Source organism: Callospermophilus lateralis, unplaced genomic scaffold, assembly GCF_048772815.1.
Source record: "Callospermophilus lateralis isolate mCalLat2 unplaced genomic scaffold, mCalLat2.hap1 Scaffold_153, whole genome shotgun sequence".
In the NCBI taxonomy this organism is placed as follows: Eukaryota; Metazoa; Chordata; class Mammalia; order Rodentia; family Sciuridae; genus Callospermophilus; species Callospermophilus lateralis.
In genome coordinates this window covers 2519386-2663564 of record NW_027512646.1, presented here as the reverse complement: position 1 = coordinate 2663564, position 144179 = coordinate 2519386, and positions in this window count along the sequence as shown.

Here is a 144179-nt window from a genome sequence, read left to right as displayed (position 1 = left end):
ATTGTTAGGCTAGATAGAGGCTTGGATCAGAGGAACCTAAATGAGGCACCCATAACCCAGGCAGCCAGGGATGGGTAGGCAGGCAAGTCTTCCTGGGGGTAATCCTTGAACAATGACACCATCTACAGAGGCAGAGTGGTTCAAGAAGTGCAGCTGAAGTACAGAGTAAGAAAGGTGGAGAGAACTTAGACTCTGATGTTTAGATATTTTACCCTGAAAGGTCATGGGAATTCCTGAATAACTTAAATAGGAAAATGATATGATCAGGTTGACACTTATATTTCAAATAGATGGGACTTTGAAAAATTTTAAAAATATATGTGCGAATACTGATAAATTTTCACCTTATCTATTAACCTTCCCCTCCAACAACCACCCCATGCATTTCTTGTGTATTTTTTTTCAGAGCTGTGTTCTACAAATGGGAGCAAATACAAAAATATATGAGTCTTGTATTCTCTCTCAGCCTCTTTCCACAACCTCTCTTTACAAATGGCAGCACTTCCTGTATACGATTGTGCAATGTGCTTTGTTCACGTAGCTCTTTATCTTGGTCAGATCGCTTCCTATCAGAATGTTAGATATTTACTTTTTTTCTTCTTCTGTGGTACTAGGGATTCAACCCAGGATTGCTCTACCACTGAGCCACATCCCCAGCTGTTTTCATTTTTATTTTTAGATTTTGAGATAGGGTCTCTGGTGAAGGCGATCCCTCACTCACTGTCTTGACAGGGTCACAGTGAGAAAAAGTGTTGGTAAAGCCGCTCTCCCACTGTCTTGACAGGGTCACAGTGAGGATGAATGTTGCCTTGCATTTATGCAGGTTATGCTAGTGATACAATGCCCCCCACACACTTTTGAAGACCTTTTTATTGCAAAATAAAATACAAATGGAGAAAGGTGACATAACAGAGGGGTAGCTTTCTGAGTTATCCTAGGGCAGACATGTCTGTGACCATCACACAGGTCAGGGATTAGAATTTGGCTGCCTAGTCCAGCAGCCCCTACTGTCCCTAAGGTAGCCCCTATCTTGCTTTTTAAAGCAGATGCACCCTTAAGTTTCTTTCTAGTATTATCACCCAGGTTATGTCCCAAGTTTAACCTTACCCATTTTAAGGAAACCTGTGTCTTTTGAGACTCTTATAATCTGTAGGTTTCCTTTCCGTTGCCCCATCCCCCTGTCTTTCCTCCTGGTTTATCCCTGGAAGAATACAGGACCTGCAGACTGGCCCACATCTGAATTTTGCTGATTGTGCTCTGACAGTGCAGTTCAGCTCTTTTCTCTGTCATCGGTGACCTGCTAATTGGTAACCACATCCTCAAGTCTGATCAGACCCATGTTCGCTCCATGGCAAGACATTAAAGTGGTGTCTTCCCCCATAGGAGGCATCAGATACGTGTTCCTTCTGCTTCTCTTCATGCTAGCTATTGTTAATGCCTGGTGGCTAACTCCAGGAGTTTATTTGGGGTTGTAAGAGTGATTATCTAAATAGTTCTTTTTCATTTATTTATCTACTCTTTTCATTTATTTATTTATTTTTTAAAAGGTGTGGTGGTACATGCCTTTATTTTTTATTTTTATTTTTTAAGATAGAGAGAGGAGAGAGAGAGAGATTTTTTTAATATTTATTTTTTAGTTTCCGGTGGACACAGCATCTTTGTTTGTATGTCGTGCTGAGGATCGAACCCGGGCCGCACGCATGCCAGGCAAGCGCGCTACCGCTTGAGCCACATACCCAGCCCCTCTTTTCATTTATTAATGAGGATATTTTCATAAAGAGCTCAGTTGTCAGGCTGGGGCTGTACCTCACTGAGGCACTGGGTTCGATCCTTAGCACCACATAAAAATAAATATATAAAAAGATATTGTGTCCTTTTACAACTAATAATAATAATAATAATAATAATAATAATAATAATAATAATAAAAAAGAGGTAAGCTCGCTCCTCTTACTATTTTCTTAACCATTCATATGGGTCATAGAAGAAAAATAGGTAAATGAATCTTTACTAGCTTTTAAAAAAATGAGTTGATTTCCCATTACTCTGTGTAGGTGATGGGTTTTATTTCTTTCTTTTTTTTAATTGAACTTTTCATTTTTCAGGTAATTATAGATGCACATGCAGTTGCAAAGAAATAATACAGGGAGATCCTGTATACCCCTTTCTGTGTTTCCTCTATTGTTCTCACAGTAAATAATTATACTATATTTTCACAACCAGAAAATTGTAAATTAGTCCAACCCACTTGTCTTCATCTGATTTCACCAGTTTTATATGTATTCATTCTCTGTGTGTATACAGTTCTGTGCAGTTTTATCATAAATGTAGATTTATGTACTTGGAACCAGATTTTTAAAATCATCTTTATGAACTCAGAATTTAAATACATGTTGTGGGTTTGATTCACTTGGAATCATGATCCCTTGACTTTTGAACACTGGATGCCATTTCAAGTTCTTGGGAATCCTTTTTTTTTCTCTCTCTCTCTCTCTTTTCTAACAGCTATACTGAGATATAATCTACATGCTTTGAAATACACCTTTTAAAGCAAACAGTTCCTGGGTTGCTTTACCATGTATGTATGGAGTTGTTTTGCCATGTATGTGCCATCGTCACAGAATGGAATAGGACATTTTCATCAGCCAAGAAAGAAACCCTTTGTCCATTTGCACTTTACTCCCCATTCTGACGTTCTGCTTTGGACAGCTGATCCTGATCCCTTTTGAACTGACCCTAGGAACCCTTTGTAAATTCTTTGCTTTTTCTAAGGCAGGATATATCACCCTCCCCTGCCTGGAATTGCCCATTACTCTAAGCAGACACTACTTTTTGTAGAGAATAGTGTTTCTAGAACCTTCTCCAGGTTCCAGGTGAACTTGCTGCTGTTAGGTTTGTGGTTGTTTCTAGATCTCCCAGTGGACAGAGCTAAGATACAGTGCCATGTGAGTCCACATTGTACTTCAGGTTTTTAAACCTGTTCTGCATGACATCTTTTCCTCCTTTTTTTTTTCTTTTCTTTTCCCGACACCGGTAATCCTGATTCCCAAGGACATAGGGGATAGAATTAGAGTAGTCCATAATTACTCATTTGTTTTATCCCAGATTACATACATAACAGTCTCAAAATAACAACACCAATGCTATCATCACCAGTGTAATTACCGAGAACAGGTTTAAAAAAAAACCCAGACTTTTATATATGCTTTTCCGGTTTCTCCCCAGTTTTAAAATAGTCGCACTTGTTCTGTATTATCGGAACATATGTCCATGCATAGAGTACTCTCTGCTTTTTAGCTCCTGTTGAAGCTTATCTATCCAAGGAAGCACATGGTTGGTGCTTTGTGACATTGTTGCCCTAGGCATTTGACTTGGCAAAGCTCTTCTGCACCAGGTTCTTCAAGTAATGGCCAGGGGACATTCTTCTCCAGACTTTCACATATTGACAGTGCTTTGTTAGTACTCTTTCTACTTCACAGTCACTTTTGTTGGACATGAAATCTTTAGTTCACATATGTTTTCCTTCAGGTTTCACATACTTATTTTTCTTTTGGATTGAAGTACTGTTCTTCAAAGGGCCAATGATAATCTCATTTTCTTCATCTTTGAAGTTACTCATTACTTTTGCCTGAGAACCCAAGGATTTATTTTTCTTTATTATCTAGTATCTTGCTGTTGGTCCTTGTGGTTAGGGTTTTTCACTTACAGTTTGCTTTTTCTATGTGTTGTACTTTCACAATTTTTAAACATTAAGAGAATTTTAAATAAATTGCTGTTTTTGTGTCCTGTCTTCAGGAATTTGTAGGATTTTTTTTTAGATTTTTTTTTAGTTGTAGATGGACACAATGCCTTTATTTATATTTATTTGTTTTTACGTGATGCTGAGGATTGAACCAGTGCCTCATCCTCGCTAGGCGAGTGCTCCACCATTGAGCCCCAGCCCCAGCCCACATAGGGTTCTTTTTACCTGTTTTCAGTGTTCATTTTCTTTTAAACAATTTATATCTTTTTCTTTTACATATTCTTCTAGTATAGTCATGCAGCAGCATGACTATACCTAAGAGTGTGTCTTTATAACTTTGATCCTCAGCACCACATAAAAATAAATAAACAAAATGTAGTTGTAGTTGTAGTTGGACACAATACCTTTATTTTATTTATTTATTTTTATATGGTGCTGAAGATTGAACCCAGGGCCTCGCACATGCTAGAGAAGCACTCTGCCGCTGAGCCACAACCCCAGTCCTCATGCTGCTTCTTTAAATTTTTTTTTAATTTTCTTTTTTTAGTTGTAGATGTACACAATACCTTCATTTTGTTTATTTATTTTTATGTGGTGCTGAGGATCAAAGCCAGTGCCTCACATGTGTGAGGCAAGTGCTCTACCACTGAGCCACAACCCCAGTCCCTGCGTCTTTAAATTCAGCAGAAGGAAATGAAGACTTTTGAAGATGTTCACTGTCATGTAATTGATAAAGCAAAAAGGTGAGGACAAACCTGAATATAACTGAGTGGTTCAATGTTTAGAGATTGGTAATTTGTGATAGATTGTCTTCAGAAATACTATGAAATCACTAAAAAATGATTGTTGTGAGTCCACTTAAAACCTAGAGAAATATTTAGTAAGACTAATGAAAATGATCCATGTATAATTTGAGAAAACTGTGTAAAACGTATATGCTTATTGGTGAAACTGGAAGGTGAATATAAAAGTGAAATTTTATATTAGTAAATTAGTAATTAGTAAATTAGTAATTTTAATGAACATTTAATATTGCCTGCTTTTGTTTTTCAATGTTAATTACTTGTATAAATCTTCACCATTTACTAAAAGTAAAATAGCCAATTATAAAAATGTCTGTATGGTAAAAATTCAGTAAAAGATATATCAACATGTAGAGAGACACATCACAAAATTATTAGTAGCCTATATATGGAAATTTTTGTAATCATTATTTCTGGGTGATGAGATTGGAGATGATGTCTAACGGAATTTTTTAGGCCATTTTAAGTATCTGAATTATTTTGAGTTAGCATATTTTTTTACTTGGGTGTTTTAATTTTTTCCTTTTTAAATATTTTTTAAATATTCTTTTTTTTAGTTATATATGAACATGACACCTTTATTTTATTTATTTATTTTTATGTGATGCTGAGGTTCAAACCCAGGGCCTCACATGTGTGAGGTAGGCACTCTGCCACTGAGCCACAACCCCAGCCCTAGAAGTGGTTTTCTGCGTATAATTTTAATGACTGTGTTGGCCTATCTGAAAAAGCATGCATTTTTCTTTCCATAGAGTGTATCAAGTTGTCAAGGTACCCAATTTAAGATTTAATTTGAAATAAGCTGTCAGACTCAACTACCTATCTGTTTTGATGACGAATTCACTCTTTCCCTTTATTTAAGACTCCTCTCCAACCTTCTGCATTGTATTGGGTGTTCACTGTTCCATTTGATTCTTTCATGAATTTGAATGGATCTGTAATTTCTCATTGTTCACTGGTGCCAGTTGAAAAATTCTCACAGGCTGTTTTTATAGGGGTAACTGTCATGTTTATACTACATTTCAAGAAACGTCCATCTTTTTAATTTTCTTGTCTAAAAGCATTAAATTTTTAAGAGAGCAGTTGTAAAGTTGTGAACTTGACATCTTTACACCCGACATTGCATAATCACACCACACTCTGTCTTTTTCCAGTGCCATTTTTATTCTGGGCTGTGTATGTTTAAGAAGCATAATTCATCACCTCTGGCAAGAATGAAGGCACCTTTGCTGTCTCCCCTTTCCTTTCATTTGAGCTGTTACCACAGATCTGGGTATGTCTTTTGGGAGAGGTGGGAAAGGATGTCTTTGCTCTCTCAAGTCCATGTCTCAAGGGGAGATCAGTGCCCACGCAGATCCCATTTACACTGTGATTGGTCACTGGCTGCTACAGCTGTTTCAACTTAAAACCCAAGACAGTTGCTATGGAGATTTGACTAGAAATAAGTGATGTTAAAGTACTTGTCCTCCTGGATATAAGGGAGTCTGTAACTCTGGAAGTTGTCTCAGTCGAGCAGAAAATGTGTAGGTGGACAATCACATCACACACACACACAAAATAACCCACAAAAAAATACTTCTCTTTTTTAGGATGTGTTGGAGCATATATGTCAGTCTACTCATGTTGCTTCTGCTCTGTAAAGAAAATACTTGGAGATTATTCCTGAAAAGGAAAAAGAATGGAAAATGTCATTGTTTGCATGTAATCTTGATAAATTAGCTAATATACAACTCAAAAGTTGTTCACAAGTTCCTAAACATATTAGAATAACATTCATTTTTCAAGACAGAACCAGGTGTTCAAGAACATTTTTTTAAATGCTGAGTTAAGAAACAGTGACATTAAGAAAAGAAAGATGTCTGGTGTCATCAGATGGGAGTTGCATGAATTTGACCAGAAAATTCCTTGGCTCTTCCAGGGCCTGCTGTTGAGGATGAGGGAGGCCCTGCCTCCGTTCCCACCAGTCCTTCCGGTCAGATTCTGATTACTTGACTTCCTTTCTGCATGTGTCAGAGGGGACTGGGATTCTGCATCTGACTATTCCAGTGGTGACTTGTGGTCTGTCTCACAGACGGTTTGGTGCCCATACCGGTGCCCAAGCATCACCGACACCCTCATTGTCCATTTTGTTTCAGGGAGTGGGTCAGTTTCCCTGAACATGGCTCTCACATCATGAGTTCAGTGGAAGACACCACTCCATACTCTTCCCGAGAGTTCTTTGCAAGTGACCAATGTTCTTCAGCACATCCTTACCACCTCCTCTTCTCCGGCACTTTTCTCAGCCTGTCAATATTCTAAAAGGGTGAAGTGGTGGGTGGGCGAGCCTCGCTGAAGAACTGCTGGGGTAGGCTTTTGACTAGTAGGATCTTGTTCATTGAAAGCTCCAAAAGAATGTTGCACCCTGTAGTAATGTAAACAAAAAATACCAATAATGACGCTGATACTGCTGCGATTCTTCCTCTTTACCTGGCCAAGTGCTTTACATAGGTTTCCTTATTTAGTCTTCATAGTGAGCCTAGGAAGTAGATGGTAGTATTTTTACATCTGTTTCACAGATGAGTGAGCTGGGGCCTGGAGAGGGCAAAGAGCCAGAGGAGCCTGTGTCTTGTAAATGAACTACTATGCTTAAACTCCAGGCAGCTGACTCTGGGTAAGATGCTTTGACCCTCTGTTACTATGAACTGTATGTTAACACTTAAGAAGAGTAATCTCTTCCCCTGATTATTGGTCCAGCTGGTGATTTGCTCCTTTCAGGGAACATCTGGCAACAGTGGAGATATTTTTTTGTGTTCTGCAGTTTTGTGCTACAACTGGTATCTAGTGGGTGGAGGTCAGAGATGCTGCTGACCTTCCTAGAGTGCACAGGCACCCCTCTGCACCAAGGGAGTATGTGGCCTAAAATGTGTGCCATCATGCCCTGTAGCACTATGGATGCCTGTAACCCTAGTGACTTGGGAGGTTGATGCAGGAGTATCACAAGGTCAAGGTCAACAGGGTGATTCAGACAGGGGGCTACCCTGTCTCCAAATGAAATAAAAACGGGGCTGGGGATGTCACTCAGTGGTGGAACACCACTGGGTTCAGACCCAGTACCAGAAAAACAAACAAATAAACCAAAGTCAGTAATGCCAAGGTTGAGAAAACCTTTTGGTGTTGCATGTTCATTCCTAAAAAGTATTCCTCTCCCAGTCCTTCACCCCTGAAAAATGCATGTATATTCTTCTAGAATCTTTTTCTTCTGGTCTTGCCAGTATCATTATACATATGTATTTGTAGAAACAGAATTAATGTGTATGGTACATGTCACCTTTAATACACAATATGTGTGTTCCCATGTCAGAGCATTCTTGGGTGACTAGCTGAGCAGTATGTTTGGTATGGATGAACACCAGGGACAGTTGGGTTATTTTGTAATTTTTGTTTAGAACACTGTCATATGCTGTGCACATGTCTCTGCATACTTGCTTCAGATCTCAGTGTTTTGAACCAAAGAACTAGGTTTTGATACTTGGTCAGGCACAGTGGTGTCCTGGCTTCCCCATGCCCAAGCCAGGCTGTGCCCTGTTTCTCTGTGCACATCACTGAGATTGCCAAGGATCTCATGGCTGTGTGACTGTGTGACTTTTGAGCTAACAGTCTGTTTCAGATGGGTTGCTAGAGCAATGTGATAAATTTCTGAAAATACCGGGGGCAATGGAAAGCAGATGTCTAGAGTGAGAGCGAGGCAAGAGAGACCCACCAATTTGAATTTTGGACATGTATTTGAAGGAAAAAAGAGTTGATTAGGTTCACACTTATATTCCACTTTTTGCAATCACAGAATTAATTATTTTATGTAAAACAAATAATTGTAAAAATTGTGACTGTGCCAACTGTCCTGAGTGGTACTCTGAGGTTTTCTGGGATTTTGAGATCTCCTTCAGGGATTAGACTCTGGAACTGGCATACACTAGCACTCAATAACTATTTTATTTTTTAAATTTTTTTATCGGTTGTTCAAAATATTACAAAGCTCTTGACATCATATTTCATACATTTGATTCAACTGGGTTATGAACTCCCATTTTTACCCCGTATACAGATTGCAGAAACACATCAGTTACACATCCACATTTTTACATAATGCCATACTAGTGACTTTTGTATTCTGCTACCTTTCCTATCCTCTACTATCCCCCCTCCCCTCCCCTCCCCTTTCATCTTCTCTCTCTACCCCATCTGCTGTAATTCAGTTCTCTCCCTTGTTTTTTTCCTTTCCCCTCACAACCTCTTGTATGTAATTTTGTATAACAATAATTGTCTCCTTCAATTTCCATGCAGTTTCCCTTCTCTCTCCCTTTTCCTCCCACCTCTCGTCCCTGTTTAATGTTAATCTTTTCCTCCTGCTCTTCCTCCCTGCTCTGTTCTTAGTTGCTGTCCTTATATCAAAGAAAACATTTGGCATTTGTTTTTTAGGGATTGGCTAGTTTCACTTAGCATAATCTGCTCTAATGCCATCCATTTCCCTGCAAATGCCATGATTTTGTCATTTTTTAGTTCTGCGTAATACTCCATTGTGTATAAATGCCACATTTTTTTTTATCCATTCATCTATTGAAGGCCATCTAGGTTGGTTCCACAGTCTAGCTATTGTGAATTGTGCTGCTATGAACATCCATGTGGCAGTATCCCTATAGTACGCTCTTTTAAGGTCTTCAGGGAATAGTCCGAGAAGGGCAATAGCTGGGTCAAATGGTGGTTCAATACAAATACTCAATAAGTATTTGTAACCAGTTTGAATTAGGGGAAAAAGATAAGAATGGCCTGACTGGCCCCTGGAGCACAGGCCCAGGCCTTCTGTTGGTAAGCCACCATGGAAGCTCCCCTTTTAAAAAGGTCCTGAAACCCTGCGGGGGCTTCTGCCTGGTAGGCTTGTGTTTGTCTCTACTGAAGCTGGGTGTGGGTGTCACGAATCCAGCAGTTGCTCTCCACAGTGTACAGACCATGGAAAGGCATGCGCATGTTTATTAAAGGTCACAGACTCCTTGAAGAATATTCAGGGAAGCAGCACAATTCAAAATAGCTCCAAACTGGAAATGCCCAAATGCCCATTAGTAGTAGGAAAGATAAACCCTTTGAGATTTTTTTTTTCTCTTCTGTGTACTGGGGATTGAACCAGATGGGTGTTCTGTCACTGCAACTACAATCCCAATCCTTTTAGAAAACCTTTTTAGTTAAAGACAGGGTTTCACTAAGTTGCGAGGGCTGGCCTAGAACTTGCGATCCTCCTGCTTCAGCCTCTGGAGTAGCTCTGCTTACAGACTTGGGCCACCACATCCAGCTGTGAGTCTTTTTTTTTAATTGCTAATGAGGAAATATTTCAAAACATAAAAGGGTCTGAGGAGAAAAGCTACCCCAAATTTAACAAAGGTTTATATGTTTCTGTATTTTGCCATTTTTATTTATGCTAGCCTTTTTTCTTTTTCTTTTTTAAACTTAAGACTAGAACTTCCTGTGGGGTGCTTAGTGCTGGGGATGGAGCTTGGTCGGGTGAGTGATCTGAAGGTTGCATTGAAACACAAGAGTGGAGTGACTGCGGCTCTCTGTGCACATCTTCCCTTGACATGTGGCAAACTGTCTGTCACTGGCACCTGAACATGGAGTGGTCCAGTCAAGGAGGATGTCTCAGATGAGTCTCTACAGTGCCACAAATGAAACAGAAAGAAACCCTGCCTTTGCACCCTGTGCTCTCTGGGGTTAGACCCATGCAGTAGTGCTGTTTAAGGACAAAATGCCTTCTGTGTTGAAATGGACTTTGCCATCACATTGTGATCGAGACCTTGCATGTCCTGAGCTTGTTGATGTTGTTAGGGATCAGACCGATGAGGATAGTGGGAAAATGAGATGAAGAGAATAATTCTATAGAATGGGCCCATGTGCTTGGTTTTCCAAGAAGCCATTTACCTGCAGTCCTGCCTGGCCTAAGTGGACAAGCTATGTTACATTCCTCAGCAAACTACCTGTTCACTGCAAGAGAAATGCAGGCCCAAGATAATGCTGATGGGAGGAACCCAGGAGACTCTTGTGACCAGATCCTGAAACTCTAGGACATAAGGATAGTTCCTCTTAACCATAAAATCTACAAGAATGTATAGTCAAAAATCCAATTAGAGGGCTGGGATTGTGGCTCAGCGGTAGAGCGCCCGCTTAGCGCACGCGAGGCCCTGGGTTCAATCCTCAGCACCACATATAAATGAATAAATAAAAACAAAGGTATTGTATACAACTAAAATAAATATATTTTTAAAAAATCCAATTAGAACTGGTCAGCATGCGCCAAGGTGACCTACAGTTGCCATGACAGTGGGGACTTGAAAGTCACCCTGTTGTGTCAAGAGGTGAACCTGGGTGGAACTGTCTGGAAACTTCTCTGGGATCACCAATAAACCTGGTGTGCAGGTTCTCTGAGAGAACCCACTCTCTCCCTTGAGAGTGTCCCCTTTCCCTTTTGTTTTCCCTGAATAAACTCATTCCTCTTACTCTGAGTGTCATGTCTAAATCTTTCTGACTTGCTCTCAAGAATCGGGGTTTGAAGGGGGTCTTCATGTTGCCTCTGTTTCTTTGAAGATCCCAGCTCTGAGAAAGGATGAGTGAGACTGGAGTCTGGGCTTCCAGTTATAGCTATTGCTGGTAGCAGGGACACAGCTCCTGTCAATTCCACTCAGGCATGCTCAGCAGGATGCTTTGGATGGAGAGTACCATTGTCATGGAGATGACCTTGACCGCTGGAGTTTATATTAGAAGAATCCTTTGCAAACTTCTGTTCTTCACTTACTATCTTTTGAGCCTGTCCTTGTCACTGATTGTCATGGGGAAGATCATGTGAGAATGGTTCCCTTTATTGACTGCTCCTTGAGTCATTAGCCTAAGCTGCTAAGAGCCAAGTTCCTAAGCCCTTTTTGCTGTATTTCCTCTTTGCTAAAACTCAAGATGTAGGTGCCTGCTATCTCAAGCTTAAAGATGTTGCCAAGGGTCACACTGTAAACTGCAAAGCCAAGATTCAAATCTAGTTTTGATGGCTTCAAAGACTTGTTCTTCACCACTCACTAACTGAGGACCCTTGCTGTTATTATTTTTGTTAAGAAGATGAACAGAACCTTAAAGATCCAAGTAACAGTTTACTGAGCCTTTCCAAGATCTGACCTCCTCTGGTATTCTGAGTTAGGGGAAGCATTTCACAGATGAGGCTCTCAGGCTGGATAGCTAAGTAGAGAATTTACCCCAGCTCACACAGCCCATGTGGGGCTAGAAATCAAATCAAGGTCTTTTAAAAACATACTCCATTTTTCCTCAGTGATTCAACTTGATTTCTGACCACCTTGGTTCACTTTGGCCCCACACTTAATGGTAAGTTTAGCTGTCTCTCCATGTTTTAAAAAGGAGAAGTACAGGCTGTCTTACATTTGTCAGAGATCACAGAGGATTAGTTAGCAGTGCATTTTTTTTTCTAAGAGAGAGAGAGAGAATTTTTTAATATTTATCTTTTAGTTTTTGGTGGACATAACATCTTTATTTTTATTTTCATGTGGTGCTGAGGATGGAACCCAGCACCCCGCACATGCCAGGCGAGCACTCTACTGCTTGAGCCATATCCCCAGCCCCAGTTGTGCATCTTTTAAAAATTCTTAGAAGCTGGGCACTGTGGTGCACACCTGTAATCCCAACAACTTGGGAGGCTGAGGCAGGAGAATCACAAGTATGAGGATAGTCTTGCAACTTAGCAAGATCCTATTCCAAACAAATAAACAAACAAACAAATAAAAAGCTGGGCATGTAGCTCAGTGGTACAGTGCCCCTGGGTTCATGCCAGATATATATATATATATATATAAAATCTTAGAACCACACATCAGTTAAATACATACTTATTTCACCACTGTGACATTTTATAATATAAATTGATACTTTCATTGAAGACTTATTTACAAACAATCTTTTGATATTTTGGTAGAGGTATATGTTTGGTAACCCAGATGGGGCTTTGGTGCCGAGTGCAGTGTTCGACCGTCACAGTGGCTAACATCAGCCTCTTCTGGGTTGCTTCGAGGTTGCAGCCGCTCCCTGGTGGTTACCTGTTAAAGGCGCTAACTGGAGACACCCAGAGGGGTCCGACTCTACTGTTCTGCACAGGTGAGTCAGGTGAGGCCCAGGTGACACGCTTCATTCCATACAGATTCTTGTGCTCTTGAGAAAGAACCCAGGGCCGTCTTCAGCTATAAGATAATGGCAAGAGTGACAAACCATCAGTGATTGGTAGGAAAATGAGATGACAGGAAATAATGTCTGTGAAGACCTAAACACTGTGGCCTCCCAGAAGGCTCTTAATAGATGGCCTCTTTCCTTCCTCATTTGGCCTGTCAAAGAGTTATCTTCTTGCAGATTTCCCCCTTTGACAGGCCTGTTATACAGCTCATGTCATGTTTAATCTTTCCAGTCTGTCCATTTGTTCTGCCTCGTGAGTGCATCTTTATGAGGAAGGACTGTCTGTCTCATGGATGGGCACTTGTGTCCTGCCAGGTGGCCCTTGAGTGTAGGATCCATGAGCTCTGTAGTTCCGGGCTGACATACTTTGGAGCTACCATCTGACTCCAAAACCACAGAGCAGCAAGTCGATCAGCCAGTCTCCAGGGTGGCAAGGAAGTAATTATCTCAAGCAAAAATAGAGTCGACTTTAAGCCCAGAGGTGGAGAGGGTTTGGGTGAGGATTCGTCCCTCTACAGCCCAAGCAGACTGCTCTCCTAACCTCATTTTTCAAGTGTATATCTTCACAGCATTCCTGGTTGCTCCCCTGATTGTCAGAAGCTGGGAAGACATGAGTTCAGTTTTAGGGATAGGCCCGTTGACAAAAGTCAGATATCTTTCAGGAGGGCCGGCCCCTGAGCTTCCTATTCATAACTTCTTTCCTGAGTTTATGGGGAGAGGAAAAAGCAGGCAGAAGGGAGGCAGAAAAATCCGAAGAGGATTATTTTTTGCAGTGTTGGGGATCAAAGCCAGGGCCTCGTGCATACTAAGTACGTGCTCTACCGTGGTGCTGCCTCCCCATGGAATGTATTTTTAAATTCATGTAGTAAACTGAATGGCTGGCTGAGTCAGTCTTCTGAGAAAAGTGCATCTTTTATCAGTGCTGGGAATAGTATCTGGCACATAATAGCTACTCAGCAAACATTCGTTGAAAGAATACATGAAAGTCCTGGTGTAATTACTGTAGAAAACTCAAAGATGTATGTGGAAGGAACTCAGAATGTGTAGACCACTTAAAGACAAAGTGAGCAGGGGATTCAATCCAAGATGCCATCCCCATCCCTCTGTCCCTTGGGGAAAAGGGAGAACGAGTTGGGATCTGCTCCAGCCACACAGATAGGACGAGTCAGTCCTTTGTGGAAACGTAGAAAAGATGCAGAGTTTGAAGCTGGATGTCCTAGGTTGGGTTCTCTGGAAACTGAGGCTGATAGAGTTGACCTGTGGAATGTCCACTGTGGGTCCCCCGTGGAGGGAACAGAAACTCCAATGCAGGCCCAATAAGTGCATGGAGCCCTGGGGTGTGCATGGCCATGGTTTTCATCACAGGGTCACCAACCAAACTGAGATGAGTAGACATGCCAGTTTCTGTTTCCTGTTCCTGTTGGAGTGTCTGTTCACTCTGCTCTCCCTCCTCCCCAGGCCGAATCACCCGATGCTCCACGTCTCCTGGAATGACGCAGTGGCCTACTGCACGTGGGCAGGGAAGCGGTTGCCTACTGCACGTGGGCAAGGAAGCGGTTGCCCACGGAAGCTGAGTAGGAGTACAGCTGTCAAGGAGGGCTGCAGATAGGTATTGATGGCCTCATGTTGCCCAAACCTTTTTTGTTTAACTCCATGGAACTTTCTTTGCTCAAAAAGTTGAACACAAGCAGCTCTTGTTCTTACAGGGTTTTCCTCTTCCCTGTGAGGTTACTTAGGTGACACTGGTGAGCGACCCCCTGACTTTTTGCAGTCCCCAAAGCCAGGTTTCTGGCCAACAGGGCTCCCTGCAGCCCTGAAGCAACTTCCAGCGGTTCACGTGTTGCTTGTTAGTCCCGGGAGCGGCTTGGCAGGCCGCCTCGCTGTTAGCATTTTCTTATTTTAGGCATCTTCTGAAGTGGTTGTATTTCTTCGCTTCTAGAGCTATGAGACAGAAAACTCATGTTTGGGACACATCTTCTAGGAAAAGCTCCTTAAAATAGCCACGGCTTTATAAAAAAGTGTGGTGTGGCGCTGCCTGATCACGCTACCAAATAAGTCCAGGATGAGGCCTCCTTCCCCGGCTCTCACAAGTCCTGCTGTTAGTGATGGGATTGGCCTCCAGCCTTCCGAGTGCTCAGGAAGGACTGAGGTTGTTGGTAACTTGACATGAGCTGTTACAAGGAAACTAGGAAAAACTGATTAAAAGCTCTTCTCTCTTTATATATGTATATTTTAAAAGCTCACTCAGAGCAAGAGTGTCGTTCCCTCGGTCCCTTGACTTTAACCCAGAAGCCCGTTCCCCTTGGCAGGCTGATGCCCGTGTCTTTTCCAACAGACTTTTCCCCTGGGGCAACAAGCTGCAGCCGAGAGGCCGACATTATGCCAACATTTGGCAGGGCGAGTTCCCAGTGACCAACACTGCCGAGGACGGCTTCCAAGGAACTGCACCCGTGAGTAGTGACCCCGTGAAGGAGGGTGGCCGCGGACTGCATTCATCGCTGTCACAGGGGGCCCACAATGGATATTCTACAGTCCAACATCAGTATTTAATCTGATGTTCTCTCTCTCTCTCTCTCTCTCTCTCTCTCTCTCTCTCTCTCTCTCTTTTGTACTGGGGATTGAACCCAGGCGTGCTTTACCACTGAGATACATCCTCAGACCTTTTAATTTTATTTTGAGACAGGGACTTGATAAGTTGCTGAGTTTTCTTTTAGTTGCTGAGGCTGGGCTTGAACTTACAATCCTCCTGCCTCAGCCTCCCTAGTAGTGGGGGCCATTCGCCAATAGCCCCCACTTTTATAGTGTATTTTTTCCCCTGATCCCTTAATAAGGTATTCTTGTACAAATTTTAGAAAAAAAAGATCACTGTAAAGAGAAAGCTAAATTGATCTCATATTGTGCCACCCAGAGAGAATTCTTGGTAGCATTTTAGTGCATTTCCTTTCTGTTCATTCTTGGCTAGTGGATGCTGAGTGCTTTCAGTGTGCCAGGCATAGTGCTTAGCCATTTTCATGAATTATCTCATTTACTGTTGATTCAATTCTGTAAGGTAGGTACTATTATCCCCATTTTTCAGGAGAGCATTCTGAGGCATAGAGAGGTTAACTAATTTGCCCAGGGTTACACAGCTGGAAAGTGGCACAGCTGGGATTTGAACCAGGTCAGTTTGTTTCCAAAGCTCCTGCTCTGAACTACCATATTGGCTGGCATACGTGTTTCTGGTATATATACATCATAGATTTTTTTTTTACATATCGCATTTGGATCACACTGGACACAATATTTAAAATCTCATTTTACCTACTTAATAGAGTGAACATTTTTTTTCTTTCTTTCTTTCTTTTTTTTTACATGAATAGTTGTCACCAATACATTTCTTTCAGCAGCTGGATAAACAGTCAAAGAAATAAATTTTATTTAGCTCTGATTGTTGCAGATTTAGGTTATTACTGTTTTTTTTTGAGGGGGTAAAACATACAGTGAATATCTCATACATAAATATGGAGCTGCATTGCCATCTCTGATTTTTAAAAGACAGATGCCTAGGGCTGGATTGTGGCTCAGTGGCAGAGGGCTTGCCTAGCACACCTGAGGCACTGGGTTCGATCCTCAGCACCACATAAGAAAACTAAATAAACAAAATTAAGATATTAAAAAAAAGACAGATGCCTAGCAGCAAAATTAAAGAAATGTTCTTTTTTTTTTCCTTTTTCTGGTGCTGAGGATTGAATCCAGTGCTTTGTGCGTGGCTAAGCACGTGCTTGACCAAGCTACATCCCTAGCCCTACAAAACTTCCTCTCAGGCTATGTGGGGAAATTGACCCAAGAGCCAGAGAAACATAGCTTTCTGATGGCCTTGTTTGAGCACCAGCTATACCTGAAGTTAGTCTTATGGTCCCGGATGTTTTAGTTTTGTCGGCCAATAATTATGTCTTGCTTTAGCTATTTTGTATTGTGTTTCTGTCACTGACAGATGCATAAAGAGAAATGCTTGGGGGTGTTAGGGCTTAAACTCAGAGGAAGGAGTCAGTCACTGAGCTGACATGGCCTGGGAAGTCATAATACTGGAGACGGGATTTCTGAAGAGCTTTGCAGGACGGCTTGGTTGTTTTGTAATATTAGGCTTATCTCTCCCTGTCACACCCTGGAGGTTGTGCTGAGAGCAGTGTGCTTCTCCCTCCTTGGCCAAAGGAATGGGCAGTCCCAGGTATCCTCCAGGTCCTCCATTTATAAATGGAGGGTGGGAGGAGCTGCCCTACCTTTCAGCTGTTTTCCTTGGATGAGGCATGACTGCAGATACACTTTTGATTATAGACTTTGCATGTGCACAGATCAGATTAAAGTTGTGGTCCATTTTGGCTATTTTTGAGAAGAGCGCAGATCATGTTATATGCTTGTGCTTTATTGTCATCCCAGTTTGTTTTTTTTTTCCTGATGAAACCCAGCTAACATGAGCAACAAAGACATCCTGAAAGGTCAGCCTGTGGGCTGTTTATAGAAATGGAATGGGATTCTTGTGGACTTTTAGGACAAAAAGACAGAGGCATCTCCTCTTCCTACCAGTTGTCTTTTTGACCATAGGACGGACCATCATTGTGAGACCTGTGGGAGAAGTCTCTTTGTGGCGTTGATGCTGGTCTTCTGTTACACACCAGAAAGGGAAGCCGGAGTGAACGTGGAGAGATTTTTGAAGCAAGCTTGAGCTCTGATGTTCTTCACGCTGCTGACTCTGGCATTGCTGTTGCCATGGAGCTGTGATTGTAATCATGATCTCAGCAGGCATATCACAGCTCTAGTTATACTGCAGATGGTTGACACCTAAGCCAACAGAAAATGTGCATAATCCCTGGGATAACAGATCCTTACAAATCCTCCAGAGACAGCAGGACATGCAACCCATACCCAAGCTGTTTTAATTTCTGCAAATTCCAAACTAGTTAGACAGTAAAGGATCAAAGACAGGCATTTAAATAACAATAAAAAGGTAGGCTGATTTTACATAGGAGAGCAGCTTTTTGTTTTTCATCTGAATACATATCTCCTCCTTTCTTTTCCTTACTCTTCCTCTTATCTAGCTCTGAATCTCTATCCAAACATTATGATTTCAAGTTAAGTCCTAGTTAAACAGAACCCCTCTCTTTCTCTGAATGCTATTCATTCCACCCATATGAGAAAATTACATAAAAACAAACACAAAAGCAATCAAGGCAGACTGGCAAAGTGGGACAATCACTTGGCTGGAATCTTGAGAAGTACTCTCTTTGTAGCTTTATCTTCATACTCTGTGGACCTGAGTTTCCCATATGTAAAATGTCAGACTATGGTCTGTGTGTTAGTTTGTTATTGTTTCCAGTAACAAATTATAACAAATTTGTGACTCAGTGCACAATTTTTTCCCCCTGAAAGTTCTGTAGATCAGAAGTCCAGCATGATCTTGGTCCACTGGGCTAAAATCAGGGTGTTGTCGGTGAGACCATGTTCCTTCCGGGAAGCTCTAGAAAAGAGTTCATTATTAGGCTTTTCCAGTTTCTAGAGGTCACTGTCCCTTAGCTTGTCTACCCCTTCTACCATCTTCAAAGCCAGTAATGGAGGGAGGGAAAAGTTCTTCTTATGTCTCAACTTTCTACTATTCTGCCTTCCTCTTCTGTTTTTAAGGACTCACGTGATTAGATTGAGATCATCAGGTTGATCCAGGATGATCTTCCCATCTTGAAGTTTTTAATGATATCTGTTAAGTCCCTTTTGCATCTTCCCATCTTGAAGTTTTTAATGATATCTGTTAAGTCCCTTTTGCCATGTAAGGTAACATATTCATAGGTACTGATGATGAGGCCATGTGCATCTTTATGTGTGTGTGTGGTGCGGGGGGCAGGGGTAGCATTAATCTGCCTACCATATAGTGAATCCTAAGCCTCTATCATTATTAGATTCTGTTTGTGGAGGCTTAGTATCTATCCAGAACCATTTTACAAATTAAGAACGTCGCCTAGGTGCAACCCAGATGCATCTCAATCTGCAATAATCAGGGCTTAAAAATAATGACATTAAAACGTACATTTACTCCAGTTTTTAGGTAGTGAATTTAGGGTTGTTTTAATGTCTTCCTTTTGGAAATGATTCTTCCAGTTATCCTTAGTCTAAATGACACTTCTACAATCTGAAAAAAAAATGTAATAGAAATTATTTATTTTGAAAACATCTTTTATTTTTCTGTTAGACTTTGTGCTACTATTACTGAAAAGAGAGTTGAATGGAGAATTATTCCTTGCTTGGTATTTTGAGACATGCAATTCCCTTCTTAGATTGTTCAGACCTGCTTATAAACCAGAAGGCAAGCTGCTGAGATTTGATAGGAAAAAAAGGATAATAAAAATCAAACTACAATCGAGAAAAGACAGATAACCTATATCTAATTCAAATATTACTTCAATGCAAAGTCTGAAAATCATATAAAAAAGTCACTTTTGAAATTTTCGTAATGTGTTGAACGATCACATCATCTTAATCTGCAATTGCAGATTCCCTGGAAATTGTTTTTACCTTTTATAATATATAGGTCAAATAGGATGACATTAATTTAAGTTAAAATTGCAGTAGCCACGAAAGTTCAAGAATATTGGGGAGAAGCATTGTTAGGGATAAGAAGGTTCATATTCAAATAAAGATACTTTTTGAAGCAAACCAAGTGTTAGTTATACAATGGAACTCATGTCTTTTTTTAAATATTACATTCCAACGTGTTGAACAAATTATAGAGCTTTTTAAAAAATATCTTTATTTTCTTTATCTGTTCCCATGTGCTGCTGAGAATCAAACCCAGGGCCGCAACACTACAACCCCAGTCCTTTAGCTCATTTTTTAAAAATCTAGAAACCTTTGTGGAGAAGCACATCATAAAATCTAATTGGTGATAAACTGCAATCAAAGTTACAGGATCTGAGTCAAATGTCCTCCGTAGCTGGTTTCAGAAGAGCGATGGATTAGTGTCATTTTAGTTAAGGATACACACCAGGAGCATGTTTGTTTTGAGGTGCATTTTTTTGCTTAAAAATAAAAACGAGGTACAATTTTGGCTTATCTACTGATTGCCTTTACTTTCACCAAGTCAGGCAGTTTGCAGTATTTATTCTTGGAGGGAGAATTTTTTGCTTTGCCACTATTTCCCTGTATCTGGCAAAAGAATGGATTTCCCCCTTCATTGAAGGGGTTGGGTGGATGCACATAGTAAATTGGTAAGAAATTAGTTTGACAAAACTGCTTGAGGTTGTAACTTTCAATTTTCCTAGTTTTTGTTCTCTCCCTGAGACCTTTAAGTTTCATTGTACCTGTAAAAAAGGCAAAAGGAAGGCTGGTAATGAGCTTGGCTGCCTTCATTCCCCACTCCTGCCACTCAGGGTTTTATTTTTCAATATTCAAAAGTTCAGAAGTTTCAAAGGGTGAATCTATTTAGGAATTACTTTATTTTTCTATTTTGGGATGATAGACAATTGGGGCAGGTTGTGCAAATGTTTTTAAACAGCCTCTGGGGTGTGTGTGTGTGTGTGTGTGTGTGTGTGTGTGTGTGTGTGTGTATGTGCGTATGCACATGCATGCATTTCAAGAGGAATCCAAAACCTTCTGCAAAACTATTATTTGCTACTTTCTAATTGACTTTTTAGGGACTTGGGGTATCCTAGAAGCAACACTTATGTAGCCCAAAGGGAAGAAAGGGATATAGTTCACACACTTCATCTGTGTCCATTTTCTAGATTCTACATATTTTGTAGGAGATTAAGATAATTCTCAGAAACTGGTGATATTTTTTTCAGTATCACACATTTCTTTTTTTGGGGGGTGGGGGATTGAACCCAGTACCTTGTCCATGCAAGACAAGCACTCTACCAACTGAGTTGTACCCCCGGCCCAACCCATTTCTCTTTTTTACTAAGGGATATCCCAATTTCCTCACAGTCCACCAGTGTTGGTGACAGTGAAAACTGTGAGGAAATTGGGATATACATACATATATATTTGTTTATTGGGAAAACATAAAATCATGGTAATGTACAATAGGGTCTATCAAAACTATTAAAATTCTGGATATGTAGGGTTTCCTAACTAGGGCAAGTCTTGAGGTAGGATTCTGTTGCCTCCCCCCAAATGTCTTCTCTTTAGTGCCAGCAGAATAGCCCCTTGTTGGCCCTCTCAGGGTGCTTCCTCCCTGGCAGGCAGGATCCCAGTTGCTTTCTGAACCACTGGAAGCTGAACTGGGAATTCCCACTGAACGTGGTTTCCTTATCTGAGGACATGTCCCCCTTGTTCCCTTCCTTTGACTGCTTGGAGGAGATTGAGGCCATCGCTGCCGTGCCAGTCTCCTGGCTTTGCATATGTCAAGGCGAAGAGGATGAGTTAGAGACATACCATGTCAGCAGCAACGGAGTCAATTCTTAGTCATTCATGGATATGTAATTTAATTTTTTACGCAAAGTAGCCAACTGTAAATGCAAAGTTTCATTACTCATTAATCATTAAACACACACACGTTTGTATAATCATTACTCCTTCTCTGCTCCTCCCCTCTCTTGCCTCTCTCACTGCTCCTTGGCATTTTCCCCACACCTCGTCCCTGGCTCGGCTCCTTTCCTTACTGTCATCCTTCTTCTATTGCAAATCTGCGCAGACACTGGGGTCCACCTCTGCTTCACAGCAGGTGTGGGGACTCCATGCTGTCCAACCTGGCACCCCACACTGGGCCCATGCCTTGCTCTGCAGTGAGGCAGCTCTGTGTTCACCTCAACAATTTCATCATCCTGAAGCCCAGGAGGCATTTCCAGGAACTGGTCGATGTCTCTCTCTTCTGGTGGGCAACACGGGGGTAAGTCCTGACAAGCTTCATGTTCTTGATGACTGACCTGATCCATATGGGGAGAGATCCTGTTGGACAGCTGGAGATCTTCCTCCTGAAAATCAGAGACCACAGTGTCATCATCCTTGTCATCTTTCTCATTGTCTAGAAAGGCCTTAAGATTTTTCATTAGATCATCTAGGTCCCAGAGGGTGTGGTTGGTCCTCCTCTGTGGGCACTGGTCCATCCTCTGGTTGTCTTCACTCAGAGCATTACCTACTGAGTCTTCATGGTGGCAGCCCAGATAGGCATCCAAGACCTCAATGATGGCTTCTTCGCCAAGTTCCTCTGGGTTGTCCTGAATTTGATTTTGCCTCCCCGTGGGTCTCTTTACACTTTTGGTTCCCCATCCCCCTTGGACAGGAGGGAGGAAGTGGCAGGGAAAACCCTCAGAAGTCAACTCTTCACAGGGTACGGTATCCTCACACTCAATGCTGTCCTCATGGGGGAAATAGCTCACTGAGACACTCTGGTTGGATATGGATTTTAAAATGCTGTGCTCCATGTCAGGGCAGTTGCTTCTGGAAGATAAGTCTTCCATGGAGTTCAAGTGCTCAACACTCAACCAGTGTCCTTCAACACTGGAAACTTCAAAAGAAAAACAATAATAGCTGATATTGGGAAGAGAGTCATGTACTTTAGCAAATAATACCCATTCCTTTTTTCCATTCACAACTATCTCACTGAGGCAGAAGTGCATCCTGTATTTGTACTCCCTAGTCAAGGACACAAGAGGCAGTTCTTTCTCTTTAAAAACTTTTTCTATTGTGTAATAACCCTCTGCAATGAGCATCTCCAGGGGAATGATAACCACCAGCAAAAGAGTTTGATAAATTTCTTTATAATCTTCTCTTTCTTTATATCTTCTATCTATCCATCCATCCATCCAACTATCAATCAATGGATTGTACATGTATGTGCACATCCTTAAAAATGTAGATGTCACATCAAAGAAAGTGAGATTACTAAATCTTATGGCACAGCTTACAGAAAACATGTATATGGCTATTCTCTAACCCTTTTTTTCAGGGGGAGGTACCAGGGATTGAACTCAGGGGCTGTCGACCACTGAGCCACATCCCGAGCCCTATTTTGTATTTTATTTAGAGACAGGGTCTCACTGAGTTTCTTGTTAGTGCCATGCCATTGCTGAGGACACCTTTGAACTTGTGATCCTCCTGCCTTAGCTGTTGGGATTACAGGTATGCGCCACCATGCCTGGCTCCTTTTATATTTTTGTATTTTATTAAAGACAGGGTCTCACTGAGTTGCTTAGGGCCTTGGTAAGTTGCTGAAGCTGACTTTGAACTCCTGATCTTCCTGCCTCAGCCTCCCAAGCTGCTAGAATTACAGATGTGCGTCACTGCACCACACTTCTCTAATTTTTAACCACTTTTTCATTAACTCTTTTTGGTGATTACCTATTAATGACCATTAAGTTAGGTGATCAATGACCCTTAGATGATTAAGACCACTAATAATGGTCTTATTAATGTTAGTAAACCCCTTATTTAAAAATTTCTGTCTTTACATAGTCCTATAGGTTGGATTATTGGATCAAAGATTACAAATATATTAAAGTTATGGTATTTGATACTTAATTTCTTTCTAGAACAAATACAGATATTTAAATACCCATCCCCCCATCATCTGATGGTATCCTTAGTCCAGCATTTCCAAGATGCTCCAGCAAATCAATAGGGAAGAGAATACACAATCACTTTCTCTTTCTCTCTCTCAATCTTTCTCTCTCTCTCTCTCTCTCTCTCTCTCTCTCTCTCTCTCTCTCTCACACACACACACACACACACACACACACACACACACATTCACACTCACATTTTCAGGCTTTGCCACACCTGGCCCTTGTGAAAGAGATGCTGCCAACTCCTGAGCATAAACAGGATGTCTGAAGTCCTTCGGATCCCAAATCCAGTACCTAAGAAGGGCCAAATGTCAGAAGTCTGTGTTCTGTGACTGTTGGCTACTGTGGCAATAGAGGAACAAATTAGAACCCCAAGTGTGGAGGGAAAAAAAAGGGGATAGAAAACCAAAGGACCCCTCCCCTTGCTTTAGTTATTTTTTTGTGCCATTGTGACCAAAGTATACATCAAGAACACTTTAGAGAAGGAAAAGTTTATTTGGGGCTGACGTCTTCAGACGTCATAGATAACTGGCTCCCCTGCTCTGGGTCCACCATACAGCAGCACATCATGGGGGAAGGGCCTAGAGGCGGAAAGGGATCAACAGATGGGGGGTCAGGAAGGAGCCACAGAAAGATATATTTATGTATTTATTGTATTGAGCTCCAAACCCAAATATAACATATGTACATATGTTATATAGATAAAATATATGTATAATGTATGTATGTATGCTATATGTACTTGTATGTGTATATACATGGACATATATGTGTGTATGTATATATATATATATATATATATATATATATATATATATATATATATATATATACATATATTATATTTGGGTTTGGAGCTTGGTACAATGCCTAGAATTCCTTTGATATTGGGTTTGCTAAATGTCAAAGACAAATGGCACTGAGTCTGCTAGAGAACACAGCCTATTTTCCTTTTTCTTGTTGGTTTTTGTCTGCCAGTCCATTAGGAAGACATCTCCCGAGGCAGGGGCGGGAGACCTCCTTTCCCACCTGCATGGGTGGTTCCAGGCACACCAGCAGCTGCCACTCAGTGAGAAGGGGAGAAGGGATGAAAGCCCATGCTCATGATCTGCCACGGCCCCTGGTGTTCTGTCTTTCTCCTTGATCCCATGTTGGGTTCCTCTGGGTCCACTGACTCACTCAGTGAGTCTCCGGGCTCCAGCGGGGCAGTTGGGAATGGCTGCTTTCCCTGCACACTCCATGTTGCTCTCAGGGACCCTTTCTCTGCCTGTACCTACTTTCCTCTTCTTTGCTGCAGCTACCCCGTGGTGGTGGGGTGTACTCTAAAAGATTGCATCCTCCTGGGATTCCAGGGAGAAGCAGGAAAAATGTCCCTCCCACTCCTGAGACCTCAAAGCACAGGGGAGGGGAAAAGGCATTTCTAGTTCCCTTTCTCCAATTCCAGGAGTGAAACCTCAGGTGTGTGGGGATGTGGAGGAAGTGGCAGAAGCCCTGGCACATCTAACTTCTACTGTTTTTTTTTTTTCTTGCAGTTCTTTAATCCAGCCTAGGAGTAGTTCTGAGGATCTTTCCTTTTGTGTCCTCTATCTTTTCTTTTATACTTCTGATAGGAAACAAAAAAACAAAGCTCTATGTCTTTAATTAGGCTCTGGTTTTTAATATAAAGGGAAGCTTCTGGAATTCAGAAAACAACCCCCTTCCTCTTAAGTTCATGATTTCTTTTTTTGTAAGGAGAAAAATTTTATTTGGGAGCTCACAATTTCAGAGATCTTAGTCTATAGAAGGCTGGCTCCATTTCTCAGGGCTGGAGAACATTATGGTGGAAGAATGTGGTAGTTGGAAGCAGCTCACATCATGATGATCAAGAAGCCGAGACTCATGATTCTTATAGTTAAAACATTTACTGTCCTGTGTGCTATGCCTTTTATTATTTAAAATCGTCTGTTTTGAAAGTCAGGGCTGAGCAATGACTTTTTGTTTTCAAGTTGGTTCTGCCAGCCAGCAGTAGATGCTTCAGCCTCAGTGGCAAGGGATCATGGGGCAACAAACTGACCTGGATGAAAGTTTGTCAGTCCTTATTCAAATGTTTTTCCACTCAGTTAACACTAGAAATATCAAAAACCATGATAATAACACTGCCACAACTTAATAACATTTGTGTGTCAATTTGCTTTTCACAAACCATTTTCTGATGGAAATAATTCTGTTCATAACATTATAAGGTAATTTTTAAAAATTCCTACTTTGTATGAAGGGTTAGGACTCAGATCAAGGAGATATCCCTAGGAAACATATCTTGAGTTTTCGATTCCAGACGAGAGCTGAGTGATCCCAAGCACTCTTTGCACTTAATTGGAGTCTTGGTTTCTGGATCAATAGGTCTTACATAGACTTGTGTGGGTCATTGCATTTTTCTGCTTGATATTCTTGTGTGGCTAGCGGACTGCTATTCTTCTTTTGGTGTTTGGCCGAGTCCCCCTGTCTGTAATGAAGCTTGCTCCTCTAATTTTAGTCTGGATGTCAGCTGCTTGCTCCGACTCATTTCTTACTCAGTCTCCAATAAATCTAAGCCAGTCTCCTGCCCGGCCTCCCCCAGTATTCCAGCTCTCCAGCTGGGTTTCTCACTCCCTCTGCTCCTCCTTCATATAGTACTAATGTACTCTGGTAGATTATAATCAGATTTCCTGAATGATTAATGTAGTGAATAGTGAACACTTCCACTTTGCAAAATCTTGAATTCTAATTTCAGAACCTAATTTAATAGCTTTACATAGAAATCTTTATTGGTATTTTGGGGCCTGTTGATTTCAGTTTAGCATATAGTTGAAGATTTGAATTAATGGTTTTTGCTGTTCTTGTAAATATCAAGGATGTATTAGCTCTGAGTAGATAGGGACACAAGTGAAAATTGTAGAACACATGCTCCTAAATTCTACCACCTTTATGCATTGGAAATTGCACAGTGGATTATTTGGTTGGCCTTGACTCGAATCCCACTTTCTGCTGCTGATTCACTGTTTGACCATCTAAGCAATGGGGCAGTGCAAAATATACACTTACTGTGCCATGTGATGACCTATAGTTTTATCTTTGCACAGAATTCATTAAAATAGAAGGGTAGAAATTAATACTTGAAACATGAAGTCACATCATGGATATGCTTTGAAATCAATTGCACATGATATATGCTTAGAAGTGCATAATTGTTAGGGACTCATAATCCCGGAAAAAAATTGATTGAACTTAACAAAAAGAATTTATGTGTTATGCACACCTATAATCCCAGTGACTTGGGAGGCTGAGGCAGGAGGATGTTGAGTTCAAAGCCAGCCTCAGCAAAAGTGAGGCCCTAAGCAACTCAGTGAGACCCTGCCTCTAAATAAAATACAAAATAGGGCTGGGGATGGGGCTCAGTGATCGAGTGACCCTGAATTCAATCCCCAGTACTCTCTCCCCCACCAAAAAAATTTATGTGTTAAAAAATATGTAATTAAAAGAAATGGATGCGTGACCTACAGAATTAGAGCTCTACTATTTCAGGTTACTGTTATTTATTTTCTTATTCTTGTATCATGGGAACATGGAAATGTCAGATTTGGGGATAAGTATTTAAAGCTGGTATCTCAACCACTTTTCTTGGCATTTTGTGAAATGTCTTCAAATAATAGATACCAGGAAACACAGAAAAGCAAAACGCTTATGTGACAATGGCATTTAAAAAGAGAGTTGAATGAGTCCAGGAGTTTCTAATGAATCCCTACATCATAAGATCACATACCGAGGCCAGAACTCATATAGTTGTAGCCAAAGATAGGAAAATCTCATAATTTAAGTGGACAGAATTTTTGTTTTAAAAAATTGTGGGGTATAGAAGAAGTATTTGACATTATTTTAACTTAATTTAATAGTGTTTTAATTATTGTCTGTTTATGCCGATAGAAAGAAAGTCAGATGTCTTCAGCAGAAATAATACAAATCAAGAGTTTGTTCCCAGTATATTCCAGAACAGAGAAGGTTCTGATAATTACCAAAAATGTGAAGAGACCCTAGAAAAAGATAAAACTTTGCTAAGAGAATGGGATCAAGATTTCAGTAAATTGGTTTTCAGAATTATTTAAGTCTTATAAGAGTTAGCGATTTGAAATAGAGTATGGATGAGAGAGAGATACACTGTCACTTAAGATAAAGTAATTTAAAATAATTTGATTCCTTGGGATACTGTGTTTCCCATTTTCTCCCTTTAGACTCTCAATGTCTTTGCTTTTATGTTTCATCTTTTAATTTGAAGGACAAAATTTACTATCTGTTATGTATCATAAGGTTGTATATGTGGCAGGCACTCAATAACTGTTTGTTAAATTGAATGACTGACTGAATCAGTCAATTATTACAATGGAAATACAGGGATTTGTTATTGTAATACCTGTAGTTTTACATTTGCTTTGATCGCTTGTTGGCTGGCTAGGTTCGGAGCACAAATTGATGGAAGTGATAGAACTTTCAGAACTGATTTTAGGGTTTGATATTTTAAAATGATAGTTGTGGAAAAAGGGATATATTTACTTCTAAAATATATAGGTTGTAGTCACCTAAACACTGTTACAATTAACCTTTTTAAATTTAATCTCCCATTTTTTTCTGGGTACATTTGGAGCATCCCTGTAATCCCGCAATTTGGGAGGCTAAGGCAGTTGGGTCACAAGTTTGAGGACAATCCTGGCAACTTCAGTGAGACTCCAAATCAAAATAAAAAAATAAAAGGGGCTGAGGATGTAGGATGTAGCTCAATGGTAGAGCATCTGTGTGTTCAATCCTTAGTACCAGAAAAAAAAAATCCCTCATTTTCTAAATGCATTCTGGAAATCTGCTGTTCCCAAGTGGATAACTTTAGACAATGCCAGTATTCACTTGACATTATCAGTGAGCTCTGCTTATTTGCATTTGATGCCACTTATACAAAAATTAGCAGAGTTTTTTTTTTGTTTTGTTTTGTTTTTTTTAAGAAATGACAGGGTTTGGAGTTGGTATGATCTAGTTGCTTCTTTTGCCTCTCATTTGAAACAAGGCCGCTGGAGCAAGTTAACTGCTCCAGCACTGAGGTCAGCTTGGCCAAAAGGAGAGTTGTGGACCAGGGGGCATTTTCAGTTGTCCCCCCCACCCCCATAACCACACTGTTCTCATAGTGAAGAGATTATTTAAAACAATAAGCACTCATCCCTAAGACTAAGAATATTGTTCAATGGTCACACGTAGAAAGGAAAGGAACATTGTGTAAAGTAAGGGAGGGATTAACAAAGTCATGTAGAAAAGGCCACCCTGTGCACGTGGAACAGAAAGCAGCAGAGTCACCCTGTTGGAGAAAGGTAAGAGGTGCTGGCAGATATGAGGGAGAAGATCCAGAAGTGGACATTTATTTTGCCAGGGTCCATGGTTCTTTCACATAGAGTCTCCTATTTAATCTTCTCAACAGCTTTGAGAAATGAGATTTAGTAGGCCTATCTATCTTACATAGAGAAGGAAACCAAAGTGCATGGAGATTAAATAACTGTCCTAAATGCAAACTGTTGGTATAGAGCCAGAATTTGAACCCAGGTGTGATTCTCATTCCTCATCCTGCCTCACACAATGGAAATTTTCTAGTTAGGGCTCTGTTCTTTGTAGAGTTCTCCTGACTTTTCTGGGCCTCTACGTTAGATTTTCTTAGGAGGTTAAGTTCTTTGGTTATAAGAAGCACATGTCCCTCCGAGGCTACCAGCACACAGCTTTGTCCTCAGGCATTGAGATAGGAGCCCACAATCAAGGCTCAAGTCAGATTCCTCACCACTCCCTTGCTCTGCTCTGCTTCTCAGAATTTGGTCTCTGGTTCCAGTTTACTTCATTGAGCCTCCCATTTCATTTGGTCACTCTGGCTGCCTGGATAACTGCTTCTGTGTTCCCTGTTTTCTAACTGACATCCTTGCTCCTGGCTGACATCTCTGGTCTCTCGCTATGTGTTCATTGTGCTAACAGCCAGAACTCTGTGACCCTTGGATGCCTGCTTATTCCTTCTTAATGTGTGCTGATCTTCTGTATCTCTAACCTGGACTGCCTTCTTCACTCTGCCTTGTCAAGGCTCCCGGATGTCATACTTTATTGTGACAGGATGCATAAGACAGATGTTGCTGCCATGCATCTCACCCTTCTACAAGTGCATTCAGAGTTAGATGAAATCCAAAGCAAGCATGTAGTGTCACTAATTTATATCCATCTGGCATGGCATTCATTGCCCTAATTTGCTGGCATGTCAACAATATATTTGCCAATTTTATAATGTCAAATTATAATTTATATAGGAAAATCAATTCACATGAATAATCTCATTTTCATCTTTACTTTAGGAGTTATGCTTTACTAGGTAATGGAATAAGCCAGTACATCCCATCAACAAATAAGCAGAAAATACCTTGTTATGATTATAAAACTTACAATTTTAAGTTTTAAAGTATATTATTTGCATTACTAACATCACTACAAAGTTCACTTGTACTGTCATGCAGTTTTTGACCTAGAAATTTTAATTGTTATGTTGTTACTCGCAGAAATGCCCTTAGGATCATTATTGTTTATCGCTGGATAAATGTGTATCATTATTATTCACATGTTCTTAATTTGTGCTAACTTTATTACTAAATATGTATGCCTATGTAAGAAAAAAGTGAAAAACAAAACTATCGGTTACATACATAGTTTCAACAACCAATGATATATTAGTGCTAAGTCAGTGAAATTTCTAGCACAAATGAGAGTCTGTGAACTGTGCAGGCTTAATGTCACAGTGCCTTTCTTTCAGTCAAGAAAATCTTTCAGGATGATTTCGAGAGACAGTGAAGTGATTGCAGGGATATCTACAAAGAAGTCAATCACCCACTAACTTCAGTACTTGGGTTATTTTGATATAATTAGAACTGGATACTTTGGATATCTTGCTGTTGATCTGCATTTTAGCATATCGCATAATGTGGGTAAGATTTATTCTAGATGTTGTGGCTTAACTTCACAATGCTTGTCAGAATTTTCCAGCTTTTCTAGACTTGGATTTTGCCTGTTTTAATCTATTTTATCTTTTTCATTAACCAAAACATATTGATATGCCATGTTGGAAAAGGATGAGGAAAATGAGGCTGAAACTCATTACCTTTTATTATTTCCTCCCAGGCAGTATTGCTTAAGGTAGGATTTGTCAATAATGTCTTGTTGTTTTGGTCATCAATATTGTCTTATAGAAATAGGGTTAAGAAAATAGTGTGGTCTTTTTTGCAAGGAGGGGACTATTGGGGATTGAACCCAGAGGCACTTTTACAACTGAGCCACATCCCTAGCCTTTTTAATTTTTATTTTAAGATAAGGACTCACTAAGTTGCTTAGGGCCTTGCTAAGTTGCTGAGGCTGGTCTTGAACTTTTGATCCTCCTGTCTAAACCTCCTGAGCTGCTGGGATTACAGGTGTTCCCCACTACATTTGGCATATTGTGGTCTTTTACAGTTAGAACTTTAATAGAAACTTTTCAACTGTAGGACCCTATATATAACTGTGTATGTGGAAAAAAATTGTATGTAAATCTCATATGAAGTGACCTGGCATCCTGATACATTATGGTCAGAATTATCTTTCAAAATACAAATTGAATTTGGTCACTTCTCTGATCAGAATCTTTCAATGGCTGCCATTACTCTCAAATTAAAGATAGCAAACCTTAGTGTAGTCTACCTTCCTCTGTCATCTTGTATTCCATTCCTTTTCCTGATCTCTGTTCTAGAGATACTGTCTTCTATTCATTTTCTTGAATGTATTTTATGCCACAGGATCTTTTATCATGCTGATCCTTCTACATGACCCATTTAGTCTTATCTCCCCATTTATTCATCTCTTCCATCACCACTCAGGAAAGACTTCTCCATACCCATTGGCCCAGATAAACCCTTCTAACTAAATATTCTTACAAGCTCTTAATATCTCTTTTATTTATCATCACAACTTTCATTTCATATTTATGTACATATTCTGTGATTAATATTTGCTTTCCCCCTTGGTGTGGGTTCCATGTGGACAGAGTTTTGTTCTTTTTTTTTTTTTTTTGCCAAAGCTCGGCACATAATCTTTTCTCAATGGATAGATGAATGAACAGACATAGCAATGCAACATAGAAGTGGTGGCTGGTGGTGCATTCGAGAGGTAGGTCTAGTTTGGTAGGTCTAGTTTGGAAGCATAGCCACATGTTAACTGCAGTTGAAGAATGACCCTTGTCTACCTGAATGCAGAAAGTCATCTGACACTGTGGACCCTGGGCCCAGATTCAGGAGTACAGCACACACAGTAGCCAGGGGTGAGAGGTTGCTTCGCTAGGCAGCCACATTAGTCAGTTGCCCTTTCAATGATGGCTTTAATTTTTGATCTTCTTGAATTGCTACTAGAGGCCAAACAATGAATTGTTGATAGGATGAGAATCATCTTACTATAAAAGACATCCTGTTTGTTTGGCACCTCTTTACTGTCAAGTACATGATCTCTCTTGATCTTCATGATGACTCTGTGATAGAGACAGAGCTGGTATCATAATAAATAAGACAGCTATCTCACATTGGCTCTGTGACTTATCCACATCATACCCATTGAGTTGTGACTTAAACTTGGACCTTCAGTCCAGGACCTACACCACAAATAGCAAGATGTTTCTTCTGAAAGTAGACATATTATTTGGGAGAAAATGATCTGCAAAATTTCATGTGTTAGCTCCCTTTCCCATGACGAAGAGAAAGACAGACATCAGGATGGACTAGATGCAGTAATAACTTACCACACAGTTGTTGAAGATTCCTTTCTGTCTGCTAACAGATTGCCTTTCACAGAAATATTTGAAGAGCCTTTTCTGGTTCCTGGCTATAATTCTATCATTTATCCTTCCTCTGTAATTCTGAAACCCCCAGATCTCCCTTCTAATCATCTAAATTTTCTTTCTAGTAAACCAACCTTTACTAATTATGTCTCGCTGATTTCTGCTGGAAAGTTTTATGTGTGCTTTCAGTGCTTAAACCTATTTTGTGGTAGCAGGAAGACTGGACATCATATCTTTGTTTTGGTCCAGAATCTGGAAAATTGTCACTGGTTATTTTGTGGACCCTTTAATGTAACTCTTTTAAAAGGTTACTTGATACTTCAAGTCCCTGAGGAAAAAAACTTATTTTTTTTTCTGATTATAAAACTAATATACATCATATGAAAAGGTACGAGGAATAAAGTATAAATATCCTACTGATAATATTTGGTGTAATTCTTTCCAGGAAAATAAAAGTTATTTTAAGGCATTATTTTAAATAGGTTCATAACATTCTATCGAATGGATATAATCTATTTGAACTATTCATGTACTTTTCCCACTGTCATAAATGGTGTTGGATAAACAGCTTATCCAAATTTTCTTAGGGTAAATTCTTAGAAGTTAAAATGTTAGGTTTATCCTACTCTAAGAGGGTCACAGCATCCTCTCTTGGAGGTGGTCCATGCAGCTCCGAGGCTGTCAGTCAAAAGTCAAAAGGTGGACTTGGGTGTGACTCTAGAAACTTTCTAGAAAAATCAGGGACCCACGCCCCCAAATAAACTGGAGGGCAAGAGAAGCACACCATCCCTCTCCCCTCTTAGAAGACTATAATACATTCATTTAATGGAATATTATTCAGCCATATAAATAAATGAGCTACCAAGCCATGAGAGTGTCCCCCCCCCATCGCCTCTTTCCCATCCTTCTAATAAATTCATGCCTGCTACTCTGGCGGACACGTCTGAAATTTTTCTGACTTGATTGCATGAATTGGGGCTTGTAGGGAGCCCTTGTACTGCCTCAGTTTCCTGAAAGACCCCAACCTGTAACAGTAGGACGGTCAATACAACAGCAATCTGAAAAGAAGCAAAGGACATCGGGGTGCTCTCTGGTCCTGGTCCTGATCCTGTGGCATGCTGAGCACCATCTGTGCGGTGCACTGACTTCTTCTGACTTCATTTGTCTGAAATTACTCATGAAGAACCAGTTTCCCATTTTCTCAACATTTTGCCTCTGGATGAATGACTGACTCATGAAGTTGTCAGCCCACATCTGACATTACATTGGCTCGGGTTCCAGTTGTTCTGGAACATGAGGTTTGCTCTCCTGATACCTTGATTGGGGTCCTTGTAGAGCACATTTCTGTAACCCAGTGTCAAACCCAGAGCAGAACCTGAATAAATTTCTTTAGAGTTTCAGAGGTAATAGATTCAAACTTCTTCTCAACAATTTTGTACTCCTTTTCTTGGCTCCTGGTCAAATAAGTCAATGAAAATAAACTTATTTATTTAAAAATTATCAGGCTCTTGGATATTGATTTTTGAAAATTATCTAAAAATAAGATAAGCAGTTGGAAACAGACAAGTAACAAAGCATTCAAAATAAACATTAAAAACTTTTTTTTATATTGGCACAAAACTACTTGAAAAATGGGTCATGGATCTACATGTAAAATGCACAATTGTAAAACCTCTAGAAGATAACAGAAGAAAATCTGGATAACCTTGGATTTGGTGAAGACTTTTTATATTCAACACCAAAGGCATAGTCTATGAAAGAAATAACTGATAAGTTACACTACATTAAAATTAAATCATCTACTCTGCCAATGATGCTGTCAGAATGACAATAAAAGTCACAGTATTTGCAAGTTGCAGAATTTCTGGTAAAGGAATGTTATCCAGATGTATTAGGGACTCGAACTGAAACAATAAAATAAGGAACAATCCAAATAAAAACAAGCAAAAGATCGGAAGATAAAAGACCCAAGAAAATATACAGATAGCAAACAAAAATTAATTGTCATATGTCACTAGGAAATTATACATTAAAACAATGTGATATCAATACACATCTACTGGGGTGGTAAAATTTAGAGCATAGACAGTATAAAATGCTGGTAAGGATGTAGAGCAACAGGAACTCTCCACTTCTTATTGGTAGAAATGCAAAATGCTACAGTCACTTTGAAGACAATTTGGCAGTTGCTTACAAAACTTTTACTATACCATTCAACAACCTCACTCCTTAGTATTTACCTAAATGAGTTGAAAATTATATTCACCCAAACTGGCCCACAGATGTTTTTATTAAAACCTGACTAAACACCGATAAATTTTTAGAGTAGCAAAACTATTCTATATTATGTCATAATTTAAAAACTTGGAAGCAACCAAGATGTTCTTTAGTTGGTGGATGGATCAATAAACTATAATACACTTATATAATGGAATATTATTCTGCCATATAAATAAATGAGCTACCAAGCCATGCATGAAGAGACATGGGTAGATTTTAAGTTTATGTTATGATGTGAAAGAGGTCAATCTGAAATGACTACATGCTGTTTAATTCTAATTGTATGTCATTCTGGCAAAACAAAAACTGTGGAGATGGATGGTATAAAGATCAGTGATCGTTAGGGTTTAGTGGGGAAGGAGGGTTCAGTAGAACCCAGAGAATGTTTTATTATTATTATTACTTATTGTGTTACTGGGTTTTGGACCCAGGAGTGTGTAGCTGCTACTCAGCTACATCCCTAGCCATTTTTATTTTTTTATTTTGAGACTAAAAGTTGCTGAGGTTGACCTTGAATTTGACAGCCTCCTGCCTTAGCCTCTCAAGTCAATAGGATTACAGGCATGTGCCACTGTACCTGGCTAAACACAAAGAAATTTTGAGAGTAGCAAAAACCATTCTGTATTATGTCATAATGTTGGATGTATGTCATTATATATTTGTCAAAATCCATGAGATGCAAAACACCAACGCGTGAACCCTTACATAAACTGTGGACTAGGATTTAAGGGAGTGTGTGTGGGGGCTCAACAACTGTCAGAGGTACCACTCTGGTACAGGATGTTTCAGTGCTGGAGACACTTCATATGTGGGGGACATGGGATGTATGAGAACTCTGCTTTCTACACTGTTTTGCAGTGAATCTAAAACTCCTTTAGAAAATAAAGTATAGTTTTTAAAACATGCCCCTTTTTTCCTGTTTTTTTAGGCCCACTCTTTAGAAAATAATCCATCTTTGCCATTCCTCATTTCTCTTTTTAGTTTTGGTAGTTGTTAAGATATTTTTATCTCCAGTCCTTGATTTCTCAGCTTTGGTAAGTTTGACTGAAACCTTTTAAAAGAAAAAAAAAATGATGAGGAATTTAGCTCACATTTATTATCCCCTGTCAATTTTTGTTGGATATATGGGTTTTCTACTAAGTTTTCTTTGTAGCTTTCAAACTATATTTTTGATATCTTCATTTTAATGTGTTGTATGCCTTGGGATAGTGGTGTGTTTTTTTTTTTTTTCTCCTCAGTTTTTTGTCATTGCCATGGAAATCAGCTCAGAGATGAGGAGGCAGGGAGGTACATTCCAATTCAGGGCAACCCGAGTAAGGCAACCAGACAACTGGATGTCAGTTTAAAAGGATCTGAGCTGCTCACAAATAAAAAACAGTAAGCAGCTAGCACTTGTTGCTACCTGCTCCAGACTTGCACTGTCAGAAGAAACACAAGGGCATAAGGTTCCTAACGATTCCCAGAGAAGGACCCAGGGTGCCCCATAAGAACATAATACTAATAGGTTTTGGCTTTATGATTGACCTCTTAAATGCAACACAGTATAATAAAGCTTTTTTCCTAATTACAATTTTTACTACTCATAATTTCTGTAAAGTTGTGTAACAATTAATTTGTCCATTTACCAATAGTTTATCATTTAGGGTCTTCTTCCCATATAGGCCCTCCTTTCCTGACACATTCTCCCAAGGTGATCTCACTTTCAATATGTGGGTGATACCTAAATCTGTACTTCCAATATAGCCTCGTAATTACTCTCCTGAGCAGGTGCCTCAAATTTATGAAATTCAAGTTTCTTTCAAAACTTGTTAATCTCTAAAATTACAATGAACACCACCACCACCAAGCAATGGGTCAGGCAAGAAAATGGGGCATCAACCTTGACACCTCCCTTTCACTCATTCCCTCATGTCCAATCAATCGTCAAATTCTACTGAAGCTCTCTGTTACATTTTTTATAGTTCCATTCATTTTTGTCTGTCTCTGCTGCTATGTTGTTCTTATGGGACACCATGTTTTCTTCTATTTTTTTGGGTTACATAATTTTCTTTCTTTTTAAAATTTATATATGACAACAGAATGCATTGCAATTCTTATTACACATATAGAGCACATTTTTTCATATCTCTGGTTGTATATAAAGTATATTAACGCCATGTTTCCTTAGCTGGATTATTGCAACTGCTTTCTGTCTGGTTTCTATGTCTCCTGTGATCCTCTCTCCAAATTCACTCAGTGAGCTGAGGCTAGAGTGATCTTTTGAAAATACATATCAGATTAATGTTACTCTCTTGCTTAAGTCTTTTGTACATGCACACACATTATGTGTGTGTATGGATACTTGGACACACATATGTGCATACATGTATGTAAATATATCCATACAAATGCCTTTTTATGATGTACCTACTGACCTAATTAACCTCATCTTCTGCTAGAATTTACTTTCCCTGACTACGCCAGTTGCTCTCATTGGCTTCTGGAATGTCATAGAAACTATTTGTTTGGCCTGAAATATTCCCTCTACCCCTCTTCAACTGGTAACTCATTCTTGTTTTCTGCAACTACATTTGACTTGAATATTTCTTTCTCCCTGTCTTTCTTTGATCACTAAAGTTTGGGTTAGGTACCACTCACAGGTCAATTTTTACTTCTTCTATCAGGGCATGTCTCAGGCTGGAGTAAATCTTATTTGCACAAATGACTCTACTAAACTGAGTTTTATGTATGTGATATGTATGAATATATATGTGTATGTGTGTATGTGTGTGTGTATGTACACATATGCATTGAAACACATGCACATACACACCAGCATTTGTGAATGAATACATGAGTGAGCATGAGAAATGGAAACACTCCATTCAGCTACATAGGGATCATTTGCAGGAAAAAACAAATAACAGCAGCTGCATGAAAGAAGACATTTAATACCTGAAGGTGAAGTTCCCTGGAAGTAAGGAAGACAGGTGATAATTCATGTCTCCTTTGACTTTAGATAATTCGGTTCCCTTTTTCCAGTGCTAATTTACTTCTATAAAATAGAAATATTTTATGATAAAATTCATCCCTGTATTCAATTCTTGACTTTGAAACTGAGGAACGGTGGGTCAGAAAGTTTACGTGACTTGTTCTAGAAACAGTCAGGACCAGATCCTGGCCTGTTGACTCTGGGTTGCTGTGTATGAACTAAACACCATGGAACGGTTAGCATTGGGCATCCTGTGCAAGATGAGCCAGGTTCCCAATTTGCGTACCTTTAGAAAAATGATCAGATTCTTCAGGACAGGAGGTAGTACAGTACATATGGGCTACCAATGAGCTGCAAAGAGTTCATTACTAATTAGGCAGGATTGACCCAGTTCCTGGGGGAACCTAGAAAATGTTGGGGCACCTCTGGCCACAACTGAGCATTTACTTAGTACATCAGTGGACATAAAATGGATGCTTTTGTTTTGGGGAAGAGTAGTGCCCTGCTTTTGACCACTTAACTTTCTTTTGTGAGCATATTTAGCATTGACTTTGTTTTATAACTCACATCCTCACCTAACTTCTCAGGTTCAGGCACTCTTTTGAGAAACATCTATTGCAGCATTTCATGTCTGCTCATCTGTGTCCAAAGTCTCTCATGGCTCAAATATTTTGAAATGGTAGTGTGATATTTCAAGGCTTTGCTGAATTGAAAGCTTACTTTAGAGAATTCAAATTCATTGTGTGTTTTCTTAGTAGAACAGGGTAGCCTTTAGTGGCTGTTTTAAAAAATGTACATATACCAAAAGAGCTTGGTGGTGCTTATCATTATAATTACTATTTAATAATTTAGTAGTTACTCAGTGAAAACACCCAGATCAACTCTTTCCTCATGGAATAGGAAGAAGAGCTTGTGAGAATTTTATGTTAAAAAAAATGAATGCGGCTTATAAAAAATAAGGCAATTGCCTTCTACAGGTCAAAATTCCCTAAAAGAAGTTTTTTTTCTCTGAACCCCTTACCTCATCATTCAGCAGAGTAGGGAGATTCAAAGTAGGTGGTTTTCAATACACATCAAATCACATTGATGTGATAAGCCATGGTGACATTTCTCATGATGCCACCTGCAGATCTCAGAATGATCGCTGACCACACTTCCACAGAAGGTATAGCATTTGCCTACTAATCTACAAAGAGTGTGCTGCTGCCAAACCCTGCTTTTTGCCTGGGATCTAAGGATGAGACTTCTAAGTCAGGACCATTTGTTTTGGACTCACTGTTGAAAACCTGGCTTAGGAGAGGGTACAGATATTTGCCTTCCTTAAAACCACAGGCTTTTGTTATCTGCAGCTGCACCTAGGAGGTATCTGAATTAGAAAATCAGGTACTTGTGGTGAAACCTGAGTTTTTTTTCAAACCCCTCTTTAAAAGAGGGAGGAATCCCAGTGACTCAGGAGGCTAAGGCAGGAGGATCACAAGTTCAAAGCCAGCCTCAGCAACTCAGTGAGACCCTGTCTCTAAATAAAATACAAAATAGGGATGGGGATGTGACCCAGTGGTTGAGTGGCACTGAGTTCAATTCCCAGTACCAAAAATAGGAGGAAAAGGAGAAAAAGAACCCAGTGACTTTATGGGAAATTGTTCAGCCACCACGTCCTTGGGCATTGTATTTTGAGTCATAGGCCTATCAATCTTATTGGAATTTGGAATCTCTTTCTTTCTTAATGTACAATAGCTCAGGATATCCAAGGCCCTGAGAGTGTGTTAGATATCACACTTTTTGGCTGATGCGATCTTCTATGCCCTGGGATTTCCTTCACGATAGAATCATATGATGTGCTTATTAAATGATAAATAAACACATGCATAGCTCTGTTGTTTTCAACTTTCTTTTTTTTTTTGGTTGCAAGCAAGCATGAAATCTTCCTTCATAGCACACTGATTTCCTCTGAGAGACTGACTTTCACGATTTTGTGTGGCATTTCTGGCAGGGTCAATGTTCAGTGGCCATCTCCCTCCATGGAACTGGAAGAAATCAGAGCCTTTTTACTCTCTGATCTCAGGAGACTGGCATGTGCCAACTCTAGCAATTGGATTCTCTTTCTTGGTACTTTGAATCTTGAGCAAGTGATTGAAGGACATAACGATACCTGGATATCACCAATCATGGAGAGCAGCTGCAGTCACCCCTTGGTCGCCAATGTGCTCGTGGGACTTGCCACTTCTGCATCCCTGGAGTTCCCAGGGTTGATTCATGGTATTCAGCCTGCTCCTCCAGGCTCCCATTAGCTCTGTGATATTCTCTCTCCCCAAAATGTTTGCTTCTGATGAAGTGATCAGTGCTGTTGCTTATAACTAAGAGCTTTGACGTCTCACTCTAGCAGCCTAAAATGGACTCCATTTACATTGACCAGTGAGGCTCCAGGAGGAATGTTACTGAGACACTCTCTAGTTTTAGTCACTTGTACTAATTACTAAGCCAGTTCCAATGTCCTGTACCCTTTCATACTTGTCAGATTAAGAAATGCCTATCTTTGCTAGACTCAATGAAACATGCAATGAATTCCTCTGTAATAAGGTCACCCTGAGAGGTGATAAATTCCTTGTGACTGTGGCATAAAAGTAGAATTATTTTTATATCCTATATTCCCATGTAGCTTACCTATTTACCTCCCTTTGCCAGGATTCTCCCTTGTTTGGAGAATAGCGTGCTGCTATTGGCATACTCCTTGGATAAATGTTATGATTTTTCCAACATGAAGAGCTATATGTTATGAAGGTATGGTGATTTCTTAGGAGAAGGCTGTTATCCCTGACTCCGGCTGCTCAAGAGAATGTCCCTTTCTTTGCCAGTATGAACAGGAAAGGGCATATCACTGGGATGTCCAGTCAGGGTGGCAAACACCTGTAACCTACTCCTCAGTATCATCTTCAAGTTTTGTTTTTGACAGATTTAATCATTACCTGGTTTGGGTACCATCAGGGATCAAGGTTAGATGTTAAAATATAATAGCATGTTTTCGATTTGAAGAATGGCGTTATTTGAAAAAAGTTCCCTGTATCATCTTACACAGGCAATGGTAGTCTTTCTTGGGTCATATCATTTGAAAGCAAAAAAGGGCCTGAGAAATCACTGGTGTGTACTTATCTCATTTCATCAACAAGAAAACTGAAGTCTATAGAGATTATGTGAGCTGGCTGAGGTTACATCATTGGTTACATCACACTCCTCTTCCTTAACTTCTTGTAAGAAACTTATTCCACCTCTCAGAACCAGGTGGTGCCTAGCTGTGAACAGGTCAGATCTCTAGGAAGAATTTGCTTCTGTTATTCTCCTTCCTGGTGAATTGTTTGGGAATTACTTTTAGCTGGCTTGCTTTATCCAGAAATGGGCAGGTTTTTTTTAAAATGACTTTCTTTTTCCTTCTAGAATTTATTTTTAATGGATACGGAGGTTATTAAGCCCTATAATTCAAATGTACCCTGCATTGCATCATAGACATTTTTCTAAGATGTAGTTATTTAACTTTTAGGTATACTATGAAATGTGTATTCAGTTTTTGCCCCTTGTTTTTGGTATATAGCTCCTAAAATCCTTGGAAACTCCAAGTGACGAGAGAGTCTTTTGTGTACTAATGAGATGTCTGGTGGCTGGCAACCCCTAGAGAGCTTCAGCATCAGAGATAGTCACCAGAAAGCCCGAGGCATGATGATTAGAGGGTTGCAACTTTCAGCCTCACCACTCCAACCTCTGTGGAGGAGAGAGTGGCTGGAGATTGACATAATCACTGGTGACCAAGATAACTTAGTCAATAATACCTAGGAGTGAAACCTCTAGAAAAACTCCTAAGTGATGGTGTTCAGAGAGCTTCTGGGTTGGGGAACTCATTGAGGTGCTGAGAGGCTAGAGCGATTGGAGAGGGCCTGGGAAACTCTATGCACCTTACCTCTTCCTTTCTGCATCTCTTTTCTCTGTTCCTGAGTTGTATCTTTTATTAAAAAAAGGAACCAGGTCCTGAGGAACCTTCCCGTCTGTAGTTGCTATAGTTTAGATCTGGAATGTCCTCTCCAGGCCCACGTGTTGAAGGTGGAGTTTCTAGGTGGTACTGTTGGGAGGTGATGTGAGCTTTAAGAGGTGGGACCAAGTGGAAGGTCTTTCAGTCCTTAAGGCCATGACCTTGGAGGGGACTGTGGGACTCTGGTCACTACCACAGAGAGTGTGGTACCTAGCCATGAGACACATGGGCTTTCTCCCCCATGTGATGCCTCCATGATGTGCCACCACAGGCCCCAAGCAATGGACCCAGTTGGCCATGGACTGAAACCTCCAAAACTGTGAGCCCAAATGAACCTTTCTTCTTTGTAAAGGATAGATCTGAGGTATTTTGTTTCAGTAATGGAAAGCTAACCAATACAGTTGCCAAGTCAAGTAGTTGGGATTGGAATCTGAAGTGAGTGCAGCCCTACAAGACTGAACCCTTAGGCCTGTGGAGTCTGACACTAACTCTGGTTAGTTGGTGTCAGAATTGGATTAAAGGACGTTCAGTCCTGGAGAGTGGGAGAATTAGTTGGTGTGAGGAATAACCCAACAAATTTGGTGTCGGAGTGTTATAAATAGAAACAAGAGGAAAACAAATAAAAAATTAATTAAAAATAACAACAACAACAACAACAAAAGAAATAAGAGGAAAGTAAGGAAGGAAGGAAAGAAGAAAGGAAGGATTCTATGATAAATTCTTGTAAAATAGTTTCTTTTAATATAATCCATGATCTTTATCTATTTGAAAATTATGAATTTTTAGACATCACATTATACATAATAATATCCATATCAGATTATGCATACTAATATGGCCCAAATAGTTGAAATTTATTAAGTGTTTATTACATGTCAGGCACTGTGCCCTAAGCCAAATGCTGTGTATGAATTATTTCTCATATTCCTTGCAGCAGCCCCAGAAGGAAGGTAATTTCATAGATGAGAGAACTAAGGCTCACAAAGGTTAAATACTTTGCCTTAAATTACCCAGTTAATACTGAGTGGAACCAAACTCTAAGGAGAAACAACGCGATTAAGATAAGTTGCAGTGATTTCTCTTCTTGATTTTTGGCGCTGTGGATATTTATGAAAAAGGTGGATTGTCAGAGGATTTCAGAGAAATGAAATTTATGCAGCCAGATGCTAGCACATTATGGAGGATGATTGGCCAGGTGGGCAGTAGATCCATGTGACAACCAGGGGAGAGTGCAGGAAGAACTATGGCTTCTCTTGAGCTCTAGGTTTGAACCAGCCAGTGAGAAACAAAGTTGTGTTTATTGGCTTGGCATTTTGCTTATCTCTTTGTGTGACCTTGTTTTATTTTACTGGGTGTTTACACTACTGGAGGACAGTGGTTGTCTTGATCTAATAGCTCTGTAGACCAGTCCGCATAGTTTCCTGATGATGAAGGTCACATAGCCCAGTGGTTATGGGCCCATACTTTGGCACTCAGTTTCCATTCTCATTTACTACCTTTAACTGTTGGCCATCTTTAGTCACCACTCACCTTTCTGAGCCTCAGTCCTAGGTAATTTGGAAAAACAGAGTAACTTCACACACAGGGGTACTTCTCAATGTTTGACATCTAGTGATGGGTGCCCGAGACATCTGCTGCTGCTGCTGCTGCCCCTGAGATGTCCATTAGTAACTAAAGTAATCCATTTAAAAGAACTCATATGTCAGGGTTCTAAGAATTTACAGTGTCGTTTTTAGGATTGGGACCTTGGAATGCTGAAGGAAGGAAGAGTAAATGTCCTTCCTCAGAGGGAGCAAGTGTTTGAACTCCTCAGTAAGGACACTTTCCACCTCCCCAAGTGCCCTTCTATCTGAGGTCTTGAAGTAGTAAGCAAAGCTCTATAAAGGGAAGAGCAAATCTGAGAACGGGGCCTCTGCTGGTAGTTAGAGTTGGTGCTAATTGGCCCCATGGGGTCTACTTTCCATGACTTAGTTATCGAAATGGCAGTGTTACCCGGAGAATTCTGTCCCATGCCATCTGCTATCAGAGGATGTCTGCTTTTTTTTTCCAGTCTAGGAGAGAAGGATTTGGGCCCAGAGTCATTTGAATGCAGTAGGAAATACTTAATAAAAAAAAAGAGGTGAAGGAGATGTCATAGGGTGGTAGGGTGTGTGTATAGCTCTGTTTCGAGTTGGAGTAGGTGTGGAGGGAAACTTTGGTTAAAGGAAAATTATTTTAGTTTTAAGTTGGAAGATTAACTGTAGATTGATTGTTATGGTCCATTTATTTAAAGTGAGTTACAAAGGCTTTTACATAGCCTGCATGATCTGACTACTTCTTCCACCTCCTCTCCCAGCACGCTGGCCCCCCCAGACTGCCTCTGCTTCCAAGTCCTGCAGGAAGTGTTTTTCCCACTCCGGGTCCTTTGTATCTCTTGTTTTCTTTGTTGGAACTATAATTCCAACTCGCCTCTTGGCTACTCCTACTCAGTCTTTAGGCCTCCATCTAACCGTTACTTGTCCCCCAAAGTATCCCTCTCAATAAGTTAGATTCCTGTGCTTATCATTGTTGTCTTCAATAAAATAATGAAAATTCAGCAGAATAAGGACTCAGTTGGTCTTTGAGTTGGCCAGGGAAGCAGCTGACCTTAGGTGTGACTGGATCCAGGAATTCCCAACAATGCCAACTGCATTCTAGCTATGCTTTTTCCCTCCTACCTCTTACCTTTGTCACTCATTGTGCCCATTTTTTTTCCACCTGGGAACTGATTTCCATCATGAGGCAGGGCAAAAGGGAGGCCTGGTTGGAGACCATCTCATGTCTTTCTTTGCTGTCTTGGCTTAACCTGGGTGAGGGGAGGGCATGGAACCCTACGTTTGAGATCATGCTTCCAGAGCAATGTGGACGACAGGAGGTGGGAGGCTGTGGTGGGGTGGAATGGAGGAATGCATACTGAATAGACAAAAGCCAAGAGCCTCCACTGTAGCCTCCCCTGTGGTTTTCTCTTAAAGAACCCAGCTCCTCATCTGTGTAGCACTTGTCCAAGTTGAAATTTAGTATATTTTGTGTCTTTATTTGGTACATATCTGCTGTGTGCTCCTCCAGGTTGAAAATCAATTCTGCACCATTCATGGCTCTATTCCCAGTGTCTGTAGGTGGAGCATAGTAGGAGTTTGGTAATTATGTGTACAATGAATGAGTGAATTAGGCAACAAAATGAAAATGTGGGAGAAGACTGTTTTGTGAACAGATCCTCACATAGGAAGAAACTTTAGAGTGCTTCTTGGGGGAAGTTGACCATTTCAATGATCCATAGACCCATGAACTGAAAGCAAGAACTTGGCAGTGTTTATTAATGTATGGTGCCTATGCTAGCGACATTAGCATCACCAAGGAACTTGCTAGAACTGCAGGTTCTCAGCTCCAACCTTGCATCTCCTGCCTCAGAAACTCTGGGGACAGGACTCAGAAATCTCTATTTCAATAAGCCTGCAAGGTGATTTTGATGCATGATAATACTTGAGAACCACTGGAGTACCAGATAGGAAGGAGTGAGAAGGTCAAGCTTACACATTTGTAGCATATGAAAATTACTGTCAGAAAACTGTTCCCTATCTCTTCTGAGACTCCTTTTTTAAAAAATTGATTTCATTATTTTCTTAAGTACATGACAACAGTAGAATGCATTACAATCCTTATTACACATATAGAACACACTTTTTCATATCTCTGTATATAAAGTATGTTCACATTAATTTATGCCATTATACATGTACTTTTTTGCATTACAATTCTTAATACACATATATACCACAGTTTTTCATATCTCTGTATATAAGGTATGTTGACACCCAATTCAAGTCTTCATACATGTACTTTGTGCTGGAGCTTAATGTTTAAGAGTTTTTGTTTCCTCCAGGAGCTGGGGATCAAACCTTGTGCATGCCAGGCAAACATTATATTACCAAGCTACATCCCTAGCCATTTTAAAATCGTATTTTAACATGAGGTCTCTCTAAGTTGCTAAGACTGGCCTTCAAATTGTGATCCTCTTTCCTCAGCCTCAGGAGTAACTAGCATTACAGGTGTGCCACCATGCTTTGTGGTTTAAGAGCTCTTGAACTAGGTTGTCTGGTTTATAATCCTGACCTCTCTGCTTATTGAGTAACTTCATACTACTCACTCAATCTCTCTTAAGTCTCTGTATTAGTCAGCTTTTGTTCACTGTGACAAAATATCTGAGATAATCAACTTATAAGGAGGAAAGGTTTATTGTGGTTCACAGTTTTGGAGGTTTTAGTTCATGGTTGATTGGCCTCCTTGCTTCTGAGCCTGTGATGGGACTACATCATAATGGGACTGTGACTTACCTCATGTAGGCTGGGAAGTAAGAGAGACAGGAAGGGGCTGGGGTCCTGACATCTCCTTCCAGGGAACATTTCCCAATGATTTAGTTTCCTTCCATTAGACCCCCTAAATGTTCCACCACCTCTTAGTAGCACCACAGGCTGAGAACCAAGCCTTCAAGACATAGGTCTTTGGGGGACATTCAAGTTCCAAACTATAGCAGCTTCTGATTTATGATCTATAAAATAACTACTAAGAGATAGTACCTAGCTCATGGAAATACTGTGAAGATTAAAAATGGTGATAATGATACTTAACATCTAGGAAGCCCTTACTATGTATCTAAACACTTGTGTCAGATTTTTTTAAAAAAATATTTATTTTTCTAATTTGCTCTACATGTCAGCAGAATGCATTACAGTTCATAGTACACAAATGGAGCACAATTTTTCATTTCTCTAATTGTACACAAAGTAGAGCCACACCATTCTTGTCTTCATACATGTACTCAGGGTAATGATGTCCATCTCATTTCACCATCTTTTCTACCCTCTGCCCCTTCCCTTCTCCTCCCTCCTGTTTGCCCTATTCAAAGTTCCTCCATTCCTCCCACACTCCCCCCCCCATCCCTTATGGATCAGCAACCGCATATCAGAGAATACATTCAGCCTTTGGTTATTTGGGGATTGGCTTACTTCGCTTAGCATGATATTCTCCAACTCCATCCATTTACCTGCAAATGTCGTGATTTTATTCTCTTTTAATTCTGAGTAATATTCCATTGTGTATATATACCACAGTTTCTTTATTCATTCATCTATTGAAGGGCATCTAGGTTGCTTCCATAGTCTAGCTTTTTCTTTTTTTTACCAAGTGTTAAGTTGTCTAATGCATACAAAGTGTCTAGCATGGTGCCTGTTACCCAGCTAGCAGTTATTGAATGTCTATTATTGCTTACAATGGAGAGTGAATAGATTCTGTTTATTTGGAGTGGGCCAAAAGCTTCCCTGGGTAAGGGGACCGTGAGGTTGAGCAGACATGTGTATGACCTGGAAAAAGGTTTATGTGTCCTGCCTGCTACTCTGTGCCTGCTCCCACCTTCCTGTCCTCTGATGAGCTGTCCGTCCCACATGTTCCTATCTTCCTGGCTGCCTATCATGCATAGCTGGATAGAAAGCCCCAAGCACTGTAAGCCTCATGATGTCTGTCAAGGGCTTTCTGACCATTTTGATTAACTTTTTTTTAGGTAAGATTAGTTATAGGTGTTCTCTATTTAGTCTTTTACTGAGTTCTGCATTTTTGAGTATTTGCACTTCAGGGATTTTTCTTCAATGCAAAGAGCCTACTGAAAGTTTTATAACCTCAGGTGTCCTTCTCCATTCACTGTTCATGGTCAAGGTCACTCATATGTGGATCTGACAAAACCCACAAGCTTCGGTCACTTGTGCTCTGGTCGCAAAGGAATTAGAAGAGTAGCCAGTGATATTTTCCTGTATGTTTATTCTGCTGGGCTCAAACTGCATGAAGAGACAGCTGTCCTGCCAGGTTAGGTGGGAGACCAGGAACTTGATGTCATTGTACATCGCCACTCTCTTTCATGGTGTGAGCACTTACTGGGTGTTAACTGTACGCAAGCCCAGAGACTGTATTCCTGGGGAATGTTCAGAGAATAATAGATGGCCACAGTGGAATTTGAGACAACCTGGGGCCAGGGATATCCCAGCACAGGAGAAAGTACATTAACTTGAAGCAGACCAAACACCTGAGGTCTGAGGAGTTAGCCTATGACAAGCAGGGGTGCCTGGGGCCCCCAGCTCAGTTTTCAGCAGATGCTTATCTGAAGTTAGCCATCACCAGAGATCAGAGGAGCCGAGCGAGGGTAGAGATTTCTTCATCCAGGGGTGAGTCCCCAGGGCCTTTCCTTCCTTTCTCCTAATAATCTCTTATCTCTCTATTATGATTAGTTTGGCAGGTGGCTCCTTCTTGTACACAGTTAAGGTTTGCCACTGTGAAGAAAGGAGTTTTTGTCATGACCCTTGATTGTACATGACAAAGCCAATTTGAACAAGCTGAAGAAAAAAATAGAGTTGATTGGCTCAGGTAACTGGGATGGATGGTGGTGTAACCCATGGAATTCAAGAAAGAACTGCAGGACCAGGGATACCATTTACCACCATCTTCTTTCCCATTTCTGTTACTCTGGTTTCATTTTGCTCTCTTGTCTCAGGTTTCATATCCTGGCTCTCTGAATGTCAAGAACCTTCCTTTTGGGGCTGGTGTTGTGACTCAGTGGTGGAGGGCTTGCCCTGTGTGTCTGAGGTACTGGGTTTGATCCTCAGCACCACATAAAAATAAATAAATAACATAAAGGCATTGTGTCCATCTACAACTAAAATAATATTTTAAAAAGAGAACCTTCCTTCTTTTTCATTCCTAGAGGAGGACCTGATTGACCTTACTTGGTCTTGGGTCCACCGCCAGCCTCATCCTAAGCCCACAGGAGTGGGCAGGCCGGCGTCCAGCCTGGCTGTACTAGTTATCTGTGGCAGGAGCCCATCCTGACAAGTGGCATTTTTGCTGTTCTAGTTGTGAAATATTTTGAGTAGCAGCCCTGAAAATGTGCTGTTCTGATGGACCAGATCTGGGTCATCTGTCTTTTCTGTGAGCCCAGAGCGCGGGTGGTAGGACACATGGCATTGCTGTGGAGATGGGGGTGGGGAATGTGCTAGGGATCCCAACATTATCACCATTGAAATAGGCCTTGAACATTCTGTGGTTGAATTTAGTATACAACAGTCCCTGGCCACACAGTTGGGAACTAAGCATCCCAGACAGGCTGCCTATTGCCACTCGTAAGGGTGAGCGGTTGCCTTGTATGTCCTTCTATGTCCTTCCTTGTCCTAACTAATGCCAAACCTACTGCTTTGTTCTAGGATAGAGAGTATTGTCTTCACTAATCTGGTGGCATGAGGCCCCTCTGACTCTACCCACAGGCATCACAACCAATCTTGCTCTTGATGTGGACATGGGGTCCCTGCATTCTCCCTCTCCACTAATCTCTTCCATCTTCATCTGCCCAAAGTCCCCATGTCCTTTTTATCATGATCCCATTTTCTACCTTGATTCTTCCTTCCCCCTTCCTCCTTATCCTTATTCCTAACTTACTGGACTCCTCTTGGCAGAAGAAATGGCTAGAGGAATTATGATGCTTATTTAACAGATGAAGAGATGGGAGCTCAGGGTTCAAGGTGATTTGTTCTGGGTCACACAGCTGGTCATTGGCAGATGACCAGCTTCTAGTCACAGCCTCTTGACCCTGAAGCTCAGAGTCTTTCCTCTTGCCTGTTTTCTCTCCCTGTATGTCCTCTTACATTTAAATATCATCGCCACTCTCCCAACACTCTGTCACAACTTGGAGAAAGGAGTATTTATGTGATGGTGCTTTGAGAATAAATTTAGAGAGGCAAACCTTGAGTTGATTCTGGAAGAAAATTCAGGCCTTTAAGGGGGCAAAAGAAGAGAGGAGGCCCTTCCAAGGGATCAGGAGCCACCTGAGTAAAGTGGCTGAATGACAAGTGGCTTATCTTCTGTCCTGCATCACAAAAGCAGCCTAGACAAGTGGTAGCAGAAACCAGCCACAACCAGAGAGATTATGCAAAAAAATGAGCCAGAAAAGTGAGCAGCTGCTAGGCTCCAAGGCTAGGTTCCCAGGACTGTCACAGTATCTCAATTCTTATGGTGACCCTGTGAGCTCCGTTCTCCACTGCCGTGGAAACAGAACACAGTGGGTTAATTGATTTTCCAAAGTCACACAGTAAGACTTTTTTTGGTAAGATATAAAGTTTACATTGAAACTTGAGTCTCTCTGACCACAAAATCTATTCTTTAACCACATGCTTCTATGCTGGAGGGTATGACATGAACGTGATAAGGCCATACAAGTGGTCCCAGAAATCTGCTCAGAAGCCAAGCTCTTAGTAAAAGTCATTCGGTTTGGCAGATTTTTTTTTATTTTAAAATGGTATATCTTTGTTAGGTTCAGACATTAGTCATCCATTTGTAAACATTGTTCAGTTTCCCTTTAAATATGCAAGCCATACAGACTCAGAGCCAAATGTGGAACTTTCTCCCTCCTATCCTTGTTCCATCATTCTGTGCAGATGATTTTGTATTTCATTTATCTCTTGGGCTATGGCAGTGGGAGAAATGAGTCTGTCACCAACTTCTTGTGGGGGTGCCACTTTTTATCTCTGCACCCAGTGTCAGCATGGGTAAGCCTGAGCTTCTGCGGACTCCCCTCCAGGCTCAACAGTCTCTGAATCTCTACTTCCGCACTCTGTGGCAGTGACTCAGGGATCCTGTAGGTAATAAATTATGTTCTGTAATAATGAGCTCTCTCCTTTTGTTTCATCTGGTGGGTATATTTTTCACAGCAAACCTTGATGGGCTGAGGATGAAAAAGTGTTTAGAAATGAGCTTGAATCTCTCCAAGGTGCACTCTGCATGGGAAGAGGAAGCGACATTCACTCATTGGCTCTGAGAGAGAGTTGGAACAGAGTGTAAGGGCTGCTGGGGGCAGTTCTGCTGCCTGCATACCTTACAGCCCAACCCTAAACCTGGGCAGCAGAAAGCCATTGTAGCATTTGAGAGTAATCAATGAAGCTACTTGCGTTTTCTGAACATGATCAAATGTTGGCGTGGGTGAAAGAAATCAAACACCTAAGGCCTTCCTCTCAGAGCTCATGAGAGAAATAATGATGAGCAACATCTCCTGCTTGGTGTTATGGAGGCAAAAAATTCAACAAGTTTTCTGGGAGTTTCAGTAGATGGTGGTGATCAGAGAAGGCTTCCCAGAGGTGGTGCGATTTCAAGAAGTAAAAATGTACATGCTCGATGCAGAAATCTTGGGTAATTAAAAAAAGCATGAAATTAAAAATAGTCTCTTACTCTATCAGAGATAATTGCTATTAGTATTTTGGTATATGCTCTTTCAGTTTCTTATTTGCATCATGTACTCAAAATGAAATCATATTATACATGCTGTTTTGCAATCTTAGATTTTGTTTTTAGCAATATATGACATTTTCCTGTGTCAATAAATCTTTAAAAGCATACAGTCTTTATGATGAAAATTGCTTTTTTCCTCATTATGAAATTGCAAAGCTTGCAAAAAATATCAGAGAATATACAAAACATTAGAAAGAAGAAAAGAAATCCATAATTCTATTCCTCAGCAATTCTTACCATTTTCATTTGAGTGTGTATACCTCTGACTTTTCCCCAAGTGTATGTGTGTAAAACATATATATGTAACATATTACATGTTATACTCATAGACATCTGATTACTATCTCACACCCAGCTGGGGGTGCAGCTCAGTGGTGGAGGGGTACTCGGCATGCTCAAGGCCCTGAGTTCAATGCCCAGCACCAAAGGAAAACACAGTCTCAACCACCCTCCCCTCACAGAAATTTAAGCATCATGAGGAGAGAGACTGTGTCCTAGTGTTCAGGACAGCATATAGTAAGCATTCATTTAGTAATTGTTTATAGAATGAGTGCATGGCAGGTCAAATCTGTGATGGATCTTGATCAGGAGACAGTAGGCTGTAATTGCTGGGAGCTGAGACAGGACGCTGAGACCTCTGGACACAGGTGAGAGATCTTTGCTTATGTATGTTTCATGTCAATGCATTAAAAACAAAACATGCAAAGCAAGCAAGCAAAACAAAGCCCCCTAAACTGTTTGCTTCTTTTAACTTTGTGAAAAGTTGCATTTTGGGCCACATTTTGTCTGTTAGGATTTATGGCAACTTAAACCACCTTCTTCTATCACTGTCCCCATGTCTCTAGCTGGCTGTATAGGAAGGTAAGGAGCCTGTCTTGTCCCTCTGAGTAGTGCCAGATGGGTCTTTGGCACCAACGCATGTTTCTTGGTGAGTGTGATGACAAGAGGAGGAAGGTGATGGGAAATTACCTACAGAGAGGACCTGGGTGAACAGAAGGCACGTGACACTTCTCCGATGTCACCAGATGCCAAAATGAAGGCTTATTTCGTTAATGTTTCCCTCCTATATATGACAAACCCAAAGCCAACATCACACTGAATGAAGAAAAGCTAAAAGAATTTTCTCAAAAGTCAGGAACAAGATAAGGATGTTCACTCTCACCACTCCTACTCAATAAATTGGTCTCAAAAATCCCCGGGGCAATCAGGCAAGGGAAAGAAATTAAAGGGATAAATGGAAAAAGAAGTCATCAATTTATCTCTGTTTGCTGATGACATGATTCTATATCTAGAAGACCCCCAAAAAAACTCCACCAGAAGACTTCTAGAAATGATAAATTCAGAAAAATAGCAGGATATATGATTAACCCATACATAAATCAATGGGTTCACTATACTCCAGTGATGATCTCGCTGAGAAAGAACTCAGGAAAACTATCTGTTCACCATAGCATTAAAAAAATAATTGGGAATAAATAAAGCTAACTAAGGAGGTAAAAGATCTCTACAGTGGAATAATTGAATATTGAAGAAAGATATTGATGAAGGCCTTAGAAGACCAAGAGACCTCTCACATTCTTGGGTAGACACCTCTCAAAATGGCCATAGTACTGAAAATGATACACACATTCAATGCAGACCCCGTCAAGATACCAATGAAATTCTTCACAGAACTAGAAGAGGTCCTAAATTTCATATGAAAGAAAAAAAATATAGCTAATGCAATCCTGAGTAAGAAGAACCCATGCAAGAGGCATCCAAAAAACAGATATGAAAATCAATGTAATAGAACAGAACACACAGTGACCAACCCATATAGTCATCTCAACAAAGGAGCTAAGATCATACACTGTAGAAAAGATAGCTTTTTTATTTTTAAAATATATATTTTTAGGTGTAGATGGACACAACACAATGCCTTTATTTTTATGTGGTGCTGAGGATGGAACCTGGGTCCCACCCATTCTAGGTGAGTACTCTATCATTGAGACACAATCCCAGCCTCAAAAAAATAGCTTTTTTTTAAACAAATGGTTCTGGCAAAAATGGATATCCATATATAGAAGAATGAAACTAGATTTCTATCTCTCCCCCTGAATAAGACTCAAATCAGAGTGGTTCAAAGACTTAGAAATTAGACCAGAAACTTTGCAACTGTTGGGAAGAAACATAGAATCAACACTCTGACCTATTGGCACAGCCACTGATTTCCTTAATGAGATTCCTAATGTTCAAGAAATAAACCAAGAAACAATACGCAGGAAGATGTCAAATTTAAAAGATTATTCACAGCAAAGGAAACAAGAATGTGAAGAAAGAGCCTACAGAATGAGAGAAGATCTATGCCAGCTGCTTCTCCAACAGGGGATTAAGTCCAGAATTTATTTAAAAAACTCAAAATACTTAACACACACATGCACATGCACGCACGTACACACACACACACACACACACACACACACACAAGAACAAACAACCCAATTTAAAAAAAGGGGGGGATAACTAAACAGAAATTACTCAAAAGAAGAAATGGCCAAAAATATATAAAAAAAGTTAAATGTACTTAGCAATCAGAAATTTTATATCAAAACTACATTGAGATTTTATTTCACTCCAGTTGGAATAGCAATCATTAAGAATACAGATGATAATAAGTGTTGTAGAGGATTTGGGGGGTAGTACAACCAATTTGGAAGTCAGTATGGAAATTCCTCAAAAGATAAGAAATGGCACTACCATATGACCCAGCTATTTCACCCCTTGATGTTTACCTAAATGAACTAAAATCAGTACACTACAGTGATATAGGCAATTTTATAGCAGCCCAATTCACACAGCCAAGTTATCAAATCATCCCATATGCCCATCAATACAAAAAACGGGTAAAAAATGTGGTATATGTACACAAGAGGATTTTACTCAGTCATGAAAAGACTGAAATTATGTCATTTGCCAGTAAGTGGATGGAACTGGAGAACATCATGCTAAGTGACATAAGACTCAGAAAGTCAAAAGTGGAATGTTTTCTCTCATATGCAGAAAACATGAGATCGACGGGCGGGGGAGGGGGATTGGGGTGTGGAGGATCCCTTGAAAATAGAAGGGAGATCAGTGACATGGAGGAAGGGGATGAGGGATATGAAGACTGTGGAGTGAAATTGACCAAGGCATGCTTTGTACACATGCAAACATACCATAGTGAATCCCACCTTTATGTATATCTAACAATAAATAAATAGGAGAAGGATCACTAGAGTAGAGGAAAGGAAACAGGGGAGGGAAAGTGGAAATACTGGGGATTGAAGTGGGGCAAGTGATATTTGATGCATGTATTATTATGTCAAAATGAACTCCACTTTTATGTGTCACTACAATGCACTAATAAAAACACTGAAAATCTTCCCATTGTCTTGCCATTTGCCATCATGTTGAAATTTTCACTATAAAAATAATTTCTATAAGTTATTATTTCTCATTGAGCCCTTTCCGATACTTTATAGAACATACAGACCCCTAGATCTTTCCCCTGGCCTTCAATAATAGAACCTATATACTGGGAGTGAGTAAATCTGAATTTTTTTTAAAAAAATTAAATTCTAATTTGTTACATATGGCAGCAGAATGCATTACGATTCATATTACACATATACAGCGCAATTTTTCATATCTTCACTTGTATATAAAGTATATTCACACCATTCCTGTTTTCATACATGTACTTTGGATAATGATGTCCATCTCATTCCACCATCATTTCTAACCCCATGCTCCCTCCCTTACCTTCTCACTCCTTTGCCCTATCTAGAGTTCATCTATTTCTCCCCTGTTCCCCCTCCCTACTATGAATCAGTCTCCATAAATCAGAGAAAATATTTGGCATTTGGTTTTTTGGGATTGACCAACTTCATTTAGCATTGTCTTCTCTAACTCCATCCATTTACCTGCAAATGCCATGATTTTATTCTCTTTAATTGATAAGTAATGTTCCATTGTGTAGATATATACCATATTTTTTTTTATCCTTTAATCTACTGAAGGGCATCTAGGTTGGTTCCACAACTTAGCTATTGTGAATTGTGCTGCCACAAACATTGATATGACTGTGTCTCTGTAGTTTGCTGATTTTAAGTCCTTTGGGTATAGATTGAGGAGAGGGATAGCTGGGTCAAATGGTGGTTCCATTCCCAGTTAGGAAATCTGAATTTTAACAAGTTCTCTTGGCAACTTTTCAGCACACTAATGTTGAGAACACCCAAATGAGGTATTGGAACTTCTGTTGAAAAATATCAGTGGTGTGATAGCATTACTATTGGCCCTTAAAATTTTAATATTAGCGAATATAATGAAATACTTAAGATTACAGGGAGCAGGGAGTAGCCCAGGAAGAAAATAAAATAAAAAATGGGGGTAGGAGGATGGGCAGAAAGGTGTACAGATTAAGGCTGAGAGCTACGGACATAATCTAACATAGTCCATTGGTATCCTTGGTGGATTGGTTCCAGGGCCTCCTTTGTACCAAACTATGTGTAAGCTCAAATCCCTCATGTAAAATGGGTATTTGCATATGATCTATGCACATCCTCCTGTATACTTAAACCTCTAGATTACTTACAATGCCTAATACAAAGTAAATACTATATAAATAGTTGTTATTTATGAAATAATAACAAGAACAAAATATGTCCATGTTTGGTACAGATGCAGTTATTTCTTCGCATATTTTTGAACCAAGGTTGATTGAATACACATTTATTGTACCAGAGGATATGGAGGACTGACTGTAGCTGGAGTCATTTGAGAGCCAGGATAAGATGTTGGGACCAGGTAGCATTACGGAGTTTCTCAGGCGAATCTTCTCTGCTTAGAGGCTGATGTCTAAGGTATGAAAAGAATGTAAAAGTCAGAATGAGAGCAAGAGTGAAAATAATATGAAGATGGGTATTTGGGGAGTTGGAGGAGAGTATATTACAAAACAAAGCCTGTTGAATTCATTCTTGTTCCTTGGGATCCTTAGGATTTTCTTATCATTTAGTGGAAGTGCATGTCTGGAGCCCCAGATTTCACCCACTGAACTCAATTTTCTGTTTGCCTTTTGACAAAGGGAGTGGGAAAGAGAATAATTGTATAAATAGCTTTCAACACTTCATTAATGATACTACTCTGAGGTTAGATTTACAATGCACAGATTAGTGATTTACAGTGAGTTCTGTGTAAAGGCCATAAAATAACTTAGGGGGTTTAAGAATAAGCAGAGTGTTGCAGTCAGGTTTTTCATTTCTGTGACCAAACAACCAGAGAAGAACAATTTTAGAGGAAGAACAGTTTATTGGGGGCTCCCGATTTCAGTCCATAAACAGCTGACTCCATTCTTTGGGGCCCAGGATGAGGCTGACTCTTATGGAAGAAGTGTGTGGTAGAGGAAAGCAGCTGGGGACATGGTACCAGGAACCAGAGAGAGTCTAAGCTCAGCTAAAAAAAATATATACCCCAAAGACACACCCCCAATGATCCACCTCCTCCAGCAGCACCCTTCCTGCCTACAGTTACCAGTCCTTGAATCCTTATCAGGGATTACTACCTTGAAACTTTCCTGCATTGTCTCATACACAGGCTTTTGGGGAACATCTCATATCTAAACCATAACACATAATATTTTATTTTTGAAAGATACATGACCATTTGAGACTCTGAGTTAATGTATGTATACCCCATCTACCCTGTGCCCACCACATCCTGCAAATTTATTCATACCTTGTACTGACTAAAACTTTCAGAACTCTGGAAAGCCAGTCTCTTTATTTTATTTTATTTAGATATAGGGTCTCATTATGTCACACAGGCTGGCTTTGCACTCCTGGGCTCAAGTGATCCTCTTACTTCAGCCTCCCAAGTAGCTGGGGATACAGGGGTGTACCATGGTGCCACGTTTAGAAGGAAGACTGATGAATACAGATTTCTGGGGCAATCTTTAACATTTTCAGAGCCCTAGTTAAAAATGCAAATGGAAGCCCACTCACTGTATTCCTAAATATTTCAAAGTTGAAAATTGGGCTATTAAATACATTCTATTCTCTTCCATTAATAGATGTTGTAATGACCTGGAAAATTGAGTTCTGAGCTCCATAGGGTACCATTCAGTAGCAGAGTCAGTGGTCTGTGCTTCCCAATCCCAGTCTACCTGGTCCTCTGAGGCCCTCATATGCATGCATGTGGAAATTTGAGCCTACACCACCAGAGACTTCTGGAGTCCTAGCTGTTTGGAGCAGGTCCAAGTGTAGGCTCATTCAGTTAGTACCAGGGCCATTTAAATATGGGACCCAGGATAGGTGACCCTTTTGTATAGAAATAAAGAGAGGTATTGGGAATCTCATGAATCATAGAATTAAAAACTGGAAGGGAATTTGGACATCATTTGGTCCAGACCTTCATTTTACAAGCAAAGCAATTGAGATGCAGAGAATTTATGTGCTTATCCCAAGGTCCACCCCTAGCCAGTGGCAGAGCTAAAACTGGGGCTCAGATTTTCCTTTCCTTTCTGTCCAGCTGCTTTAGATATAGTGAAACCCCCAAACATGAAGATTATTTTGTATTGCTTCTTAGATTTCAGAGTGTTGTTCAGGCAGTCTTTTCAATCACTAGTTAGTGGTTTTTAGCTGGGAGCCCTGGTGGCAGTGGTTTTGTCCTGGCATGGTGCTAACCAGGAATGAGTAAGGGAGTGGAGGTGGGGAGGAGGGGGCTCCCTGCAACAAATGCTCTAACTGATGACATAAAATGAAGGAAAGCATGAATTAAAGGGTCTTATTTACTGTAATGATTCGAATTGTCAACTTGATTGGATTAAGAGATGTCAATGATTAAGAGGCTTATGTCAATGAGAGTGTGTCCAGGAATGATTGGCATTGGGATAGCCAACTGAAATGGAGACACTCCCTAAGCATGGGCAGTGCTGTCCAGTAGGATGATGGCTTGGAAAGTTGGAAAAACAAGGAAGCAGAGCAGATGCAAGCTTGATTCTTCTTGAAGGGGTTTTTGATTGCTGCTGGGATCCTCTGAGGATATAAGACTCTGGCTTCTTCACTCCTCTAAAGTGGACTCTGCCAGTGATCCTCCAGAAGCCTTTGGTCTCCGACTAGGGTAGCACCACTGACCCCTCAAGTTCTGGGGCTTCAGCCTCTTGGACTGCGCAGCTGCTGGTTCCTCCAGCTCTGAAGCCTGCACACGGCCACTGTGGACTCTCCAGATTCTGGTTGCATAAGCCAGTCTAATAAAACTCCCTTTTCGTGATTTCACTTCCTGTTGATTCTGTTCCTCTAGAGAACCCTGGCTAATACATTTACCAAGCACAAGTCAGAGGACCACCCTCAACTGGGAGCACTAAAGGAAGACACTCTTGGCAGCACCCTAGTTTTTTTCTCCTAGTATTCTCTGTGAAGAAAGAACTCCCTGTGTCATCTTGTGATGTGGATAGCAGTTACATAAAATACATGTTTACTCTTATACTTGATTTTCTAACCTCCAGAACTAACTAAATGCATTAATGCATTAAATGTATTATTATTTTTTGTTGAGAACTACAAGCTTCTTTTTCCCTGTATACTTGAAGAGAACTAAATTTACTGGAATTCTTACCATCCACATGGGGAAGCTGAGTTTAATTTCTAGACTATGTAACCATAATTTGATCCTGCCTAATACTAACTGCCTACACAATTTCACATGAGTCACAATTTCTTATTAGTAAAATAAGAAATTTAGGCTAACTATCATTATGAAGACTGTGGGCTATAAAACTCACTCTTAGCTGTGTGACCTTAGGCAAATCACTTAATCTGTCTGAATCTCACGTTTTCATCTGTGAAACAGCTCATGATCATGTGTGTCTCAGAGTTGTTATGCAGATTATGTGAGCTGCACAGTCTTGGTTCTGATGCCACTATTCAATTTCTCCAAGCCAGAAATCTGAGAATCATCTTTAACAACTCCCCTTTCCTCTTGTTCCTTAAGTCTAAGCAATTACTAAATATTACTGATTGAATTTCCCAAATATTTAAAATTACATCAACATTCAATTTAAGTACCCTCCAACCTTACGTTGCCACTGTCCTCTTTGAAATCTTATTTCCTATAGGAAACTTCTAACTGGCCTCCCAGCCTCTGTCCTTGCCATTCACAAATCACATTCAACCCATGATTTGCCTTCACTGTGATCTTTCTAAAATACACACTTGACAAACATCACTCTTTTAAAATGACCTCAAGGTGCTTTTAAAGGGCAGAGTGTGCTGTCATCAGCCTGGCCCGGAAGGACATCATAATCTGACCCCAGTCTCATTTCTGACCACTCTTCTGACTCCATGTCATCTTCACCCCACAAGTCCATCTACCTGAAACACCAGTCCCTCTTCAAGACCTAGTTCAGTGGGAAGCCCTCCTGGGCACGAGCAGAGCTGTGTTCCGCTTCCTGTTGCTACCATGTCATAGGATGATATACTCTCCCCAAGTTCATTTGGGTTCTCTTCAGAGCGAGAGATCACTTCTCGAATTGCATCATTCAGGAAAGTAAATAGTAAAATTGTTTTTGTGATTTTCAACTCAGTTCTTTGTCTTGCCTTATTTAGATGAAATCATTCATCCTGAATCATTCTGATGATTTTGCCTATAATTTGTTTGGTCCATCTAGACACATCTATGAAACTCAAGTCTAACAATCAACTAACCAACACATCAAAGATGATTTACCTTTTAATTTTTGCTTTATCTCCTGTTCTGGGGACCTACTTCTTACAGACTCCTGGGTGCTGATCAACATTTTGTCAAATGCATGATGAGAGGACTTCCCTGTGAGTTAGAGAATCCCAGAATAGATTGCAAAGCATCTGCAAATACTCCTTGTTGCTGACTGTGGCAAAATCTTTAGTAGTTGGCAAAAATTGTGCATGGTGATGGAGGAAGTGGGTCACATGGTCACATGTTCATTCAGCAATATGTGAATACAGGATAGCCTCTCTCCTTCAGGATATCAGAGTATGGGTTAAGTATCCCTAACTAAAAATCAGAAATCAGAAATGCTCCAAAATCCAAATCTTTATAGGCACTAACAGGCTGCCACAAGGGATACATTTCACTCCTTACCTTATGAGACAGGTAACAGTTAAAATGCAGCCACAGTAAAAAGACTGTATACAATTGCCTTTAGGCTATCAGTATGAGGTGCACATGCACATCAGTGGTTTTGTGTTTACACTTGGATCTTGTGTTAGTAAGCTTTTTGTTGCTGTGACCAAAATGCTTACTACGAACCACTGAGAGGAGGAAAAGTTTAATTTGGTTCCCAGTTTCAGAGGCCTCAGTCCATAGTCAGTTGAGTCCATTGCTCTAGGCCCAAGATGAGGCAGAACATCACAGCAGAAGGAAGCTACTTAGCTCATGGCAGTCTAGAAGCAAAGAAAGACAGGGAGGAACACGGGGCACAATATTACCCTCAAGGACACATCCCCACCAACCTACTGCCTCTTGCCACATGCTACCTGCTTACAGTGACCATGCATTATTCCATTCAAATTATTACTCCACCAAATGGATTTATCTCTTATTTTTATAAATGAATCTCATGACTGCCTTTTCTATTTCTATGAAGAACTTCATTGGAATTTTAATAGGAATCATATTAAATCTGTATAGATTTTTGGTAGTGTTGCCATTTTGACAACCCAAGATTGGGAGATTTTTCCATCTTCTTCAACTTATTTCTTTAGCGTTTTGTAGTTTTCACTGAAGAAGTCTTTCGCCTCTTTTGTAGATTGATTCCCAAATATTTTATTTTTAAAGGCTATTGTGAATGAGATAGTTTTTCTAATTTCTCTTTCAGCTGGTTCATCACTGATATATAGGATCACAATTCATTTATGGGTGTTAATTTTATATCCTGCTACTTTGCTGAATTCATTGATGAGTTCTAGAAGTTCATGAATGGAGATTTTGGGTCTTCTAAATATCGAATCATGTCATCAGCAAATAGGGATAGTTTGAGTTCTTTCTTTCCTATAATTTATTAAATTATAATTCCTTTAAATTTAAATTTAAATTAAATTTCTTTAATTTTGTACTTTAGCCTAATTGCTTGGGCTAGAATTTCCAGGAGTATGTTGAAAAGAAGTGGTAAAAGAGGGCATCCCTATATTGTTTCAGTTTTTAGAGGGAGTGCTTTCATTTTTTTCTTCATTTAGAATTATGTTGGCCTTAGGTTTGACATATATTGGTTTTACAATGTGGAGGTATGTTCCTACTATCCCTAGTTTTTCTAGTGTTTTGAACATGAATGGATGCTGTGTTTTGTCAAATGCTTTTTCTGCATCTATTGAGAGAATCATGTGATTCTTGTCTTTAAATCTATTGATGTGATGAATTACGTTTATTGATTTCTGTATTTTGAAGCAACCTTGCCTCTGTGGGTTGAACCCGACTTGATTGTGTGCACTATTTTTAAAATATGTTTTTGTATGTGATTTGACAGTATTTTATGAAGAATTTTTACATCTGTGTTCATCAGGGATATTGGTCTAAAGTTTTCTTTCCTTGATGTATGTTTGGTTTTGGTATCAGGGTGATACTTGCTTCGTAGAATGAGTTTGGAAGGGTTTCCTCCTTTTCTATTTTGTGGAATAATTTCAGAGGATTGGTGGTTAGTTCTTCTTTAAAGGTCTGGTAGAACTCAGCTGTCTAGTCCTGGGCATTTCTTTGTTGGTAGGCTTTTGATGGATTTTCAATTTCACTGCTTGAAATTGATCTTTTCTATGTCCTCCTTATTCAATTAGGGTAGGTCATATGTCTCTAGAAATTTATCTGTCTTCAAATTTTGTATTTTTTTGAGAGAGAGAGAGAGAGAGAGAGAAATTTTTTTTTTAATATTTATTTTTTAGTTTTTTGGTGGACACAACATCTTTATTTTATTTTTATGTGGTGCTGAGGATTGAACCCAGTGCCAGGCGAGCGCGCTACCACTTGAGCCACATCCCCAGCCCCTTAAATTTTGTATTATTACAGTATAAATTTTCAAAATAGTTTCTGATTATTATCTGTGTTTGAGTAGTATCTGTTATAATATTTCCTTTTTCATTATGAATTTTAGTAATTTGAGTTCTCTCTCTCTCTCTTCATTAGCTTGGCTAAGGGTTTATCAATTGTATTTATTTTTTAGATGAACCAACTTTTTGTTTTGTTCAATTTTTTGGATTATTTCTTTTGTTTTAATTTCATTGATTTTTAGCTCTGATTTTAATTGTGTTCTACTGCTTTTGGTGTTGATTTGTTCTTCTTTTTCTAGGGCCCTGAGATGTAATATTAGGTCATTTGTTTACTTTCTTTATTTTTAATGAATGAGCTCAATGTGATGAACTTTCTTCTCAGCACTACGTTTATAGTGTCCCAGAGATTTTTCTTTATTGTATCAGTGTTCTCATTTACCTCATCCGTGATTTCTTCTGCTATTCATTGGTCCCTCAATAGTGTGTTATATAGTCTCCAGGTGTTAGTTTAGCTTCTGTTTCTTATTTCATCATTGATTTCTTATTTAATTCCCTTATGACCCGATAGAATGCAAGTTATCATCTCTATTTTTTTTTTGTATTTACTAAGAATTGCTTTATGGCATAAGATATGGTGTGTTTTAGAGAAGAATCTGTGTGCCACTGAGAAGAACGTGTATTCAGTCATTGATGGAAGAAATATTCTGTATGTATATCTGTTATGTCTAAATTATTCATTGTATTTTTTAGTTTTATTGCTTTATTTAGCTTTTGTTTTAAGGATCTATCCAGTGGTGAGAGAGGTGTATTAAAATCACCCAGTATAGTTGTGTTGAGGTCTATTTGAGTCTTGAAATTGAGAAGGGTTTGATTGATATATGTAAATGCTCCTTGTTTGGGGCAAAAATATTTATGATTATTATGTCTTGTTGGTGTATAATTCCCTTAAGCAGTATGAAATGTCCTTCTTTGTCCCTTGTGATTAACTTTGCCTTGAAGTCCACTTTATCTGATGTGAGGCTAAGAGCACCTGCTTATTTACATGATCCATGTGAGTGATATGTTTTTTCCCCATCTTTTTACCTTCAATCTGTGGATGTCTTTGCATATGAGGTAAGTCTCTTAGAGACAGAATGTTGTTGGGTCTTGGTTTTTATTCCAATTTGCCAGCCTATGTCTTTTGATTGATGAGTTTAGGCCACTTATATTCAATGTTATTATTGAGAAATATTATTCTCAATAAATTATTATTCTTAATAAATTCCCTGTAACTTAGATTTATCTGGTTTTTAATTTGAATTAGTTTCCTTTGATTGACTATTATTCTAGTGTAGTTACTCCCTTTGCTGGTTTTCAGTTTTACTTTTTATTTCTTCTTCATGAAATATATTACTGACTATGTTTTGTAGAACAGGATTTCTAGTTGTGAATTCTTTAACTTTTTTTTAATCATGAAAGATCTTTATTTTATTGTCAATTCTGAAGCTTAATTTTGCTGGGCATAATATTCTTGGCTAGAATCCATTTTCTTTCAGAACTTGGCATATATTTTTCCAAGACCTCCTAGCTTTGAGGGTGTGAGTTGAGAAATCAGCTGAGCTTCAGATTGTATTCCCTCTAAATGTAACCTGTAATTTTTCTCTGACAGGTTTTAAAAATCTATACTTATTCTGTATTTTAGGCATTTTCATAAAAATATTCCTTACTGTGGGTCTGTTGTAATTTTGAATAGCTGAGGTCCTGTAATTCTCCTGTATTTTATTTTCCATTTTATTCTTTAGATTTGGGAAATTTTCCAATATCATTTCATTGAAAAGATTGTGCATTCCTTTGGTTTGTATCTCCTAGCCTTCATCTATCCCAATGAATCTTAAACTTGGTCTTTTCAGATTGTTTCTTAGAAGTTCTGTTCATGGTCTTTTAATATTTTTTCTCCATGGTCAACTTTGTTTTCAAAATTATATATTTTCTCTTCATTGCCTGAAACTCTGTTTTCTAAGTGATCTTCTCTGTTGGTGATACATACTTTCCATTGAAGTTTTAATTTGGTTTATTGATTCCTTCATTTTGATTATTTCTGCTTGATTTTTTTTTTACATAATCTCTGTTTCTTTATTGAGGTGATCTTTCACTTTCTGTATTTTCTTTCTGATTTCAGACCTTACATTGTCCTTTACTTTGCAGATCTGCTTAACTATGTACATTCTAAACTCCTTCTCTGATATTTCTTCCACTGTGGTGCCAATGTATTCTATTATTTGCATTATCTTGGTTTGTTTTTTCTCTTGCTACTTCATATTGTTTGTATTTTATCTACTTGTTGATGTGGACTGAAGAGCCAAGTGAGATGAAAGAAGGGACACAAGGGTTCCAAAGCTTGGTGCAGCTAAGGACGTTTATTATTGGCAAGCACAGCATATTATAGTTAACAGTAAGTTTCCAACTGTGGAATGCAACCTTGAGGTTAGGCAGACAAAATACTAAAATATCTTTTTTAAAAACAATGCTATGTTTACACTTATTTTCTTAATCTTTACACTAGATCTATGCTAGCAGCTAAGCAGAAGATAACAGGAACACTCCCTAAAATAACTACACCACAGGGAAAATCATGAAACAAATCCACAGTCTCAAGAGGAACTTATGGTAAGTCTGACCATGTCAACTGAGTGTGTCCTGAGAACAGTCTACTGTTGTTGCTTGATCTGGCCTGCCAAGAGGTCGGAGGATATTAACTCCTTAACATCTGCAGCTCCACCACAGTCCTTGAGATCTCAGACAACTCCATCATCTTCCCATCTAACAGTATGGATCTGAGGCATTAGTTTCTACCCCGTGGACTTATAGTGTCCCTGAAGGTCTCCAGTACCTCACTTACTGAGAGGCTGCCAATCTGTTTTCTTAATTTCATGCTGTGGAGTAGCCAGTAAAGCAACCTTCTCTATTCCACCATCTTGAAACCTCCCACAATCTGAATTTGAAAAATTCCTCCTGCTGATTCTGGTGCCTATTGGACTAATATCATTTTTCAGCAAACTCTTTCTGTAAAGAGGCAGACAGTATACTTCAGACTTTGCAGGTCACAGTCTCCCTCACAATAACTCAGTTCTATCATGGTAGCTTGGAAACAGACATCCACAATACATTAATAAATAAGCATAGCTGTGTTCCAATAAAACTTTATTTATAATAACAGTTGGTGAGCAGCTTTGGTCCTGTAGGCCATATTGCCAACCTCTGTTGGGTTCTGATCTCAGCTCTCTGGCATCCTTGGTGTTTGTTTCATTCCTCTTGAAGATCTGGTTTATCATTTTATACCTTCTTTAAAATTTCTAAAGGAGACTGGCTTAGTTAATAAATCCTGATAGATTCTTTTATCAGTGCATTTTGATGGTAAGGTCAGATTCTCACCTCACTTTAGCTCGCCTTTAATGCCCGTTATTTACTTTAAAAGCTGTTGTTTGTCATTTAGCCTCATTCTTGAGTGTGCCACCTGTGTGAGCCCTTATGCTTTTGACATATTCTATAGGAGCTTTTCAATCTCTGCAGATTATCAGCCCCAAAGAAGATATTCATAATGGTGAGTATATTAGTTTGTTAGGGTTACCATGAAAAAGTACCCTGAAATGTGTGGCTTAAAAAATAGAAATTTGTGGTTTTAAGGTGTATTAAGAATTATAATGCAAAAAATTATGAATGTAATGCAAAAAAAAGAAAGAAATAGAAATTTATCTCACACTTTTAGAAATTGAAAGTCCAAAATTAAGATGACCATAAGGCTATGATTTCTCTGATAGTTGTAGAAGAATCTTTTCTTCCTCTTCACTTAATTTTTTTTAAATTGATGAATAAAAAATTGTATCTATCTGTGCAAAATGATGTTTTAAAATATGTACACATTATGGCTGAGTGTGGTGGTCCACACCTGTAATCCCAGCTACCTGGGAGGCTGAGGCAGGAGCATCACAAGGGCAAGGCTGCTGAGAGCCATTAGCTAAGTAGGTATGACAATTTCCTTGCCAGCGTACCCCATGTTGCTTAGTGAAAGGACTCATGGAAATAGGACTTGCCTTAGACATTTTGCAGTGACATTGCATGTAAGGTGACCTTGCTCAAGGACCAGGGGCGGATCCGGGTTTAGGGCGGATCAGGGTTTTAGGCTCTCCTTGGATTTAGGGCGTTCCCAGTTTAGGACAATCCGGATTTAGGGCGGTTCCAGGTTTAAGATTATTCCTGCTGGGAATAGGGCTTATCCTGCTGCCTGAGTTCCCCTTGAGTTCTCCCGGGATTCAGAGTATTTGGGCAGAGAACATGGATTTCCCCAGAACGTGTTTGTAGAGGGCCAGTGTGAGATTGGGAATAAAGAATTGCTGTTTGAATCTACAAAGCTGTGAGTGGCTCGTGATTTTGTGCCCAGCCAGACTGCGGCACAAGGCCAGTCTGGGCAACTTAGCAAGACCCTATCTCAAGACAAAAACAAAATTGAAAGGGCTGGGGATGTGGTTCAGTGGTAGAGCAATTTTGGGTTTATTCTCTAGTTCCACAAGAAAAATATACATAAAATGATTAAATGAGGTAATTATTATATAAATAACTTCACGTAATTTTTTGGGTGCACTTAACTTATCCTCAGTTAGCTATTTCTAGATGTAAACATTGTTATTAATTATAGTCAGCATGTTATAAAATAGATCTCTTGAGAGTTTATTCTTTCTATCTAACTGAAAGTTTGTGTCCTTTGACATACACAAATAAATATATAGACTTCATCCCATGTTATTGAAAGTGACACAGTTTCTTTTTTTAAGGCAGAACAATATTCCACTGTGTATGTACACCACCATATTTTCTTTATCTGTTCATCTGTTGGTGGAAACTTAGGCTGATTGCAATTTTGGCTGTTGTGATTGATGCTGCCAGGAACATACAATGCAGACACCTCTTTGACATGCTGATCTAATTTCCTCTGGATATGTAATGATTAGTGGGATTGCTAGTTCATCTATGGTAGTAGAACTACCATAGATGAACAATGTCATGCAGTTTTTCTCTTCTGCTTTCTTCTAGTCATTTTTACAGTTTCAGTGTTAAAGTCTTTGATCCATTTTGAGTTAATTTTTGTATCTGTGGTGAGATAGAGTCTCATTTCATTCTTCTACATTGAATCTCCAGTTTTCCCAGCACCGTTATTGGAGACTCTTCTTTCCCTGTTGTGTGTCCTTGATACCCTTCTCAACAATTAGTTGACCCTGATTTATTTCTAGGCTCTCTGCTCTGTTTCATTGATCTGTGTGTTCAATCTTAGTATCATGCCATTTTGACTATTGTAGCTTTGTAGTATATTTTGACATCAGGTGGTGTGATTCTTCCAAATTGGTTTCTTTTGCTAAAGATTGCTTTGGTTATTTATTTATTTATTTGTGTATGTGTGTGGTTACATATACATTTTGCAATTACATTTTATATTTCTGTGAAAATGCCTTTGGAATATTAATGGGGATTTTTTTTCTTTCCCCTTATAGCTTCTGGTGTTTTTAGGAAGTCATTGTTGTTCCTTATCTTATAGATGCCTCTGGTCACGTGGCCCCTTCTCCCTGTGTGTCTTCACATTGTCTTCCCTTTGAGTATTTCCCTATGTCCAAAACTTCCCTTTTCATCAGGACACTGGTAATATTGAATTAAGACTCACCCTGGGATCCCCTTAACCTGATCATCTGTGAACCCATATTTTTTATGAAGTGGCATTGACATGTTCTGGGGGTTAGAAACCCAATGTCTTATTGAAACAAAACACTTATCAGTGATGAAAGAAGGGACTAAGTTTTAACAGTAGTTCTTCTAGATAGAAACTTCCCATATGAATTTGCAAGCACTATCTTTTTTCCTTGCTACAAGATGTACTATTTACCTCTGGGGAAGGTGCACAGAGATTTCTTTGCCCTCCTTCAGTAAAACAGTCAACAGCTTCAATTTGATAATCTATTTTGTTTGTTTGTTTTGGGTAAAAGGGAGAAAAAGATCATTATTTGCATAGAAAATATTAGGAGAGCCTAAAGCTATCAGTAAGAATTTAACAAAAGTTCCTGGAACAGTTTCTAATAGAATTGCTGAGACACAGTGTGTGTTTAGTAAGTGGAAGACGTATCCACAGTCAAGATGGAGATTAACATTCATTCATGCATGTTAACTATGGCCTTTATTTGCTAAGCTCTTACTGTGCTAAATGCTTCACATGTATCTCCTTGAATCCTTACCACAACTCTGGATACTAACATATCTTCTTTTTAACAGATGAAGTTTAGAAGGGTAAAATATGAAGCTACTTGCTCAGTGTCAGAAAATGACAGTGCAGGGACTTTATCTCAGACTAGTTTGGAAGCTCATTAAAACTTTTTCTTTTATTTAACTGTGGTATGCACACAGAAAAATGCATATATTGTAAGGGAAGAGAAGGCCTGTGTTTCTAACTACTGTTGTGTTTTTTATCTCGTTCTGCAATTCATTTGCATATAATATTTATTGGCTACCTACTCTATAACAGATTAATGATTAGTAGTATAGAAAACAGTCTTGCTCTTGAGCAGAGCTGATGCTAGAGAGGACAGATCTTGTCCCAACTTTCGTCACATCATAAAAGGTCTGAACTCCAGGCTATAAAGTTTTATATTCATCCTTGGGCAAATCAGCATTTCTGGAGATATTTAAGTAGGGTAGAGACATGATGAAATTGAAGTTTGGAGTGTTTGGGACAGACTGGGACAGTAATAACCAGAGGTTTTTATATACTAGTTCCAAAATCTAGCACTTAGCATATGATGGTTACAATCACATTCGGAAAGGGAGACATTCCTAGTTCTTGTTAGCAGTCAATCTCGCTCTGGTTGAAGGAATATAATCTACTACACTGTACAACTCCCCAAAAGCAGAGGCTCTGTCTGTTGGATAATGGTACCTGCCAAACATCCGAGAGTGTTCTAAACCTCTGTGAGCCCCACACATACTCATTGAGAGACTCTGGGTAGAACTGGGCACAGAATTCTAGTTCTCTGTTATTGGAAGGCTTCCCTTTATGCTGGGCTTTCTTTCTTTTTTTTCTATTTATTTATTTTTTAGTTGTTGATGGACTTTTCTGTCTTTCTTTTTTAACGTGGTGCTGAGAATTAAACCCAGTGCCTCACACATGCTGGGCAAGTGCTCTACCATTGAGCTACAACCCCAGTCCTACACTGGGCTTTCTGAGAAGAAAATGATCAGCAGATGCCCTGTCTGCCACTCCCCAACATCAAAAATAGTCCTTACCAAGGGACTTATGCCTTTTCTTCCTTAGAAATGCAAGCCAAATCCCAGATCTTCATTATTTGACCTTTTTGCTGTGCTCCCTGTAGAAGAAACGAGCAGAGTATATTCTCTGGTTTGCCACTGGTACCATCCATCAGAGTACCATGGGTTCTGAGAGTGTTGCAGACTTTTACTTGGTCTCTCACAGCTGGTTCTGGCCACAGGTCCAGCATCCCTAGCCCCAAAATATAAACTCTAGATGCTCTAAAATCTGAAACCTGTTGTGCACTGACATGACATCACAAGTAGAACATTTCACATTGAACTTGATGTTGATATCAAACTGCAGTCACCCTAAAATACTATGTAAAATTAATGACCTTCTGGCTTTGTATTTAAGTGTATATGAAATGTGAATTAATTACATGTTCTGACTTGGTTCTCATGTCCATCATGTCTCATAATATATATGCAAATACTCTGAAAAAATCTGGAAAAAAAAAACCCTTAACCAACCAACCAACAAACCCTAAAATTTGGCCAAAACATTTCAGGTAAGGTGTACTCAATCTGTACAGACTTGTGTGTGTGTGTGTGTGTGTGTGTGTGTGTGTGTGTGTGTGTGTGTGTTCCATGGCAAGGTGGTCTCTGACGTGGAATAAATATGGCTATCCCCATCTCTTTAGAGAATAATTCAGGATAGAAAAATTCAGGGTGGAAATGATTCAGGATAGAGAAATACAAGAAAGACAGCTCTCTGTTGGAAGACTGATCCTAAAAATTAAGAAACAGAATTTAGCACAACCATATCTTAATGTCCCTGTACAATATGGAGCCATGGAGTTGGAGCAGCGTAGATTGGGGAGTCTGGAAAACTTGGTCCTTGTTTGGACTCCACCCCATCCTACACTTACCTTCCTAAGGCTTCCGTTTCCTCACATATGAAGGAGCTGCAGGACTGTCGTTTCACAGAAATGTTTCAGGAAGTGGCTTCGTGATACCAATAAAAGAACACCAAGTATCACCAAAGAAAAATGAAGGAAGGCCCCATAAAAGGTCTTTGAGAACTACATAGATCATTAAATAGATTTTCTTACATCTCTACAAAGTCTATAAACTCTTCCTCCTTCCTTCTTCCCTTCCTTCCCTCTTTCTCCTCCTTTGCTCCCTCCCTCAGTTCCTATCTTGTTTGCATGAAAAGAAAAGTTGAAAAAAAATGCAGGAGGAAGATTGAGTCCATTTCTTACGTGTGATGACAACAAGGAGAGAGAACTGTTTGTTAGTGTTTGTCATCTTCTATTCAGTGAGCTAACAGACGTGGCTTGGAAACCCTCACAGTCTGCTGGGGAGGGAGGGTGGAGGCTGTATTTCCTTGGCAGAGAGATAGGCAGTGAATTTTTCCAGATTGTTTCTCAGTTCAATACCCAGTGACTTTACATCAGACACTTGTACATTTATTATCCATCCTGGGCATTCTTCCCCTTTGGGCTGGCCCACTCGGGCTAAATAATAACTTCACAGTTGTGGAGTGCCAGAAGTGTTCTCTAAAGTGGTGAGTCTGCAGCTTTGTGAAGCAGCCCCATTTTTCAATTTTCCTTCACTACCTTCAGAACCTTTGTGTATATCTCCATTGTAACTTGCCACATTCTTCTGGGTATCTCAGCAGCTTGGCTATGTATGTATATGTGTAGACCAGAATAAGCTCCCTGCAGGCACCCCTGATAATTGCAATGGATGTTGAATTCGATACCTGGTACATTCTATTGATGCTTCTTGAGTTGAACTCAATTGGATTGAATTCTCCTGGGTTGTCTAGCAATTAGACATTAGCCAAAGTGAAATCAATGCTTTTTGGTTTTATATTCAATTTCATTCATTCCAGGAACTGGGCAGGGCTGCCAGGCCCAGAGAGTGCAGATAGAGAATACAGTATGGGATATATGACTTGAATATGAAAATATGCTGTGAGCTTAATGCCCAGAAGGATACATAGTTTTGGGCTTATAACAGGGTAGAAGTGGTCATTTCTAGAATGTAGGCCTGTTGTAACAAAAACTACTGCTAATTGATGCTTTTCTATCTCATTTATACAGCAGGGACGTATCATCCTTATTGCCTTATGCTGGGAAAGGGAATGATTGGAGGAGTGTGTAGGGATAAGCAGAGGCATGTGGAACTAGAACATAAATCATCCTGAGGATCAGAGGGTAGGATGCGGGGAGGAGGAACTCATTGGGCCAATTATAACAGGATGATCTACAAGTCAACATTGACCTCTCTTGGTTGAGAGCGATTCTGAGACAGTGACTCTGAAGATAAAATATAATGACTTAAAACAAAGAAGAATAATGATGTCCATCTCATTTTACTGTCTTTTCTATTCCCATTCCCCCCTTCCTCCCCCTCCCTCCCCTTTGCTCTATCTAGAATTCATCCATTCCTCCCATGCCCCACCCCCATCCCCTTTATGAATTAGCATCCTTATATCAGAGAAAATATTCAGCATTTGATTTTTTTGGGGATTGGCTTATTTTACTTAGCATTATGTTCTCAAACTCCACCCATTTACCTGCAAATGCCATGATTTTATTCTCTTTTAATGCTGAGTAATATTTCATTGTGTATATATACCAGTTTCTTTATCCATTCTTCTACTGAAGGGCATCTAGGTTGGTTTTACAAATTAGCTATTGTGAATTGTGCTGCTATAAACATTGATGTCGCTGTGTCCCTGTAGTTTGCTGTTTCTAAGTCCTTTGGGTATAGATGGAGGAGTGGGATAGCTGGGTCAAACTGTGGTTCCATTCCCAGTTTTCTGAGGAATCTCCATACTCCTTTCCATATTGGCTGCACCAATTTGCAGTCCCACCAGCAATGTATGAGTGTGCCTTTTCCCGCACATCCTCGCCAACACTTGTTTGTCTTCATAATAGCTGCCATTCTGACTGGAGTGAGATGAAAGCTTAAGAGTAGTTTTGATTTGCATTTCTCTAATTGCTAGCAATGATGAATATTTTTTTCATATATTTGTTGATCAATTGTATATTATCTTCTGAGAAGTGTCTGTTCAGCTCCTTGGCTCATTTATTAATTGGGTTATTTATTTTTTTGGTGTTAAGATTTTTGAATTTTTGGGCTGGGGATGTGGCTCAAGCGGTAGCGCGCTTGTCAGGCATGCGTGCAACCCAGGTTCGATCCTCAGCACCACATACAAACAAAGATGTTGTGTCCACCAAGAACTAAAAAAATAAAAATATTAAAATTCTCTCTCTCTCTCTCTCTCTCTCTCTCTCTCTCTCACTCTTTCTTAAAAAAAGATTTTTGAATTCTTTAATATCTTAGAGATTAGTGCTCTGGTGTGACTCTACATTGTGTATAACCAGAGATATGAAAAATTGTGCCATACATGTGTAATATGAATTGAAACATATTCTGTCATGTATAACAAATTAGAATAAATTTAAGACATAAATATTAAATGAGATACAGTAAAAAAGGCAAAAACAAAAGCAAAAACAAAAACAAAGAATAAAACCATTGATTAAGAATATTTTGGGGAAAGAAGAGTAAATCACTTTTTCCAATATGAAGTGTAGAGAGGATAATGACCAAAATGTTGAGAAATACTCCACCGTAGCTCATGCATAACAAACAGTCCACTTAGAAAGAAACATTGAGTGACTTTAAAGGGGTAACACTATAGGAAATGGGGAGAGAAGATAAAGTCCCCTTCACTGAAGTGGGTCCTAATTTAAAGGGAATGAAGAGCACCCCAAGGAATCGGCCCAGTGGGGAGGTAGGGAAGTAAGGAATGTAGGTTGGAGATGTTTACGGTGCTGAACAACTTACTATTTTCCCTGAATTATCCCTTTGACACAACCAAACACCAGGCAATTAAGTGGGTGGGTGTGGGCCCACCGGACAGGGGATGAGTTACTGATTTCAAGCGACCAGGATGAAGGTTTGAGTTGCTTTCTAGACATGGGAGGGTGCCACAGCACTGACATATGCAGGCCAAACGTGTCTAAGGCTTCTCTCTGGATGAACTCTGAAAAACATGAGAGACTCTCGAAGTATTTTAGTGATATAATTCATTTGCATGTGAAACATGCATTTTATAATTAGTGTCTTAATCACTCATGTCTGCACTATTTTACCTAGGAGGTGGGAAAAATGAATTCATTAATTTATTTTAAAAGTTTTTTGAGTGTCTACTCTGTGATGGATACTGCTATGCACTAGAGATACAGGGTAGAACAAAACAAGAGTACCCTTCCCCTCAGAAAGACTTTATTCTAGCATATATATATATATATATACACACACACACACACATATGTACATATATATACTTATAATCAATACATAATCTAATTATATATTATAGAATTAGATTATATATTATATCATTATATTATTATATAATGATACATTATATAATTATATAATATTTATTATATAATTATTATTATATAATATATGATATATAATCTAATTCTATAATATAGAATTAGATAATATTGATTATGTGTATATTATATTATATATTATATATTATCATTATATAATTATATATATATAATTAGATTATGTATTAAATAGTGCTGCAAGGTTACAGCATACCAGGGGATAGAAAGAGTATGTAGGTGTTGACAGGAGGTAGAGACAATTTGAGTTCTGGTGTCTAAAGGATGTGTAGCCTTTGGCAAATCACTTCCTCTCTCTGGGTCTAAAGTTCTTCATCTGTCAAATGAGAGAAGAAAGCTAGTTCAAAATTCCCACGAATCTCATTTTCTTCCTTTCTGCAGGAATCTATGTGTCAGAAATATTAGAAGCAGGTTACTTCATGGTGATGAGAAGGCAAAGGCGCTAGGCCATTTTATAGTTCACAAGGCAAACTGCTAGAGTTCTCTGTCATGCAAGTTTCCCTTCATAACTGGAAGTAAGAAACAGAATCCGAGTTTGGACTGTTGGGCTCAGCTTTGGTCATGTGTCATACCCAGAGACTTCACCATGTTAGGGGAATGACATCTGTGACGCGCCGACTGTTCAGATGTGGAGAGTATATGTGGAGGGCAGGGACAGGCAGAGCCTCTGTGGTAGGTACACCGGTTTTGATCTCCTGTTTAATTGGGGGTAACAGCAAATCCCTTCCAGGAAAGGGATAAGGATACCAGAAGCAGCTCAGAGACGTGAAACAGACCAGATCTACAAATACCCATTGCATCCTCTAGGGTTTTATATGCCAACGACAGAGAATTCCAGGTTTGCATATAAAAGGAATTAGATTACTAAATCAATGTTGAAGAGCATTTGTTGTAAAGACCCAAATCATGCTATAGTGTGGCTCTGAAGAGAAAACCCCCTGCCGCCGCCACTAAATCTCGGAAGTCACAGTTTGCACTGCTGTTTTTTCTTCACTTCATGGATGTGACTTTTTTTAATGTATTGTAGCCAGGAGTGGAGGTGCCGTCTCTCATCTCTTTTCTTTTACTTCAAAAGATCCTAAGACAGTGTCTGATATGTGCACATCACCTGCCTGTGGCAAGGGATTCGGAGGAAGCAAGTACCAAGCATCTTTAGCTCTTAGAAATGAGGATTTTTTTTTCTCCTTGACCCCCAATAAAACCTCTTAAATGGAGATTCCTCAAACACAGGAAGGAGTTCTGGAAAGGAACAGCCACCATCTCCTACACCCGTTACGTGTTTTATGACCCCACAGAACGTCCTCCTCTCCCTCTGAGCCCTCACTTGGTGCTGTGCTTGGCATGGACCTTAGCTCCAGAGTGAGGTAAAAGCCTCTCCCTCATAGGTTTCATGGCAGGAGCTACAGAGACTTAGTTGAGGTCTTAGCAAAAAAGATTAAGTCCTCAATGTTTCCCTGGACCAACGCCGTGTACCCCTTTGAGTGAATGTCACCTGTGTTCTTTTCAAATAGCCTTTTTTGAAGTTTGCCAATAGGAACTAAAAAGTTCACTTCCCTTCTCTCCTGAGCCCCAGAAGTCTTCTTTCTCCTTCCAGGGTTCTCAGCTACGTCCCTCCCTGTTGACCACAGGGCGGTTTTCAGAGTCTTTGTTAAGTTGTACTCACCCTTCAGAAGAGCTGTAATTTTGCTGTGTTCTGGAACTGGGATGTGGTGGTTGCCCAGCTATTGGTTAGTGAGCATCCTTCACTTTCCTTCCTACCTACTATGAAATTCTTAAAAAAATACCAATTCTATTTTTTCCTTTCTTTACTTTCTAAGTTCCTGGCAATCAAACCCAGGGGCATGTGCATGCTTACCACGTGCACTACCACTGATTTATATCCCCAGCAAAACTTTTGTTTTAAAATGGTTGGAGTTGGAGAATATCATGCTAAGCAAAATAAGCCAATCCCCCCTGGAAACCAAAGGCCGAATGTTTACTCCAATATGCGGATGCTAATTTACAATAAGGAAGGGGACACTAGGGAAAAAAAGAGTTACCTTAGATTGGGTAAAGGGAAGTGAAGGGAGGGGAAGGAAGGGGATGTGGGAATAGGAAGGATAGTCGAGTGAAATCTGTGTTTCTCTCTTGCTTAAAAAAAAAATCCGAATCTGTGGACCTGTTTTCCACAACATAAAGGACACAGTAGGCAAAGAATAAGTGTATATATTTTAAATAAATGAAGGAGGCAGAGTGGAGTCCTGGAAAGAACCCACGTCAGGAGGATAGGTAGAATTCTGTTTCATCTACTTCATAGCTGTGGGATCTTTGACAACTAACTTAATGGTGATAAAACTCTTTTGTTTATTTGAAAATGGAGGAGGAGGATCTCAAGTTTGAAGCTGCCTGGGGCAATTTAGTGAGACTCTATCTCAAAATAAAATTTTTTAAAAAAAGGCTGGGACTGCAGCTCAGTGGTACAGTTCCCTTGTGTTCACTGGGCCCACATGGCCCCAAATGGCTCATATATTTACTATCTGGCCTGATACAAGAAGCAGTTTGCTCATCTCTTTTATTGTTATTATCATTTTATTTTATTGTATGTTTTGTGGGGTCCTGGGGACTGAACTCAGGGGCACTTGGCCATGAACCACATACCCAGCCCTATTGTGTATTTTATTTAGAGATGGGGTCTCACTGAATTGCTTAGCACCTCACTTTTGCTGAGGCTGGCTTTGAACTCGCCATCCTCCTGCCTCAGCCTCCTGAACCGCTGGGATTATAGGCATGTGTCATTGCACCCAGCTGCTTTATTGTATTATTATTATCATTATTTTATAAGACTATGTGTATACATATCCACTTACATATAGAATGACTTTCTGTGAGGCAGGAGTTCTCTGGATGATTCTGGGGAAATAGTTCATCTGCCTAATCACTCTGACCTTAGTTCCTTATACTTGTTTTTCACCAAATACACTGAAGTCAAGAACTTTTATAAAAACAACCCATGAAACACTACTTATAACCATATCAAAACAGCCCATAAAAATCAACCCCCGTCTCTTGGGTGAGAAATTCTGCAAATGATTATGGCTACAGAGAAAGATAGTTGTCTGAACTCTTGTCTCAACAGTAGCCTTTCTCTGCCTGATTAGCTAGGGGGAAATTTAATTCTGCATTCAAAGATACCAGATTAGATTAAAAGAAATGGTTGTTCAAAGAAGCGGGTAGGAGCCATACCTATGTGTGGAGATGCTGATATTGAACCTTGTGATTAAACTTAAAAAAAATGCTTCATTAAAAAAAAAGTGCCATAGGAGGCTTATATTTCATCTGACCTCAATTTTCCTAAATAGAGTTGAGTGAGATTTCCTAGTATAGTGCAGGCTGCTTATCTTGAGGTGGAAAAAAAAAATGTCATTAGCTGATTCCTGCTGAGGCATCGAATTTAGAAGCCTCATGGTTAGCTGGCTAACTTATGATCAGGGAAGGGGAAATCATTGCTTATTATAGGACTATTTCCATCTCTGATTCGAGTCCTTATTGGTGTGATCATTCTGCTGGCTTCAGAGCACAGGAAAAAGAGGTAATGGTGGTTCTTTTTATCTACATCCTATATCACGACCATAATCAGGAAGCATCTGGTTCCACACAGCAGTAAGTTAGTCACTCTTTGTGGCCGTAGTTTATTTTCTAAGATAATTTCTGGGTAGCCTTGGGACATAGCTCTGGTCATGTTCAGAAAGGCTAGGAAAAGGCTATAAATTCTGGCCACAAGCAATTTTTTAGGTGAGTCATTTATTATGTCTGTGCTGATACCAAGCAGCTGCTGGCTGAGTTAAGGGACTTCCTTTGTCTACGTCTCAAGATTCCTTGCCTATAAAGTGAGAGATTAGGCAGATGATTTATGCGGGTCTTGATTTCTGATCTCCCAAGAGCCTGGGCGCTATCTACAACTATCAATTTTTCTAGGCCAATTTTTCATATGCTGACATGTTGATTCCATTGCAAAGGCTGGAAAATGCTAGACTTCTACTGTGTGTCTTTTCCCCACCCCTCTCTCCATTGGAGATTCTGTCACTCTCCCTCTTAGACTGTAGCTCCCATCTCTCTCTTGTTCCTCCCCCTAAGGGTTCCTTCAATTTTTGCTCCCCCTTCATTTTCTCTCTCCCTTCATTCTCTGTGTGTTTCCACCGTGGTCTTCCTTTCTTGTTTCTTTCCTCTCTCTCATTTGCTCTGTTTTTTTCCCCTCTGGTTTGTTTAAAAACCCTCCCAGAGTTCACGTATGACTTTGTTTTCTCTCAGCTGTGCTGAGGTCCTCAGGTGAAATACCTTTGTGGTTTCAGGCCGAATGCTAGACAGTCTCAAGACCTGGGAAGGTCAAGTACCTGTTGGCTGAAATGAATAAGGGCTTCACAGTGAGACCCAATTGGCAGCCCAGGGAGACCCAGTGGATTTTCCCTCTCAGTTAGCCACAGTGAGATCAATCATAGTATGCCTTCCTGAAAATGGAACTCAGGGAATTGGAATCAGTGAGGTTCTTTGTAACTGTGCCTAATGCTGCAGAAGGGGAAAAAGGGAGAGATGAATGGGGCTGGGCAGCCTTTTAAGGGAAGGATCTTAAAATATTTCTCCCCTGCTGATTCATGCTTGTCCTCTGTCCGTATTGTATATGGAACAACCAGAAACCATTCATCAAGAGACCCAAAACTCCAAAACTCCTGGATCCAGGTTTGAATATATTCCATTAGTTTTTGGTGCATGGATGAAGAAATCATAGAAGACTTGAGGCAAAAATTGACCATGAACCTCATATCTATCAATAGTCAACCGTGCATGATACACAGAGTCGGAAGTAATCCAAAAGTGGTCTAGGTGTGGATTGGGCAGGCATTGTAATTGCATATAGCCCAAGGTAGTCACATAGGCAAGGGAACAGATTTGTTCTGTCCAGAACCAGAGTGATTAGAGATGAGCTGCAAGAAGGAAGGAATTTTCAGAATGTCAAGGAGGAATTTCTGATAACCAGATTTTCCCCACAAAGTATCAGAATCATGTAGTTTCCATTTCAGGGGAAGCTGGGAGGAAGATAGCTTCGAGGGATTTATTCATTCACTCAGCTAATACTTACTGAGTACCCATTCAATGTCAAGCCCTCTCCTGTTCTGAGGCCCGGCTATGAACATGTGTCTGGAGGATTTGGGTATCACATGTGGGGCTATACTCAATGTCTTTTAAGATTGCTCATATCAGTCCATGGCTAGGCATGGTGGCATATGCCTTTAATCCCAGTGACTCAGGAGGCTGAGGCAGGAGGATTGCAATTTTGAGGTCAGTCTCAGCAACTTAGGAAGACCCTGTCTCAAAATTAAGAGAGAGGGAGGGAGGGGGGGGGAGGATGTAGCTCAATGGTAAATCATTCTTGGATTTAATCATAAGTACCAAAAAAAAAAATTCCATCGTTTGTTAGGTTTTTTGGAACAGGGATTTTAATTAACTGAAAATAAATGAAGCTGTCACACATATCTGATTTTCAAGAATTAAAACAAAACTTACTTATAATTGAATTATACTAAACATAATGGCCAGATGACTTTGTAGATTTTGCACGCTATAGAATCATCATTCTAAATATCAGTTATAAAACTCAGAAGAAAGCTGGCTGGTTATGGCCTCAAGTGGCTTAGAGAGAAGTAGGCATTTGCCGATCTCATTAGTTTTTCTTAAGGTTTAATATGGAAATACAGTTGTATTTTTAATGATAAGGCCTGTAGAAAAAAATTGAAAAAGAAGAGAAAATTTATCTCTGGTCCCTTTATTCCATTTTTACCTTCTTTGCCCAGATCTAGAATTTTCTTCTCTTATAGGATTTAAAATGTGATGGTGCCCTCAGGGCCCAAATTTCCCATGGTTTTCTTTATATTTTATCTTTCTTTACCTTTCTAAAGTGTCTCAGGATCTCCAGAGTCTTCTATTTCTATTGCCTCTCATCTTCAACACAAACGTTCTTTTCTTTGGACCTGATTCCCAAACTATCAACATAGTAAGAGCAGGGTTCACATGAAAGAGGCAATACAGCTTGGTCTGATGCGTCTTGAGCTTTATTGTACATGCACATCACTGTGGCTCTTGTTAGGCTGTGGATTAAATATTCAGCAGGTTTGGGGTGGGACGTGAAATCCTGCATTATAAACATGCTCCCAGATACAGCTGCTACTGCTTTGTGAATCATAATTTAAGTAGAAAGAGTTTGATGGTTGAGGAATTGTGAACACTCTCACTTTATGATCTTGGGGAAATTACCTACCTGCCTGGGCCTAGTTTTCTCTTATGTAGAAGGAAGAAGACACATCAGTGCTTCTTTTCTCTGCATGTTCTCAAATCTAAGATTCAGCTGGTCTACATACACAAAATGACTGCTTCTTTCATAGAAAGGGCTTGCAAATACCATTTGGCCACATAATATGTCAAAATAATTGAGAATATCAGATACTAGAAGATTACTCTCGTCGAGGCCCACCCATTGAAATAGCAGCAGTTCAGACATAATTGGTACTACCCTTGCCTAAAATCCTACTATCTGACCTCATTTTGTTCCTTGGGAAAAAAACAAAGCTTGTTTTCTGCAAGGTACATTTGACAATCTTGTAGTGAGGGTCACCTGGGAAAAGTTATTGCCATGCAACCTGACTTATTCATCCCTGGTACACTCTGGGGGCAAATTTGAGCCACCTTTTCTGCACTGGTGTGTTCTTGAATCTGGCACTTAGCATCTCTCTAAATTTCTGCTTTAATGAATATCTAACTGTGTAAATATAGATGTTGTTTGGTCAGCACTTTTCCTAGCAGTATTTTCCAGGGATAATTTGCCTGCAATAAACTCCTGAGGCAAATATGATTCCCCCCTCTACCAGCCTTGCACAAACAGCTGATCTAGGCTCAGGGACAAAAATAACCTCTGTGCAGAGATGCCCTTACCTCCAGAGTCCCCAAGTTTATTAGAGCAAGAGGTGACTGTCTTTCACATTTCTACTGGTTGAATCTCTGCGTTCTTAGGACTTGATATTGGCTAAGGAGTAGCCTCCCTTGTTTGAGATTGTGGATCTTTATTTAGAGTCGGAAGTTTTTTGAGAAAAACCACTCTAGTGGTTACTTAAGGTAGACTTCTGCATGGTTTAATTTGCAAATCCCCTCAAATTAAAAAAAAAAATAAACAGGGGGACTTTTCCGCTCACCCAAACACTTTTGGCCTTTGGTGCCCCAAGTGCCCTAGAAGCAGGATAGTATGTTCCAAGGAAGGAGAGATCTCTTCAGCTGCCACCATCAATGTCAACTTCCTGAATTGAGTTGGCATTTAAGTAACCCTTGATGAAGAGTCAGATGAGGCACATCCTGTTCTTCATGTCCTGAGTGGCTGTCTTCCATTGTGGTCAGTTTTCCTCTGGGAAGTGGCAAGGTCACAATCCTGGTTGCCTTTCGGGAGGGTCATCTTAAAGACCATCTGAATTGTATTTCAATTTCTTCTCCCTCTTGGCCATTTCAGGAGACCTTTTGTTTACACACATGCCTAATTCCAATATATACAATGCTTATTGATGGTTACCTCCACACTAGGGGAAAAATGAGATAAAAGGTCAGCACAATACTCTCGCTGCTGCATTTCTTTGAAACCAGTGCACAGATTTTGCTTTGCAAAATGCCAAGGCGGAAAATACAGTGAAACAAAATGAAAATGTGCTTGTGACTAACTTGACCTATTCTCATAAATCTCTAAATACTAATCTCATTATGTGCTTCTAATGCCACACATAAGGATGGATGGTTTTAAAGGTCAGCAGGAGCATGTATTAAAATAGTCCCTTATTTGCTTATCAGGTAAAAAGAAAATCCAAGAAATGCAAGTTTTTTGTTTTCTAGGGTTTGGATTTTTTTCCCTCTCCACTACTCCTAATATGGTTTTTGACTTTAGTCTTTACAGATTGCTAACCATCTCAATTAGGATGAATTTCAGCCCAAGGACTGGAATCAGGCTAAAATTAAGACATAGAGCCAAGAGTTTTAAAGTAGGTAAAAATAGTGGCCTAGCAAGAGGTGAGAAAAAAATGAATTGAGAAATTTCAGAAATGCCTTAGGTCATTTATGACTCAGTTGTCTTTGACTCCTGCGAAGGGGATATGTCTGAGTGGCTAAAAGAGACAGAATATTTCTTGTTTTTGAAGAACATATACCACATGCACATGTTCAGATAATTCAATAAATTCTATAGTCTGTCTAAAAAGCAGGCTGAAGTCATTGCAGAAGTAGTCTATCATCATCTTTCAGAAAAGTTGGAGAACTTGGAGACATCAAGGGTGAATGTTTTACTTGTCAGTCTGTCTTCTACATCTTAAAATTATTAAAGGCAATTGTGCAATTAAACTTATTGTGCAATTGTTTATCAAATGACTAGACCTATTTCCTCCAGGAAAATAACACTAAAATATGCTGGTAAACGATTAACAACTGACTCTCTCCCCCAAAATTATGTGTGTGTGCATGTGTGTATTAAATGTATATGCACATATGTAAATTTACTTTGCATTTTGCTAACATAAAATATGTGCAGAATATAATTTACAGTTAATAATAAGATGTATAATACTCTACTATAAATTTTATATAGCCAATTGATTCTCACAGAATGCTGTTGTTGATTTTTTCTGAATGCTTGCAATCATAGCAAAGCTATGATTGCAGTTGATGAATGAGTGCAGTTCTGACTTGAACATTGGTTGATATTTTTATTTACAATAATGAGTAATGTGAAATTTAAACAGTGAAATGTTTGAAATTTATTCTTTTGTCATGATGTCAGTGATTTCTTTGCTTGAATTCGATAATAATTAAATTTTTAAATTCATTCTTTTTAGATATACACGACAGTAGAGTATATTCTGACACACATACATGGAGTGTGAGTTATTTTAATTCAAACCCATTCTTGTGGTTGTACATGACGTGGAGTTTCACTGGTCGTGTATTCATTTATGGACATAGGAAAGTTAGGTTACATTCATTTTACAGTCTTTCCTAAACTCATCCTCCCTCCTTTTCCTTCATTCCCCTTTGTGGATAATAATTTTTGAATATCAATAAGAGAATTTCCTTCCATTATGATCAGATAAAATGCATGGTATTATCTCCACTCCTTTATATTCACTGAGGGTTGCCCTATGGCATAATATATGGTCTATTTTTGAGAAGGATCCATGTGCTGCTGAGAAAAAAGTATATCGACTTGATGATGGTTGATATATTCTATATATGTCAATTAGGTCTAGGTTATTGATTGTGATATTGAGATCTATAGTTTCTTTATTCAACTTTTGTTTGGAGGATCTGTCCAATGGTGAGAGAGGTGTGTTGAAGTCACCCATAATTATTGTGTTGTGGTCTATTTGATTCTTGAACTTGAGGAGAATTTGTTTTATGAACGTCGCAGCACCATTATTTGGTGCATAAATATTGATAATTGTTATATCTTTTTGGTGAATGGTTCCTTTTAACAGTATATAATGTCCTTCCTTATCCCTTTGGATTAACTTAGTCTTGAAGTCAATTTTATTCGATATGAGGATGGCCACCCCTGCTTTCTTGCGAGGACCGTGTGCGTGGTACATTTTTTCCCAACCTTTCACCTTCAGCCTGTGTATGTCTTTTCCAGTCAGATGTGTCTCCTGGAGGCAGCATATTGTTGGATTTGTTTTTTTTAATCCATGTTACCAGTCTATGTCGCTTTATTGGGGAGTTTAAACCATTAACGTTTAGAGTTACTATTGATATATGGTTTGTACTTCCAGCCATGTTTGATTGTTTGTCTCTCTTTTTTTTTCAACTAAGAATAGAGCAGGGAGAAAGAGCAGGAAGAAGAGATTAACATTAAACAGAGACATGAGGTGGGAGGGAAAGGGAGAGAAAAGGGGAATTGCATGGAAACGGAGGGAGACCCTCATTGTTATACTAAATTACATATAAGAGGTTGTGAGTGGAATGGGAAAATAAACAAGGTGAAAAATGAATTACAGTAGATGGGGTAGAGAGAGAAGATGGGAGGGGAGGGGAGGGGAATAGTAGAGGATAGGAAAGGTAGCAGAATACAACAGTTACTAATATGGCATTATGTAAAAATGTGGATGTGTAACCCATGTGATTCTGCAATCTGTATTTGGGGTAAAAATGGGAGTTCATAACTCACTTGAAGCTAATGTATGCTAATGTATGAAATATGATATGTCAAGAGCTTTGTAAGGTTTTGAACAACCAATAAAAAAAAATAAAAAAATAAGAGAATTTCCTGACTTTTGATGCTATTTACAAATGTAATGATCTGTATCATTATAGTTGATACCAAACATGAACTAAGATTTTATGTATAATTTGTATTGTTAATGGTTTCACTATCAGCAAAAAAAAATAAGATCAAATTCATGCCATTTGCTGATTTCTGTAATATAAATATACAGTCAATTTCAAGTAATAAAAGAAAATTAACCAACACAGAGGTTGGGAAGAGGTATTCGTTATCATACCATGACATAATAAACCTAACATGCCAAACAATGCACATAAAGAGCCTTAAGAACAGCACACAAGCTGGCTAAAAGTTTAGGGTTTACTATATCTGCCTCAGATTTTATTATTCAATAATGATGCATAGAACTTAGGAAAGTTCTTATGGTTACATTTTATTATAGCAAAAAGATAAAAACTAGGACGAGCCAAAGGAAGAGATGAGTAATCTAGGAGGAGTGCACATATGAAATCTCTTGCCATTTTCTCCCTCTAGAGTCTCAGAGAGCATTACTTTCTTTCCACTACATTGTATGAGTGACAGTGTTCAGAGGGTCTTGCCACCGATGAAGCTCATCACTCAGTCTTTGGTGTCCAGAGTTTTTCCTGGGGCTTGATCACATGCTTTTGTTAACTTCTGTTCTGCAGCCCCTTCTGGAGGTTCAGGCCGACACATTTAGTCTCCATTTTCTCTGTTGTTTGGAACTGATAATAGTATATCTCCACCAGAAATCACAATAACAGACAGCCCATTAGTCAAAGCCCCAGGCAAACAGAGATGCTCCTAATAGGAAGAACATTCCAGACGTATAAAGATGAACTTCCTGTACCTGAGGATAAAGATTAGACCTTTTTGTGAATAAAGTTAACTTCTTACCATGCAGATTTTGATAGAGATTATGTTGAAACTGTAGGTCACTTTAAGTAGTACTTGTATCTTAATAATATTAAATCTTCTGATTAACGAAAACAGGGCATTTTTCCATATATTAGGTCTTTAATTTCTTTCTAACATGTTTCATTGCAAAGACTTAAAAAATATTAAAGTTTGTTTGTTTGTTTATTTTGTGACACTTGGGATTAAACCCCAGGGGCACTCTACTCCTGAGCTATGTCTCCAGAACTTTATAAAAATTTTTATTTTGAGATGGTCTCGTGAAGTTGTCCAGGCTGGCCTCCACAATCCTCCTGCCTCAGCCTCTCCAGTTGCTGGGATTATAGACATGTGCCAAAGATTTATTCTTAACTCATCAAGACCCACGTTTTCAGTTCTGCAAGCATTATAAATACTCAAGTACTTCGAATTTACCATAAGTGGTATATTTGTTGCTCAAATTAAGTTTTTATAGATATTCTACATCTGGGATGATGAGACAAAATAGGTTAAGTATTTATTCTTTTTGATGCTATTTGAAGTAAGAAGTTTTCTCAATTCTGTGTTGGGATTGTTCATTGCTAGTGTACTGACATACAATTAGTTTTTTGTATAGAACTGAATTTGCTTATTAGTTCTAATTTTGTGTATGTGTGTATTTCCTAGGATTTTCTATGTGCAGAATCATATTATTTGCAAATAGAGATAGTTTTACTTCTTTCTTTATAATCTGAATCCTTTTATGTCTTTTTCTTGCCAAATTGTCCTGGCTAGAACTTCTAGTACAATGTTGAATAGAAGCAGTTAAGGGAAAGTGAACATTTTGTTTTATTTTTGATGTTAGGGGGCAAATTTCATTCTTTAAATAAGGATGATATTTTTTTGGAGTAAGAATGTGCAGTTTTTATGGATATGTCCTTTATCAAATTGAGGAAGTTCTATTTCTTGTTTGTTTTAATAATAGTTGTGTTTAACATCAGTCTTTCAAAAATTCCTAGAAATTTAACCATTGTCCCTGTTGAGACAGTACATACAAGCTCTGGCACACCACTGTCAAGATGGTCCTTTTCTTTTACAGCAGTGTACCATCTTCAACTAGGGCAAACGAAGTCTTCTAGATGCCAACTGAATAAGGAATAGCATGACTATAATTGCTAACAAGTTCCTTAAAAATGACATGACTACAAAAAATTCATTTCCATAGCAAAACCCACTTATAACATAAATTTTGACAACATGTTATGTTATGTTAAGTAGGTAGATTACTCTGAGACTAAAAATTTTCAAGTGTCAACTATATCAATTTTGTAATTTTAGTGAGATGCTAGGTAAAATAAACATTTTCTGATTCAGTACGTAGAATCCTGGCTGTCTTAACTCAATATTTTTTTGAGAGAGAATTTTTTAGAATTTATTTTTCAGTTTTTGGCGGACACAACATCTTTGTATGTGGTGCTGAGGATCGAAACTGGGCCGTTCACATGCCAGGCAAACATGCTACCGCTTGAGCCATATCTCCAGCCCCTCAACTCAAATTAATTTGCAAAAATACTTTTGATGAACACCTGTCTGTTTTGATCAAGGAAGTTTCTGTGCTTATAAAAATAGTAACCTCAGAGTGATACCTAGTAATAACAATAAAGGCATCAGTACTATATCTGGTAGAAAGGTCTCAGTAAAAACCACATAAAAAATAAGAAAAAGATGTTTTCTGCTTTCCTTTATCCCAATCATCTTTAAGAAGTTTAATCAACTTTAAACATTTGCAGAAAAATTAAGTTTGAATATCGCACTCTGTCACGAAATCAAAATACATTAATGGAACTCTATAATGGCTAACCCTATTATTTCCATGGGACATGGGGGGAAAGGCATTGCTAACGTTGGACTGTGTCATTTATGGTCTCCACTTGTACTTAAATGTTTTCTGTTGCTAGGTTTTATTATGCCATCAATTTAATGATGTGAATTAGTTAAACAAAGGCATTTGGGCTTTATATCTCCATCATCTAGTTTTCCAAGTGTTGTTCAGTTATTGACATATTTGCTGGTTTTATATTCTTATTGAAATTAAGTTGCCTTTTAGGCACAGAGCAGGAACCTTGGGAAAAATCTATTCACCCTCCTTTGAGTTTACCATAGACAAGAGGAGTTTAGTCAGAGCCAGATTTGAACCCCAGAATTTAAGAAGTCCGATATAAAGAATCCTTGGTAAAAGGATTTTGAGATGCTAAACAATGGCTCAAGAGGGATGACACTTCTCAAAGACAGCTTGTAATTATAATATAGTGGTCTCAGTATCTAAAGGAAAGAGGCAAACTGCGTGGAATACTTTGAGTAATTTAGGCTCGTACAGAGAAAGTAGCTGTATTGTGCGAGGGTACCTTTCCTTATTCTGAAGCCCTTAACTTTTTCTCAAAACTGTGGACATGGCTTCCTAGCAACACTCTTTATACATGTGATTCTGTTTTTTTTTCTTTTTCTTTTTTTATTGATGCATTGTGATTCTACATAATTGTGGGATTCACTGTGATACATCTATACAAGCACGTAGCATAATTTGTTGATTTCATTCCTCAGTGGTTCTGTTTTGTGGGCCTGACAAGTTGGAACAGAGAAGTCTATCTGAGCCAATCTGTGAGAATCCTTTCCCCTAGACAATGATCTGTGAGAGAATCTGGAACAGGGAGTTTGGCGAAGCCATCTACAACATGTGCTTCCAGATTCCCATCTATTTCACTTCTAGGAACACAGCGACCAACTCAGCCAACACCATAGGTCAGACGATTCTGATTGCTCTTTTGACCCTGTCGTCTATTACAATAACCATGCCTACCTTACCTTTGAAAGGGAGTGCCATTATGTGGTCCTTCCCACCCTGGGACCCAGTTATTCACATGATACTTAGGTTTCCTAATTCAGTGGCAGCAATGCCTGCTGTAAGCTTTGGCCTCCATGGAAGAGAATCATAAAGTTCTTCCTGGATGTTGGGGCTCCCCTCACAAATTTTCTCTCAAAGTATTGATGAAGCATGTGTCCCCTGGACCCTCTCAGAGTGAGTGAGTAGATCTTTACAGACAAATGCACTCCACCAGTCTAATCTTTCTAAGCCTTAGAATCTCTTCCTCTCATCCTAGGCAGCCCTGACATTTCAAATTCATTGACATGGAGCACACTTTGGTCCAGCTTTTAGCCAATTGACCAGTCATTCACTATACTTTCTGATTCCCTGAGCTGCAACATTAAATGCAGAATCTCTGCTTGGTGGCCTTATACTAGTAGATGATCACACTTTGCACGCTCTCTCTCTTTCTCTCTCTCTCTTTTTTGGTACTGGAGATTGAATCCATAGGTAGTCTACAACTGAGCTGAGCTACATCCCCAGCTTTTTAAAAAATATATTTATTTTTTTGAATTAGGTACACAGTACCTTTTTTTATTTTTATGTGGTGCTGAAGATCGAACCCAGTGCCTCACGCATGCCAGGCCAGCACACTACCACTTGAGCCACATCCCTAGCCCCCCAGCTTTTTAAATGTTGAGAAAGGGTCTTGCTAAATTGTTGATGCCCCGAATTCATGATCCTTCTGCCTCAGGCTGCCAATTCCTTGGGATTACAGGTATGTGCCACCATGTCTGCTCTGTACATCTTCTTTAGGCATCTCCTGGGTCTTGAGTCTAGTTATATATTTAGAAACTGAGAAGAGTGGTGGGTCTGGATCCAGGGGAGAATTAGTCCTGTCTTGCAATTTGACTTCCTTGGGAGAGGCCTGTAAGTTTTGTTGGACAATGTATGGTTAATCTCCTCAGAATAGGTGTGTGTGTGGTGTGTGTGTGTGTGTGTGTGTGTGTATGTGTGTGTGTGTGTGTGTGTGTGAGAGAGAGAGAGAGAGAGAGAGAGAGAGAGAGAGAGAGAGAGAGAGTGAGTGAGTTGTGCAGAGACTGTTTCTACTAGTGATGAAGAGCTTAGGGTTCAATGTGCCCATTTTCATCAGGGTCCTCCCATATGTTCCCATTCCAATTTCAGGATCCCACTGCTTCTGAACCAATGCTCTCACTATAGAAGTGGGCACCCTGTGAGGTCGGATATTCCATTTACCTTGTAATCAGCCACTCTCTGGGTGAAATTCTGGTTTTGATTGTCATCCATCTCAGCTGTCTAGATTTGTATCACTATGTTTTTGCATTTTTTTAAAAAAATATCTTTTTTAGTTGTCAATGGACCTTTATTTTCTTTATTGATATGTGGTGCTGAGAATCAAACCCAGTGCCTCATACATGCCAGGCAAGCGTTCTGCTACTAAGCCACAACCCCAGCCCCGTTTTTGCATTCTTTACCTTAATTTTTATTGCTTGAGCATCATTATGTATCCATGGCCTTTTTTTGTCTTTTCATTCTTTTTTAAAAATGTTTTCATTAGTGCATTATAGGGATACATAATAGTGGGTTTCATCTGACACAGTCCTACGTGCAAGGAATTTCATTTCTTCCATTCCAATTCCAGGATTTCCTCTTCCCCTGACCTCTACCCTCTGGGACTATTTCCCTTCCTCTACTCTACTGGTCTTCCTTCTATTTATTGTGTTTTAAATTGGTACCATACGTGTGAGTGTGTGTGTACATTCACACATGTGTATATGTATAAAGGTGAAATTCACTGCAGTATATTTCTACATGTGCATAGTGTTATTTTGTCAAGTTCATTCTTCATCTCTTCCCTTTTCTTGCCCCTCTTCCTTCCCCCTCAATCTTCTTTCTGTACTCCACTGATCTTTTTATTTTTTTATTTTTGTGAGCTAGAAGTCACCCCCTTTCCCCCCTTACTTTACTCTAGCCTTCACATATGAAAGAAAACATTCAACTTTGACTTTTTGAGCCTGGCTTATTTCACTTGGCATGATGTTCTCCACTTCCATCAATTTACTAGCAAATGCCATAACTTTTTTCTTCTCACGGCTGAGTAGAACTCCATTGTGTATATACACCACATTTTCTTAATGTATTCATCTGTTGATGGGCACCCGGGCTGGTTCCATAATTTGGCGTTGTGAATTGTGCTGGTATAAATATTGATGTGTCTGTATCACTATAGTTTGCTGATTTTAGTTTTTTCGGATAAATACTGAGGAGTGCTACACCTGGGCCATATGGTACTTCTATTTCTGGTCTTTTGAAGAATCTACATACCACTTTCCAAATGGTTGTACTGATTTGCAATTATACCAACAATGTATGAGTGGACTTTTCCCCAACATCCTTGCCAACATTTATTATTATTTGTATTATTGATGATTGCCATCCCAACAGGGATGAGATGGAATCTCTGTAGTTTTGATTTGCTAAAGATATTGAGCATTTTTTCTTTTTTCTTTTTGGTAGCGGTATTTGAACCTGAGGTGCTTTTACCAATTGAGCCACATGTCCAGCCCTTTTTTACCTTTTATTTTGTGATAGGGCCTCACTAGGTTGCTTAGGGCAACTCTACATTGCTGAGACTGGCCGTGAACTTGTGATCCAGCCTCAGTCTCCTAAGCTGCTGGGATTACAGGCATGCACAACCATGCCCAGCTGAACATTTTTTCATGTATTAGTTGGCCATTTGTATTTATTTTAAGAAATGCCATTTAGCTCTTTTGCCCACTTATTGACTGGGTTACTTAATTATATTTTATTTTATGTTTTTGAGTTCTTTAAAAATTCTGGATATTTTTGAGGTTTTTTTTCAGTTGTAGATGAAAACAATACCAATATTTTATTTATTTATTTTTATGTGGTGCTGAGGATAGAACCCAGTGTCTCACATGTGCTAGGCAAGCACTCTACCACTGAGCCACAACCCCAGCCCCTATTATTGAGTTCTTTAAATATTCTCTTCCTCTGTTGGAAGAGTAGCTGGCAAAGATTTCCTCCCATTCTGTAGGTTCTTTTCGTGTTCTTAATTGTTTCCTTTTTATATAGAAGCTTTTAGATTTGATGCTGTCCCATTTATTGATTCTTGGTTATATTTCTTGAGCATTAGAGATCTTGTTCAGAAAGTTAGTGCCTATACCACTATGTTGGATGGTTGACCCTATTTTTTTTTCCAGTAGTTGCAAAGTTTCTGGTCTATTTCCTAAGTCTTTGATCCACCTTGAGTTGACTTTTGTTCAGGGTGAGAAACAGGGACCTAGTTTCACTCTTCCACATATGAATATCTGGTTTTCTCAGCACCATTTGTTAAAAAAGCTATCTTCCCTCCAACATATATTTTTGACACTTTTGTCAAGTATCATATGACTTTAACTATGTTAGTTTGTCTCTGTGGAATCAGTAGAAAAAAGGAATAAATAAGATCAGAAACAAAATTAATGAAACTGAGAATAAAAGAAAATGTACAAAGGATCAATGCAGCAAAGAGTTGATGTTGTTCCACTTATTGATTCTTGGTTATATTTCTTGATATATCTTTGAAAGATAAACAAAGATTGATGAACCCTTAGTCGACTTACAGAGAGAGAGGTGGGGGAGGTAGTGAGAGAAAGAGAGAGAGAAAGAGAGAGAGAGAAAGAGAGAGAAAGAAGACTCAAATCAACAAAATTGGGAGATGAACAAGGAGACATCACCGCAGACACTTCAGAAATCCAGAGAATCAGTGGAAAGTATTTTGAAAATTATACTTCAATAAACTGCAAAATCTAGACGACATTGACAGATTTCTAGGTACACGTCTCCCGTCCGAATTAAACCTGGAAGATAGAGAAAACCTAAGCAGACCAATATCCAGCAGTGAGATTGATGCAACAACTAAAAGCTTTTCAACAAAGAAAAGCCCAGGACCAGAGAGAGTCTCAGCTAGAATTCCACCAGACCTTTAAAAGACTAACACCATGGCATCTTCCTCACCATGGAGTTGAAAGGCAAGGAACACTCCCAAGTACATTCTAGAAAAGCCAGGGCCACCCAGATGACAAAACCAGAAACAGACACATCAAGGAAACAAAGTTACAGACCAGAATTCCTGATGGATAGTTGTAAAAATCCTTAATAAGCTGGGGGAAGTGGCTCACACCTGTAATTTCAGTGACTTAGGAGGCTGAGGCAGGAGGATCACGAGTTCAAAGCCAGCCTCAGCAACTTAGGGAGGCCCTAAGCAATGCAGTGATACCATGTCTCTAAATAAAATATAAAAAGGGCTGGGGATAAGACTCAGTGGTTAAGCACCCCGGGGTTGAATAATCTCTGATACCAATTTTTTTTAAAGATAAAATCTTAGCCACATTTTTCTGAAGAAAAGAGTACAAGATGGTCAAGTGAGTTTTATTGCAAGGAGCTAAGTTTGGTTCAACATATGCAAATCAGTAAATGTATTTCACTACATAAAACAGAATCAAGGACAAGAATCAAATGATCATCTCGATAGATGCAGGAAAGGCCTTTGACAAATCCACCTCAGGGCCCTTTATACCTTCCAACCTGTTTCAATTAGTTATTATTATTATGTATTCAAAATTTTCAGTAATAAGCCTCTTAAAATTGGCTCCTTTGCCCTCTGGAATTCTTGAAAGGAATTCTTACACTTCTGTAACAGTATATTTCTAAACTAATTATAACTTTGGTCTTCCTTAAGATGTGGAATCAATTAGCCTCTTGTAAGTGTTGGTTACCTTTCATCTGCAAGGGAAGAATACCAGAGATAAAAGTGTGAGTACACATGGGACCTTAAGGGGTCAGAGTACTGCCGCTTTTGGTGAGTCACTATATTTTTTGGTGCTGGGTACTTAACCCATAGGCACTTTACCGCTGAGTTATATCCCTGACCCTTCTTTTTAATTTTTTAAATTTTGAGACAGAGTCTTGCTAAGTTGCTCAGGAACTTGCTAAATTGCTGAGGCTGACTTTGAACTTGCCGTCCTCCTGCCTCAGCCTCCCCAGCAGCTGGAATTTTAGGTACGTGCCACCATGCTGGGCTGGTGAGTCACTTTTGATATTGACAGAACAGAAAAAAATATTTCTTTTAATGATGATGAATTCAGAGTTTTAATTTAACTTGTCTCTTATATTCTTTATATTGTACTTTAAACAAGCAGGACTTTTTGCCCTTTTTGAAATCTGACTCCTATTCATCTGTCAGTTTTTGTCCTCCCTGAGAAGTAGTTGTATTCTTCGCCTTGTTAGGAGGTGGAGGGGGAAATATCCATGTATTCCTACATTCTTATATTTATTATTTCTTTTTAGTTATACATAACAGTGGAATGTATTTTGGCAAATTATGCATACATAGAATATAACTTATTCTATTTAGGTTCACACTCTTGTGGTTGTACATGATGTGGAGTTGCCCTGCTCATGTATTCAAATACAAGGCTCCGAAATTATATCCCATTAATTCTACTGTCTTTCCTATTCCCCTCCCCCTCCCTTCCCTTCATTTCCCTTTGTCTAGTCCAGTGGATTTCTATCATTCCTCTACCCAACCTCCCTTGTTTTGGGTTAGCATCCACAAATCAGAGAGAACATTCAGCCTTTTTTTGGGGGGGAGTGGCTTATTTCACTTAGCATAATAGCCTCCAGTTTCATCATTTACTGGCAAATACCATAATCTCATTCTTCTTTATGGCTGAGTAATGTTCCATTGTGTATATGTACCACACTTTCTTTATCCATTCATCTGTTGAAGGACACCTAGGTTCCATAGCTTGGCTATTGTGAGTTAAGCTGTTATAAACATTATAAACATTGATGTGGCTGTGCCACTGTAGTATGCTGTTTTTTAAGTCCTTTGTGTATAGACTGAGGAGTGGGATCACTGGGTCAAATAGTGGTTCCATTTCAAATATTCTCAGGAATCTCCAGACTGCTTTCCAGAGTGATTGCACTAATTTGCAGTCCCAATGTATGAGTAGACTTTTTTTTCCCTACATCCTCACCAACATTTATTTTTACTTATATTCTTGATAATTGCCATTCTGACTAGAGTGAGATGAAATCTCAGTATAGTATTAGTTTGCAATTCTTTAATTGCCAGAAATGTTGAAGATTATTATTTTGGCCATTGCTTTTTTTAAAAAAATTTGTTTTAAGTAGTTGAACTGTTTTATATATTTTTTGACCATTTGTATTTCTTCTCCTGTGAAGTGTTTGTTCCTTATTCTTACAATCTTGTTGTGAAAGATAGCTCAAGTGAACATCTATTTTTTGCAACCATGATTTTAACAAACACAGGCTTATTAACGAAGAATTGAACCTAAGAAATCTGGCAGATGGGTTCAAGGCTGAGAATTACCAAGATTTGCAAAGCGTTCTAAGGATAAGAAGAAAAAAAAATTCTATTTATCCTTGTATTTAGAGGGAGAAGAGTACATCAGTAACAAAAAAATTTAGGAAAACCTAAACTAATGGGGAAGAGAAAATAAATGTGAAGGAATATTATTTTCAAACTTGAACAGTCATGGAGAAGAAATAGCAGAAATCCACAAAGGCGCACATAATTTTAACTGAGTTTAAAATGGTCTAGAATCAACAAATCATGTCTCTGGGTACAAAGGAATGACTGGACGATTGTCAGTGAGGAACCCTGGGACACGAGGGAAACTGGAAAGGGAATAGACGTATTTATAGTTCAGATTTAAAAACAGTTTTGAAAGATGTTTGGTCAGCACGGTATTCACCAGAGGAAGACATTGGGAGAACTAGTTCTTGGGATGGTTTGTGCCTTCATAGAAGTTGGGCGTGAGACCCTGGAATAGCTTCATAATATGTGCAGAAGAGACTCTGTATTTATTAATTTTTTAAAATAGTGTTACAAAAGCCTTTGACAACATACATTGGGCACTTGAATTTCAAGAGGGGATTTGATAATATCTCTCATGACATTCTGAAGAATATGAAGGAGGAAGCTGGCAGATTAGAAGTAAAGTTTGGGCAGATGTGTAACTGGTCGAATGTCCAAGTGGGTATTCATCAGTGGATTAATGTCTATTGGAATACTCAGTTGAAGGACTGAAAGAAGCATTTCTTCCAGGATTGTGTAAAGATAATAAAGCCCAGTACCTTCTCTGTCATTTCATACCAGCCGCTGTCCAATGGAGCTATCTGCAGTGATGGACATGTTCAACATCTGCTCTGTCCACTGATCACCAGCAGTAATCCAAGCACATGAAATGTGGCGAGTACCTCAGAGGCACTGATTTTATTCTGTTTACTTTTTAATCTTTTTAAGCTTAAAGAGCCTCAGATGGCTGTGACTGTTGTCTACCATAGCTTTGTACCGTCTCCAATTTTTTTCACGACACACACGGAAAGCATCTATTTTGCTAAGAGGTATTTAAAGTCGCATTTGAGAAAATCATAAAATTGTTTACTAAGATGATCTTTTACTGTTTTATAGCTATTTACAGATGAGAAAAATGAGGCCTAAAGGAACTGAATGATTTGTTCAGCATCACACAGTTATCAGCAGAATAAGAACTGAAAATTATGGTTGTTGGAATTCCAGTCAATGCAATTTTCATGTATTCCTTATTATACAGAATAACCCTTTATGGGTATATGAGTGGGTAAAAGGTATTACCTTCCAGTAGACAAACACTAAGCATTGTTCTCATATTATTGGATACTAAATAAACAGATGTAGAATTTTTAATACAGTGATTCTTTGTGGAGAGATATTCGTAAATATGGAATCTTGAGGTTTTCTTTTTGGTTGTCAAGGCCAAAGCTAATTAACATCAGTTCTCAATGAATAAACGTGTATCCTTTTGGATAAGCCTATGTTTAGGTCCCTGAACTTCAGAGTTGATTTCCTCTTTTTTTTTCTTTTTTTCTGTTTTCTCCATCCAATTAAAAATATATATTATTTAGGACTTCGGCACAGTGTTAATGTATTTCTGAAAAAAAGATAGAGGTGACCTGCTGCTGCATAAAATTACAGCAAGAAATCAACAGGGAAGGGATTAGAACAATTAAAATCTTAGATTCACAAAGGGAGGAAATGAAGTCTGATTAATGAGATTTGCAGTCTGTATTTATAGGAAGGAGAACAACAGTCTGTTTCAAATGTTATTTGTACCAAACTGAACTCATTATCTTCTCCTACTTCTCAAGACATAGGCAAAAATCCTCCTTCTAGCGTGGAATTAAGCAGGCATATGCATGCTTTTATGAATTTCTTAAGGGTGAAATTGTACAGTCTTGATGCTGTTTTAAAGAAAAATCTGTTTATTCTGTCTCCATAAGTGCAAGGGAGACGATCTGTAAAGCTAATGTGATCAGAAGTTGGATTTTTATTTTTCAGAATGAAAAGGGGGGGAAAAAGAGAAATTAATGTAGTTTATGAGGGGTTATTGTTTAATCCAAAGTTTCTTATTTAATATATCAGCAGGAGTCTTCATCATTCCCTTGAATAAATGAGAAAATCAGAGCTTCTAGAAAAGGAACAGAATCTGAAAAGTGCCAGCATGGATGTAAAAATGGGGAAAGCAGGTCTAGATCCCAGAGAAACCATCACCACATGGTCAGCCATTGGCTGTGTCCCCCATGTCTGATGCATGTCCGCTGTGTGGCTGAAACTCCCACTCGGATCCCAGCCTCTTCTATCCCTTGTACACCACAAACCAGAAAAAGCCCTCAGAGAGCCTGTAGTCCATTTCCACAGTGTACAGAGAAAACTGAGGTGCAAACAGTGGCGGTGACTTCCCCACATTTGTACAGAATGTTAGGACAAGGGTGGGACCAGAATGGCGGTCTCATAAGGGCCAGTTCAGGGGTCTTTCCCCTTGGCTCTGCTATTTTCCTACTTCTGCTTACGACAAAAGTTTGAAAATGCCTTAATTCTTCCTTCCAGTTCTTTGATCAATACAACAACTACTATACAGGCGCTTCATTTCAAGCCTGTCAGCAGTTATAGCTGAGAAACAGGAAGGATGTTTTATGGCCAATGCCTTGCTTCTACAGATAAAACTGGAAACAAAAATTTAAAAAAAGGCAAAACCAAATTTAGCAAAACTTTTGGATGCCATTTAACTCCTCCATCTTTGTCTGATCATCAGCAATATTTATTCAGTGGCCACTGAATGCGGAATACGGAACTTAGCTTTGCAGGGAGCTAGGAGTAATGGGATAGCGTGCCTCTATTAATATAGTCTCTGCTATACTGTGGTATCACTTCTGCACCCCGTCCTGGCTCTGAAGATGAGGGTCTCCACTAAATATCAGCTTGACATATACACGACCATTTCTGAAAGGTAGTTACTTTTACTAAAAACAAAATGAAACAGACTACAATTCCCATTTTGAGACCATTGGGATCCAAGAATTGTGCATGGAACCTAGTGCGTTGTAAAGATTCATAGATGTTACTTCCCATCTTTTGGAATTCCCTAGCTATTTGAGTTTGGCTAAGTCAGTTAATCATTCTGACCTCAGTTGTTTCATTGTTAAAAATTATGTTCTTTATGAAATTAGAAATTAAATTAAATATATGGAATCTATAATGCTAGGTGATGGATGGAACACAAACCTTAATAGTCAAGACTAATGTCTTGAATATACAGTTGAGAGAGCCACCTGCTTCATGATCTTGTGAGAGGCCCAGGGTCACAGTGTTCCTCTATGTAACATGGGTCTGAAGTCTGTTCCAGTGTTTTTCCATAACATATGTTCTTCTTCTAGTTCAGATATTTCCTACGTTATCATCTACTGATTACCCAATAAATGCTAGGTGTGTAAGATTCTTCATCTCGTGACCTCATAATAATTTTGCATTTTCCTAATTAAAAAAAAATAGAAGTTCACAGATTTTTGGCAGAGTGCCCTGGTCATATCCTTAGTAAATGGAACCAAAATTAGAACCCAAGAATGTCTGACTTCAAACTGTGACTGTTCCTGATGTCACAGGTTTGAGGCCTGAGTATAGGGCCAGCAGCCCAGAGAGCCCAGCTAGAGTGACCTCTTCAGACTCACCTTGCCCAAACATCCTCCTTAGAGCATCCTGAAAATCCCCTCCTACAGACATCTCCACCCAAAACCTGCTGTGGGAGAGGGACCCTTGCCTTCTTTGACTGGCTCTTTCACCTGAGTGTCCCACAGGTGTAATTGTGACTCCAGGTGGCCAGGCAGTATCATGATTATTTTCCCACTAGGAAACACACATAAGATGGTATTCCAGGCCCCGGGTGGTGCAAGACCATCACAAGTATCCTGTAATTTTAGCTGCCTAAGATTATCTCTTCGAAATACCTTTTTCTAAAGCCTATATCCTTCACCGAATTATAGAAAGCTAGAATTACGAATAGACTTTGAGACCTAACACATTTTCCAGAAAGGAGTGTGTATGATGAGGTTTGCTCTTCCAACAAAATTTATTGTGTCCTACTAGGTGCCAAATGCTGGGCTTGTCCCAGAGTGTGCCAATATGAATAATAGATGCCCTTTGATTTCAGAAAGCTCACAGTTCAGTGGCAAAGACAGATATAAATATATGTTATGATACAAAACTGGCAACTTTATATTAGTGGTATCGGAAAATGGACTTTTTGTGACTGGAAATCTGAAGGCGAGACATTACTCAGGAGCATTGCTCCCTGACTCAGCGTTCTCCCTTCTTGAGGACATGCCTACCCAGGGGCTGTTTGGTTTGTGAACCAGAAGAGCCTGCTCATAGCTAGATGGTGATGTCAGCCCAAGTATAGGACGGCGACCATGTGGCAAGATGGCAGCTTCTTTCTAGAATACAACTCCCCGAGAGGATGTAGCATCAGGATATAGCTGTACAACCTGTGGGAAGTCAGCAACAAGGGAGAACTGTTTGAGAATATGCTGAATGGGTTCCTTTTCTGTGTAGCCACTTCCGTTAAGTTCTGTATTTAGCCATTACCTAATACTTTGAGAAATTAATGGTGTGTGTGGTGGTAGGGCTCAGCCCACGGATCCAGAGCCTGTCCTGCAGGGAATGAGGACACAGGGCCATGGGGGATGTTCTTTGCATGACTTTATAGAATAAATAACATCTCATCCAGGCCTTGATGAAATAGTTTGTAGTTGTAGAAGTCGGAGGGGAGAATTCTAGGCAGTGTAACCAGAAGAGAGTGATAAAAAGGCCCAACACATCCATTGTGCCTGGGAGAGATTGTGTGGAATATAGGTTAGAATCAGATGATGAAGGCCAGAGAAAAAAATTGTACCGATAAGGAGCCAATGAATAGTTTTAGGCAGGAGAGAATGAGATGAGATTTGACTGTTAGAGGGATTGCAGGCAGCAATGCAGAGGATGGATTGGGGAGCAAGAGAATAGCATGGGAAGAAAACAGACAGGTCTAAGCTACGGCAGAGAGGGCAGGCTGGGTCGAAAGCTCTGTCTGATCTGGAGGTCGAGGAAAGAGTTGAGAGTGATCCCATGGATTCTAGCTGGGCTGTCAGTCATTACGTTGGATGAAAAATGTAGGAGACTGATTGGTTTTGGGATTTGGGGGTGGAGGGTAATATGCAAATAATGAGTAGAATTTTGCAGGTGCTTAGTTTGAGGTGTTTATAGGATTTTGGATGAAGATAGGAACAAATGGAACTGTAGCTCACAGGATGGAGATTTGGCAGTCATTGGCTCACAGAGTGGCAGCTGAAACTTGGGAGCAAGGTCATCCATCAAGAAGACGAAGAGTAAAAAGTGAATAACTGAAGAGGGAACATCAAAGTTTAATGTAATATAGAAGAAAAGCCAGCAGTGGAGATGTTGGTGTTGAACTCCAAGAGAAGTAGAGGACAATGCTCTCCTAGAAACTGAGAAAGAATTGATGTATTTAATAATAGTCATGGCTTGATATCTTAATTTCTGTTTCACACAGAGCAGAAAACTAAAGTAAAATCGGGAGAAAGAAACATATGTAATTATTACTTTTTTTTTTTTGATACTGGGGATTGATACCAGGGGTGCTTAACCACTTTGCCATATCCCCAGCCACCCCCGCCCTTTTAAATGTCTTATTTAGAGATAGGATCTTTCTGAGTTTCTTAGAGCCTCACTAAGTTGCTGAGGCTGACTTTGAACTTGTGATCCTCCTACCTCGGCCTCGTGAGCTGCTGGGATTACAGGCATGTGCCACTGCGCCCAGCTGTAAGTTACACTTTGGAGTTCTAGCTACATGTTCTGAAATTTCTCATGTTTTCTCAGGGAGTTCTTATATTAGTTTCAAGAATTAGGTGTTATTGTCCTCATTCTTGATAAAGAAATAAAAACTCAACGAAGAAGAGAGGCTGATAGAGTGACAAAGGCCTTCTGAATCCATGTCCAGAGCTCTGTCTGTTGAGCCACCTCTTTGCTCCTAAAGTAGATCAAGAAATGACCAAGAAAATAAGTTGCAGAAAAGATAAGGAAGAAGCTCCCCTTAACTTCCTGCTCACTTATTTATACTTTCTTGAGTGTTAATTAGCATGGATCAGAAATTAAAATTGCTCCCCAGCAATAAGTTTTTATTTTGTGCTATGAAATCATTCCCTGTACATCTGTTTTGGTCTGTAACTCTTCCCATGTCTGAAAGATGGGGAAGGGAAGTCCATGTCCCGGTTCACCTTTGATTTAGTTAAATTTCCAGAGCTTGGCTTTGATCTTCCCATTTTTACAAACTAATAAAGAATAAATTTATTAGAGAAGAACTAGAAAGTATAAATAAAAATTTAAACATATAAAAGCAATCCATACTACCCCTACTAGGAGAGGATTAAAAATTCCAGATTTTTCTTTTAGGCACGGTAACATTTAAGATGAAGTCACTATATGCAGTTTTGTAAAGTTGTCAACCCTCTGGGTCAGTAAACTTAGATTCAAATCTTTCTTTCTAATGACTGTAGACTTTTCCATTTTATGATTCTAAATATAGAATCATAAATATAGAATCATATAAGTGTTTTTTTCTCACCCAGCATTTATTAGGTGTTCCTAAACTTTGTTTTATACAAAACCCCAAGTAGATTTTGTTTTGTCCTTTGTGATCCTGCATATTTGACCTTATTTGCCTTCCAAGTGGTAGCAGATTTGGATTCATGATTTCATAACTGCCAACTTCCTTAGTATTGAGCTGACCTGATAGAAATTTCTGGAATAGTCCAGAGAGAAGTAAATAGTTGTGTAATACTTATTTCCAGCACGATGCCCTACAGTGAAGCACCGGATAAGGAGTGATTAAAGTACAGACCAAAGTGTCTCTGAGTGAAAAGCATGGGTCACTGGTTTATTGCTTTTCATATAAAAGTGGAAATAAAAAGGAAAGAAACTCAGGGATAAAGTGTAAATGAATTTGACTCACTGACCCTTGAGAAATTTGGGATTTGAGCACTGAATCTTAAACACCTTGAAAGACACATTGAGTTCAAAATTTAATAGATCAAACGAGGACATGGGAAGATAAAATCAAAAGCATCCTCAGGCCTCCCTGTGCAATGGATATCTCTTTTGAAAATTTCAGGGCATCTGTGGGAAAATTTGCAGGTCTGTTAGTAGCTGGAAATTACTTATTCTGAGCAAAGGAGAAGGATGAATCCAGGGGAATGATAATCACTGTTCTTACTTACATTTCTTAAGTACGTTTAAGAGAGGTAGTCCTTGATGTGGGAGAAAGGAAGCAATGTAATAGAAGACCAATTAAATTAGTAACCAGGGGAGCTGGGTTGATCCTTTCTCTGACTTTCTGTGTGACCTTGTACGGGTCACCTATCCTCTTGGTATTTCAGTATCTTCATGTATAAATTGGAAATGATGCTAACCCTGGCTTGACCTACATTATGGACAAATGTTGAGAATCAAATGAGGTAATGCTATAAGGGGTTTGGAAAGACTTTGAGAGCTCTGCAGATGAGGCTGTTGTGAAAAATAACAATAACCTTCTTTTGTTTCCACTCAATCCGATAAATGCCAGGGTCTCTTGTTCACCAAATTCAATATTTAAACACCAGAAACTGTTTTCCATGCTGGAGCTCTGCAATTGAAGATCTGCCAGCCCAAATGGTAAATCTCTCCAGATTTAGTTATTTGTCTAAAAAATGGATTTTCAGTGTTTTTTTAAAATATAGTTTCATGTCTAGAAAATTTATAGCATCAAGGCATTTATAGTAAAACATAAGACCATTTCATTCAAAAATGGTCTCAAAAATGGAAAGAATGTAGTTAGCTATAACATAAAAAAAAATTGGCAAGAAGTAAATGAACATTCTGCTCAGCTAGTCCAAGGACTAGATTATTTCCATAAACAAAGGCTACATATTTTAAAATAGGTGGAAAATATTTTAGAGGCAGTTGATATTTTTATGAACTAAACGTGTGTGAGTGTGTGTGACTGTGTGTGTATAATGCACATGTGTCTGTGTGTGAATAATGCACATGATTTCTTTAATATTTCTGTGTCATGTATATTAACCAAGAAGTTAAACACTTCTTCCAGCCCCTCCTCCTCTAGTTCAGCCTCTTCTTTTCCAAAGTAACTCCAGACTGGCTGACGTAGCTTCATCAGGTGGTTTAGCTTGATAGGGGTCTTATTAGTCTTTATGATGGTCATTTAATATATTTCTAAAATGTAAGGTATTATAAAATGCAAACAGCAGTTTACATTGACTAGTTGGTGTCTTGGTCACTGAGGGCTGTTCCTTAAGAATGGTGAGATCACATGAACACGTACACTTCCATCAAAACTAAATTTTTTAAAAATCATCTTTCTTAAACTGTGGGAAATTACACTTAGAATTTAAAGGTACTTTCATTTCGTGAGCATCTAGGCTCATTTCCTCTTTCTTTTTGCACCAGGGGTTTGTACTATAGGTGACATAGGGTCCGACAGAGAATGTAAAAGCCTTGATTCTGCCTTTGAGATCTCTGGATGGTACCTCACTCACTCAAAAGACATAATGCCCTTACCCAATGTGAGTAATTTTCTCTTTATTCATTGGTAGTATCTGTCCTAGATCAAGAAGTTCAAGGTGTAACAAGGAAAGCTAGGCCTTGAATTCAGATATTTAGTTCCTCAATTTAAATCAGGGACATCTCCCCGTCTCCACCCAAGAAATTCAGCTTATAAAATTTCCACCAAGAATCAACAGATGAAGTTGGATCTGGAAAAGTACATTTACCATTTTTTAATAGTAGCTTTTATACAAGGATGACCTTTAATGTTTGCATATATATATATATATATATATATATATATATATATATATATATATATATATGTTACTTTGAAAACATCCATACTCCACATGTCTAAAGAAAATTTAGAGAAGGAAAATATGTTTTGTATGTTACCTTAGCTTTGGGAGAGGTATTTGAATCTTGAAGTAGTTTTCAGTGGCTTTTTCCCATCCTCCCACCCTAAATCAAGGTCATGATGACCTTTCCCTCCCCCCCCCGATCATGATCCAGGAATGGGGGTAGATTTAATTGTCCCACATGAAGAGAGACTACTGACTCCATGTTGTTTTCAGAGTGGCACATCTTCCAAACCAGCCTTTCATGTCTTCTCTTAGTTATTGGCCCTTTTTCAGAATTCTTCCTTTTTAATCAGCTTTACTAAATTATATCTTCTTCATCGGTGATGAGGACCAGAAGGAAATAATTGGATGTGAGGCTGGAAGACCTCATCCTGCCACGTACATTAGCTATTGGAACTCTGCAGGTTGGTGTTCAGTTGCTTGATAAGAAGATTCACCCAGATCCTGTGGGGTTGCAAGAACCTAACAGTCTTACAATGACTTGAGTTCATGCTAAACATCAACCGCTTCCTAGGAAACATCAGTAACTATTATCGTTCTCAGTTTATTGAGTAGTCAGGTGGAGGGAATGAGAAGACATCTCAAGTTCACTCTTGTCTTTCTCCAGATGTTTCTACTCATGCTGCTCATGGGCCTGTTACTTCCTGCCCCCTTTTGTTTCTTCCTTTCACCATCAGACCCCCCAAGTTTAGCTTCTTTTTACCCAAAGTAACTCCAGACTAGCTAAGGTGACTTCATGAAGTGTGTTCACTTGACATGGGTCTCATCCATCTTTATGTGGGTCACTTAAGGTGTTCTCCATGAAGCACAGCCAATTTTAAGCAAAAAAAAAAAAATCATGGAGGAAAAATTATAAAGTGAAAAGAAGGAGGAGTAGGCACTGAAAACAAACATCTCAGTACCTTCCAGTGCCTGTTTTCACAATTTCTTTTCACTATTTTAGGAGCCGTTAGAAGTTTCATCCATTCTTGACGCATGCTAACATTTTTTATTGGAAGGGACCAGGTACACTAGCTCATACTAAAGTGTAAATGAACAATGGATAGCTCCACTGGTCCTCTCTCCCAGCATTTGCATATGTCCAGAGCCGTATGTTTGAACAGAAACATGTTGTTGCTTCTAGAAATGTTATGTTTCATCCACCAAGCAGATTTTATGTTCTTAGCATTCCAGTTCCATATGTAAGTTTCCTTAAGCAGATTGGCTCTTGGTCTGCTTGGAGTGCATTCTGATTTGTTGTATTTTCTAGAATTATTGACAGAGTATAAGGCAAATTTGAACTGGAGTTAATTATGGAATGATCTATTGGTCTCAAGTTAGAAATAAAATATACAGCCAGGGGTAATACTCACATACGTCTCTTCAGGACAGCTGTGGTTTTCTGTTTGCTTATGCCTTTCCTCCCATCTACCTACCTACATACATTCATATTTTAAATAATTCCCATTGTAATATTTGTACCACGTGGTGACCTACTTTTTCCTTAAGATTGTTATACATCCTCCAGGATTTCTTGCAAGTAAATTTTAATGAATGAATAACAACCTAGGCCAACGTACTTAGTTGTTTTTTTTGCCTGTGTCCCACACTAAATATATATATTATATTGTACTTGGTTTTATAATTTAGAATTTTCCCTCCATGATTTTGCTTAAAATCGGCTGTGCTTCATGGAGAACACCTTAAGTGACCCACATAAAGATGGATGAGACCCATGTCAAGTGAACACACTTCATGAAGTCACCTTAGCTAGTCTGAGTTACTTTGGGTAAGAAGAAGCTAAACTTGGGGGGTTTGACAGTGAAAGGAAGAAACAAAAGGGGGCAGGAGGTAACAGTCCCATGAGCATGAATAGAAACATCTGGAGAAAGAGAAGAGTGAACTTGAGATGTCTTCTCATTCCCTCCAGCCCACTATTCCATAAAGTGAGAACAATGTGTGTTCTTAGACACGAAGAGTTATTGATGTTTACCCACAAAGTTGTTGATGTATACATGCACAGGTGTATTTACAAAGAGAGAGGATTCTTGAGATAATTCTTACCTCACAAGGTAAGGTGTGATGCACTTTGATTATTTTCTCTTCTGTTTTTGTTTTTTTTCCTATTTCATACTATTTCCTTTTGTGAAGAAAAAAACCCCTTCTGACTTTGACCCACCGTAATATTTTCACCCCTTATGAATTATAACTTGTGGCTTGGAGAATACTGTTCTATCTTTTGCTATACTGAAGTCCATCCCCTCTTGTTGGGCATTTGGGTTATTTCCAGCAGTTGTTTCTTCTTCCTTTCATCCCATTCCTGGCCTTCCCAGTGTGTTCCTGGCTCTTCTTTTTGTTATTACAGAACATAGTGCTACAAATGTTACACCAAATATCTCATTATTGTTTGTTTAAGTAATCCTAAGAATGGAATTACTAGGTTGAAGATTTTTTTTCAAGTATGGGCCCTGTATTTGTGCAGTTGAGTAGAGAGTATTTCTTCCATGAGAGGGCTGAATGGCTAATCACAGAATGCAAGCACTTCATACGGGTGGGTAGGAGTCAGGTAGATTTTCAATACAGAAAGACCTATTTTTACAGACATCTACCAGACACCTCATAATGGCTGGCTGGGCAGGATAGTGTTATGTGAGAAGGATCAGAGTCAGAGCCCTCGGTGTCAATCTCAACGTTGACATTTGCTGGTTTTGCATCCTTGGGCAGCTCCACGAACCTCAACGATAGCTCCCTCCCTGGGCTGCTGTGAGTAGTAAATAAAGTAATAACCCACTGAAAAATGTTAGTTATTGCTTTATTATTACTGCCTCTATCCTTAAGGCTAAGTCTGGATACTGCTCTCCTAAGGAAAATTCTCTTCCCCATGTAATCCTTGGGGCAGCAGAGAAAAATTGAGCAAATCATAGCTCCTTTAAAGCTTTCTCCATGTTCACATACTGGGAATGATTCCCAACTTCTGAGGCATTGGCTGATGCTGGTGGTCCTAAGGTGATGGTCTTTTGTTCCCCCCACTGCGGTGCCAAGCTAAGAACTGGCAGAAGAATGAACTGAAGAAATAACTCATCAGAAAGCAAATGAAAACTCATAAAGCCCCTCTAAGTAATATTGACCTTCTTTCTGAATGTGTTGGAGGGACATGTGTGTATTTTTTTAAAAAATATTTTGCATTTGTCCTAAAATTATCATGTTCTGGGAAAATGTAGCATTATTGTTGGGATTCTAATGCATGTGGCCCATGTTTACCTAGGGTAATTTTGATTTATTTCACTGTTTGGGGTTTTTGAGGGTTTCTGATGCAAGTTGACATCTATGGTCAATGGTGGAAAAGACATTTTTGCTTCAGATCAGGAAACTCTCATTGTGAGGACAAATTAATGTTAAAAGTTCAAGTACAGTCAATATCTGATCTTTCCTGGGATCGACTAGTTTGTGGGTTATCTAGCTTTTACTTTTTCCACATATTACATCTCACTTGTTATTTATTTATTTATCATTGGCTTTACTTTGTGTTTACAATGGAGAAGATGATTTTGTAAAAGAATTCACTGCAAACATTTGGAATTTCCTACCTGATTTTTCTGATAAAAATGGAAATTGTAGTGGAGTAGTGACTATTATTTATAATAAGACATTAGTGAATTTCAGTTATCTCATGAAGGGTAGAGATGAGGATTAAATGAGATAATAATTGTAAGGGTCCAAGTTTACCACCTGATAAAGAGATATTCTGATCCTTTGGTTGGAAAAAAATATTACTGCAAACACAAATACCCTTATCTTCTGTTCTTTGTCCTTTTATCTTCTGGGGAACTGATATCTTCTAATTACTTTTTAAATCCCATTTTGATGCCTAAGAGTACAGCACCTCAAAATCAAGATTTCTAAACTTATTTTGTACCTTTTGGTACAACAATGACAAGAACTCTGGAGAAATTTTCCTGAGGAAACTTATTTCAAGGAGGTTCACTAAATTTTTAATTTTTTTTCCTAGTAGACGGACATAATGCCTTTATTTTCACTTTTCTGTGGTGCCAACAATTGAACTCAGTGCCTCACATGTGCCAGGCAAGTGCTCTGCTAACTGAGCCACAATGCCAGCTTGTGAAGTATTGTTTTTTGAAGTGAAAAATCAGTCTGTGGAAGAGCAAGGAAAACATGACACTAATATTGGATTATTGCATAACTGTTAAAAGAAAGGAAATAAATGTATATGTTCACTTGACTAGAGCTCTAACACACAATTTTAAGTGAAAATCTCAAGTTTTCAAATTACAGAAATAGTAATTTAACCATATATTAATCTAATGCATAAGTTTTTATAATCATATTATTATGAGTAATAATATTGAACTAGCATACATGTATTTATATAAAGAATTAAAAGACTTTAAGGATAGGGCTGGGGATGTGGCTCAAGTGGTAGCATGCCCATGCCTGGCATGCGTGTGGCCCAGTTTCGATTCTCAGCACCACGTACAAACAAAGATGTTGTGTCCGCCGATAACTAAAAAATAAATATTAAAAAATTCTCTCTCTCTCTCTCTCTCACACTCTCTCTTTAAAAAAAAAGACTTTAAGGATATATGTTAAATTCATGATAGATGTTTCTTTGGTAAAAGAGGTGGGTAAAATAGAACTAGAATGTGGAGAGGGGATCCAAGATGGCGGACCAGCATCTGTGTTGCTCCATGACCTGGGACTCATGTAGTGAGACTACTGCTTTTCCGCAAGTGATATTCCTGCTCCCACACAGGAATTACAGCCACTGTGCCCATGCAGGGCTCTAGGCCTCAGCATCAGAGTAGGTCTCCCAACTACTCGCCCATGCAGCACTACTGGGTGCCCAAGCAGGAGCATCAGCATCAGCACTAATGCAGAGCTTTTGGCCACCCACCTGAGCAAAAATCCCAGATGCTACTTCCACGCAGGACACACAGCAGCTACCCACATTCAGGAATTCTGGCCCCACTCCTGTGTGGACCTCCATCTACCAACGTGGGGCTACCCTGGTTGCCTCCATCTTGGGACTCTGCAGCAACAAAGATAGTCCCCTATGGGTGTTAGCCTGCCTTAATCTGGGAACTTCACACAGGCTCTGAAGACAGCCAAAACCACACACTGCATGCCACAGAGTTGTCTCTGAACACATCATCCACATCCAACACCATCACCTGGCTCCCTCCACCTGACCCAACACCCCACCGCTGAAAGCAGACACCTCCATCTTGGGCCACCTTCATCACCATCTTTAGTGGGGCAATTCCCACTTTGGAATTCTGGCTGGCCAGGTACCCAGTTTTTAACTCCTGCCTTTCCCCAGTAGCCACTAACCCAGCACAGTGACACCCTGATTACCTTCACCATCCAGAGGGCAGAGATAGCAGCTAATAACAGACAATCCCATCCATTGAATGAGAAGGGAAGCAGGAAAGATACTGTTCTCCAACCAAAACAATCCTTGTTTCAAGATTTTTTCTTCTTCTCCTTCCCTATTCTCCCACACCTACATCCCCAACATATGCAAAACTAAGTACTTTGCGTGAATTAGGATTTTGAGAACTGGGACACAAAAGGGATTACACAAAAATGGGATTATAGTTATGTTGTATATTCTTTTTTTCCCTCCAATTTTTGCTATTTTAACATTTTTTATTTTTCTTAATATACATGTGTGTTTGTTTTATGTACTCTACTGCCCTCCCATTTACCTGTCTACCCAAAATACTTCCTCTCTATTCTCCTGCTACTAACCTTCTTCTTTAGATTACTCTTCCACACTTCCTAAGATCTAATAACTCTATATCCTCACCTCCTACCCGCTCAGCATATCATCCTATACCTTACTCTCGGTTCTTTGTCCACCATCAGAAACTGTAAACCCTTTTATAGTTTACTAATTATATTGTAGATAATAATTAAATTCACCATTGCTTTACATTGTGACCAAAGTGTAAACACCTTAATAGCAACTAATTGTTTTTAAGGTTGTATATTGTTTATGTTGGGATCTGTTAACATTGTCATTATCCTCAAAGGAGAGGTAGTGGAACCCTACAGGAACTCTATAAGCCTACAGGGTAAAAACAGAATCCTTGGATCCACAGTGCTAGAAGGGAAGACATATAAGAAACATGAAAGACAAGGGAGGAAAGTGATCCAAACAAATCAAGACACCACATTATTAGAATCATTGGCCAGAGCAGCAGAAGAAATTACAGAGAAGGAGGTCAAGATGTACATAATTAAAATGTTCTGTGACTTAAAGGATGATGTAAGAGAGCAAATACACGCATCAAAAGATTGTTTCAACAAAGCTATGTAAACAAATATAGGAAGCAAAAGGTGACTTCAATAGGGAGATGACAGTTTAAAAAAAACAAAACAGAAATCCTTGAAATGAAAGAAACAGTAAACCAAATTAAAAGTTCAATTGAAAGCACCACCAACAGATTAGACCACTGTGAAGACAGGATATCAGACAATGAAGACAAAATATATTATCTTGAAAAGAATGTAGATCACACAGTGAAAATGCTAAGAAACCATGAGCAGAATATTCAAGAAATATGGGAGAGCATAAAAAGACAAAATAAAAAAAATTATTGAGATAGAGGAAGTTATAGAGTTCCAAACCAAAGGAATGACATTTTATTCAATGAAATAATGTCAGATAATTTCCCCAACACAAAGAATGAATGGGAAAACCAACTTTAAGAGGCTTACAGGATACCAAATGTACAAAATCACAACAGATTCACACCAAGGCACATTATAATGAAAATGCCTAATATACAGAATAAGGAGAGAATATGAAAAGCCACACAGGAAAGAAATCAGATTGCATATATGGGGAAACCAATTAGGATATATGCAGATTTTTCAAACCAGGCCCTGAAAGCTAGAAGATCCTAGATCAACATGTATCAAGCTCTGAAAGAAAATGGATGCCAACCAAAAATCTTGTATCCAGCAAAATTAAGCTTTAGATTTGATAATGAAATAAAAACCTTCTATAGAACTAGAATGTGGATATTTCAATTATTTTCTGCATTATTATATTTCTTTTTAACAGAAGAATTTTAGTTCTGAAACAAACATTCAAATGAAAAGACAAATAGTAACAGTATCCTAGAAATTACTAACCCCCATTGAAAATGCCACTATTTCTGTCAATATCGTCATTTTTCAGATTATCTAGGCCTGAAAATCTCCGAATGACTTTTTTAAAAAACGTTATTCTCTTTTCTATGTCAGGCTTTACTCTTGGTGTGTCACATCTTTTAAAATGTGTCCCAAATCTGTAAATTAATATTTCAATTCCTATATCATCACCCATATCAGTCAGGGTCCCTACAAAAACGATGGCACACTTAAGTTGTGTAATTGAGGAAGCATAATAAAGGGATTTTTTTAAAGAAGTACACCTTACCTTGTTATAAACTATAGTGATTGTGCTGTGCAACAGATCTCAAAAACTTATTCCTACTAGTAGAAGATTTGTACCCTTTGATCCCCTCCACCCCCATCTCTGTTAATCACCATCCTACCCTCTGCTTCTATGAGTTTGACTGTTTTGAATTGTACACACAATTAAGATGGTGCCAAATTTGTCTGTCTGTGTCTGGCTTATTTCACCCAGCATAATGACTTCCATGTAGTCACAAATAATTGCATTTTTTTTTGTTCTTAAAGCTGAATGATCCATCGTGTATGTAGGCCACATTTTCTTTATCCATTTATCCATCTGGTGGATTCTTAGGTGGTTTCCATATCTTGCCTTTTGCAGCCTGCCACAGTGAACATGGGTGTAGGGATCTCTTTGGTATACTCATTTCACTTCCTTTAGATGTTTACACAGATGTGGGATTGCTGGATCGTAATGGTATTAATGGACTCTTAGTAAATATTTGAGCATTGAAAAAGCAGGGAGACATGGGAGACAGGGAGTAAGGCCATGTTGGGAGGGAGAAAGAGAGCTGTATATACATAGAGAGACTGACTAGCAGAATTCTGTACCTTAGTAGAGGATGCCCAGGGACCTGGGGAATGCACATCCTGGCCTCTCTTTTGTCCAATCCTCTGTCCATGCATTCTACTGGATGATACAACGAGAAGCCAAAAGCAGGTACAGAGCTCCACTTTTCATAGGTCAGGTGCTGGGGTACAGAGCAACACAAAGAGTGGAGAGTGGATCTGGAGACCTTAATGGAAATACTGGTGCCCTCTCTCATCTTCTTATCACTGGAATGAAAAAATGTGTGAGGAGAATGGAGGATCTGGTTCTGTTTTTTCAGATTTTCCAAGCATCAGGAGTTTATTCTTACATCAACTGTTTCCAGTGATGTGATCTGGAGCAAAGTACTTAGCCTCTCTGTTCAATTTTCTTACCTGTAGAGTAGACATGATCATCATCGTTTGTCTACGGATGAGATTACATTATTCTTGTTCAACCTCCAGCACAGAGCATGACATGTCATAAGCATATCCATTAAAAGTTAGAGTGTATTCTCTATCATGTTGAAAGTTATTCTTCAAGTCCAGGAAAACCAAGCCACAGTTACCATGCTTTTCATTTATAGCACATGAATTAATTATTATAATTATTAATGTCTTATACAAGAGGTGAGGTAGAGAGTCAAGGAGCATTGTAGGACTTGACATTCTCCACTTCTTTCAAGTTTGGCAAAAAATTATCTTCTTTTTATAAAGTCTTCTTTGAGTTCTGCAGCCCCATAGACCTTCACCTTCACTCCTCTTAGAGACCAGACACTAGACTGTGTGATTATATATCACCTTGTATGAGGCTCCTGTTATAGAGACATATTACTCTTTACTCAACTAGGTCACGTACTTTCAGAGGACAGACAAAATTTTCTGAAAAATTCTTAGAATTGCATGTTAATCCATTTTTCCTTCTGTCCCTTCCTCCCTCCATTCCTCCCATTCTGCTTTCTTTCCTTCCTTGCTGTCTTCTTCTCCCCTACTTCCTTTCTTTACTGTATCAGTTAAGCCACATTAATTTATTGAGGATTTACCAGATCCTGTGCTGAGCGCACATGGATGGACAGCACGTGAACTCTAACCTCCCAGAGCTTAAGGTAGAGTTGCAAAGGTCTGGCAGATAAACATGCTAACCATAATGGTAAGTACTCCATCAATGACGCTACACAATAGAGAACATAGTAAGAACTATTAGAAAACCGTAGTTTAAGACCTCTTCTTATTTAGACTTGAGTGAGATGAACTTTGAAGAAGGAGCAAGACCTTATCAAGGAGGACTTTGATGAATGACTAGAAATAAAGAATTCACCCTCACTTCTTGCTATGGTGGGAGTGGGCCACGTAGGAAAAGGGAAGGCTGGACTCTGCTATTACCACTGTGGGGTTTCCATAACCTGCAAAAGGTCAGTCTGGAGAATCTTACTTCAGTTAAGGGTTTCTTGAAGACATCTCCGCCCTGAGCTGTTTATCACAGCTTTCCAGATCAACACCTACAAGTATGAAGCTCTTTCTAACATAATTCATTGATGATTCTGACAAGCACCTGGTCTTTCAGAATCAAGTTTGGAATGACAGCCTGGCACCAGTGAATGTCTTTGCATAGATTTAATGACATTAAGATGCACAGACCAGAAATGATGATATGCAAGACACATCTTAAGTAAAACTCAATTTTCCAGAAAAAAACACATATTTTTCCACTTCTTTTTTTTTGGTACTGGGGATTGAATTCAGGGGAACTTGACCACTGAGCCACATCCCCAGCCCTATTTTGTATTTTATTTAGAGACAGGGTCTCACTGAGTTGCTTAGCACCTCATTTTGGCTAAGGCTGGCTTTGAATTCACGATCCTCCTGCCTCAGCCTCCCAAGCTGCTGGGATTACTAGCTTGTGCCATCACACCTGGCCATATTTTCCACTTCTCTCTGAAAAAAAAATCTGTATCAAAGTTCTATGGATTCAAAAAAGATGGGAGAGAGTCATGTGGTTGGTTATGTGTTGAACAGTACTGATATGGTTATTATTGCTAGAAAATAATTAGCCAATGAAGCACTATCAAAGGAAATCAGAGAACAGAGGAGAAAACAGCAATCGACACTTTCTGGAAAATATCCTGAGGCCTACTTGAAAAACGGCATGTAACACTCAGCATAAAACATGTCTGCAACCATGAATGGAGGAAGGGTGGATCCTGTGTTGTTGTCCATAATTTATAAAGTGGTTTCTTTCTGACTGTGAGTGATATCAATCGTCAACATTTATGCACTTTCTGTGTGTTGACTCACACACGTAATGGCGTCTAGTTGATTATTGAGACAGTTCCACCTTAAGTAGCAGTTGGTTGAGAAATGAGGACAAGTTATGAATATGAGCAACTCCTGAGAAGTTTGGCTGGGAGTGAAAGAAAAGATAGTAGAAGAAGATGAAAGTGTGTAAGATGCACTTTCTTTTACTTCTCACCTGTGCAACACAGGCACAGGTTGTTCACGTGACCCAAGCAGTATCTGACAGGGTCACTAAAGGATTTAATGTCCGTTTATTGGCTCCTAGCACAATACTGATATTCCCTCAAATCAGAAAAATGTGGATGGGAGGCTCCTGGTTAGACTTTTGAGAGAAGGCTGCAGAAGAGAGCTAGATTGTTCCTAGGAGCCTGGAAGAGCATTTGAACCTCAGTAACCCTCCGTTAACACACACAATAACAAAAACATTTGCAGGGCATTTACTACATGTCAGATGCTAATTGTACACCATCTTATTTTATCTTTATAACAATCCTACGAAGTGTGTAATATTATGTTCCTTCTAAAGGTGAAAAAATTTAAGCCCAGAGAAGTAAAGTAACTCCCCCCATATGATATCAGTACAGAATCTAGTCTTTGACTCCAAATCACAGATTAGCATCCCCTACCACCTCTTACAATTATCTTACTGGGGGAAGGGGTGGGGAAATGTATAATAAGGAGGTGTTTAAGGTCTTCATCTGTTTTCATCTATCTCCTGATTGGGAAGCAGAAATTCCAGTCACTATTACCTGGATACTATATCAGGACAGATTCTCATCTCTTCTTACATTGCCTCCAGAGTCCTAGAGAATAGGCTTGATTTTCTTTTTGCCCAGGTCTGCAATGGTTGAAGTCTGCTTCATTGTCACAAATGGGTTAAAAAAATATATTTTCTCGAATTCTAGTACATCAGATGTGAAGTGAATGCTACAAATCTGCTTAATGAGTCTTGAATGTGAACAGTGTATTGGCATATTTAAGACAAATTGCAATTGTCAGAAATTCCTTTGTGGTTTCCCCTCTAGCCTGTGAATGGAGGTAAGTTAACTCTGTTTTCTGGCACTTTTAATCTCTAATATATAATTTTGTTTTCTTTTGGTTTGAAACCATGAAGGATAAATTATCTGCTGAATGCTCTTGGCAGATGGAGGGGAAGCATCCCAAAGGTCTCAAAGTAAAAATTCTGTACCAACATATAGCTAGCATGATCATGCAACTTCCAAGGGTAAAGAATACTGTGCATTAAAATAATAATAATAATAAAAAATAAGGGCCCAGAAAGCTTTCCTAGGAGACAGGTTTCTTTGCTTTTGGGATTCATCAGTCATTGCCACACAAAGGGCATTTCTGGTGTTAGGAGATAGAGAATAACAAGGGGAATATTTTAAAAAATCTGCTCAAAAGTAGAAGACTGAAAAGCAAAGTTTAAGTGGAGCAGACAAATAATATTTCAGGCGTGCAAGATTTGAATGTAGCATGTTGTGTGTTCGTGTATGTCTGTTGCCTTGACATGTGTGTGTATGCTGGTCCATAATTTACCTTGTTAGAGGCATCAGCTGATTTAGGAGTGACAGGGCTTTTAAGTATTTAGGATATTTCCTAATTCTCTTGCTCCTCTGACCAGAGGACTCCAAGTGTGGCTTGGCAAGGGCCATCCCTCAGCACCTGCCATGAGGGACACTGTTGGGGGGTGGGTGGAGCCTCACCTTCCATCTGACGCTCTCCCACTGTGTTATTCTAAAGTCCACTTCCTGGCGAACATCAGCATTAAAGATCAAAGTGGTGTGAGGCTACGTGAGAGAAAGGAAGTTTTGTAATCTGAACCCTGGGGCCAAGAGGAGTTATTCTTCCAGACTTTTTTTGGCAGAGGCATTGTTTTGAAAGGCAAGAGGCCAGCCAAGGCCTGAAAAATCATGGCCATTGTTTCTGACAACAGCCGGGGTGTTGACTAGATAAAGCAAGGTCAGCAGGCTGCATTTTGAGTGAGCCCTGAGAATGCTTGGGAATGTGTCTGTCTTTGTGTATGCCACATCAGCCCCTGGGCCTTGTTGTCACTCTGATGGATAGCTGGAGCTAACGCAGTAGGTGCAAAGACAGCTGGAGGTTGGGAAGGGTGGCACTTTTGAGAGAATTCTGGTTTAATCTAGGGCTGTTTTTCTGAAAACAGAGGTTTGGGTAGCCATAAAATAAATGTGGCACATTTTTCTTAGTAGTCAATTTTACTAGAAGATTTGGGGTGAAAATGGTCTTTCTTGAAGCTAAAAGGATAAACAAAGGCATTGTGAAATAAAAGGCAAAAACTGTGTGAACTTTAAATATAAATTCAGGTATTTTAAAGAAAGAATAAATTTCTAGTAGATAGATTCCTGCTGCCTCCCCTATCCCCCCATCCCAGTGAACAGGTAAAAGCTGTAGTGTGCATTTATCAGCCCTGCATTGGACATTTTTGAGCAATTAGATATAATCCAGCACGAACCCAAAAGGGATTAAGGACGTTTTGTTGATTAAAACAGAAGCTTTAAACTGAAACTTGAAGTTGAAAATTGTCAGTCCACAGGCTGAGTCTGACGCACAGGCCAGATTTAATCAACAGCATGTTTAGTGTGGTCTATGCTGTGTTAATTTTTTAAAAGTTAGTTGCTAATATTTGTAAATCAAATTCCTCCTAATAATCTAGTTTCTCTTAAAAAAAATGGTGGGGAAGGTTTGGAAGCAGGAAGCCCGGGATCTTGCATGGCAACACTTAGCTAGAGCTGCTTGGTTCACTGTGAGTGACAAGCCAGGCTGCTTCTCTCACTAGCTTAGCTGCCTGGTCTCTGTAGACACTTCCTACCTGTGATCCCTCCCTCAGCTGAGATACCTCCAGAGTTTTTCCTGTGGTCTAATCTTTATAGCATTTACCCCTCTTTCTCATGTGATCATATGGCTTCCTGTTGACCTTGGCTCTCATGGTAACCTAATATCTGGATTCTTTGTATTCTGAGGCCTAGTTTTTGGGTCTTGATCTAACAGTACACAGACAAGCTGCATGTATCTGACTGTGTGAAGACTCAGCCCAGACACTGGTGTTTGCTACATTGGTATCAGAGACCTACAAAAAGCTGCCCATCTCTACTTTCACCCAGTGTTGAATGAGGTGAAGATAATCCTTTAAATATTATTCATTTTAGAACTTATTATGACAGAGGCAGGCAGCAATTTTGGTACTGGGGAGAAAGTGTAGAGAACTCGTTGCTTGGCGGCTTTCATGTTGGAGAAAGCCTCTGATGGGGAATTAGGGGCCCTGAGTGGCCATTATGACTGCACCTGCTGTACATTCTCAGGCATGGGATTGAGTTGGTCATGCATGGCTTCTTCTCTGATGTGGCTCTTGTATCCTGAGCCTTGACTAACTCACAAGCTCTCTGAGAAGCTCCAATGTAATAATGTCAATTAATTCACTTAGAAGATCATAAGAACATTACAAATCTAAGATAACACGTTCCCATGAAAGGTGGGCTGTGCCTTTGCAGTGTGAACAATAGAATCCCCAATACATTTATATGCTTAGCAGTGGTAGTTGCTGATGGTGAGGTAGTTTCCCCTTTTAGAGACTGAAAATTCTGTTACCACAAAAGATATCTGTATTGGCAAGTCGAGCCTTAAAATGATAAAAGAATATCTTGCTAAATTTTTGTTCAGTGAATACCAGAGTCACCTACTACCAGCTCCACTAAGAAATAATGGTTATATAAAAATGTGTTTGATTTTTATAGGCTCAGAGGTAACTGGGATCCAGTTTTATATTCATTATTTGCTAACACTATTTTCCTTTCATGTGCTATGGATTTGTGAGGGTCTTTTTCTTTCCAGCCAGTCAGGAATACGAATTTGTTTTTTATTGTTCTGCTTATGGCAGTTGGTATAACAGCATGTTTTAGCAGACGTTCTGCTAGTCATATCTCATTTTACCTTTTGTAAAAATTTTAGTGTTTCTTATTGGTGGCAAAAGAAAAAAAATCAGTGTTTCTCCTTGAACAATTCTGAACATGTCGTTTGATGTTTTTCTGGCTTAGCTCTTAAATCTTGTACGGTGTGACTTTAAAAAAAAAGAGTAAGAGAGAGAGAGAGAGACATTAGAGATTCTATCATCAATCTCATTCTTCAGAGCTTTCAAAAGAAAACTTTCAAAGGCACTAGGTTTTCTATAGCTGCTGAGATTTCTGGCATTTACATTCATAGACATGGGTTGGACAATAATCTTTTTCAACCAGAAAGCAGAACACTATTTGTTCCATTACTTATAGTATCCCATGGTCAGGATTTTTTAAGCCATTGTAGAGTTTTAAATGTAGAGTTTAGGACCGTAGATACACTAGAGGCTGTATAAAATGTTACAGTTTTGATTCCATACCTATTTCATCGAGGAACCAAGAAAGTATTAAGATTTGCTTTTTAGACAGATTTAGCTCACATAAGTACTTTACATGGTGGGTGATACAGAATTAACCTAGACCCTGTTATACATAGAACCACCTTACTAATGATCAATACCTCATCACACACATGTGCACACACACACGTACACACTCCAACTGTCAGTTGGTTATGAGGTCCTGTGTTTCTTGAAGTGTGTTCTGTAGACCATTGGTTCTACGGATGCTTTCTCAAAGTAGGGTTCTGGGTTGAAATGAGCATTAACCCAGCTTGGAGTCAGGTCACAACTTGATCTCTCTTTGAATCTAGTTCCCTATCCTACAGGAGAACAGAGAAATCAGTAGATAACAGGACCAAGAAGAGCAGTGCCATTAACTCCCTAGCTGTAGACAATATGTTGCTAACAGACCTTTGAGTTTAGTTTTCAAGCCTGATTGACATTTATTAGGAGCACAGGCTGGTACCCCTTAACTATGCCTAGGGCAACCACATAATCTATTATTTAAACTAACCACAGTTTAGAGAGTGAAAAGGGGGGGGTGCTTTTGATCATTATGCTTGACAAAAGGCATAATTGGGACTGCGTTGGGTAAAGTAGGGCATAGAGTCACCCCAAGTCTGATGAACCACAGAGCCCAGCTTACATCATAACTTTTCCATAATGCCTTTCTGATTTTCCCAATTGGAAGCCATTTTTTTTCACAACATGGAAATCTCTTTTATTAAATGTATAATGTTCTACTTTGTCTTAATAATTACTTCGGTACCTCCTGTATCCCCCCTATTAGGCTCCAAGTTCAGACTCATGATGTGTATTTATGCCCTCTGTCTGTCTGTCTATAGCACCCTTTCATATTAGCCTGTCATGGTGAGTACAAATGAATACTGTTGTTTGAGTGAATGGATGAATAAAAATCTCAGCACCAAAATTCTGGTACCCTTCTCAACTCTACTGTTTCTTCCCCCTTAACAAATGGTCTACCCTCAATGTGATCTCATCATCAAACATCTTTCATAAACCTTATGTCCTACAGGCAATTTTCTCTCTTTCTTATTTATTTTCAATATCAGATCTGTTCGGGTGTCTATTGGATTTGTGTCTTCTTCATTCCAGTGGTCACAATTCAGGTCCAAGGCTTTACTCTGTTCTTCTTGGATGTACACTAGCTTCATAGCTCTTTACCTTGTTTTGAATTTCTTCTCAATTCCCATTTTGAACATATACCTGCCCACTTTACCTGCAGTGGAATTTCAATGTTTTCCCCCCTATTTTAGAGCCAAGTAACCTTTGCAATAGCCCCTGTGTTGAAATTCAAACTCCTTGAACTGGCATCGAAGGCCACTTAATTAACAGAAAATAATTTATAATTTATAAATTCAACCTTTTGAAATTTTTGCCTCTTCTTTAGAATTAATTGTCTTCATCTGATTCTCTTATGTGAAAAACCAAGTTCTTTAGGGAAGAGATATAGCTCAGCAGCAGAGCACTTACTACTTGCTAAGCATGTTTTAGGCTGTGAGTTTAATCACCAGTACAGCAAAGGGGGGAAAAAGAAGATGAAGGACCGAGGAAGAGAAGGAGGAGAAGGAGGAGGAGGAGGTGGAGGAGGAGGAGGAGGAGATAATGAAGTTCAAAATCTGGTTCTTTCTTACTTTTCCAGCCATTTATTTCTTCTGCTGTTTTTTTTCCCTTTATAGTCTATACTCCGTCTACCACTGAACTATGCAATTCCCAGATTGTTCGTTAAATATCCATACTTTTGCATGTGATATTCATTCTGCTTAGAGAACTTCTTTTTATTAATACTGCATATTCTAACTCATTCCTTTAGATTTATCATAATATTGCTTCCTATCTTTGCAATTTTTTTCATTATTCCTTCTTCAACCACTCTTAGGAATTTGCTCTCTGTGTTTGTAAAGTTCTGGTACTATATGCATCCCAGTGAATTGTTGACTACTCTGCTTCTCTTCCACGTTGAGAATTTCTTGAGGCCAGGGACTTTTTTTTTGCACTCTTTTATTGGGCCTAAGAGTGATTAGTATATAATAAATTCTTAACAAGTATTAATTAGTATATAATAAATTCTTAACAGATATCAATTTGGGCACACACTTATTGAAAACTTGCTATGTGTTAGGTATCACCTTGTTCGATCTAATTTAATTTAATCACCGTGATTGGCATCTGAAAAAGAAATCCATAATATCTCTGTTCTACACAGAGGAAATGTACAGACTCAGTAGTAACTTATCCAAGGAGTACAACTTTGGATGAAAGAATCAGGGCCAGAAACCAAGCTATGAAATTGCAAAGTACTGCCTATGTTCATCAATATCTATCTCTAAATCTTGGCTTATTCATGGAAGAATTTGAAGGCATAGGCCCAAATTTACTTCCTGATTATTTCTTCCAGGATTATATCAGCCATATCTTATTCTATATCCACTCATTTGGCCACTTGTGTCATAAAGTTTATCAATTTAACATCAGTGGCCTGACGTGCATGATTTTCGTAGTCCACTTCTTGACTCACTCTAGACTTGAATTGTGTTCTCTTTTTAAATGACATTCTGCCCCATGCCATGAGACACACATTTAACTAGAGTTCTGGACGGGTCCTATTACTTGAACATAAAGCTCTTGACTGTACATTGTATGTTCTCATTTTCCCCTGCACCAGTCTCTTTCAGATTGGAGTCAGGCTGGGAGTCTGCATGGTTAGCTAAGTTGAAGACTCTCTTGTCAAATTCTCTTCACTAAGGAAAAGTTAACTACTCTCCACCAAGAAAGGAGGTAGAGCAGAACAGACTGGATCCATCAGTAAATATTATAGCAAAAAGAAAGGGGGAATTAATAGGGAAGTGTGATGTGGGTGGTGTTCACAGTGATCAACGCATGACTCTGGACCTTGCTTAATAAGTGATATTTGCATAAGACCTGGAGGAGACAAAAATACTTGATAGTTGTTCAGAAAACATTTGTTGGGTGAATAAATGCTCTTTCAGTGAACGTGGATCTCAGAGGGAAAGGAAACTAGAATAATATTTTTGTCTGTTCCCTGAGGTGCAATGTCAATTTCATGGTGCTGCAAAAAGCAAAATGGTCAACAAATATATGAAAAAAAATGTTCAACATCTTTTGTCTTTATAGAAATGCAAATTAAAACTACAATGAGATTTTATCTCACTCCAGTCAGAATGGCAATTATGAAGAATACAAGTAACAATGTTGGTAAGGATGTAGGGGGAAATAGGTTCACTCATATTGCTGTTGGGAATGAAAATTGGGGCAACTACCTGGAAAGCAGTATGGAGATTCCTTAGAAAACTTGAAGTGGAACCACTGTTTGACCCAGTTATTTCTACTCCTTGGTTTATACCCAAAGGACTTAAAATCAGCATACTACAGTGACACAGCCACATTAGTGTTTATAGCAACTCAATTCACAATAGCCAAACGATGGAACCAACTTAGAAGCCCTTCAACAGATGAATGGATAAAGAGAATGTGATAATTACACACGATGGAATATTACTCAGCCAAAAAGAAGAATGACATGTGGTCCTTTGCCATTAAATGAATGGAACTACAGAGTATCATGCTAAGTGAAATAAGCCAATCCCCCCCAAAATCAAAGGCCAGATGTTTTCTCTGTGTGGATGCCATCACACAATAAAGGGTGGGGAGGGAAGAATAGAAGTTCATTGGATTAAAAAAAGGAGAATAAAGGGGAGTGAGGGGGATGGGAATAGGGAGACAGTAGAATGAATTGCCTCTGATTTTTGTATGTTCACGTATGACACAACCAGGGTAACTCCACATCATGTACAGCCACAAGAATGGCATCCTAATTAGAATAAGTGATACTCCATGCACGTATAATATGTCAAAATGCACTCTATTGTCATGTATATCTAAAAGGAACAAATAAATTTAAGAAAATGAAACACCCCTCCCCAAAAAAAAAGCAGACTTATCCTGCCTGAGGATGGAGTATGGAAGGAAGAGATGAGAAGAAGGGATGGTCTGGCACAGGCTTAGCGAGGAAGTGATGGGAGTCAGCCACAGGTGTTCAGGGAGACCCATACCTAATACTGAGTTCAAAGGTCACCTAGAAGCCAAACCAAACCCTGTGGGCTGGTCCATCCAACTCAGTCATCACTTTTCTCCCTGAGGTCTTACTTCTGCTTAGGAAGATTTGTTTTCCACCTTCTTAGAATCAGAGAGGCATATGCATTTTTTCCCCCGAGTCAAGCTCCTGATCATTAATTCCCCTTTAGAAACTTTTTCAAGCTGTTAACAAAAAATTAATGATCAGTAATTGCCAGTAACGGTTGATTTGTCTGGGATTATCACTGAAGTATAAAATGCAATTTAGAATCCCATTATGATTAGTATTCCATTTCACTCACTAAACATGGTGACCTTCTAATTTAGAAATTTAAGATGCTTATTAGATAAATGTTATAATGGTGCTGGTATAATTGTAATTGTCTTTTTTTCTAGTTTCCTTATATCATATTTGGTTTTATTGGATTTGGGGGATGGGGTGGGGAAATAACTGCCTGTACATTGTATGTTCTCATTACATTGTATAAAGCTGGACATTAAAGAGGGTTGTAAAACCAAAATAATGACATTGTAATGACTATATTACTTTTGAGAAAAATATAGTTTTTTCCCAAAAAACATATTGTTAATGTTAAAATTTTTTTTTTAAATTTGTTTTTTTTTAGTTATATATTACAGCATAATGTATTTTGCATTCTTGTAGTTGTACAGGGTGTGGAGTTACACTGGTTGTGTATTCATATATGAATGTAGGAGATTTATGTCTGATTAATTACCCTCTCCCTTCCCTTCATTAACCTTTTGTCTAATACAATGGACTTTTATTCTTCCCCTCCTTACCCTCCCTCATTGTGGGCTAACATCCACATATCAGAGAGAACATTTGGCATCTGGTTTTTGGGGATTGGCTTATTTCACTTAGTACAATATTCTCTAGTTCCATCCATTTATTGGCAAATGCCATAATTTCATTCTTCTTCATGGATGAGTAATAATCCAGGTAATGGTTTATTATTGTTTTTAAATGAATTAAGTATTTGATTTTTAAAATTTTTATTTCTCATATAATAAGTATCAGGAAGTGTAACGCTAAGCCAAGGATCTTTAGTGTCCTCAATAATTTTTAGGAGTCCTCAGGCCAACATATTTGAGAATTGCAGATTAGAGATGGAGCACATGGGCACAGAATCAGACCTACTGCTTGTCACTGAGCATCAGGTGACTTCATCAAGATAGATACCTGTGCAATGCCAGATACGTCACCTGTGAAGCAGGAGTGGTCATCTTTCCTGCCTCCTCGAGCTGTGACTCCTAGAGATGTGACTGAGTGAATGCCTGGGAAAGCAGAGCATGGTCCCTTGTAAGCTTTCAGTGAAGCTTCTCTATCATAATTTGCCCAGCTCCGTATCAGTGAGATCAGGAAGCTTAGGTCATCAGACGGAGTGCCTTGCCTGAGGTCACACAGAAAGTCTATTGGAAGTTGGAAGTCTATTGGAAAGTTGCTATTGTAAAGTTGCTATTGGAGCATCTATTGGAAGTTGTCTCCTGATTCTCACTACCCTACTTTGGCTCTCCAGTAACTTCATCAACCATTCATCACCTTGTGATTTCCCATTGGAAATTAAGAGGGGGGCAGATATGATCTTTTCTATTTAATTCTAATATCCCAATCACAATAACTCTTGTTCATATATTTATCTGACCACTTTCAATCTGATAGTTCTCTAGCCACTTTCAATATGATGGTGTTTAGCCCATAAAAAAAGCAGAGAAGGTGATTTTGTCTCCGTTTAATAGATGAGGAATTCTGGGGCTCAGGGAAGGTTAAATGACTTTCCTAGCCATTCATGACAGAGCAGGTGTTAGAGGCCAGGGCGACTAAGTCTCTTGTGTTGTATTTTGCAGCTGTTTGGCATTGTAAATATTATCTAATCTAACCTCTTAATTTCACAGAGGAAAATAAGTTCCAGAGAGGTGAATTTACTTTCCAAGGGCACAGAGGACCTGAACGAGGTACAGAAGAAGCTTAAATAGTAAGTGTGATTTGGGGGATTTTTTTGGTTTCTTTGTTACAGGTTTTTGTGTACTCTAGTTTAATGAAGAGAATTGTACTTCCTTCTGATTCTGGGTTGTATACACATGGCAGAGCTATTGTTTTAGTGTTTTAAATATCACGGGTTCAATGATGTACATTTTGCCTAATAAGCTTAGGTTGTTTAATGACCCTTGTTCCTGTGTTCTTGGTGTTTAAAACCTCAGCCTCATTGAGTTGTGGATCTTGTTGGAGGCAATAGGCGTTAACTTCACCAGGGGATACACTGATTGTTTCTCAGGACTGAACTTTACCTCAGATGCTTGCAAGTTTCAATTTTATGTACTTTTTGTGTTAGATCCTGTAGTCTGTATATTTGTTTGTTTGGAGAGAGAGAAGGAGGAGGGAAGGAATGATTGGTATCAATATCACTGATGGAGCGTTGTTGGAGCATTTTCTTTTTCTGTAAGAAAGACATACAATTCACTGTCTAAAAATAATATTTCTATTCTCTTTGGGGCTTTATATTAAAACAGTTGCATGTCAGCATACTATAGTAATGTAGCTGTGGAGAGCAGTGACAGTGATTGGGAGATCAGTGTCTAAGATTGGGGTCCCTAATGTTTTCATGGCTGTGGCATGTTTGGTGTCTGGGAAAATTTCTGTGCAAAGATGCAGGATACCTGGTTGCTATGGTAATGCCCTCCATGAGGAGGCTCTGTGCTAGACTCTTATCAGCCTTGACCTTGTTCTCAGGCACACAGCTCCTGGGAATGAAGGAATTCTCTTGCTAAGACAACCACAATGTTTCACTGGCTCTGCTGTTCCTGAACCTGCCCCCATAATAGTAATTTTAAACAATGGGCTTTCTTGAGAACTACACAATGCTCCTAACATTGTACATTGCAACTGTAGAATGTAACTGGGGAATAAGCTGCATAATGTTGTTAACTCTGTAACTTTCACAAAGACAGAGAATAATGCTTTCATAGTCTTTAATCTAATTAATGAGACATATGTGATAAATATTGCTGGCATAATTTTTTAGATCCACTGCTTCATCAGAGAGCAGCACTCCACCTGATCCCAGCTAAACAGATTTGATTATGTTAGTCTTTATTCTTCCAATCTCCCACCGCCTCTCACTGGAGCCTGCTAGTTTGGCAGCACTGGTCACAGCACATAGCTACATCAATGTTCATAGCAGCTCAATTCGCCATTGCTAAACTGTGGAAGCAACCTAGATGCCCTTTAATAGATGAATGGATAAAGAAACTGTGGTATATATACACAATGGAATATTAGTCAGCATTAAAAGAGACTAAAATTATGGCATTTGCAGGTAAATAAATGGAGTTGGAGAATATCATGCTAAGCAATCTAAGCCAATCCCAAAAAACCAAAGGCCGAATGTTCTCTCTGATAAATGGATGGTGATCCATAATGGGGGTGGAGGGCATGGGAAAAATGGAAGACCTTTGGTTGGGCAAAGGGGAGAAAGGGATGGGGAGGGTGCACGGGATCAGGTAGAATGAGATGGACATCATTACCCCAGGTACATGAATGACTGCACATATGGTGTGACGCTATATTGCTACATGGTACACAACCAGAGAAATGAAAAAATGTGCTGCAATTGTGTATAATGAATTGAAATGCATTCTGCTATCATATATACCTGATTAAAATAATAAATTAATAAAAAGTTGCATGTAATTTTTAATTGAATACAAATTAGGAGAACAAAGTAGAAAAAGAACCCAAAGTCTCTTTAGCGTTCTTGTTTTCCACATGTTGTCATGTGACATTGGTCCTGTCCCAGGTGGTCTAAGAGAAGGGCAGAGAACATGGGGAGGATTAAATGACTGGGAGAATGGGCTGTGGTTCTCTTAGGGTTCTTGGGACTTCAGGAATGTGACAAAAGAGACTGTTGATACCTTAACAAGACCTGGGAGTGTCTGTTTCAGGCTAACAACTTGATGCTTCTTTAACAAATGTACTTGAGTATTTGTTCATTTAGAGTTTGAGATGTGCATGGGGTAAGGATGAAGAAAGATGCACACTAGTGACAACCCCCAACTTAATCTTTGTTGTCTAAGTGCTAGCCCCCAAATATATATGGTCCAGTTGGCAAAAATCACACTTTGAGCTCCTCAAATCTACCCTTCATAGGAAGCAGACATTTTGGCTATGTCTTTGTGAGATTCACAGAGCACACAAAGAAGTTCATTAGGTAATCCTTTCCAGTCCCATACATTGTTTTCTACCTGGACTCCTGTGAAACTTGTGTTCTTGATTTCATCACATTTGCAATAATCACTCAGTGCTCCAAAACTATGTTTCAGCTCCCCTATTTGATGGGGCCCTTATTACTCAAGTGGTTGGTTTATGCCTAATCTATTTCTGAGTCTTTGTTATAGAATTAATCTTCTGTCTTCTATATACAGAGAATGGATACACGGAGCATGGACAGGCAATGCCTATTTCTTGAATGGATGAATTAACACATATAATGTGCAAATTTCGTGTCACTGACTTGTGGACACTTGAAGATTTGAGATTCTTTTTTTGAAACATGGCCTGTTTATGTTGAAAGCAGGGAAAGCTAGGATCGACATTTTAAAGAATAAAGGCACTCTCCTCATATGTTTGTCTCATCTCTAGGGATGAACCATATGCTTTTGCAAGGTATTAAGAACTTTAACAAGAGTTAAAATCTAACCTTGTAAAATTTTAATAAGAGCAAGGTGATCATGTTTCCAACATACACAGCCATATTGCTAATTAAACCTGACAGCAGCTCCCTGGATCACACATTGTCTAAGTGCCAAAATCAGGAAGAAATTTAAGTGTTCAGTTTCTCAATCTACTTCATCCTTTTGCCTTGGTTCTGGGAAAGCTTTTGTTTTATATCAGCATATATTCTTCTAGGGATCTGTGTCTGGGAGAGTTTCATTGCATGCACCTTCCTCTGCACATTCTCTGTAGTAGAGGTGAATTATTTCCTCTAAGAAGACATCATTCCATCAGCTTCAATGACTATCAAGTGAAGGGTCACTTTCAGGCCGGTTGGAGCCACAAGCTAGTACTTGCTAGCAGACATTTCTCTCTTTGGCAAATAATGTTTCTCAAAATACTTCCTCCTGTGTACCCTCCTCCTATTGTCTGCCCATTGGGTCAGGTGATCTAAAAAGACCCTCGGCTTTTATGCTTTTGCATGTTTTTGGACTTCACTGACAGAATAATTAAGAATAAGAAGCAGGGAGTTGTAAATTTGTCCAGGTTTATGGAAGAGGTGCCTTTCTTCCTATAATGACTTCCAAAGGCTATAGAGTGGGGTTAAATTTTACTACTCAAATTAGATTCACTTATAAAGTGCCATTTTAATTCTGCCATCTTCCACTCAGAAATCCCAGACCCTGCAGTTGCTGCATCACTTTTCTGCAGGCTCTGGGATTGGATCATTTGTCCCTGAAGCTAGGCTTCTGAAGTGCCCTAGGCATTTCCAAGAAGAAGAAAAAAAACTCTGTAGTTGTATTTATAGATGATTATTAGCTCTCCTTAAAATGGGGTGATTGATTAAATACTGAGAACACATTGGACTCTTTGACAGACTTATTTCCCTGACTAGTAACACATAATAAAGTAAAAGCATCCTACTAGAGAGTCCTCTAGTTAACAGTGGGAGAACGATCTATCTCAGAAGATTTGGCAAATCTTAACTGAGATATAGAGAAACCTTGAGAAATCAAGGAAATAAAATGCCTCCAAAAGTCTATAACCCAGCAACAATTGAATCCACAGATATCAAAGTAGATGAAATGCCAGGAAAGGATTTAAAAAGTTGACGGTTAAAATGAACAACAAACTAAAAGATATAATGAACTAAGAGAGATAATACAGGAGGTAAAAGATAATTTCAATAAATACATAGATATCCTGAAAGAGAACTAAGCAGATATCCTGGAACTAAATAAATCAATAAGTCAAATTAAAAATTCAGTGGAAAGTATCACTAGTAGATCAAATAGGTATATGAAAAATTGTAGCATATATGTGTAATAAGAATTGTAATGCATTTCACTGTCATGCATTTCTCTTTATTTTTTAACATCAATTAAAAAAAGAACATGCAGAAGACAAATTTTCACATCTTGAAGACAAGACATACAATCTTGAAAACTTAACAATAAAAATGATAAGAGACCATGACCAAAATATTCAAGAAATCCAGGACTACATGAAGAGACAAAATATAAGAATTATTGGCAGTGAAGAAAACAGTAAGATTAAAAATCAAGAACATGCATATCCTTTTCATTGAAATTAAATCAGAAAAATTTCCAGATCTTGGGATTGAGATGTATATTCAAATACAGGAGACATTCAGAACTCCAAATAGACAAGATCAAAAAAGGTAATCTCTATGACATCTACACCTTATAATTAAATGTCTAATATATGGAATAAGGGTAGTAGTGTTTTTAGATGTTCAAGAGGAAAACAACTGGTCACATTTACAAGTAAGCCAATATGAATCACCATTGATATCTCAGACCAGATTTTTTAAAAGCCAGAAAGTCTTAGAATAATATATACCAAGCTATGAAAGATAATGTTTGCTAACCAAGATTGCTTCATCCAACAAAGCTATCCTTCAGAATTGAAGATAAAATGGAAACCTTCCCATATAAGCATAAGCTAAAATAATTCATGATTAATAAACCGGCACTACAGTAAATATTTAAAGAAATATTTTATGTAGAGGTAATGTAAGTCAAACTTCAGAGCCAGCAAATGAATGAATCTCACTAGAAAAGTAGCTTAGAAAAGGAGAGCCAAGTATGAATAAAACATTAGAAATAAATCAAAATGTCAGGAAATAATAATCATCTCTTTCTACTGAATGTAAATAGTCTAAACACTCCATTTAAAAGAGACTGGCAGAATGGATTAAAAAACAGGACCCAAAAATATGGTGTTCACAAGAGACTCACATAACAGGAAAACACATTCACAGACTGAAGATGAAAGGTTGGAAAAGATATACCATAAAACGGAGACTGAAAACAAGCCAGAGTAGCTATTCTCAGATCTGACAAAGGAGTCCACTAGCCAAAATCGATCAGAAGAGACAAGGAAAGTCATAGTGATTAAGGGTTCTATCAACAAGAAGAAGTAATGATTACAAATGTTTGTACCCCAAATATTGTTGCACCTAATTACATAAAACCAACATTACTTGACATAAAGTCCCAGAGAGACTCTGATAAAGTAATATTGAGTGAGTTCAACACACCCCCTCTCACTAATAGATAGGTCATAGATCATTCAGATATAAACTAAGTAAAGAGTTTTCAGATCTGAAAAATACTGTCAGTCAAATGAACCTAACAGACATGTATAGAATATTTCATCCATTGACAAATGAATTTACTATCTTCTCAGCTATACATGGAACCTTCTCCAAAATAGACCATATTTTAGGACACAAAACAAGTTTTAGGAAATATAAAATATTGAAATAATTTCTTGCATTTTATCAAGCCATAAAGAAATGAAATTATAACAGAAAATGTTTTAACACATGGAGCTTGAATGATACACTTTGCGGGGGTGGGGGGCAGTATTTGAATGCAGGGCTCCTTTACAACTAAGCTAAAGTTCTTCTTTAAAGAAGAACTAATGTTGCAGATCCACCCACAGCAGCCTGTGCGGAACCCAGGCTCACAGTAGGCCTGGGTCTACTCCTTTACTGATGGGGCAGACACCCACTGGAGCCCAGCCTCGGGCACAGGACTGCCTCTCACCAAAAGCAGATATTGCAGGAGCCCACGCCCAGCCCAGATCTGCCCACACCAACTTGTACAGAACCCAGGTCCAGGGTAGGTTCAAGTTCACCCCTCCCCCTCACCTGGGAATCTAAGCCTAACCCACTTCCATCTTGGAACATGGCAGTCATTGCCATAGCCTTCCCCATGCAGTAGACCCTAACTTTTTGACAACAGACAGGACCTAGAAGCAGCTGCATCTGAGAGCAGGCATCCCAAAGAGTGTGAGGCCCACCCTTTCAGCCCCAACTCTGTAAGACATTGCTTCCATCTTGGGGCACCTTAAATATCACTTCAAGTTACCTCAGCTATTGCCATCACCACATTTAGATGCAGTAGCATACATTGAGGGACACCAGCAGGGTCCGGAAGCCCAACATCAAGGTGAGGTACAGACAATCTGCACAGGTACTACAATAACACAGGGAAAAAACTATAATATCTCAGATCCATGCTTCAAGAAAGAAAGACACATAGACAACATGAAAACACAAGGGAGGAAAGTGCCCCAAACAAACCAGGACACAATAATAATAGAACCCATGGACTGTGAAGTTGATGAAATGTCAGAGAAGGAGTTAAGAAGGTTCATAAATAAGATGATCTGTGAATTAAAGAATGACCTAAATGAGCAAATACAGGCAAAGAGATAAGAGAGCAAATACAGGAACAAAAGATTACTTCAAGAGAGAGATACTCTCAAAAAACAAACAAAAAACTTTCACACAGAAATCCTTGAAATGAAGGATACAATAAACCAAATAAAAAACTCAATAGAAAGTGTCACCAAAAGACTAAAAAACTTGGATGAAAGAACATCAAATAACGGAGTCAAAGTATACAATCTGGAAAATAAAGTTGATCACACAGTGAAGATAGTAAAAAACCATGAACATTCAAGAATTATGGGACAGCATCAAAAGGACAAATCTAAGAGTTATTGGGATAGAGGAAGGCACCGAGTTTCAAACCAAAGGAATGCACAATCTCCTCAATGAGATAATATCAGAAAACTTCCCAAGCATGAAGAACAAATTGGAAAACCAAATACAAGAGGCTTACAGGACACCAAATATACAAAATTACAACAGATCACACCAAGGCACGTTATAATGAAAATAAATGCCTAGCTACAGAATAAGGATAGAATCTTAAAAGCCTCAAGAGAGAGGAATCAAATCACATATAGGGGGAGACCAATTCGTATCTCAGCAGATTTTTCAAACCAGACTCTCAAAGCCAGGAGATCCTGGAACAACATATACCAAGCTCTGAAGAAAATGGATGCCAACCAAGAATCTTATATTCAGCAAAACTAAGCTTTAGATGTGATAATGAAATAAATACCTTCTATGAAAAACAAAAGTTAAAAGAATTTATAACTAGAAAGCTGGCACTACAGAACATCCTCAGCAAAATATTTCAAAAAAAGGAAATGAAAAACAATGATGAAAATCAGCAGAGGGAGGTATTACACTGAAGGAAAATCTAATCAGAAGAGAAACCAAGTCACTTTAAATACCAAAAATAAACAAAAATTGCTGGGAACACAAATCATGTTTCAATAATAACCCTGAATATTGATAGCCTAGGCTCACCAATCAAAAGACATAGACTAGCAGATTAGATAAACAAACAAACAAACAAACAAACAGAAGAAAAACCAACAACATGCTTCCTCCAAGAGACTCATCTCATAGGAAAAGACATCCACAGACTGAAGGTGAAGGGTTAGGAAAAATCATACCATTCACATGGACTGTAGAAGCAAGCAGGGGTTTCCATCTTCATATCAAATAAAGTAGACTTCAAGCTAAAATCAATTAAAAAGGATAAAGAAGGACACTATATATTGCTCAAGGGAACCATATACCAACAAGTCTTAACAATTATAAATATATATGCCCCAAACAATGGAGCATCTACGTTCATCCAACAAACTCTTCTTAAGTTAAAGAGTCAAATAGACCACAACACAATAATTTTTTGTGACTTCAACACACCTCTTTCACTACTAGATAGATCTTCCAAACAAAAGAAACTGAACAAAGAAACTACAGAACTCAATAACACAATTAACAACTTAAACTTAACTAACATATATAGAATGTTTCATCCTTTGACTAGAGAATACACTTTCCTCTCAGCAGCACATGGATCCTTCTCTAAAATAGACCATATATTATGCCAAAAACAACTCTTAGAAAATATAAAAATGTAGAGATACTACCCTGCATTCTATCAGATCATAATGGAATGAAATTAGAAACCAATGATAAAATAAGAAATAAAAGCTAAATAATATGCTACGGAATGAACAATGAGTTGCAGAAGACATCAAGGAGGAGATTAAAAAATTTTTAGAGGTGAATGAGAACACAGATACAACATATCAATATCTCTTGGACATTATGAAGGCAGTTCTAAGAGGAAAGTTCATTTAATGGAGTTAATTCCTTAAAAAAAAAGAAAAAGTAAACAAATGACTTAACATTACATCTCAAACCCCTAGAAAAAGAACAAATCAACAGCAAAAGCAGTAGAAGACAGGAAATAATTAAAATCAGAGCTGAAATTAATGAAATTGAAACAAAAGAAACAATTGAAAAAATTGACAGAACAAAAAGTTGGTTCTTTTGAAAAAATAAATAAAATCGACAGACCCTTAGTCATGCTAAGGAAGAGAAGGAGAGAGAAAACTCAAATCACTAACATACGTGATGAAAAAGGAAATATCACGACAGACACTAGAGAAATACAGAAGATAATTAGAAATTACTTTGAAAACTTGTACTCCAATAAAATAGAAGATATTGAAGGCATTGAAAAATTTCTAGAGTCATATAATTTGCTCAAATTGAATCAGGATGACATACACAACTTAAACAGATCAATTTCAAGTATAAAATAGAAAATGCCATCAAAAGTCTACCAACCAAGAAAACCCCAGGACTTGATGGACACACAGCCAAGTCTTACAAGACCTTTAAGGAAGAACTAATACCAATACTCTTCCATTTATTTCAGGAAATAGAAAAAGAGGCAGCACTTCCAAACTCATTCTACGAGGCCAATATCACCCTGATTTTAAAACCAGGCAAAGACACATCAAAGAAAGAAAACTTCAGATCAATATCTCTAATGAACACAGATGCAAAAATTCTCAATAAAATTTTGGCAAAATTGAATACAAAAATCATATCAAATGAAAACTTCACTGATATTTCATCTCACTCCCATTAGGATGGCACCATCAAGAACACAGATAGTGGGGCTGGGGTTGTGGCTCAGTGACAGAGTGCTCACCTAGCACAGGCGAGACCCTGGGTTCAATCCTCAACACCACATAAAAATAAATAAATAAAATGAAGGTATATTTAAAAAAAATACAGATAACCATAATTGCTGGTGAGGCTGTATGTAGAAAGGTAATTCATGCATTGGTGATGGGACTGCAAATTAGTGCAACCACTCTGGGAAGCAGTATGGATATTCTTCAAAGACCCCAAATGAAAGTACCATATGAGACAGCTATCCTATTCCTCAGTATTTATTCAAAAGAACTAACATCCACATACTACAGTGATACATGCGTACATACCAATGTTTAAGACTGTAATTCATAACAGGCAAATGATGGATCCAGACTAGGTGTTCCTAAGCAGGTGAATGGATAAAGAAAATGTGGTATATAGACATGATAGAGTTTTAGCCTATAAAGAAAGATGGAATTCATTTTCTGTTAAGTGGATGGAACTGTAGAACATTATGCTGAGGCAAATAAGCCAGACTCAAAAGGTCAGGGTTGAATGTTTGCTCTCCTAGGTAGAAGCTAAGAGGGAAATAAAGAATTTAAAAAGGGGAATCTCAGGGAAATAGAAGGGAGAATAGTGGAGGAGAGAAAGGATATCAGTTGGGAAAGGGGAGGAATGGGAAAGGAGAGGAAATGTAGAATAAAAATCACTGAAGTATGTGCATGTATGACTATATCACAATGAATTCCACTTCTATGTATGACTATAATGCACCATTTAATAAATAAATTAATAGAAAGAAGAGCAGTAGAGCCAAGGGGAGCGATCAGGGGGAATTGAAAAAGAGCAAATTTTGTTATGTGCATTTGCCAGTATGCCAAAAATGAACTCCATAATTATGTAGAACCAAAATGCCCTAATAAAAAAAAAAAAGAGAAAAAAAGAAAAAAAAATGTTCCATTTCATTGTGGGTCCTTTTCTTTTAAATTACTTTTTTTTTGTAAATATGAGTCACATTTACCATCAAAAAATTCACCAAAGTGGGCTGGAGTTGTGGCTCAGTGGTAGCATACTAGTCCTGAATGTGTGAGGCACTGGGTTTGATCCTCAGCACCACATAAAAATAAAATAAATAAAATAAAGGTATTATGTCCATCTACAACTAAAAAATTTTAAAAATATTAACTAAAGTATAAATTACAAATAAAAAGTAAAAAATTGTCCCAAATCTGACCTGAGAAAACCCATTATCTTTCGGCCAATACCATACAAAGTCCATTTCTGGAATACCTATGTGCCAAAGATGATGTTATACTTGTGTCTGGTTCTGTTTATGTTTTAGTTTTCTCCCAGGTCATAAATTCTTTGAGGGTAAGAGTAGTGTCTCAATAGCTTTGTGCAGTATCTAATAAGGCATTGAACACTTGAAATAAAGACGTCAGAGGTTACAAGTTCTACTGAAAACCCTAATTTTGGATGAAATATGCGCTCCTGGGAGCAGATTGTAAATGGAAGCTAACGATAGCAGAAGACTGGGGGAATTAGATGAAGTGACAAGGCCCATCGACTTTTCTTTGTTTGACAGTCATGCTGGGGCACAGTCTGTGGGTGCCCTGGTGATGAGCTCGAGTCCTCCGATGTTGGCTCACAAGCTCAAATGGAACATCTCACCCTGGGTACTGATTGATGGCAATCAGGATTCAGGATTCACTGCCTTCAGATTCCAGTGATTTTTAGTAATGTGAGTCTTGGTGAAAGGACAGGATATTAGCTCAAATGTCATGTTTAAAGGCAGGCTGTCCATGAGGTTCCAATTGTGTAGCAGCCAACAAAGTTGGAATTACAATATTAATAACAAGTCAGTTTGTGATCTCTTTTTTTTTTAAATTAATTTTTATTGTAGGTTGTTCAAAACATTACATAGTTCTTGATATATCATATTTCACACTTTGATTCAAGTGGGATATGAACTCCCATTTTTACCCCATATACAGATTGCAGAATCACTTCAGTTGCACAACCATTGATTTACATATTGCCATTCTGGAGTCTGTTGTATTCTGCTGCCTTTCCTATCCTCTACTATCCCCCCTCCCCCCTCCCCTCCCCTCTTCTCTCTCTACCCCCTCTACTGTAATTCATTTCTCCCCCTTATATTTTCCCTCCTTTCCCCTCACTTCCTCTTGTATGTAATTTTGTATACCCCTGAGGGTCTCCTTCCATTTACATGCAATTTCCCTTCTCTCTCCCTTTCCCTCCCACCTCTCATCCCTGTTTAATGTTAATCTTCTTCTCATGCTCTTCTTCCCTACTCTGTTCTTAGTTACTCTCCTTATATGAAAGAAGACATTTGGCATTTGTTTTTAAGGGATTGGCTAGCTTCACTTAGCATAATCTGCTCTAATGCCATCCATTTCCCTCCAAATTCTATGATTTTGTCATTTCTTAATGCAGAGTAATACTCCATTGTGTATAAATGCCACATTTTTTTTATCCATTCGTCTATTGAAGGGCATCTAGGTTGGTTCCACAGTCTTGCTATTGTGAATTGTGCTGCTATGAACATGGATGTAGCAGTGTCCCTATAGTGTGCTCTTTTTAGGTCTTTAGGGAATAGACTGAGTAGTGGAATAGCTGGATCAAATGGTGGTTCCATTCCGAGCTTTCCAAGAAATCTCCATACTGCTTTCCAAATTGGCTGCACCACTTTGCAGTCCCACCAGCAATGTACAAGAGTACCCTTTTCCCCACATCCTCGCCAGCACTTGTTGCTGTTTGACTTCCTAATGGCTGCCAATCTTACTGGAGTGAGATGGTATCTTAGGGTGGTTTTGATTTGCATTTCTCTGACTGCTAGAGATGGTGAGCATTTCTTCATATACTTGTTGATTGATTGTATGTCCTCCTCTGAGAAATTTCTGTTCAGGTCCTTGGCCCATTTGTTGATTGGGTTATTCGTTATCTCATTGTCTAATTTTTTTAGTTCTTTGTATATTCTGGATATTAGGGCTCTGTCTGAAGTGTGAGGAGTAAAGATTTGTTCCCAGGATGTAGGCTCCCTATTTACCTCTCTTATTGTTTCTTTTGCTGAGAGAAAACTTTTTAGTTTGAGTAAGTCCCATTTGTTGATTCTAGTTATTAACTGTTGTGCTATGGGTGTCCTATTGAGGAATTTGGAGCCCGACCCCACAGTATGTAGATCATAGCCAACTTTTTCTTCTATCAGACACCATGTCTCTGATTTGATATCAAGTTCCTTGATCCACTTTGAGTTAACTTTTGTGCATGGCGAGAGAAAGGGATTCAGTTTCATTTTGTTGCATATGGATTTCCAGTTTTCCCAACACCATTTGTTAGTTTGTGATCTCTTAATCAAAAGTGAAGCATGCGAACAAAGCTGTGCCCTAAGAGATGGCCCAGGATTTCTGCCTTTTCAGTCTGGGCACATTTAGCCACAGGGCATGCTTTGATCCAACAGAAGAGCCTGCCACTGTCTTGGGTATCTAGACCCAGGAGATATTTAGGTATTTTTCTAAATAAACTTCTTAGCCCTGTGCTTGGAGGAGGGACTCAAATATATAGAGCCCTGCTGGGCAGTGTGCAGGTCTGGCCATTCATCTGCTTGGGCACTTATAATAAGAGTTTAAATAGACAGATTTCATCATCTAAAATAGACTGACTTCAGTCAGCCTCTTTCCATTGCCTGAGAGACCCTCCTTTCCCGTCTTTCCCTTTTCTTTTTCCCTAAGTGAAATGATATCCATTCTCTCTCCAATCTCCCCAAACAAGATATAATCACTTTCTCTTTTTTTGAACTTTTATTCATTGAAAGTTCATAGAGATAATACTGTGCAATACCGGGCAATTGAATCGGTTATTTAATAATAAAGTAAATTTAAAATGTTTACAATAAACCTTTTCTATTAATCTCTTTCATTCATGTTCACATCAGCCATCCTTATTTCTTAGAACTTGGGTTGTCAACAGAGTAAATCTGTTGAGAAAATTTATTTTAATTCTCTCAATTTTTGTTATTAAAAAATTTGTAACATTTTATGTTAAAATGATTTTTTTTTTGGTACTGGGAATTGAGTCCTGGGACCTGTTCATGCTAGTCAAATTCTAGCATCCCCAGCCTTTTTTTATTTTTTTATTTTGAGACAGGGTCTTACTAAGGGGCCCAGGCTGGCATTGACTTTGTGATTCTTCTGCCTCAGTTTCCTGAGTAGCTGATATTATATGCATATACTACTATTCTCAGACTGAAGATGATTTCACATATAAAAAAAAGTAAAAGTGTTACAAAGAATCCTCACCAGATCTCTAAATGTTAATATTTTCCTAAATTTGCTTTGTCAATACCTATTTATGTGAAATTTTTTTCTACTTAGCTGCTGCCATGATTCCTTCAGGAAAACTTCAGGAAAAAAATACCTGTAATATCTACAATCACTGTGTTGAAGGCTTTTGCTACATGTTCAACAAATAAAAATATTGCTAACACTATTAGCAGTTAACATTCTTTACGTGCTATGAGCCACAGAATGTGCTTTACATACTGTATCAGAATTCTACTAGAGAAAGAGTCAAGAGTGGATGTGTGTGTGTGTGTGTGTGTGTGTCTGTGTGTGTGTGTATTTTCTTCCTTAAACAACCTCAGTTCTGCTTTTATTATCTTTCAACTGACTGTGATATCGATGGTTACCAGGGAGGAGTTCTGTTCCTTCACAGGTTGGAGTATGACATTAGAGAAGCAAGTCGAGGCAAGCATATAGAGCAGGGTTTATTTTAAGGGGTAACAGACTTCTCCCAGGAGGGAGAAGGAGGCCACACCTGGTATCCTGGTATCCCGAGAAGTAAGGTGCTCTTCCTTTTTTATATGTTCTAGGCTTCCTCTGTTCTCCTGCTCTCTTCCCCTTATCTCTCTCCTTCCTGCTTATGTGACTAGGCCCAGGAAATGCTCCATGGGATGGCCAAGAGGTGGGAAAAAAAGGTGGGCTGAAGGGGAAAGGGCAGGATGGAGCAGCCCAGGACACATTAATGAACAACCTTATAGCTCCCTCTAGGGAGGGGCAATTCCTGAGACAGATGACCTTAGCAACAGGTTGGATGGGCACAGGTTATCTTGATAGAGTGGATGAAGAGTTTGGAAGGAATTAACACTTCAATCCCTCAGTGGGCAGCAGCCAACTTCTGGGACTCACTCATATTGGCCTCCCTAATCCTACCTGACTCGATTTAGGTATCTATACTGACTTCCTATCTAATTCTGGCTTCAACTGGATCAGGTCACCTGGGTTAAAGAAATGATGCCTTATTTGTAAGATAGCCAATTGTAGATGTTGACCACTTCTATGAAATACTTTTGCAGCAACAGCTAGAAGGGTTTGGGTTACTAGGTGTTATAGTCTAGCCAAGTTGATGCATAAAAATGATGATCAAATATTATCCAATTTATTACTCAGAAGCCTGTTACAGAGGTGTTATTATCTGTATTTTTATATCTGTATTTGGCTATGATCAAATTGATGAGCAAGCGGTGGAAGTACAATTTGAGTGCATATTATTTGGGCTCCAGAGCTCTTTCTCTAAGCTACTACACTACAGTGTTTTCTTGAGAATAAAATAATGGGTTCTCAGTTTCTTTGTAACATCTAAAAGAACTCAGATGCACAAAGCGAAGAACTGATGAATGAATTTGATTTGTTTAGACCTTATTTTGAATGTACTAGAATGTTGCTGGGCATTGAAAATATGACATGCATCTTCCTCAGGTAGTGAAGCAGGTAGGCAGATGTTTTTCCACTAAACGAGACAGAATAAACACAGCTTGGGGAAAGCAGTTACTCTGAGGTTTGGAATAAACCTGGATTTTGGTTCTGGCTTTGCTACTCCAGAGTGTTCTATCTTAGCCTGCTTTTCAAATGGCAAGCAACAGCTCTCCTCTCAACTTTAGTTTCTTTATCAGCAAAATAGAAGGCAAAAAAAGGTTGATAACCAAGGTCATCCTTTCTAGAGGGATGACCTGATTGCTCTCTATTGATTATGGGCTGTCCGTGGGATAAATGCCTTATTGAGTTCTTGAAAAAACTGATGAGGTAATCATCATTACTCCCATTTTTCAGGTGAGCAAACAGAGATAAGAGAATTTAAAAATTTGCTCACAGTCACAAGTAGCAAGTGAGAGTCAGGATTTAAACCCAGGTAATGTGGCTTTTGAGTACAGATTCTTAATATATGTGTTATATCTCTCCAAAGTACATAGGGAAGGTCTTAATCAAATCTAAATGCATGACCCCTGGCTTACCAAGGCAGTATTACAATTCCTGAGCTACAAAGTGTTTGAAATAGCGATATAAAATTGTTTAGTAAAAATATGTAATTTATAATACATAGTTATTTCTGCCATAAACATAATATATATGTGTGTATGCATATATACACACATATATACACATCATGTTAAATTTATACTGATTTTTTGCCCTCCCTTTTTTGACATTATTTGGGCATTTAATGATAAGTAGGTGCCTATCAGAAATGAATAAAAACTTTCATTTTCACCAGTGTTTTAAGATTCTGCCTTGTATTTTGAAGTGTGGTAGACTTGTGTAATGAACTCAATTAAAAAAAAAATAGTGAAAGTCTTATCATTGGTGCAGAAGTCTGAGTTTGGGAGAAAGGGGAGCTAAGCTTGGCCCCTCCTGAAGAAGAAATAGAAGGCTGCTGATATTACTGTCACAGGTCATAGTTCAGTAGACCCCCTGAGGCATCTTGCAAATTTAATGGTGTAACACTTTGGTGTCCAGCTGTGGCCACTGTTAATAAAACCTGAACTTTGAGAACAAAGGGAATGGAATTTGCATGTGTATTTGTGCAAGGAACACCCAGGTGGTTATTTAAGAGTAAAACTGTCAGAACTGGAAGGAAAGGGTTGTGGTTTGTAGTATCCCCTAAACTATGGGTAAGAGTGATCCTCAACTTCTGGAAATACAGAACTGATGAACCACCATGCAAAGAAAAAACTACCAACTCCAATTTTAAATCAAATTAAAGCAAGCTTGTATTGTGTACACCAAGAAAGCTGGTCACTAGTGACTGTCTCTCCCAAACCCACGCTAGAGATCAGCATCCCAGCTCTCCAGGAACAAGGTATTATAGCACAAAAAGTTGCAAAGGGGGGTGTCTTGAGAAGGATTTTGACAAGCATAATACAAAGGCAGATAGTAGGCTAATGATCTACATGGCATGATATTTCAAGGTAGGGAGTAAATTCAGATCCCAACATCAGAATTTATGAGGTGCCGCTGAAGTTTCAGAGAGGGTTGTTATCTGGTCAAGGGAAGCCAGGATTTATGAGGCACCACTAAGGTTTTAGAGAGGGTTGTTGTCTGGTCAAGGAGAGCCAGGCAAGGGTGAGTTCAGAGCATGGGCAGGAATTCCAAACAAGTTTAGACATCTCAGTAATTCATAGTAAAACAGAAATTAACTTTTCATGATTTTGTGATGAGATGTCTGGGTTCATAAAGAACTTCTGGGAATAAATGCTCTGTGAAATCAATTGGAGTCTAATTTTTTTAGATGAGTAAACTAAAGTCCAGGGAACAGTGACTTTTCCTGAATTGCATTGGATTACTGGGTGTTATCATAGGCATGGGCTCCACACAGTGTTCCCTGAGTGCCCCCAATTTTGAAGGAGACAATATATGTGATTTGGGGGACGATACCATTGTTGCTGCAGCTCCAGCATCTTCATCTGTATGTTTTAAGAAGTGGAACTAGATCGTAAGTGGCATAAATATGCCACTGTTGCTGCTACTGTCACCTTCAGAAACTATGCCCAATACCATGAATCGCTCATTGCCAATCCATAGAAATACTGTGTTGAGGATTTAAAGTAAACCAGATGCTCCAATAAGCGTGTTAATTATCATTTCATTAAATTCTCACTACTCTTCTAAGAAATAGATTTTACTGTCTTTATTTTGCAAATAAGAGCACTGATGTTAGAGGAGTTTAATAGTTTGCTATCAGCAAACAGTAAGGCAAGATTTTGATCCTAGGAAATCTGCCGCCAGATCCCCTATTCCCAAGTGCTGGGCTATGCTGCCAGGATAGCGCAGGAGCCTCTGCTCTCCCCTCCCTACTCTCATCCCTGAAAGTCGGTTATGTGCCCAGGGTCAGCAGCTCCAAACAGTCTCAAAATCGTTCTCATCATGTTGCTACAAGGACCCACTACCAGTCAATCTGGCCAAAGTGGTCATGTGACATAAGCCTTTTTATTATCCCTGAATTAGATGATCTCTAAGGACCCTTCCAGATCAAGGATTCTAGTGTGGTTTTAAGGATTGAAGAGAGGAATATTAATAAAACTTGCATACAGGGCACTTTAGCCTTCTGAGCTGGTGTCATGACTACCATTACTTCTTGGACTGAGTTTGCACGCCTGTGGTTAGTGTGGGAAGGGATGAAAGGAGTGCAAATTGCTCATTAGGGATTACAAGGTAGCTCTAGTAGAACTGCTCTGGGGTCCAAATGGCAAAAAAAAATCACATGGAGGAGACATTCTCCATGTGTGTACAAGAAACCCATCCATACACAGCACTTTGGAAAAACATGGCTGCATTTTTGACAGACACCTTCGGCAGAGACTCCTTGAAGAGATTTAAGAGTACAAACACTGGATCTTCCCTTTGGGGGGTCCTGTTATTGACAGGCTGATGACTGTGAGCTATGTACTGGTAGCTTCCTCATCCATAGAAATGAGATAACCACAGTACACAGGGGTTTTGCACAGATTAAGTGTGTTAATATAGGCAAATGAAACTTAAAAAGTAAAATAGCATCTAGTACATAATAATCTCCCTGTAAGTATTGATTACCTTATTGCATTTTATATCTTTTAAAATCTTTTGCTCTAATAGAGTGAAAAAGAGCACTAAAACATGAGTCATTTCTGTAACCAATGACACAAACAACTGATGTGAGTCTAGTTACCTGGTTTGTCAAACTAACTCTTGCTATATTGTTTGATATGTGAGATAGGATGGTGTGTTCAGCAGCTTGAACTATTCAGTACCCTGGCACACACCAGCTGTTATTTTTCTTTTCCTGGAATGACAGTACCCCTCTATGTGCATGGTTTGTTTTGGGGGTATCCACATATTTAACTCATATGCCTGTTTGAATTGCTTCTTGCAGTGCTACTTTGAGAAGGATTCCAAAATTCTTATTTGGCTTTAGCGGGAAACAGTGCCATATGCAATCAATAATGTGTGCCATAGGTAGATGCAAGGGGAAGGGATGCATGCTTGCCCACAGGGCTGGCTACATAATTTGTGTGGCCCAGTGCAGAATTAATTAAAATGTGAGAGCCACACAGAAGCTCAGGCCCCAGTGCAGGACTACCTCCACACATCAAATAGAGGGCCTATTGTGTCTTGAAAGATGTTGTCCAATGAGGTAGCTGTGAGCGACATGCAGCTATTGAGCACTTAAAATATGGCAAGTTTGAATAGAGAGGTTCTAACTATAAAACATGATAGATTTTGAAGATTTAGCATAAAATATAGGATGTAAAATTCCCATGAATATTTTTATATTGATTACTTGTCAAGATGGTAATACATTATGTGTTGCATAACAGCAGGAATAAGTACTGAGAAATGTGTTGTTGGGCAATCCTCTTGTGTGAACGTGACGGAGCATACATTACAAGGTGATATAATCTTGCAGGATCCCCATTATATATGAGGTCCCTTGGTGATCAAACTGTCACTATGATTTTCCTGTTTTGGAAAGAGTCAGCTGCTGGCCTCTGAAACCTCAAAACTGAGAGCATATTTATACCCTGGAGGGTTACCTCGAGGTTCTATGTCTTTTACCATGTCACAAAATGATTATCTTGAATTATATCTAAATGCTATGGATACAGTTTGGATTACCATGAAAAGAAAAATAGAAAAGAAGAAGGTTTAGGGCCTCATGAACATTCAAAGATACAAAAATACGTAAGTAAAAGAAAGAGAGGAAAGAAAGTATGGAAGACGATGGCTACTGAATCTTGTCTTGTTGGAGACAGCTTTATGATAAAAATGAAAGATTCATCAGACCAATGGGCTTACATCTCAAGAAGGCCCATGTAACCCATTCTGAACTGAAAGCCACCTTTTGCCTGCTACTTCTGGGTGTGAAAAATATTGCCGAGTCCCCAGTGCCTACAACTTTGGATGTTATTACCAATAATCCTAAAAATAATGAATGTATAAATGCAGATTCAATAGCAGTTTCAGACAAGTAACCTCCTATAATCATTGAAGACTACAAATCATTCAGGAAAACTTTCATTTCGACTAATATTTCTAAGTGCTTCCATACATCTTTACACATATCTGCAATTATCCAGAGAACTTCTCTTTTTTTATTAAGTTGTAAAAAAACATTGAAGTGGCCCAGCTTTACAAAACAAACAAAAGGCCACTAGGTAGCATATCACCATATTTTGAATGTATTTGGTTCAAGTACATTATTAAAATTAACTTTATCTTTTTCTTTTTGCCTTTTAAAGAGTGGACACTAGACAATTTGAAATTACTAATATAGATCACATTATATTCCCATTAGACGTCTCTGTACTAGAGACTGATTGTGGAGGCCGAAGATTAGGGGTGAAGCCATCTTTTAAGAACACCTTCCACTGAGCAAGATAATAGAGCTCTTTGAATCCCTTGCTCATCATAATCTTTAAGATTTAATTTTGGGCTGGGGATGTGGCTCAAGTGGTAGCATGCTCGCCTGGCATGCGTGCGGCCCGGGTTCGATTCTCAGCACCACATACATACAAAGATGTTGTGTCCGCCGATAACTAAAAAAAATAAATATTAAAAAATTCTCTCTCTCTCCTCTCTCACTCTCTCTTTAAAAAAAAAAAAAGATTTAATTTTGGTGACCACAGGAGGGAACTTTGGATTTTTACTTACCAATGTAAGTAAATGTAATGTAATGTAAGGAATGTAAGGAAGGAATGTAAGGAAGTGTTTTAAGCTGGTAATTGGTTTGCATCTCAGATGAACCTAATTCTCCTTGACTGGAAGTTGAGAGGTTTTCTCTTCTTCCACATAGTGTTAGCATCTTAAATAAGAACATCAGCATTAGAATAAAGATTTGAGTCTCCGGTTCCTCATCTAGCTGTGTGACCTCAGGCAAACGATTCTGCCTTTTGGAGTCTTAGTTTCTTTTACTAAAAAATAAGGGATTTAACATATGTAGAGCTGGATGCCTCTATCTTCTGGTTGTAGTCTTCATTCATCTCTACTCAGTTCTATGTTCTGTGAGAAAAATCTATTCACCAAGTCAATGGAC